Source organism: Acomys minous (genome assembly GCF_964271855.1).
Source record: "Acomys minous genome assembly, chromosome: 14".
In the NCBI taxonomy this organism is placed as follows: Eukaryota; Metazoa; Chordata; class Mammalia; order Rodentia; family Muridae; genus Acomys; species Acomys minous.
In genome coordinates this window covers 10761058-10884861 of record NC_140496.1, presented here as the reverse complement: position 1 = coordinate 10884861, position 123804 = coordinate 10761058, and the positions used below count along the sequence as shown (strand labels likewise).

The window sequence follows — 123804 nt, the reverse complement described above, 5'->3', positions numbered from 1 at the left end:
GAGCTGATGATTGCTGGGGAAGGGGGAGTCCTTTTCTTCACTGATGTGGCCACTGATAAGCTGTTCTTGTTCCAAGAAATAACCCGTCATCCATACTCATGCAAAGCAGCCCTAATGAGACTCAGTTTTCCTCCCTCCCTCTCTCCCATCTCCCCCTCCCTCCCCCTCCCTCCTCCATCCTTCCCTCCCTCCCTCCCTCATATACACACACAACTCAGGAGAGCAGGAGGGTTCTTTTTGTAAAGAACAAGGGTTTCAGCACCACGCAGAAGCTAAGGATGCAGATGAGAGAAGGGACTGTCTGAGCAGTGGATTTTGGGGGATGGGAAGGGCACAGGGGTGGGCGGGTGGTGGTGACGGTGGTACACAGAGGGTGGTTAATGTCTTTGGGAGCACGAATGGGAGGAACGGAATTACTGTTCTCCAGCAGAGCAGGGTAGCCTCGGTCAGTACCATACAACGGCACACTTCCAAACCGCTAACGAAGGATTTTGTTCGCAATACAAAGACATAATCGCTGTGCCAACGGCTGTCATCTGCTCTTTAAACACAGTAAGCGTGTCACAAAATAACACAGCACGCTCCCGAATATAAACATATTTTAAAGAAAAGCATTCTGACACAAGGGCTGGGCCAATGCATCATCTGGGGTTGACTACTGAGCCCCGTGTGGTTGCAAACTGGGGAAGAAACAATAGGCATGTCTCTAGCTTTTCAGAACTCGGAGCAGAAAAATCTCAATTACCCTTTGTTTTCTAACTTGTTCCCTCCAACTTCAAAAAAATGTTCTCACTTTGGGTTTAGAGCTTGAAGCAACCCCGGATGGAGACAGTCAAAGGCAGAACAAATGAACCAGCAACGTGTTACTGCAGAGAGCCGGTGAGATGCTTCCTCATACCTGTGCGCTCACCTCTTCTCATTTGCTCTCCAGCCCAGCATCACTAATTGTGTACCGAGCATCTGTCTTGACTACCTCAGAACCGACTAACATGCCTTGTAGCTTCCCCACATCCCACCAGCTCCCTCATGCAAACCCTCCTACTGCTCTCGGAGGAGCCGTTCTTAATTAAGAGCCCATGTGCAGGGTACAGAAGGCCTGCTTGTTGCTTAATCCAGACAAGTTTCCCTGGGGAGACAGCAGGAATGCATTACCTCCACTTTACAGATGAGGGGCATCATTGGGGGAAAGTCACACTGAAGGTAAGTGGTAGATAGATGCTAGGAATTGCGGAGGTTGCTCAGTCAGTAAAGTGCTCGCTGTGCGAGTATGAGGACATGAGGTTGGTGCTCAGCACCTACACAGACCAAAGCCGGAAGAACAGGAGCAGCAAATGCTTGTAAACCCAGTTCTGGGGAGTTGAAGACAAGAAGATCCCCGGGGCTTGCTGACTGACCAGCCTCGTCTACTGCCCAACTCTTAGGCCAGTGAGCAATCCTATTTGGAAAAACAAGGTGGATGGTGCCCAGGGAACCTTGGGCAAGGCACATGGCCTCCTCAAGCCTGAGTCTCCTCCCATACAAACAGGTCATAATAATGTACCTAGCTCTTATGGTGCTGAGAAAACCCAGTGAGTCCCAAAATACAGACAGCGTCGCACAGTGTGAGCTTCCAACTCAAAGAACCTATAGAAAACAAGGAGCCGAGCACTTTAGTGAACGTGGGTGATGGGTTGATGTCTGTCCTTTTCCTCATGAACAAAATACTCTGTGTATGTGTGTGTGTGTGTGTGTGTGTGTGTGTGTGTGTGTGTGTGTGTAGGTTTTAATTACCTCAGAAACACAGTGAGTAACTCCTTGTAAAAGCTGGTCGTATATCAAAAAGACCCATTTTTCTATCTCAGACGTGAACCTAGGAGCACAAAAGACCCACACTTAGAACTACAACATCAACAGCAGCCACAGACATGTATATATAATAAAAGCTTCTAACTGTGAGGTTCCATTGGGAGACTGGAGAGAAAGGTATTGAGACTATTTGCCAGGATTAAAATTCTACATGTTAGGAATGACTTTTTTAATTACTTGCTTGCTCCAGCCAGCTCTCTGAATAATAAACACTGTAAATTTCCACAGCTAAATCTCTTGTTAGATTGCTTTGCCGTGTGTAATTTTGTAATGAGTCTGGTTTGGCTTCAGTCACAATTAAATGTTATAGTGACAAAGTATATTTCCTGGTATACAGGGTTTCTAAAACACAGAAGGGGACAGTGACAGATCCTCAAAGCTTGGAGATGCCAAGAACTGGCTGAGCCCATTTTTTCAATTTTTAAATTTTCTTCCATTTAAACTTTTTCATAGGATTTTTTAAAATCATATTTTCCCCTCCACAACCTTTCCCTGATCTTCCACATCTGCCTTCCTACCCAACTTCTTGTTCTCTTTCTCTCTCTCAAAAGCAAAAGCAAAAAAACAAAGTCAAGACAAAAAACAAACAAGGTGGGGGGGGGGAGGGGGAAAGCCAAAGTGAAGCAAAAAGCTCAAAAAACAAGCAAGCAAGCAAGCAAGCAGTCAACAAACGTAAGTTTGGTTTGTATTGGCCACTACTCCTGGGCATCAGTTGGCTGTTGCACAGGAAGGTCAGGTAACCAGGCTCAAGCAGATGGGTTTGCAGAAGAACCCTTTTGTCTGAAAGGAGGGCTCTCTAGGATGGCCAGAGAAACAGGCCACTAAATAATCTGGCCCTACAAAAAGGAGGTGGTCGGAGGTCACTAGGACCTTAAATTCTTTAAGAGTCCCTTGTGACCTTTCATATACTCAGCCAAGGGTTACTAAGCACCCGCTAAGTTCCACACAGGACTCCCGAGCACCCCACTTTGCATGCTGCAAAGGAGCCTGCATGTACTGTCTGGAACCATTTGTCTCTCCCTCCTTGGTGGAAGATAAAAAAAAAAAAAAAACACTGGCAAAGGCTGGGGAGACTGCTCAGTTGTAAAGCGTGTCTTGAAAGTGTGAGGCTCCGAGTTTGACTCCTAGACCTTCTGTGTGATGCCAGGCACGGTGGTGAGCACGGCTAAGCTCTCAGGTAGGTAGATACCTGATGGACAGCCAGCCTACTGATGCTCTTTTTTTTTTTTTTAACTTTATTTACTGCCTCCACCTCCCTTCCACCAATCCCTTAACCCTGAGTAAGAGAAAGAATGTTAGTGGGGAGAGAGGGCGCAGCCCCTTCTACTTCTCCTGATTGTTTAGGGTCAGTTGGGTTCTTTGAGGACAATACCAGTCTCTGTCAACAGCCAATGCAGCAAGCAGTCTCCTCCAAGCCACTGAGTTGAACCGTTTCTCTCCAGCCGCCACACCGCGTGGGTCTCTGGTCTCTTGAAACTGCTCCCTACCCTCTGTCTCTGGGCTCCCCTATTTCACTTCCTCAGAGTCCTAGACCACGCCCCTCTTCATGCTGCACGAGGCAGACCATTACCAGCTGGCAAAGACCATCCGCAGGAGGCAATTATCAGCTGTGGACATCCTGAAGCCCAAATAAAATCCCACATGGGATTAAACCAAAAGCATATTTACGTAACATAACTGAGTTTATAAAGAACCCCAAAACTTCCATTACAGTAGCCTGTTAGTGTTCCAGTCAGCGAGACACCTTGTCCCTCAATGTAGATGCAGATGACTCCTGAGGAAGCATGCTCAAAGTTGCCCTCTGTGCTGTGTACACACACACACACACACCCCTGGAGGCGGCTTTCCAACCAACACCAACCATCTGCCTCACAGCTGTAAAATATAAACAAAGCTCTTTCTAACATCACCTTTTCTAGTCATCTGCTTACCCTCATTTTTTGGGTGCTCACCATGAAAGGCTCAGTTCCAGAGCTTGTTCACCTGCCATTTTGTAGACATCCCCAGGCCCTGCATTTCTGACCAGGCCTTCAGTCAAAGGGAATTAGCTGTGACCTCAGAGGAGAGACTAGCTGGCTGTTAACGCATTCTCCCATCCAGTAGCATTTACTGAGCATGTCCCAATCTGTAGGACAGGCCTGGTTCCTGCCCCGATGGGCTTTCTGTGTTATAGGAACAAAGATATTTTGTCCATTTTCTTATAGAATCATAGAGCTAGACTGTTTTTCTTTTAAAGGTTTATTTATTTATTATTTATACAGTATTCTGCCTGCATGTGAGCTAGCAGGCCAGAAGACACCAGATCGCATTATAGATGGTTATGAGCCACCATGTGGTTGCTGGGAATTGAACTCAGGACCTTTGGAAGAACAGCCAGTGCTTTTAACCTCTGAGCCATCTCTCCAGCCCAAGCTAGACTGTCTAATGGGCTAAATCTATGTGATTTGCATAACATAACTCGAACATGATTGTAAACCAGGGGAGGACTAATTCAGGAAGAAAATATCGAGTGTTCAGTCCCAAAGATGTTATCAGAAGAGGCCACCCCTATCAGAAAGAGGAACAGAGAGGCAAACAGGAGTATTGCAGAGCACAGGTGTACTCGCTCACCTGGGCCCAGGTGCTTAGGAACCATGGAGACACTAAAACAGGACCTTTCCCAGTTCTCCCGGGGGAAACCTAACTTTAAGAGCCCCAAGCAGGAACACTGACACTGGTGGCCTAGATGACTGTGGATGGATTTGCTGAAGTCAGGTGGGTCACAGGGCCATAGTGATGTGATCACGGCTCTTCCCCTTCCCCACTTCTCAGCTGTACTTCAAGGAGACCCAGGGTCCCAGGCACCATTGACAGCTCAGGTCTCTTCTGGGACAGAGAACCACGGTAGCACTACACATTTGCCCTTCCAATGCAGCAACCTGGGCAGGGAGGCCTGGGCATCAGGTGCTGGGAGGAAGGTTGAAAGAAGGATGCTGAACGGCTCTTCTTGGCCCAGTGACTACAACCAGGAGGAGGGAAACCTTCTGACGGGTCAGGCCTGCATGTGGTGATCATACCCATGGAAATGGTAGGATGGGGCTGTTGTCATTAAAGTTCTTTTGTTTGTTTATTTGCTTGCTTGTTTGTTTTTTAAAAAAGATTTATTTATTTATTATGTATACAGTGTTCTGTCTGCATGTATACCTGCATGCCAGAAAGGGCATCAGATTACATTGTAGATGGTTGTGAGCCACAATGTGGATGCTGGGAATTGAATTCAGGACCTTTGGAAGAGCAGGCTTAACCACCGAGCCATCTCTCCAGCCCCTTGTTTGTTCTTGAGACAGGGTTTCTCTGTGTAGCCTTGCCTATCCTGGTCTCACTTTGTTGACCAGGATGGCCTTGAACTTGTAGAGATCTGCCTGCCTCTGCTTCCTGAGTGCTGGGATTAAAGGTGTGTGCCACCATGCCTGGCTTGTCATTAAAGTTCTTTTTTTTTAAAAAAGGGTACCAGCCAGTCTAGCCTGCCTGTTAATTCTAGGCATGTAAGAAAGAGACCATGTCTCAAAAATCAAGGTGGAGAGTTTCTGATAAGTGATACAGGAGGTTATCTTCTGACTCCACATGTGTGTACCTGATGAGCATACCCGAACACACACACTCAAAAATATGGTCAGCCCGCAGCCTGTATGTAGGGAGAATGCCCATCACTGTCTACTCTGACCATAACCCTCCCACTCTCCTGAGCATCCCATGGGATCTCCAACCTGCACCATATCCCATGTGGAGTGTCTTCAGTTACCTTCTAGGTCTTTCTAAGTCTTGACTTAGCTGATGCACTCTTGTATCATGATGGGCTATTTACAAAGGCCAGAGACAGTAAATTATGTGTCAGAATGTGTATTTACCCCTGCAAGGAGGGAGAATGCTAAGGTGACAACCCACCAGGTGTGTGGTTGGCTAACCCTGGCTTCCCATAACCTCTGCCACCTGGTGGGCCATGACCTTGTGTGATGGACTCTTCCACTGAAGTTTAGAAACACTCTGTTGTGGAAATGGCAGTGTGTGATTGAGTTTATGGTTGAGAAATCTTTTAAGACCTCAGGCCTCAGGTGTGGGCCTTTCAGGCAACAGGCTCTGCATGGTCCTTCAGTGATCTGGGCAGACACTCCAGAACAGTTTGGACAGTAGTGCGTGCTCTACCTAGAACTTTTGTCTTATAAAGTGAAGGGCATTAAGATGAACGGGAAGCACAGGGTTCAAATAATTACATTTGTAACAGGCACTGTCTTGTCCACCTGAAGGAACCTGGGACATAGGGAGGCATCTGGAGCAGGCAAGAAGCAGGTCACGACCTGGAGTTGCAAACACAGGCTACTGCTCCTGGTACATTAGCGATGTGGTGGGGCCAGAGCCCAGCACTCATGATGGTCCCCGAGACCCCCAGTCAACTCCTCTCCCACGTGGAACAGTGCTGATCTCTGCAACTAGTCCTATGGGTGACAGTATGTGACACTCGAGACCCACCCAACCCTCCTGGATTACCTATTTTTGGGGACACCTGGAGCTACCTCATGACTTTGTCCAGCCATACAGAAATGCCCTGTGATGTGGATGTGAGAGCTCCTGCCATGGCACATGGACATCCTGCGGCACTCCTAGTCTGAAAGCCTAAGATAGCAGAACCGCCTTCCCCCGACACTCCTTCTTTTATGTTCTCAGCCAACACTGTGAGACGGACTACTTCACAAACAGAAACAGTATACTCAGTCCCATTTCCCAGACATAGACAACTGAGCTCTTCAGAGGGTACAGGTGCTTGGGAAGGACTGAAAAAACATTGATGACACGGGTCTTGTGGCATCAGGCACAGGGCATTTTCCAGGCTCCATTTAACAGGGCCCACAGGCAAATGCCCCCAGAATAACACTCTGTACCATGCACTGCAGCATCCCACCATGCACTGCAGCATCCCACCATGCACTGCAGCATCCCACCATGCACTGCAGCATCCCACCATGCACTACAGCATCCCACCACACCTGACTACTGCCTTCCTGCAGATGAAACTTTGGCACAGTAAAGACTTCCTTCTTTGCACTCTGGTTCCTAGGCAACTGTGCAGTATAAACATCTCCCGCGGTGGTTCATGGGGTGGCCAGACAATACTGCCACTGTTCCTCATTGGGAGCTGCTTTTGGAGCCTCCCCTCCCCTCCCCCTACAAGCAGTGCTGCAGTGGAGTTATGGTGTGATGTCAAATTTAAAAGCACAGAATTTTTGAGCACTGCTCCTAATCGTTAGATCTGAGCTTTGCCCTATACTTTGGTCTTTTCGTGCATGCCAGAAAGTTCTAGGTAGAGCACGCACGACTGCAGGTGCCTGGGGGAACACTCACAGACATTAGAAAGTTCAGCAATAATAGGCTCTCTAAAAAGAACACTCCTAGGAAAAGACCCTTCAGAAGGAATGTACTGTGATGAGACTGGTAACAATGGTGACGTGTGTGTGTGTGTGTGTGTGTGTGTGTGTGTGTGTGTGTGTGTGTGTGCACATGTATGCATGCTATAAACCTCATCTAATTTAGAAGGATCCTATGCAGTAGGCTGTCAGTCTCTTTGCTTCAACACTGATATGACCCACGGTCATACAGGTAGATGTCTTGTACCACAAAGGGCAAAGGGTTATAGGATCCTAAAGCCTATGTTATGCACAGGTAGCTCCTCCCTAGAGTGGCCACTGTCGCCTGAGATTGGTATGCTAGGGATAGGACTCAAGCCTCAGTTTGGGCCATCCCATATCAGTCTGAATCCCACTGTTTTATGCACATGCACTGTACAAGGTGAACACAGTTCATCTTCATATTCTGAGATATCCAAGTAGAATTTTTTAGTCCCACAAACAGACTTTCCTGGCTTCAGAATAACTTCCTGTTGTACCCAGCTAGGGCTCAGGGACACAGAAACCAAACTTCAAACGTACCTTTGTGTCTTCTTGTCTCTCAACAGGGTCAGTTGGGACAGAGGAAAGTAGTGAATATTTAATACAAAAACCCATTGTTTTTTCCCTTTTTTATTAGCATGTATTAAAAAATATGAGTTTCATTATGACATTCTCAAACAGGTATATAATGTAGTTTGATCATATTAACCCCATACCCTCTATTGTCCCACTGATCTCTTGCCTCTTCCCAACTGAATTTCTGTCTAAACCGTGTGTGTGTGTGTGTGTGTGTGTGTGTGTGCGCGCGCGCCCAAAGAGTTATTCATTGTTTACAGGAGCATGGGGCAACTTAGCAGTGACTATAGGCTTAGAGAAATGTTGTTCTCTTCCCAGAAACCACCCGTCACCTCCAGCTCCTCGGGGACCAGCGGGTATCAAGCACTCCTCTCCTTCCCGTGGCAGAATGGTGAAAGTAGGTCCCATCATATGCAGTCTAGAACGGGCAGTCACAGCTACCATGAGCTCACGAGAACAGTGGTTACGTCACTCTCAGAAGGTAGACTCCCCAACACTCCCTCCAGCTTTTGCATACTTTCCACCTCTCCCCTTTTGCCTCAAAGTCCCATGAGCCCCAGAAGGGGTGATATAGGTGTCCTGTCTATGGATGAGCATTCAACATTCACTTATTCTCAGCACCGTGACCAGTTATGAATCTCTGAAGTACAACTGCTGCTCACCGCAGAGAGTCGCTTCTCTAACCACAGCCGAGAGGGGCACTAATCTATGGCTATAAACAGGAATATTTAGAAAGCAGTTTTATGGGCACAACTTCTCTATCCAGAAAAACTGCAGTTGTAGGCCACACTTGACCCATGACCTCTCCACCCATGAGCTTCTGGCAAGGTTTATATATAGCATCAGGTGAAAACTCCCTCCTATGGAGCAGGTCTTCAGTCCAATTAGGAAGTGGTTGGTTATTCTTCTAACAGGCATGCTGCTATTGCGTCAGCCTTGCCTGGCATTGGTAGTGCAGTTTGCAGGGTCCGCAGCTGGGTAAGACCATTCTTCTCCAGCAGCCTGCATAGAGCCTTCTGGCACTACGAAATCTAGCAAGCATGGTGGAACTTCCGGTTCAATCCCAGCTTGATTTCTTTTTGTGCTACAGTTAAATTGCATGGGACTTTCTGAGATAGGGTCTTACTGTCTCATTCTGCTGGGCAGCTAAGAGCATTGGCAGTAGCCAATATTGTTTTGGAGGCCTCAGGAGCTCCTTGGCCAACAACTCATAAGGAGGTAGCCCATCCTTGGCCACGGGGTTTAAAGACTCATCGTTAAGTGGTAATTTGAAGACCCAGGAGTGGTACCAGATAACACGACACAGCTTTAAAAAACCCACGTTCTCGAAAACCATGCCAGGTAGCAGGCTCAGCTCCTCTATGTAGCTTTCTCTTCATATGGCCAGAGCTGTGGAAGGAGGGAACCAGGCAAGAAGGGATAGTGCCAAGAGTATGACCAGAATCCCGTCCCACAGAATGAACTCTGAGTCTTGACCTTCAGGCTTCCTGCCATGACCACGGGCCTTAAACCACTCTACCACCTCCTGAAGGTCACATGACTGAGGCTCATAGCCTAGCTCTTTCTTGGCTTTCTCTAAGCTGAAGTAATGTGTGACACCGGTTTTATAAACCTCGGTGCGGGTGAGGAAGGGCTGGAAGTTGTAGAATCTACCCAGAAGGAAGTGGGTCATCTCTACAAGGAAAGCAAAGCAGTAGATGAGGCTGAGAGGCAGGCGGATGGATGGGAACCTGTAGCCTAGGCCCTCAACCAGTGGCCGAAGGAACTCAAAGTTATTCACGGGTCTACCATCTGAAATGAAGTAGGGCTGCCCAGAGGCGACGTGGCCCTTATCAGCTTTCAGAGCCTCGGAGGCCAGAATGTGAGCCTTTGCCAGGTTATCCACGTGGACAAACTCAACTAGGCTCTCGGGATCCCCATACACAAATCTGAACAGGCCCTTCTCAATGTAACTCACGATCCTGGGTAGGTGCCTTTGCTCTCCCGCCCCATAGATGCCCGCGGGCCTTAGTGCGCAGGTTCTGAGGACACCATTGCCTTGAGCGAAGGCCGAGCCATTGGCTTCCAGCACCTTCTTCTCTGCGATGGATTTGGTCCGGGAGTAGTGATCCGGGTGCAGGTGAAGAGGCAGGTAAGGCAGGGACTCATCCCCATTTCTGATGACTTGACCTCCAAAGACGACATTGAATGTGCTCGTGTAAACTAACCTGGGCACTCCTCTAGCCAGGCAGACCTGGAGGATGTTGTCTGTGCCGCCCACATTGACCTCTTCAATCAGGGTTTTGTTTAGTTGCTCCCGCCCAGACATACCATAAGAGGCGATGTGGAACACACATGCAATGTCAGTGCCCTGGAAGGCCGACTCGACGTCAGAGAGGCAGCGGACATCGCCGCGGATGAACGTGACTCCTGCTGGAAGGTTCTGGGAGGGTTGGCTGACGTCAAACAGAATCACGTGCACCCCTTTCTGGCTCAGAGCACAGCCGAGGCTGAGGTAAGAAAGATCAGAGTTAAATCCGGTTACCCCTTCAACTCTGTCTGGGGAAAAGTGTATGAAATAACTTGCCAATAAGGTATGGCTAACCCAAGTCACATTAACTCATCCTGAGTCACTTCCCTCATGTATTCATCGCTACAGGTCTTGTTTAAATTTTGAAAAAACAACGTGAATCAAACACCGTCTCTGTGACAGAATGCCTACTGTGGCTTAAAACTGAACCACCTCCCACGGGCTCAGGTCATTGAGGGCTTGCCTCCCTTCTCTCCCCAACCCCCAGTAGTGCTGGTTTGGAAGTTTATAGAACCTTAACGGCTGGAGCCTTATGGGGGGCCGTGAGCCACCAGAGGTGGGCCCTGAGCTTTAGTAGACAGACCCAGCTTCCTGTTGGTTCTGTACTTTCTGATTTCGGGTGCTGACACTGTGAGCAGCTGTCTCATATTTCTGCTACTATAACTTCTCCTCAAGAGGATCTGTGTCCCTTTAAACCTTGAGTCCTGCTACTTTCCTCCCTTAAATTGCTTCTTGTTTAGGTATCTGGTCACAGCAATGAGCAAAGAGACAAATAAAAAGCTATGTTTTAGAAAATTATCTTGGTGACGTGAATAGTCACCAGACCCCGCTTTATAGTTGTTTTTTGTTTTCATTTTTTTTTCTTGAAGTGGGATAAATCTGTGCTTTTCAATTTTCAAGTCTGAGCAGAGAACAGCGGTGCTCACTTTTGTTTTAGGACTATACAAACATGTAAAAGCTATGAGAATAGAAAACTATCCAGTAGAATAATTCCATGAGGGTATTTTGAAGATGAACTGACCGGAAGCCAAAATATCCGCCTCCTCCTGTAATGAGGACGGTTTCCTCTGGGAACCTCGAGGAGTCCATGTGGGACAGCGAAGGGACAACTGGACCTGCAAGAGGTTGATGGCAACATTATAATGCTGTATAAACATGCTTCGTTTTCATAATGAGCGAAGAAGAAAAAGGTGGTACTGCATGCACCCAATATGTGAATCTCTGGTTACGTGACCAGCACCAAAAAGCCCAGACGTAGACATGGCTGTCTTCTTTGCACCGAAAAACCCAAACCAAACAGCAGCCTAGGTTAGTGCAGGAGACACTCGCAGGTCCAGTCACAGCTCTGCTGCTTTAGCCACACCCCCCAATTGCTTGGTTTCCAATTTCTTCCTAGACATGCCTTCCTTGCCTACCTGACAAAGTTAATATGAAGGTTAAATAAATAACTAAATGAAGAGTGTGAGGTGCTTTCGAAACCATGCAGCACTTTTTGGATATAAGGTATTACTGTTGATTTGGGGGAGCAGATCTGGGCCTTTGGAAAGAATTCCTTTACAACTGGCCCAGGGAAGGGCTTCCTCCTGGATACCAGAAAATGTGCTTTGTTTGAGATTGTTTTATTAACTCCATACTTTAAAACAGAGAGAAAGATTCCTTCCTGTAGCAAACCATGCCCTTCACCCTAGACACCTTTCAAGTGCTTCAAGGGGGAGTGCATTTGGTGGGGGTGTCTTGCCTCTGCCTTCCTCCTCATCTGTCCGCTCTCCTGCAGATTCACCTTAAGGCCCCAGGACTACTTTCTCTCAAGAACATAACAAACAAAAAAACGGGCTAGAGAATTCATTCCACATAGCAGAGAAGTGGGGGCTACCTTTGCTGGTTGACAGCAGGGTATCCATGCTTCCTGATAAACAGGGGGCTTCCGCCAGGGAAGGGAGAGGCTTGGAGTGGAGTCCAGGCCAGAGTTGATGAGGGCCTCCATTGGAGGGTTGTTGGTGAGGGCTAAGGGCCAGCATACTCAGCTGGGCCCAAGGAGAGGGGGTGGAAAGACACTGAGGTAACGCATAGGAGAAGTTGGAGGAAGGTGATGATTTTGCCGGAAGGATGCTGGAAATTATCCACCTTAGACAAAGAGCTGTGACTTTGGGGGCTGGGGAGATACTCAGTTGACAAAGTGCTGGCCTTGCAAGCATAAGGATCTGCGTTTATACCTAGATCTCATGTGAAAGAAAATAGCTGGGCATCATATCATGCATGTACTTGCAATGTCAGGGCCAGGGAGGTGGAGAAAAACAGACCTACAGGGGCTCTCTTGTCAGCCAGCCTAGCCTAACCATGAGCTCCAGATGCTGGTAAGAGAGCCTGCTTTAACAAACAATGTGAATGGTAACGGAAGAATGACACCCAATGACAGGCAGGCAGGCAGATGTGCACGCAACACACACACACACACACACACACACACACATACGCACACACGCATGCACACACACGAACACTGACTGAAAAGATGCCAGATAACAGTTCAAACTATTTTAAATATCCCCAACAGAATACCATGGTAAGGAACCACAAGCATGGGTAACGCCTCTGAGCGCCTAGTAAAAGCGCGTGACGGAACTATCTGGAATTGTTCTTTGTTTTTTTTAAAACCACATGCACATTCCAGTTCAGACAGAAGGCCAGGGGTCAGGAATGTCCTGTCACAAGTGAACTCAGAGACTAGCCAGGCCTATTGAAGTTACCCTTCGTTACCTTGCAGCTAGTTCCAGAGATATGAGGCAAGAACCTGTCCAACTAACCTGTGGGAGGGCCAACAAAGGTTTAAAGAATCCATTATGCTGGGTGGTGGTGGTGCATGCCTTTAATCCCAGCACTCGAGAGGCAGAGGCAGGCGGATCGCTGTGAGTTCGAGGCCAGCCTGGTCTACAAAGCGAGTCCAGGACAGCCAAGTCCACACAGAGAAACCCTGTCTTGAAAAAACAAAACAAAACAACAACAACAACAACAAAAAGAATCCATTATGTAGCAAGACAAACAGCAATGGAAGAAAAGCGTGTTGCCCAGGTCTAGAAAGACTTCTCAGGTCAGGAGCCACAAAGGGGACCCCTAGGGAGCAACAATAAACATATTAAAAAAAAAAAAGAGACTGGGAAGAAGGGATTTCTTATGCAAGATCTGAGTTCTAAATTCAGATCTCCAGCTGCCACATAGAGACCAGGCCAGGCTGAATGTGCCTTTAAGCCCAGTCATGGAAAGCAAGAAACAGGCTGATCCTGGGTGTTCAACGGCCAGCCAGTCTAGCTGAAAAAGGGAACTCCACATTCAGTAAGAGGCTCTGCCTCAAATAAAAGGAGGGAGGAGAGTAGTGTAGACCTCTTCTGGATACACACCCATACCCACAAATGCACATACGTGAAAATCAGGTGTGCATATGCCACACATACACATATACCTCTTTGTTGTTGATCTTTTCTTTGTTTGGTTTTCCAGACAGAATTTCTCTATGTAGCCTTGGTTGTCCCTGACTCCATTTGTTGACCAGGCTGGCCTCGAACTCACAGAGATCAGCCTGCCTCTGTCTCCACCTCCAGTGCTGGGATTAAAGGCATGCATTAACCATGCCTGGTTCATATACACTACACTACACTACACTACACTACACACACATACACACACACCACACACACACACACACACACACACACACACACACACACGGAGAGAGAGAGACAGAGAGAGACACAGAGATAGAGAGAGACAGAGACAGGGACAGAGACAGAAACAAAAGCAGAGAGTGACAGAGAGACAGAGAAGAGTGACAGAGACACAGAGAGATAGGGAGGGTGAGGTAGAGAGAGACAGAAAGAATCTTAGCAGAAACGGTCCACAGAACCCCTAGGAGGGCCTCTTGAGAGATAGCCAGGGGGAGGAAAAGGGTACAGCATCTCTCCATCCGCCCCATTTCCCAGTACTCAGGACTTCTGTTTGGTTACTTAGTGTCCATCTGACTCCTCCTGGGGCACACTGTATAGCTTGGAAGCTCTTCCAAAACGTATCTTTGCTCAGTAATTGCTTTTCTGTTGGGATGGGGGAGGCAGCATCTGACCCGAGCTGTCATTTTTTTCAGAAACAGGTTAAAGTCAAGCACATGATTAAGGAAAAAGGAATCTTAATTACAAAAAAGAAAGAAAGAATGAAGTTTCAAGTCGGCCTGACCTCTTGATAATGCTAAGATAAAATGAGGGCAACAGTTGACTTCTCACAGGGGAGTTCGAGGTGGAAAGTGATGAAAAATGACCAGGAGTGGTCTAGATTTACAAAGAGCTAATTAAATCTAAGGATCAGTAACAAAAACCGTAGATTATGCAAACGGTAGTTCAAAGCCACGATGCCGCTCGCCCTTTGGCATCACAGCTCAGTGAAGGCTCGGAGGCACAATTAGCATTTGGCCATCAGCATCTAAAGCACAAAGAGTTTAAGATACGGCCTTTTGTTTTGTAGTGCTGGGGGCAGGGGGTGGGGTGTGGGGGGGAAGCCAGGGCCTGTATGCTAGGCAGATACTCTACAACTGAGCTAAGGTGCCTTGCATGTGAAACAAAACAATAAAAAAAAAAAACTCACTACAAAAGCAACTGGGCTGGAGAGGCAGCTCAGTGGATAGAGGATTACCTAGTAGGGAGCCCTGGGTTCCCTCTCCTAGCACTGCATAAACTGGGTTTAGCAGAGCAAGCCTGCACTTCCAGCTCTCAGGAGGTAGAGACAGGAGATTCAGCCTAGAGAGTTCAAAACCAGTCTGTTAAAAACAAACAAACAAACAAACAAACAAACAAACAAACAACCTCTCCCCCTTAAAACAAAAACAAACAAACAAAAACCCTGCTTTGGTAGAGATAAAACATCTGCCTGTCATCCCAGCACCCCAGGGAGCCGGAGGCAGGAGGATCATGACCACTTCAAGACCGTCATCACTTTATATAGGCCAGATGTTTTTGCCCGGCCATGCCTTCACACACCACTTGCCTACATATCTCTTTTACAAAAAGCACTTGGAATTCTTTACAGTGCTGACCAAAAAAAGGCATGAAAAGGAATTTTTTCTTCTTGTATTTATGTCAAATGGCACGTGCCCTCTCCGTTACTCTCCTGCCTCCTTCCATCTTGACGTAAGCACACGGGCCACCCCATCCTACCACAGTGGTGTCTCCTGCCCCTTCATAAGCCCTTAACGCGCCAGGCAGCACTGGGCTACAACTTGTTTATAAATTATGTCACTGAGTGCTCATCACTGCCCTAAAGAGACAGTGCTAATTAGTGGGTCCTGTTTTGCGGGTGAATAAGCTGAGCCCCAGAGACAGAATGATTAAGTCCAAGAAGTCCCATACGTTGTGAGAGGATGCAGGGGTTCCATGTATTCCCTGGGGCCAAGGGACACCTAACGTCAATACTCATGTCCCAATCACAGCAGCCCCACAGGGATGGGCTGTCTGTGACCTGAGGCAATAGGTATGGGGGACACGCCGATCTACACTGTGTATGATTTCACAACCAGCGCATTCTGCAATGGCTCAGGAGAGCCAAGGAGGAGCTGCCTCATCTACTCCCATGAGGCAGTGGGGCATGTGACACAGCATTAAAGTTCTTATGCTGGGAATCATGAAACAAGGGTCCTGGACTTAGATCTACCATCGACTACTGTGTGACCCTGAATAAAGTTCCTCCTCCCAAAGTGCCAATCACAGTAACCATGGTTACACTTGTTTATTACTGGCAGTAGGGGGGAGGGGGCCGGTTTTAGATGTATAACCATCAATGCTTAAGCACAATTCTGAGGTAGCAATATAGACTTACCCAGTTCTCAGAGATGAGGAAAACAGACCTGATACCTTGTTCACAGACCATGCAGGCTGAGCTGGGTCAGAGCTTGAATTAGGTCTGAGTGGTGCTTAACCTCAATGTATAGGAACTAACATTGGTGTTGGGACCAGTCCTACTCAGTATATCATCTTAGTGGCTCCTTCTTAGTATGAATAACACACCTGGTCTAACATACAACAAATATGTATAATAATAATAATAATAATAATAATAATAATAATAATAATAATAATAATAATAATAATCTGAATTGGAACCTCAGTTTGCCACTGGACCTAGAAAATCCAAATCATTTGTCATGAAGACAGGGTGTCACGAAGTCTCCCCACCCCAAGGGATGACAAAGAAAGCTTTGAATTGATTCTAGCTAGGTGCCCATGGGAAGCTCTACATGGGGGGGCCTGCTCCCTGTAAACTTAAACTAAAAAGCCAAAGAAAAAGAGGAGAACTTGGTGATATTCTAGGTGGCTCAGCTGAGCTAGCACCTTGGAAACAGAGAGGATGATGCTCCTGACATCCACGTTGGTGCTAGTCACAACCATATCCCAGAGATGTCATTTGTTACTCTCAAGAGCCATGTGTCACCTTCACCAACTATCAGTCACCCTCAGTGCCACTTGTCACCACCAACCATCAGCTCTCATCATCAACCACTATTTGTCTCTCTCTCCTCACTCTCAAATCCCACTTGTCTCCCTCAGCTGTAACCTTCACATTCTTTCACCTTCAGCCGGCTCCTGCCGCCGCAAGCCCTGCCCGAAGCACATTTAGGACCGCCCTGCCATCCCAGAATAGGGTCCCCGTGGATGACGACAGCCCTTGCGACCCCGGTCCACTCACAGAGGCAGACGACAGCGCGGCTTGTAGCTGCAAGACGAGAGAGCCTCTGGTGCTGTACTGCCCCCACGGTTTTGCAAAAGTTGTCAGACTGGCTCCTGAAGCCACTTCCTGGTCTCTCTAGGAAGCCTGGAGGTCCCCGCATCTCTATGACAAGCAAGTGGTTTCTTTCCTTTCCTTTCTTTTCTTTTCTTTCTTTCTTTCTTTCTTTTCTTTTCTTTTTTTTTCAGTTTCCATCTCTGCTATGGGGCTCACTCATTAATCTCTCCCAATTTCCCAAAGAGTGTGTTCCAGAGTCCAGAGAGGGCCATCTCGAAACTTCCAGGCTTCTGCCTCTCTGTGCACCCCTAATGAGTGCAGAACCAGTCGGCTTCCTTGAATGGATGGGTGGGTGGATGAATGGAGAAATGGGAGGGCAGGGGAATAGATAGATGTGTGGGTGGATAGGTGGGTGAAGGGTGGACAGATGGGTGAGTGTGTGGGCAGACAGAAAGGTGGGTATGAAAGATGGATGTGTAGGTAACCAGATGCATGCATGGATGAGGGGATGGGTTGGTGGAGAGGCAGGTGGGCGCAGAGATGGATGAGTAAATGGATGGATGGGTTGTGTGGGTGGATGGATCGATGGATACCTGGGTCTCCAGCCAATGGATGGGTGATGATGAATGTATGTAAGTAACTGAACATTTACTCTCCTGGTATCTTTAGAAACATTTTATTTCATGTATATGAGTGTCTTGCCTGCATGTATGTGGACCACATACATGCTTGGTGTCTGAGGAAGTCAAAAGAGGGTCACAGATCTCCTAGAACTGGAGTTACAGGCAGTTGTAAGCCACTATGTAGGTCCTGGAAACTGAGCCTAGATCCTCCGCAAGAGTAATAGGTGCTAAGCCAGCTCTCCAGCCCCTCCACATGCCCTTTAAAAGACTGCTTTGTCTGAGTGTTGGTGTCGATATGTGCATATGTTTTGCTGTGTCCATGGTTTTATGTTTTTCCAGCCACACGTCCTATGGCCACCGACTCTGTACTGAGTTAGGGCCAACCTTTGTTGAAGGATGTGGAAGCCAGATGGACAGGAAGTTGGCTTTCTCCCTGCTAGGAACACCTTGTGCTCTCTCATTAGGGGTGTGGGCTTATGGCCAGCAGCACAGTCTGTGTGCGTATCCCACAGAGACGCGCACCTTATATGGGACCCTGGACCAGAAGGTTTCATTGTGGTAAGTGCTTCAGAACTTCAAGTGCTTTCCTTATCCATAGACCTGGCCCTGCGTTCAGACTCGGAAGGGGCTCATGCGGATTATGTCATCCACTGCTAGTTTTCCTTAGGAACACACATAAAGACACAGGGGGCAAACCCAAGCTCCAGGAGACAAAAAGGAATGGCGGGCAGATGAAGAAAGCTGAGATGCTGGTGAGACCCTGGCTTTCCTGGCTGACCGCTCTTCAGCTGTGATCTGGCTGAGGAGAGGGAATAGGGTTGTACTCAGCGGTCTTTAGGGATAGCTTTTCTGTGGCTCCTTGGGATATTAAAAAAAAAATCAGAGAAGATGAAGAAGAAGAAGAAGAAGGAGAAGGAGGAGGAGGAGGAGGAGGAGGAGGAGGAGGAGGAGGAGAAGAAGAAGAAGAAGAAGAAGGATGCTCATCTGCTGGGAGCCCAGCTATGCATCCTTGAGACCAGCAGGCATGGAAGAGGCCCCCTCCCCGTCCCCCCCCCCACCTCCTAAGAATGCAATACAGAAGATCGGTTTCCTGTGGGCGATCCCATGATTCTCCAGGGGATGCCCACATTGCTTGTGTGGATAAACACAAGAGTGTTATATTAAATGTTAATATTCTTTCGTCCCTGAGGACTCTTAAAATGTAAATGTTTATATCTGAAAGGAAAATTACGGACTTTATAATTACCCTCCAAGTTCTCACTACTTGTTAGTAGGTTTTCTAAAAGCCTGAACAAAGAAATTTAAGGTGGAAATGACCAGTGAAAGAAAAACGGGCCTTAGCGTGAGCTTTACTTGTCAGTACTTGTTTTGCTTCGTTGTCCCTGTTAATGCATCTAGATCATGAGATCATGGTGCATTTCAGGAAGATCCCATCTCTGGCAGGCTTCCTTGGAGCTTTGCGTCATTTTATATGTTGAGACTCGCATTCACACCTATTAGCTCATCGAATTCTCTCGAGTCCTCACGGCAAAGTTCTAGGGTAATAAGTGGGAGAAGCCGCCCCCAGGAGCATCCTAGGTCTCCAGAGAGAGAAGCTGCCCCTGGGAGCATCCTAGGTCTCCAGAGAGAGAAGCCACCCCCGGGAGCATCCTAGGCCTCCATGGGGAGAAGGCGCCTCCGGGAGCATCTTAGGTCTCAATAAGCCAAAGTTGAGGATTCCAGAAAGGGTTGATCAGCTGTATACGCTTCCAGCAAGTATTGCTAGTTTCTTCAAAATCCTCCAAACCCTAGTGGCTTCATGTAATAAAAGTGTGTGTGTGTGTGTGTGTGTGCGCGCGTGCGTGCGTGTATTTCCTCCTGTCACCATCACATTCAGCCTGCAGGCATGAGAGACTGTTCTGTGTGCCACCTACTTACTCAAGGACCCCGAGCTTTCTTCACCTGCCTCTCTATCCTTTCCAACACATGACCTCCAGGTTCACTGTAGAAAAGCGTGGTTTCCCCACCCCGCCCCCGATAATGCTATTTAAAAAAAAAAAATCTCAAAAGTCTTCTTCAACCTCTACCCTGCTCTCAGCCCAGTTTTAGAATTTGTGTGAAATGAACAGACAAGTGTTATGTTTCTGGTTGTCACGGCTCACATCTCCACGAGGGTCAGATGTTCTTTTGGGGTCAGAAATACCTTCTACTGTGACCTGCTGTAGCATGGTGGTGCTGGGCGAGGGGCCAGGATCAGTTTGTGACCCACCGCTGTCAACTGAAGCAGTTTCCAAAAAAAATCACTGTGAGGACCGGAGAGCTGCGTTGACAGGTAAAAGTAGGTGGTGGGCAGGCCTGAGCACCTGGCTTTGATTCCGGGGAGAGAGAACAGGTTTCTGAAAGTTGTCTCTGAGCGGATATCCACACTTGGCTTCACGATGCACGTGCACCTGTGCCCACATAACAACAACAACAACAACAAATCTTTAAAAATATAAAAGAGATCATTGTAGGCTTGATTGACACCCCAAAATCTCACTTCTCTAAGGTTTGGACTGATATTATCAGCATCCTGTAGAAGCTTGTTAGAAATATTGGGCCTAGGCTGTGACCAACTCTGGACCTATTAGGCAAACATTTCCGCTCTTAGAAAAATTCCCTGGTAATTTCCAGACTCGATTTAAGTTAGAAAGCGCCATCCTGGAGGTGCTGTGACCTAGTGCTACAACCGCTCTTGCAGCTGGTACTGAGGGCTGTATAATAGTCACACACACACACACACACACACACACACACACACACACACACAGGTGGTGCAGATGGCTTAGTGGGTAAGATAGTTTCCTCTGCAAATCTGAGGGTGAACGCTCAGCAGCCATGTAAAAGACATGGTTGTGCGTGTTGTAACCCCAGCCTTGGGGGACAGAGACAGGTGTTCCCAGTCAAGACCCTGTTTCAAGTTAGCAAGTGCAAATGTGCACACATACATGCGCCATCCACATGTGTGCACGAAGTGCACGCGTGCGTGCGCACACACACACACACACACACACACACACACACACACACACACGAGGAAAAAGATAAACCCCTTTAAAAATAGTACTCCTCCCCCACACCCCTTGGAAATCAATCAATTTAAGTGATTTGTTCAGACATGGAAATCATGAGTGACAGGACTGGGACTGAACGTCACAGTCTCAGGCTCTAAGTCCCTGTGCTTGTAGTCCTTTCCTCTCTGCTGCTCTGTCTCTTGGATGAATGTATTCCCACACACCAACAGGGAAAAAAATTAAAACAAATAGACAAAAGTCAAGCAACATTTAAGTGGTGGTTAACGATTTCAAGAATTAATTTGTTTTAGGAAAGGAAATAAGCATTTATTGCTTACAGCACGTTTGATAAAATGATTTCCCCACTACATATTAAAGAACTCTCCAAGTAACTTAATGAATGTTTATATTTCATTTATTCAGCAATTAAGCATCCTCACATTCTTTTATGAGCATTTATAGCACTTATTAAGAATTATCAAGCATCCTATTTGGGTCAATGGTTTTTCTTTTTCCCTTAAAAAAAACTTTGCAATATCTTATTATTAGAACTGTTGCCTTTCTCGGCACAAATTAAGTGATGTGTTTAAATAGTGCTGATTAAAACTTCGTGTTGTAAGATTAGCTTAGCCCTCGGTACCCCACCACGGAAGTCTCTTTTGCAGTAGATGGTGTTTAATACAGTTATTCACAAATAGTCAAAGCACGGAAGAGAATAAGTACCTCTGTGGTGCTTGGCTCTAAACGGGGACATTTCTATCACCCTCACCATGGCTCAGGGAACCTCACTTAAGGGGCGGGGTTAGAGGTCAGGTGCGGGGCGGGGCAGAGTGGGGGGAGGGAAACTGCAGGAATGCAATGTCTTCTGACTGTGTCTCATGAACTCAATGTGGCGTGTTAACTCGCAGAAGTCTCACAAAAAAACAGGGCCATCAGTGTTTCAGCACAGAAAGGGGAGGGGCTCATGAGGACCCACTGGTCCTTGAGGGACTAACTGATAGTTAATGGCACCTGGGGGAAGAGATTGTCACTTTTGTCACTGGTAAATAATCACCATCTCAGGCAAGCTACCCAGTGGCACACACATGCATGCACACATGTATGTACACACACACACACACACACACACATGCACACACACATGAGACTAGAAGGAGGGTGTAGTGAGAAAGCATTCACTGGGACGAGGAGGCAGATAAGAGAGGATAATGGGGTGAGGAGGACTAAAATCCATTATATTCATGTATAAAAATGTAAAAAAAAAAGCAAACTTTATGTTATTCCAAGTTTCTTAGCCAAGAGATGCCTCATACCCTATTTGCAGTGATTGGTTGAAATGGTCACATGACTATCCAATCAGTATCTTCCCCTAGGAAATCAAGGCCACTCCAGCTTTTGGAATTTTCCGAGGACACTGCTCAAGGGCTTGCCTGTTAAGTCACCTCTTTGGTGCACTCAGGAATGAGGAGCAAGCGCAGACACCAGCTATGTGACTTAGCCATTTCTATGTGACAGTCATTACAAGCTCATCTTGTTACTGGCTAATCAAAGGAAGACATCGTAGACTCCTGTAACCTGAAAGTCAGAAGGTGGATTTAGCAGCCACTCAGCCCATCTTGCTAATGTTTGGCTGGCCTCTTTACTGTGGCAAAAAATAAAATAAAATAAAATAAAATTGCTTGGCAGCCAAAAACCAGCAGTTTTCTTATTTCTTAGACTATTTAGAAGGAAAGCTTTCTGTTCTAGTAAAAGTCTAGTTAAAAAAAAAAGGGAAGATTCTGGTTGGATAGCCATGGGTCATGTGACTCATCTCTTAATATAGCTAGAAGATGTCTTCTGATTACTTGGAACTGGATTATTATTACACGTGTCTGATGTTACAAATTAACATAAATGTGGTAGCTTAAAGCCATAACTCTACCCTTTTATAGCTCCAGAGGTATAATTGGAAGTTATTCTTGTCTGATTAAAATCAAGGTGGTGGGGTGGTTATCCATGGAGGAGCTCAGGAGACTTTGCTTTCTTATCCCAGTTTTGAGAGCTGTGTTCTTTAAATTTCAAAAATTGTATTTAGTGAGTGCATGTGAGTATGTGGTGTGTGTGTGTGTGTGTGTGTGTGTGTGTGTGTGTGTGTGTGTGTTTAGATAAGGGGACAACCTACGGGATTTGCTTTCTCTTTCCACCATCATACAGGGCCTGCAGAAATAACTCAGATCGCCAGGTTTAGCAGCAAGCACCTGAGCTGTGTTGTCTTGTCAACCCTAGAGCTTATTCTTTGCATCTCTTAACTCATGCAGCACCAAGGCTCAAATTCTTGTTACCACATGGCATGGCCTTTTCTCCTTTCTGAGTTTAATCTCCTTCATTTGCTCTCACATTAATATTTGTGAGTACATTTAGTGACCATATTGATTAACTGCAGAAGTCACTTGTTCAAAATCTAAAACTTAACCATGTCTTCAAGACCCTCTTTGCCGTGTTAAATTACATTCCTGGGTTCCAGGCACTAGGATATGGATACTTCCGGGGTCATGATTCGGTCTAACACAGACAGAATTTGGCCCCATTCAATGTCAAGACAGAAAATTATTATAGAGCAAGTCAGATATTGTACCCAAAAGAAGGTGTTTTGGGCAGGCATCAAAAACACTGTCTCAACTAAGGTAACCATTTTGTACTTTACAGGATATTGCTGGCTGTTGTTACCCAAAGTAGGTCTTTCCTTTCTCCCATAGTGATAGTGTTTTACTGCCCTACATGGTCATTTATAATAAAAACTATACTTTTCAGTCTTCACTGTAGGTAAGTGTGCCCATGTGGCTAAGTACTTGCCAGTGGAGTATGACTGAAATGACAATGTGTTCCATCACATCAGATGTTAAGAAGAGTTGATTGCCCTCCCCCATCCTCTTTTCCTAGGCATGAGCTGAAATTCAGAGACCACTGTGCTGGTTAAAGTCTCTATTGTCAACTTGGCACAACGTAGAGTCAGTTGGGAAGAGAAACACTTACCTGAGAAACTACCTAGAACACAATAGCCCGTGTCCATGTTTGTGAGCGATGTCCTTAGTAATGACTGATGTGCGAGGGTCTGCCTCACCATGGGTGGTACTCGACCTAGGCAGGTGGGCCTGCCGTGTATAAGAAAGATGGCTGGCCATTGCCCAGTGAGCAAGCTAGTAAGCAGCCTTTGTAAGACCCCCAGCACGGTGGTCTTAACGTGGAGACCCCCACCAAGAACCAGCGAGACCAAGGTTTCGGTTGCAACACGCAAGAGGCTTTATTGCAGGGGGTCGGGTACCCGGGCGTCTTAGTCTCTGGAGAGGCTGGCACGCCGAGCGAGTCTTTCGGGGGCCTTTTATAGGGATTTTAGCGGGAAGCGCGGGTACAGAAGCGAGAAGCATAGTTACAGGGCTCTGATTGGTAAATTTAAATGAGGCGAGGTTATGGCCCGGTCATCAGATGGGCTCTAGGAACAGGGGAGTTTACCCGTTCTCTGGGCCAGGTGGCCGACCATAAATATCTTGTTTGACAAGGACAAACTGTTTCTGTTATCTCAGCATGCTTTTATCTTTCTCTTCTGGGCCCCAGGCCTCATCTTATCCCGGGAACCTATTATTCTAGTCTTGCCTTGCAAGATAGCGTTACTGCTGCTATGCTTGCTATGGCGGGTGCACAGGGGAGGGGGTCTTACAGCCTTCATCGTGGCTCCTGCCTCCAGTTTCTCTGTTTCCTGTCCTGTCTTCCCTCAGTGATGGACTATGACCTGGAATTGTAAAGTGGATTTCTCTTCAAAGTTACTTTGGTTGGTGCTTTATCACAGCAACAGAAAAGAAAACCAGACTCGTTGTCAACTTGGCTTCAACTCTGTGTGTGAAGATACCAGTAAGACAGAAACCTAGACTTCGAATGGCTACGTGGAGGAGCACCTCACGAGCTTTGCCAACCCAGGTAGCCTCTTATACATAAACAAACAAACAAACATACATACATACATATGTATATATGTATGTATGTCTATATAATTTGGATTTATATGTTATTTGAATTTTTATTGAAATAATTATTAAGAAATAATACAAAGAGCTCTTGTATATATTTCACTTAGTTTCCCTCAGCAGCAGCTCCTTATGAAACTATAGAATAGAATTACAACAGAAATACTAACATTAATATAATCTACAGAGGTTAAAAACCATATGCATGTGTGATTGTGTGTGTCCAGAAGAAGAGTGTCAGCGCCCTTGGGGCCGCAGTTACAGGTGCTGTGAGCCTCTTGACATGGTCGCTGGGAGATGAACTTGAGTCCTCTGCGAGTGCAAAAAGCACTCCGGACCATTGTAACATCCCTCCAGCCCCACAAAGCACAACTCTCACCTGGACAATTCTCTCTAACTCATATTCACTTTTCTGTGTGATTCTTCATAACAGTTTTACCACAAGCGTAGGATTATTGAGCCAAGATTCCCTTGTTTTTTTTACCAGAAGTCAGACCGTTGGGCCAAGACAAGATAGTGAAACAGCAGGGTATGCCAAGGGAGAGAGAAGTGTTGGAGGCGGGAAAGTTCCTAAAACGTGTTCTTTTCGTTGTCCTGCAGACTGTCCCTACTAAACAGTAGCCTGTGCTGGGCACCCAGCATCATCATGAGAGCTGGGATGAAGCAGCTAGAAAGAAGACTGTTGGGGGTTGGTTTGGTGCTATGTATTCTAATGCTAATTACTGCCCCTCCCCAAGATCTGGTCCCCACCTGGAGGACATTCTCACATCTACCTGCCTTTGTTGTGTAAGCCTTGCTCTACCTAACTTAAAGTTGATTGGTCAATAACAATGCTGAAGCCTGGGACTTGGGGAAGTGAGGTAGGTGGAGTTTAGGTTCCAGGGCTTGAGGTCAGGCAAGCGAGAGGCAGGGGGAGAATGTACCAGAAGGAACAGAAGATCTAGAAAGAGGACGTGGCCTGATGGAGCAGATGCAGCCCAGAAAGGATGACTTATTGGCAAAGTAACTTGTGTTGTGTAGCTGTGGGACAGCTAAATAGCTGATAGGGTTGAAATCTGCCCAGCCCTAGTGCTGTAAGCTTGGAAAACAAATCATAGTCTCTCTGTGTCAGTTATTTTGGAAGCTAGCGGGGGGGGGGGGGTGTTAAAGAAAACTGCTGCTTTATTAATTAGTATCTTATGGAAGACAGTCCATTCTGAGTGACAGTGGTGGTGGTCTTACAGCACGGGTTCTATTGTCTACTGAAACTGTTGTGTAGCAATTCAATACAAGTGATGCTTCTACCCCAATAAGCATCCTCTGGCTTGTATATGGGTACCTTCGCCCAACACACACACACACACACACACACACACACACACACACACAGAGACACACAGACACACAGACACACAGACACACACACACACACACAGACACACACGCATGCACACATACTCTTGAGAGGGCATGTCTGCAGTGAGTTCTGGTGTGACTGAACCCTGGCCATATCCCTTCCAAGCCCATGACCATGTCTGAGTTTTCATCTTTCCAGAACCAGACCTTGAGGTTAAGAGTTAGCACAAGAGGGCTGTGGTTCGGTTGTGAAATGTGCTCCATGGGCTCGTGAATCTGAAAAGCTGGTCTTAGTTGATGGTGCTGTTTTGCAAGGCTGTGGAACCTCGAGGAGGTGAGGTCTCTGTTCAGCCGTAGGCTACTGGAGTGAGCCTTTGAGGAATAGGTTCCACTTCTGGTTCTGGTTTGGCTTTCTCCCTGCTTTCTGATCACGTTAGGGACTCTCAAATAAACTCTTTTTTTTATTTTTATTTTTATTTTTTTAGATTTATTTATTATGTATACAGTGTTCTGTCTGCATGTGTGCCTGCACGCCAGAAGGGGGCACCAGATCTCATTATAGATGGTTGTGAGCCACCATGTGGTTGCTGGGAATTGAACTCAGGACATTTGGAAGAGCAACCAGTGCTCTTAACCTCTGAGCCATCTCTCCAGCCCTCAAATGAACTCTTCCTTAAGTTGCCCCCTTCAGGTAGTCTGTCGCAGTGACAGAAAAGGCTGGCAAAACCCAAGGGTTTATTTTACAGGTGATTCCAGTGGGAAACAAGACAGATAGTCACCCCTAAGGTTAATGAGCTTAGTCCCTTGGGAGAGCTCTAGAGGCAGTAACCAACACCTTTCTCAGAGATATCCTACCTGACAGATATGACCATTTCCTGAGTGTTCACCAGCACGTTCTGCTTGTTGCTGAGGGTGACCTGAGGCATACTTATCCTGTTACCTCCAGCATCCCATAGAAAACAAAGCACATACACGGAGGTGCCTGACTTTGCATGTTGGGCATGTGTGTAGGTGTGTTGAGTAGAGGCAAGGCAGTGGGACACCTGTGGCCTCTGCTACAAGCAGAAACCCCACAGTTCTGTGCCTTTTGAGGATATGCCTCCAGAATTGTTCTCCAGCGTCTCCCGAGTCTCCTGGTTTCTTTGGGCACAGATCCCCAAACTGTCATGGGGAAAGTGGCAGACGAGGTGAAATCCACTTACAAGAGTTGGACTCTTCCCAAAGAGAAGGGAGATGGAGAAAGCTTGGTGGGAGCAAGGAGACAAAGACATGTGTCAGAGTCTGGTTTGAGGAGGGGGTGAGGTACCATGTCTGTGATGGAAAGAGAGAGGAGGCACACTGTTTGAGGCTGTAAAAGCCATGGTGCATCTGAAGGGGAGGCCTTGGCTGTCCAGGAGGATGGAGGGAGCTGGAATCAGAGGAAGGAGAAACACAGTCCTGATTCCTACGTTCCACCCATTGCTTCCTTCTGCTTTCTTCAGGTGACCGTGCCAATGACTAAAAACTAACAAACACAAACGTAAACAGTAAACGGAGATAGGCCCAGGTCAGAGACCCAGCACAGCTTCCTGGCTTCCAGCCAGCGTCTATGTGCTGGGTTTCACGCTGTGGGAACAATGCTCACAAGCCTCCTAGGCTCTGTGTCACCCAGAGGCCCTGCCTTTAATACCATATTTTGGGTGAGGATTTCGGTGTAGGGGTTGGGAAGGCAGCGTGAGTATTTAGCCCACAGCCTCTTCCTCGGAAGAAAGTATGATCGCTTCAGCACGTTCGTCAGAGCAACACCTGCCAACACTTTGCTGACAGAGTCAGAGAGGTCCCTTCCGCCTTTACAAGGGTTTTCTCCCCTGAGTGGTATGTTGTTTTCAAAAAGACTGGTATGATCAGGCATCACAACCAGTCTGACTTATACAGAGTAGCTCACTTGCAGTAATAGGTGTGTGTGTGTGTGTGTGTGTGTGTGTGTGTGTGTGTGTGTGCGTGCATGTGGTGTTTACAAACACATGTGTATGCAGGTTGTACATACAACCTATGTACACGTACGTGCACAGGGGTCATAGGAGGACATCAAGTGCTCCGCTCTATAATTCCCCACCTTATTCATTTGAGACAGCATCTTACCCTGAGCTGGGAATTATGCTGGCAGCCAGCAATTCTCCTGACTCCTCCTCCTGCCCTGTGTGTGGCCTACCTGATCTTTTTTTTTTTCTTTCTTTCAAGAAAGGATTTTTCTGTGTATCCCTGGCTATCCTGGACTTGCTTTGTAGACTAGGCTGGCCTCGAACCTACAGAGATCCTCCTGCCTCTGCCTCTCCAAGTGCTGGCATTACAGGGGTGCACCATCACGCCCAGCTCCACCTGGTCTTTTTACGTGGATGCTGAGGACCCCAGCTCAGGTCTTCATCCTTGTACATAGCAGGCACTCCTAACCACGGAGACATCTGCTAACCCATGACTTCCTACATTGAACTTCTAAACATAGAAGAAATAAATTAAGATTTAGAAGTATGGAGTTCGTAGTCAGTGCTGAGGAGCCCTGCATCCTGGCTGAAATGAGACAGTGCCTGCCTCCCTACAGACACCCCCATCCATTTAAACTTAGACATGTAGAGCCAGGTACAGTGGCACAGGCCTCATAATCCCAGCACTTGGGAAGCTGAGACAGGAGGATTATTGTCAGTTTGAGTCTAGGTCCTGTCACGGAACAAAACAAAGGGTTATATGTCTAAAACTTCCACAGAAACATGTAGAGCAGCATGAGTCTTTGCAGCTCCAGGGTGTTTAATGACTGACAAATGGATGCATGAGTGTGTTGGGTCCAGTGTATGGGCTACAAAATACATTCCAGCCACAAAAGGTAACGAAATACCAGTACGTGCCACAGCATGGACGGACCGTAAAAACATGACAGCCGAGTCCTCATTAGCCAGCTTAAGAGGCCAGACACAAAAGACTACTGACCGCATGATTTCACCTGTAAATTTGCCAGAATAGACAAATCCACTGAGATTAAAAAGCACACGGGTGCTGTCAAGGAGCTGAGGGGCTGGCGGGGCAGGGTTGAGGAGGGGGCGGAGTGCGAACGGCTGCTGGGGAGCGCAGCATTTCCTTCTGCGGTGATGCAATGTAATTCTGTTACATAACTTTGTGAATGCGACTCATTGAATTGAACCCGCTGGGTGGATGGATTGCACAACATGCGAATTATACATCAATAAAGCTTTCATAAAACTCTTTCACCAGTCTCATTCTCATTTCAAGGGTGATTGAGTGGAAGCAGGCAGGATGGCCTATCACCTTGACACGCCCACGGAAGTATGTCAAGGGTGTCTAAATCAGCCTGGGAAGGAAGGTAGGACTTGTCTTGTTCCACCGTCTTGAGGCCAGACCGCTGCCCCTGAGGCTCTTCCTGTTGCCCTTTCCTTCTCAGGGCAAGGAGAAAAAGCAGAGTAGGAAGCAGAAGCTGGAATGAGCTTTCAATAATAAGCGGCTTCTAACTGGCTGCACCGAAAGCCACAAGTTGGCTTGTTTGCATTTCCACAATCAAAAACGACTTCACTTTCGCCCCTCGGCTGACTGCAGGATCATTTTAGGCCGGGATTACTTTAGTCGTTGTAGTTACACACGCATCAATATGTACCAGGAATTTCCCTGACCCACAGCACAGCGAAAATGCTCTCCTCCCCTGGCATCCGTGGCCACAAAACACCGTGTTAACAGGCGGTGCAGCATCAGCAGGGCAGGCTCCTTTGGTTTCTGCATCCTTGTATGTGAGGAGTGTTTGCTCAGGTGGCGTTTCTTGGGAAACGGCATGGGTGCTACTAGGAGTCATCTGAAGGCGTCTCTGTGCTCATTCCCGGCTCAGGTGCAGCTTGGGCACAGATGTTTCATTAGGAATTCAGCTATGTCGGACACATGGAGACTCCCATGTATTGAGATTTCCATCTTGAGGAGGAAGACTCTTGGCTCAGTCTCTCTTCCCTCTTGAGTTCGGTTTTCTCTAATCCACACTCCTACTCGTTCTCCGTTGTTGTCACCTTCTCGCTGTCTCGTCCTTTGAATTATTGTCTCCCTCCCCCTCCCTTTCTGTGTCCCTTCTTTGCTTCTTTGCCACTTCCTAGTGGGTTAAAACCCAAGACTCAGGCATCAGCCTTCTCCCCCCCCCCCCCCCCCCCCCGTCCTCCTCCTCTTCCTCCCTGTCCTCCTCCTCGCCCTCCTCCTCCTCCAGCTCCCTTATCAGCCTTCTCCTTGAGAACAGGCGCCTCTGATTGTCTTGTTTTCTCTTAACCGTGGCTCTAGGCTGATGGCTCCCAATGAACACGAGCCTAGCGCTGACAAGTGTTTGTGGGGATGGTCCAGGCTATCCCTGTATCCAGAAGAGGATTCCTTACCGCCACCCCCCCCCCCCCCCCGGTGTTGGCCACACATCTCCACAACTTCTTACGCCTTAACTCTCAGATGGTTTAGTCTTGTTTTGTTGTAGTCTCTTGGGCTCTTTTGAAAAAGATTGTACTTTTATTTATTTTTTCATTAATGTGTTGTGAACACAGGTGTGTCTGTGTGAATGTATGCCTTGTGTATACAGGGGCCCCTCAGAGGCCGAAGAGGGAGAGTTAGATTTCCTGGAGATGGAGTTACAGATTGTGGGGAGCTGCCACGTGGGTGTTGGGAGCTGAACTCCTGTCCTCTGGAAGAGTAGCAAGCACTTTTAAGCCCAGAGCCATCCCTCACACTCTCTTTTACTTACTTTTATGTAGCTGTGGGGACATATGCTGTCATCAGAAGATAACTTGTAGCGGTCAGCTCTGTCAGGCTTGGCAGCATGTGTCTTTTCTTACTAAGTCATGCCACAGGCCCTGTGTTCTCTATGACTTTTCTAGTTCCACGATGGCGTCCTAAATAGGGAGACACTTCAGAATCTCAGCAAGTTAGACTTGACAGAACACAGGACTAGAGTTTTTAGACAACCCATCTCTAGGCCAGGCTGGAGAGCTCTGTCTTCTCATTCCTTCCTCTGCTCCCAGGTCCAGGTTACCACCCCTTGCTTTATTCCCCTCAACTATGAAATATGAGTCAGAAAATTGGATAAGAGTAGGCCAAGAAATGGCATGGTTCATGGGTACCAAGGGCAGGACACCATGGCCAACGGATCCTGGGAAATGCTGAAGGAAAAGGAGAAGAAGAGAAAGAATTTCCTGCCTATCAATGAATGGTCCTACGGAGTAGAGGGCTTGGAGGTCAACAGGACCCTACAGCTGATGCTGAGGCAGGGGAGGATGGGCAAAGGAGTCTAGAATCTCTCTTCTGCTGATGCTAAGGCTTTGTATCTAGTGCCAATTCAGATTTGTTTTAAAGTTGTTTCGTGTGTCTTTCTGTGTGTGCATGTGTGTATGTGTGTGTGTGTGTGCATATATGTGTATGCATGTGTACATTTGTATGTGTGGAGGTTAGGTATTGATAGTGGTCGTCTTCTTCGTTCACTGTTTTTATTTTTGAGATGGAGTCTCTCGTTGAACCCGAACTTGCCATTTCAGCCAGGCTGGTTGGCCAACAGCCCTCTGGATCCCTTGTCTCCACCCTGTAAGTGCTGGGGTTCCAGAGCTGACTGCCACGTGTGACTTTTATGTGTGTGCCGAGATCTGAACTTAGGTCTTCATGTTTGCATAGAAAACACTTTATCACCAGGCAGAGATTCTATAAATTGTTCTGGAGTCCATGCAAGCGTCCTACCCATTTACTGTCTCTTTGCTGTGGCGAATTGAAGAAAGTGGTTACTTAAGTTATAACTTAGAATAAACACATAACTAGAGTTTAGAACCACAGCAGGTTATATGGGGCAGGATACAACCTGTAGTTGTATCCCAGGGATTCCAGGTACCGACAGCTTGTGCTAACTAAAAAGGTCTCCTATATAGTTAGAGTGACTTATAACTTACAGCATCAGAGCTTCTTTATTTTATTTTGATTTTTCAAGACAGGGTTCCTCTGTGTAGCCTTGGCTGTCCTGGACTCGCTTTGTAGATAAGGCTGGCCTGGAACTCACAGCAATTCACCTGCTTCTGCCTCCCTGAGTGCTGGGGTTACAGGAGTGCATCACCTTGCCTGGCTTCAATCAGAGGTTCTTTTTTTAAAAAAAATTCTTTATTTTATTTTATGTGCATTGGTATTTTGCCTGCATGTATGTCTGTGTGAGAGTGTTGGATCGTCTGGAACTGGATAGAGTTATAGACAGTTGTGAGCTGCCATGTGGGTGCTGGAAATTGAACCTGGGTCCTCTGGAAGAGCAGACAGAGCTCTTAACCATTGAGCCATCTCTCCAGCCCCAATGAGAGGTTCTTATAGCTTCAAATATATAGGAATAAAACATTATTGCATGGATATAGACCAATTCCAACTGAGGACTGTGATTTGCCCCAATGTAGGAGGTAGTTAAAATGAGAGTATTAAAAAAATAAATAAATAAAATGGGAGTGTTGGCATGCCTCTCTGCCCATGGGTGAGGACAGCACGCAATCCTCACTGGATAAGAATCTTTATGCAGTAGGTGGCAATTAATAGACTCAAAGTCAAGTGCAGAGGGTGAGTGTCTCTGAAATGTTCCCAAAGAATAATACACACACACACACACACACACACACACACACACACACACACACACATATTCAAACTGGAGAGTTCACCTATGAGTTCATACACTCAGCGTGCATTTATTGAGTGCTTACTGTATTCCAGTAAGTGTTCTCACCGCCCATTGCCTCATGTCCTACCTGACCAACATATGTGGTGTCTTCAAGTTCTGGTGGGTAACCAAGAGCAATGGTGATAGTCTGTATTGTTTTTGGAGACCTCCAGGATGCCTCTGATCAATAATGTGAGAGGAGATATCCCACACCCGATACTAGGATTTTTGGTTCCTTTTTTTTATATATATAATTTTATTTTATTTTATTTTATTTTTTCTGAGACAGGGTTTCTCTGTGTAGCCTTGACTGTCCTGGACTCGCTTTGTAGACCAGGCTGGCCTCGAACTCACAGTGATCCACTTGCCTCTGCCTCCCGAGTGCTGGGATTAAAGGCGTGCGCCACCTCGCGGGGCGTGCACTCGGGAGGCAGAGGCAGGTGGATCACTGTGAGTTCGAGGCCAGCCAGCCTGGTCTACAAAGCAAGTCCAGGATAGCCCAGGCTACACAGAGAAATCCTGTCTCAAAAAAAAAAAATACCCTGACCAAACAGCCACTTAGGAGAGAAAGGGTTAAAATTGGCTCACCTTCCATCACAGCAGGGATGTCACAGCCTGCAGGAGCTTGAAGCAGATAGCATATAGCCACAGCCAAGAACAAAGAGAAACACGTACATTTTAGTCTAAACCAAGGGATTGGGGGCGGGTCTTCACATGTCAATTAACATAGTCAAGGCAGTCCCCCAAAGACAAGCTGATCTCAGTGGGTGATCTTCCTGGGTGACTGGGTTGGGTCCAGTTGACAGGTGAAGCTGACCATCAACAGGACTATAAGGAAGTAATGGTAGAGCTGAGGAGTTGTGGAGAGTGGCTGCAATCTAGGTGGGTGGTGGCTTGGGCCAGGGTGGGAGGCAGTGGCTACTAACACTGTTGAAGGACTAGGTGTGCACCGAGTCACAGAGCAGAGTGAGGGGTGTCCAGAGCTGCTAGAAGGAGGCAGCTGCCCTTGCTGATTTGGGGAAGGCTGTGGGTCAAATAAAGGCAGAGGCAGGTAGAGTGAGTTGTGAAACGGTGACTTCAGAATAGAGAGAGAAGGAGCTTACTCTGAGGGAGCCCAGAGATGCTCAGGGATGCACCTGTGTGCTGACTGACACTCCACAGAGATGATGGCAGAGACGGAGGGCTTTGTAGGAAGGTGGAGCTGTCTTTTCTGCTATTAGTGCTAAAGTGATTTTGTGAGTTTCCAGGCATATTGTATTGCCACAAACCAGGTAGCTTGAGCATTCAGAGTGCATCTTCTTAAAGTCTGAAATCAACATGATGGCAGGGTCATGGGCTCTCTGAATGTTCTAGAGGAAGCTGGTGCCCAGCCTTTCCACACTTCTGCTGGCTCCAGAAATGAGACTGTGGTGTTGTATCTAATCTCGGCCTCTGCCTTTGCTCTGTGTCTATTTCTGGCTTCTCTTAAGATGATGATGATGATGATGATGATGATGATGATGATGATGATGATCTATTACTATCATCATATTCATCATCATCATCATTATTATTATTTATGTGCATAAGTGTTTTGCCTACATGTATGTATGTGTGCCGTATGCATGCAGTGCCCACAATAGGTCATTAAAAATTAGAAACCCTGAAACTGGAGCTGGAGATGCTTATGAGCCACCATGCAGGTGTTGGGAACTGAACCCAAGTCCTCTGCAAGAGCAATGGGTGTTCTTAACTGCTAAGCCATCTCTCGTGCTCCTCTTTAGACTCTTATGAAGGAACAACAACTGGCAGAGCTGTAAGAGGGCCCAGGCATCTTGGGACTTGAACCAGAAAAAGTCCTAGGATTGGAAATTTGAGCCAACCTTGAATCCCCAAACAGAGGAGTTTCCCAGCTGGTAATCTGAGTTATAAAGATGTAAAATATGACCACACCGCATATTCTACTTGGTGATATGATTTCCTTGCTTTAAAGGCATTGTAAACATTTTCTCAAGTCATTAAATATTCTTCAGCAATGTGATTTTTAGTGGCCGCATAGCAGCCCATCAGATGAAAGGACTGCTGCTTATATAACAAACTCTTTATGCCAATCCATTGGGGATGCTTCTGCATTATGCACACGACAAATACCACTGAAATGCACAACTTCTGTTATAAATTATCATGCACATCTTTGATTATTTTCAAATGGGCTCATTTTAAATAACCATGAACCATGAATTGCTGTTTTGTGATAGCAATTTCTGCTCCCTGTTTCCTTCATGAACGACAACTTCTCCTTCAGGCAGAAAAAAAAATATGGATGAAAAATTCTGAGAACATCTGGCTTATGGTTTGATACAGTTTTTGGTATTCAGCTGTGCTCCCAAATTTTGAAATGTCTTATCTCTAATCATTGCACACCAGGCTTCAGCTTCCTTCAGGAGACTCAGGCATGAGCCCCTCCTGTGGGCCTGGGGCAACGGCTACCAGAGAAAAGCAGGATTAGAGTTTTGTTTTCTTCATTGCGGTATTATTTCTTCAGTGTTCAAGGTTCAAGAAAGAGGGAGGGAAAGTAGGGAGAAGGACGGATGGTGCAAGAGCTTTTGTTGAGATAGAAAGGCCCCCTCAGACAAAAAGATGCCTTTGAAAACCAAGCATCTTTTTATCTAGACTATCCTTGTGAGCAAGATAAGGCATGTGTGCTTATGTTGGTTGCTTTCTTATCTCTGTGGGGAAAGAAAAACATCTGACAAAAGGGACTGAAGGAAGAAAGGGAGGAAGAAAGGAAGAGACAAGGAAGTGAAGGGAGGGAAGGAGGGAGGGAAGCAGGAAGGGAGGGAGGGAGGAGGGTTTATTCTGCTTCACTGTTTGAGGATAAAGTCTGTCATGGCGGTGAAGCCATGGCTACGATCGCATCACACCCACAGCCAGAAGTGGAGAGGAGGCCAGTGTTGGTGCTCATGTCTCTTTCTCCTGGATAATGTTGCCTACACTCAGGGTGGGTCTTCCATTCTCAGTTCATCCTTTTCGGAAACGCCTTCAGAGATCCACCCAGATGTGTTTCCATGGCGATTAAAAAAAAAAAGTCAAGTTGACAGTGAAGATGAGCCAACCTGATGTTATTGTATGTCTCAATTGTTGTGGAGTAGGCTGGGGCTCATAGCGGGGAGTGAGACCTCATTGCTGAGTAAGTAGCAGACATGAAAGCTTAGCTGACTTGAACCCACCATTGTACGTGCTGTTGAGAGCCCTGCATTTTTGAACAGTGGTAACATTTCAGACCACAGCTGAAGGAATCACGTAAGTATGCCAGCATTCAGTTTCGTCAAGTTAGGTTGTCAAGGCAGCAATGACACTAAATAGTGATCTCCTATTCTTGTAATTCCATACAGTCAAAGGTATCCGGGGGTTGTAGGGATGGTCCAGTGGGTGATTTGTTGCTTTCCAACCATGAGGACCTTAATTCAAGCCCTCAGCTCCCATGTGAAAATACAGATGTGACTACACCTGTACCTGTAACCCCAGCATTGTGGGAGGCAGGGACAAGAGGATCTGTGGGACTTGCTGCCTGCCAGCCTAGCTCCAGGTTCATAGAGAGACCCTGCCTCAAAGGAATAAGGTAGAACAGAACCAGAGACCTAATGTCCTCTCCTGGCTACTGGGTATGTATGCACACATACGTGCAAATGTCACACTCAGTGCACATGTTACACACACACAGAGGGAGAGAGAGAGAGAGAGAGAGAGAGAGAGAGAGAGAGAGAGAGAGAGAGAGAGGGAGAGAGAGAGGGAGAGAGAGAGAGAAGAGAGGAGAGAGAATTTCATTTCATGTTAAAACAAGGAGGAAAGCTATACGCTCAGAAGACATCATTGTAATAAAGTCACTTTGGTCTTATAGAAACCCAGTACGGTGCCCTCACTGATGGCCTTCATCTCCCCAGGGAAAAGTTAAAAGTGAAGTCTGCTTGTGCCCGCTTCTTGGAGACGCCACAGTCTGTTTTCAGTGGCCACAGCCCATTGCCATCCCCACCTGGATAAATGGCTGCTCAGGCATGCATCTAACACAGAAGATGCTGTGAGTCTACTTCCCTGCCCCCATCACCGGAAGGAGCTGGCAAGATGTGCATCCATCTTCCCCTCTGGCCTGGGTAGAAGTCTAACTCTTTTCCCATGCTCTTGGAAGGAGGGACAGTGGATACGAAATCCAAGAAACGTAAGGCGGAGACTCAGAAAAGAGAAACATCTGAACGTGTAGGCAGAACAATTTTTTTAAAAAAATGGATGTTGCTGTCCTCATTTACTTATGAGAAGTAGGCAGATGGGTGGGGGACCTTTGTTAGTCTCCATGTGGCTAAGTCAGAATAAAACTTGAGGTCTTCAAGCTGGCTTTCCACTCACACTCCTGTTCCAGGCTAACATTGGGGTAGCCTGGGTGGCGTACGCCAGTGTGCGTCTTGCTCTCTCACACACTTGAACAGGGAAGGACAGTGATTGCACAAGCTTCAGCCTACCATGGGCCCTCAGTAACTGTGGGTAGGAAAGGTGGTGGATTTAAAGCCGACGATCCGGAGAGCGCATTGCTGCCTAGTGGCAGGGCTTGCTCCATTCCTCACCCATTGTTTTATTTGTGGACTAACAAAGGTATTCAACTCACAGAGGCAAAGTTCACATGTGTGGTTCCCACCGAAAGTGAAGTCAGAGGCCATCACCAAAGCAGAAAAAAATGTAAATCAGGGCCATTTTTGCAGCTGATCTGGCTTTCGAGGTTTCTGAAGTTTGAAGTTACCCACGGGGACCCTGTTCTAGCCTCTGTACTAAGTGTTTGACCAGCAATGAACATAGGTGACCAACAAAGAAGAAATTATTCATATGCTCTCCAGCTAGCAGTCTAAGGACATCCTGAACATCTGGAATGGACAGTACACTAATCGTCCACAGTCCTCTCTGGCCTGTCAGCCATGAGAAGGATTCTTGGAGATGGACCAAGTGGTGACTTACGGTCTCCATGTATGTGCCCATGTACACAAACATATGCATGCATACCAATACAAATAGAACCCCCATTATATGTCACACATTTCTACACCAAAACACACAGATGCCTACATACCTATGCACGTGTGCACATGCACAGATCTATATATCTACACACATATGTGCACACATGCCCACAAAAGGACATGTTTACTATTTGCTGTCTCTTCCTACTCAACACAAATACCTAGAGACTCATATCCATACTTACACGCATACATATATAATATGCTCACATGCCCACCATAAATGTGTGGATATGCATATGTACCTACCATCCTGTTCTGCACATATACATGAAGGCACACAAGCAATACTTTCCCTGCCACACATTCACATATGCTAAAATATGTATTTATTCCTCAAACAGACATGGGCACATACACAACTATATCCCCACAAATTATAAACAGACATGTACACACACACACACACACACACACACACACACACACACACACACACACCCCTCTATGTACCAATACTCATTGTCTCTGAGTGTAGTCATGAATTGCCACTTTTGGGTTCTTTGGTCACCTCACTCCAATGTGAGTTCAGACTCAAGCAGGTGGCATCTGACCCCAAGCAGGTGTGTCCTGCAGTCCTCGGGGGCCGTTGTGGAGACTTGGGACTACCTCAGTAGGGAGGAAGAGCCCAGTATTTTGGTGGCCACACTTTTCACTCCAGCTTCTACCCAGACTCCTAGGCTTGCCTGCCCTCCAACCTATCCCCACTGAGAGAAAGCACCCATGACTTTACAGATCAGGAACAGGCCCCAAGTGATAGGGTGGACGGGAACAGGCAGGCCAAGTGGTGTAATGAACATTGTGGGGTGATTGCTCTCTAGACTTTTCCAGTTCTGATGGTTCCCTCTCACGTCTACTTGCCGTAAGTGCCTGTCCCCACAGCACTTTTATCCCACTGGGGTCACAGGCACTGTGGATCTAAGAAGTTTTACCATTCAGCTGAAGTCCAATGTACTTAGTTAAAGTCCAGGGACATTATCACCTCTGATCAGGGCAAAGTTTTCCAGGCAGAATACATAGAAAGAACAAAACAAAACAAAACAAAACCCAAACCAAGCCAAACCAAAACAAAAAAAGACCCCAAACCTAGACACTGGCAATATAAATTGTCACTGACTTTAAAGAAAACATACATACACACACACACACACACACACACACACACACACTCACACGTGCGCGCGCATGCATGCATGAGCACACATGCACACACACGGAGGGAAAGAGAGGCTCAGAGAAAGAGGGAGGAAGAGTGGGAAGGGAGGGAGGGCAAATGAGGGAGGGCAGGGTAGAGAGAGAGGTGGAGTGGAGGTCACCGGGAATTGACACAATGATCCAATAAGCAGATAAGTCCTTTAGCTGGTTTCTGTGTTCTGACAGACTGACGAAACGACACTGCCAACAGAATGGGGAAACTTAGCGACTGTGCACTCCAGCCAGGGATTTGACAAAATCATCTGGCAAAGTAAAGCCATATTCTACCATCAACACCAGCTTGCAAAAAAAAAAAAAAAAAAAAAAAAAAAAAAAGCCTCCCATGCCAAGGCCGTGCTTGTTTATTAACTGATCAGTTTTCATCCTTTCTCCCTTCCTGCACTGTAAGCTCGTTGAGAGCAAGTATTATATTTCTTTTAATCTCCTTGCATTCTTCATTCAGTACCTGGGGCTGGAGAGATGGCTCGGTGGCAGAGAGCCTAGCTCAAGGCCCGGGTCCTAACTCTTACAATCGAAAGGCACGTCATCAGTGAATATTGGCTTAATGCACGTCCCACTTAAACGCTTAGAGAAGGCTATGAAAGGGGCCGAGGGTGTAGCTTGGTGGTAAAGCAACACACGTCTAGCAAGCTCAGGTCTTCTGGTTCCACCTCAGAGGTCATAAGAAATGGAAACAAACACAGTCGTTGGGCGGTAAGAATCTTTGGGCTCCTCTAAAACATGGTGCTGCAAGGGAGACCCGGGACTAATCTTAGTAACGTACAACTTCAAGGGTTTCATTTTAATACAAGAAAAATACTTTACAAGAACAAGAACTGAATTTTACCACAAGGGGTTTTAGAAAGGCTTAAGAATATTCTTTGTGGAAATGACAGACGAACTCATTAGGATCAAACCTCTTGTAGTTTGTGAAACAAGGCCAGGGAGGTGACTCATCTCCAGCGTGTTGGCATGCATCCTCATTTGCTTTTGGTCACTGTGATAAACATCGGAACCAAAAGCAACTTGAGGAGGAAAGGATTTATGTGGCTTACAGTTTACAGGCCACAGTCTGAGGTAAGCCATGCCAGGAATTCAAGGCAGGAACCTCGAGGCAGGAACCAAAGGAACACCACTTACTGGCCTGCTTCCCCTGGCTTACTCAGCTCAGCCATCTTTCTTATGTAGCCCAGGCTCACCTGCCCAGGGATAGTACTGCCCACAGTGGTCTGTGGAAAATGTCTCCACAGACAAGCCCACAGGGCAACTTGATAGAGGCGATTTCTTATTGAGATAATCTCTTCCCAGGTATTAGCTGGGCTTGTGTCAAGTTGACCAAAAACAAAAACAAAAACAAAAAATATTCATGACATAGTATAAGTCTGAGGACCTGAGTTTGGATTCCTAAGATCCACACAGAGCCCAGATGTGGTGGTGTGCATCTGTAGCACTGGTTCTTCTACTGAGAGACGGCAAGTGGAGAACACGCTAAAGTTCATGGGCCAGCTAGCCTGGAGTATACCTCAGATGGACAACAAATAGACAGTGTCTCAAACAAGGTAGGAGGCAAGAATCAACAGTGGAGGTTGCCCTCTTATTTTTACTTTTAAGCTGTAGCTCACACCCATCTGTACTTATACACATACACACATGCGTGTACATACACATACATGCACAAACACATATATATATACATACACACATGCATACATGCACAAGTACACACCTGTGCACACACATGCATATGCACACACACACACATTTTCAAAAGAGTTTGTGAAACAAAGCAAGTTTAAATACCTTCACATTTTCCTCAAGAGCATCAAAACTCAGAAAAAGGACAGTTGCCAACTGGGAATTCTATACCCAGTGAAAATATCCTTTAAAAGGAGAAGATGAGTTGACATTTTCCACAAGACAGAAACTGAGCAATTTCATCCCAAAGCCCCAACCTTCAGGAAACACGAAGGGAAAGTGATTTTGGCAGTGAGCTTGGAGGCAGGCAAATGAAAAGCAACAAGAGGTAATAAGATGATAGGAAAAATCTAATGATTGTTGACTGTATAAAAAGAAACCCCAAAAAGGCAATCAGATTTGACGTGTCTGGATAATTAGAATTTATGATCAAGTGGCATGTTAGAGTGGCTCAGTGGCAGTGTGCCTGTCTCGAATCCCCTAGTGAGGGTCTAGGGGTGGGGCTCAGTGGAAGCACCAACAAGGCTCTGGACGTCATCCCTAGAACAGAGCAAAAACAAAGAATGAATCTATTTTCTCTGACTGTTGTGTCTTCATCAAATCTTCTTCATCATAGATATTTAAAAAAAAAAAAAAGAAAAGAAAATAATTTTCCCGTGCGGTGCTGGGCGTGTGGACGGGGAGTGCTTGGTGTCTTCCGGGCTATGCTGTGCTGCTGGCCAGTGCCCTCATGGCCTCTGAGTGTTCAAAGGTTCTGGCTTATCTGGAAATAGAACAAGCACACCAGGTTATGATGAACTTTCACAAACTTCTCCACAATCATTAAAAGAAATGCAAATACCTCAGAAATGTCAACATAATTGGAGGAGGGAGTGGAGCATAGAGCAATTAAAACAAAACAAAAAAACAACTCATCCAAGAGACTCATGCAAGAAAGTAGGAAAGTTATAGCAAATGCTCAAACAGTCAGATAATAGATCTGAATGAAAGACACTGATATTTACATTAAGTGTAAATGAATCAAAGGCCATTATTATTTTTAAAAAGATTCATTTTGTTTTCGTGTGTGTGGGTGCCTGCAAAAAAAAAAAAAGTGTTAGAGTCCCAGGATCTGGGGTTATAGGTGGTTGTGAGTGCCTGATGTGGGTATTGGGAATTGAACTTGGATCCTTTATAAGAGCAGCAAGTGCTCTTAACCATTGAGCCATTTATTCAGCCCCTCAAATTGGATTTTACAAAAGTATTCTCTCTGCCTTCCTCTTGGGGAGGGAGGGAGGGAGAGAGCGGAGGGAGGAGGGGGGACGGAGGAGGAAGGGGGGAAAGAGGGAGTCACCATGGATGCGTAATTATTTACCCACTTACATTTTGGATAACTTCATACGTATTATGGTTTAGAACAAAAGGTTAAAAATGATATGAAAATACCTATAACACGTGGAATTTCACTTAGTTTTTCCATGGGTGGTGGTGGGTGTAGTGTATGTGTGTATACATGTTTCTGTGCGCGTGAGTCTGTGTGTGTATGCATGCACATGTACAGGTGCACAAGCATATATGTATACATGGGTCTGGAGGCCAGAGACCTATAGCTGGGTCCTCTGTAATCTCTCTACACTATTTTCTATGGCGGTGTTTCCCACTGAATCTAGAGCACGTTAATGTGGCTGGGCTGACTGACCAGTGAGCTAGAGGAATCCCCCAACTCTGCCTCCCTAGTACTGGAATTACAAGCATAAGCCTTCACGTCCAGGTTCTTACATCCGTTCTGGAGATCTGGCCTCAGGGCCTTAGACTAGTGAGGCATCCACTTTTATTCCTCGCTGTGTGAAATAAAGAATCACATAAAATGTAACATTTGTACAATTACAGTTGAATACATAAAATATGCATTATCCACTGGGTGCTCAAAAAGCCCATGTTCTCAATGATGTTGCCCCCAAGTCTCTGAGATTATGTTATGTCCTGTACCAGCCTGTCCTTACGTTGACCTTTGGGTCAGAGTCACACTGATACACAAGCTGTCTGTGCTCTGTGACCATTAACCACGTACCATTAACTATATCAAAATGGTACCCAGCGGCTGTAATGTCATCCTTTCAGTGGTGTTGGGACTTTGTTCAACACCGGGTCACGCATACTCTACCCATCTAAGGGACATTTGAGAGGACGAAGGGCTATCTGTTGGAACAGCTGCTGGGTTCACACATCTGGAAGACACCTATTTGTGTGGGAGAGGAAAACAAGCGCCCCAGATGTAGTGCGCCAGAGAGACCTCTGTCATGTCCAGAGCTACCCAAACCTGGACAGCGTCTTCAGGAGCCATGAAGTGGCTCAGAGGCGCCCTGGCAGTAATGAAGATGGCCACTTGGTGGGGCTGTTTCAGAGGGAATCCTCACTCTAGAAGGCGAGTCATTTCTACAGACTACACTCTACACTCCAGAGTCATGGATACCAACCAAGATTATTATAGTTGTAGTTTCCACTTGAAGATTCCTTTTTTTAAAAAAATTAATTAATTAATTAATTTATTTATTAATTAATTAATTTATTTTTACACTTGAAGGTTCTTAACACTTCTGTTGTTGCCCAGTTTGGGAAATCCTCTCCTTTGGTAAATGTGATGGTTCGGTTCCAGTGTCTACTCTGACAGCTGTGGAAACCCAGCCTCTGAGTGTGTCAACGAAGGTGTTTCCAGAAAGGTTTAGCTGAGGTGGGAGGGCCCATGGTGGATGTGGGCAGTGTCAGCCCAGGGATGGGGTCCCAGACTGAAGAAAAAGGAGAAACCGAGCTGAGCACCAGCATGCATGTCTCTCTGCTTCCTGACTGTGGATGCTGTGTGACCAGCTGCCTCATGTTCCTGCCACCGGTACCTTCCCCATCATAATGGACCCTCTGTCCCTCACACTCTGTGCCAGTACAGATCATTTGCTCCTTACGTTGCTTCTTGTCAGTTTCTTTTTTCTATTTCTTTTCTTTTCTTTCTTTTCTTTTTGTCCCATGAATGAAAAAAGCAACCAATAGATTAAGTTGCCCTCTTTAGAAAGTATCTTCAAAACGGCTTCTCCAGCCACAGAAGGTCAAAGCACACTGACCCAGGACATCATTAGCAAGAAAGACTTGATCCAACCATCCCTACCCTTCTCCTTGGGAAGCTGAGCAAAAGCTTGCCAGATATAGGACACTAACCATGCAAGGACAGCCTTGAGAGCCCACATGATCAGGGAAATGGCTTCTCTTTATGACTGTGCATTAGCGTCTGGCTGGCATGGTGTAAAAATTAGGTCCTTTACATTTCAAAATGTTTTAACAGAGGAGGACTAGCCCAGCCCCTATTTTATTTTATTTTATTTTATTTTTATTTTTTGGTTTTTCAAGACAGGGTTTCTCTGTGTAGCCTTGACTATCCTAGACTTGCTTTGTAGACCAGGCTAGCCTCGAACTCACATTGATCCACCTGCCTCTGCCTCCCAAGTGCTGGGATTAAAGGTGTGTGCCACCACCACCCGGCCGCAACCCCCATTTTATTAAGTAAGAAACAGGGCCCAGAATGGCAGGCAGGCAGCTTGCCCAAAGCCTTAAATAGTGGGGCCATTGTATAGCACCCCCCCTTTTAATCTTAAGTTGAGAAATACCTACGCTTGAATTTCTGTGTTGCACAGAGGTAGATTCTCCCTCCCCCCAGCAGAAGAAGGATCACCCAGCCTTAGAGGAACATGAGCCTGTAGGGAAAAGCCCACAAACATGTTTGGGCCAGCTCCAGTACAGAAGCCACATGTGCCAAGGTCCCTAGGAAAGAACCAAAGCTAGTCCTGTATGTCCATGTGGAAAACCATTTATCAATGGTGGGAAACCACTGTCATCAAATGTCTGTCTGCATAAGCAGTACCAGCATGGTACGAATGCCATCTGTGGAAGGACAGAAAATGATTGGGGCTAGTCAGGAGTCAGGGAACTCTGCAGCCTCACTGCTCTAAACGTCCTGGTCTAGAGCCAGCGACGGCTCTCCACCTCAGGAGCCCGTGAGGCTGGGAATGGAGGTAACTTGGCACCACCCCACACAGGTCTGTCATATTTGCTCTGTTGACTCTCGTCACGGTCTCACCCCACAGTGTAGCTCACTGGTTCCCCCGCTCCTTAGCCTGTCTCCCTTGGGTCTTGAACTCGCCTGTGTCCAGGAGTGTCCTCTACCTCAGCCTCCTTTTACAGCTGCACTGGCACCAGACAGACTCTCATACCTTCCATCTGAGCAGGAAGCTCATTTCCCTGACTCCGCATCGGAGGCCCCTCGTGTCTTCTTGCAGGCTACACTGATAGGTTCAGTCCTGAGTAAACCCTGTCTCTCTCTACAGCCACAGTGCCAGACTCCTCTCAGCACTCCTGAACCCCCCTCCCCCCCGCCCTGGCCCCCCGGACCTTAGCTCTAGAACCAAGTCTGGGACAAGTCCGTATTCTGTGGGGGCACTGTGTTCTAGCGCACCTTTTTGACTTTTATGCTTTCTATTTGAACATGTGACTCTGCAGCCTTTCCGAGGCCCTGTCTGGGCTTCCAGGTGGAGTACACTGCTATTTGACAGGTGAGGAGAAAAGAGGGGGGGGGAATGGAAGTCTCTCAGGCAAGGTTACCTCCTCCTTATCAACAATGGGCCCTGGAATTGGGATTAAATATGAGCCATGTGACCTCAAAGTAAGTTCACTTCTCTCCAGGTTTCCCAGTGTCTGGCCTTTACCAGAAGTGCAACTGGTGGTCTGCGTGTGTGTGTGTGTGTGTGTGTGTGTGTGTGTGTGTGTGTGTGTGTATGCGCACTCAAGCATGCGTGTGCAGGAGCACACAGTCACGTGTGCACGTGTATGTGCACGTGGTATATGGATACATATGTGTAGGGACTGAGATATCTCCCCAGTCCTTACAGGACGGCTTGGGAGCTGGTGAGTCACAGGTGTGTGTAGTCAGACCCCCACCCCCACCCTACCCCCGGGATAATTGCAGCCTCTCCCAGCCTGAGTTTTCTTGTTTACAAACTGAGTCTAACAGAGGATTGTGTAAGTTGTGAGACAGGCAGGGGGGAGGAACTAGTCCCGGACAGGCTGTTTTTCTGTGTTTTACCTAAAGCAGACAGTGGGTGGGATCAGGGATCAGCTGCTTGACTCCTAAGCTCTCTAGCCTCGGATTTCCTCTCTCGTTATTGCTGCACAAATAGACACTTTGTAGGGGCACCATGTTTTCGGGGACTGAGTCCCCCCACCCAGGACAGAGCCCTCCGAACAGAGTAGGAAGAATCAGGACTGAGCCTAGCCCCAGTCACAAGGAAATCCTGGCAACTGTTCTCAGTTCTATTGTCATTGCTAGGGTCTCTCCCTGGCACAACTGCCCTCTGGCAAGACAGAGGCACCTGCCATCTACCCGCTAAGGAATCTCTCCGTCTTGGTCCGTTGAGACCTTAGCCTGTCTCAGTTGGCAGGATTCCTCCACGGGCCAAATCAGGGATGCGTTCTTTTTAGACTTCACCTTTCAAGCTTCATTGATTACCTGGATAACACAGGGACACACACACACACACACACACACACACACACACACACACACACACACAGGCACAACACAACACGGGGCACATTCCAAAGGAGATCATCTTTTTATAACTCCAATCTGTCAATCATTACCTGTATATTAATCCCTCAGGTGAGAAGATTGTTAAACCTGTGTGTTTACTTATGAGCAAGTTGTGTGTGTGTGTGTGTGTGTGTGTGTGTGTGTGTGTGTGTGTGTGTGTGTGTGTACCGCATTAGGGGAATGAGTAGGTATTTATATCACACTGCACAGTTTAAATTACCTTTTGGGAGCAGTTTCCCTGTATCACCGCCACCTTTAACATGCTTGTTCAAAGGGTGCGGGGGCTGTTGTTTCCCCCCTCCCCTCTCGCCTCTCCCTCCATATAAGCCGGGCTGCCTCCAGCTAGCTTTTGCACACACTCTACTTACTGGCCCAGAGCAAGTAAAGAAGACCAGTGGAGAGATGAGTCCGTTTTGCTCTGAGTCAGCATGGCTCTACTTGGCTGCCACTGCCGCGCTGGGGGGCATGCTTCTCTGGAGATCCCAGAGTCCGGGGCAGTGGAAGAGGCAGGCGGGGTGCCTCGCTGGCCTCTGGGGAGGTGCTTGCCTGCTCGGCCTGTCCCTCCTCTGCAGCCTGCTCCTCTTATCGTTGTGCTGCTTGCTTCTCCTGTATGTGAGTTCATCCGACCAAGAATTGTTACCCGTGGATCAAAAGGCCGTGCTGGTGACAGGTTAGTGGTCAGTGTTGCTGGGGTTGTCATGGGAAGCAGGATTTGAGACTCTGTCTTGGCGGGATGTTGTCAGTTTTGGCTTGAATGTAAAATACTTAGAGTAAATGATAGACAGCACATATGCAAGGCTACATTTTTAAATTAAATTAAATTTTTATTTATTTATTTATTTTTTGGTGTTCTTTTATTTGGAAATGCTTTTGGAAAGAGCTGGTGGGAAAACGCAAAGTGACAATTGGTCAGGAGCACCTGCCTATACAATGAGTTTGTTAATTTCCTAGGAATAAATATTAATAAGTAAAAACGGCATCATGTGCTGTGTGTCACTGTACCAGGAAGCACCCGGCGGGCTTTTTTCAGGCTTAGGTGTTCTGAGATGACTACTGATCTAGGTTCCAGGTCTGGTCACCCCACCCTGTGTATGTAAGGAAGGTGGCCAGGCCAGCTTCGGGGCAATACATATGCCTGGGGACTGCAGTGCACTTGGAGCCTCTGCAGTTGCCTGGCTGCTATCAGGAATCAGGAACCTCCTGTCCTGTTTGAACCTTTTCTCTACATGTCATTACCATCTTAGTGCTTCTTAATTACATAGAGTTGGCAGTCCGTGCCCAAATCTAGTTGCTCATTAGCTGAGCTGCCGGCCTCTCTCTCTCTTCTTTTGTGTGTGTTATCCCACAGTAAGTGTGAAGCCAAATTAGATTCCTCTGAGTTGTAAAACGGGTTTGTTTGGTGAGGCTGGGGCTTGGGATAAAGCTATAATTAGAATTCTCCAAAGTTATCCTAAGCCAGAAAGGCCTGGAAAGAAAAGGAAAGGCCATCAGTACAGTAATCTAGGGAGGAAGTTGTCACCCCTGCATGGAGAAGTCATGACCTCTGGCTGTGGCTTCTAGCTGCAGTGGGGAGCAAAGTCACAGGCTGATGATTCCCTGAGAAACGGACTTTAAAGTTCTTGTCTCTTTTTCTATTTTTTGCCCTTTACCTTGAACCCAGTAACACAATTCTTTCTTGACATGAGCACAGTTTGCTTCTTGCTGGGGTGTGGAAGTATGGGACATGAGCGTCCATGAGTTTAACAGTGAACAGTGGAGTCAGTCAGTGGGGTATTTCCTGTGTGGATGCCTGGGGTCACCCGGAAGCCTGCATCTGGGGACCTCGGGTTCACTTGAATCCTTAGAGGGCCAGTGGCTGGGAAGAAGGCAGTCTCTACCCAAGCAAGCACCCCAGGATTCTGGAATCGTTCCAGCAAGCACCCCAGGATTCTGAAATCGGTCCAGGTCAAATGTAGCCGTTGCATTCCCCAGTTGGACTAAAGAAGACAGAACCGTCAAGTACCCTGGAGATGCGTCCTGCTCTCTGTCTCTCTTTCTGTCTCTGTACCGATCAGAAGTCAGAGGTTGGTCCTGGGTGTCTGTCTGCCTGAGTCACTCTCCATCTTATCCTTCAAGGCAACGTCTCTCACTGACTCCGGAGCTCAGCGACTGGCTAGACTGGCTTGAGAGTCAGCCTAGTGATCCTCTTGGTTTTGGCTCCTCAGCCTTTCCTACTGCCCCTAGTTTTTTGTTTTGTTTTTTTTTAATGTGGGCACTGGGATCCGAACTCAGGCAGACATGCGTAGAAAGTCCTTTACCCCCAGAGCTCTCCCCAGCCTCAGCAATCCTGGAAATACAATAGCTATGGCCTCCTGCCAGTTGTAGAATCTCTGTGAGGGGCAGAGACTCCAGGAGATCATTTTAAGGTGTAACACTTCTCCAGTTGACCTTTGAGAGGGGCCGGTTCCAGCAGATCCCGAGACAGGTGAGAAAACAGGACTTTACTCGTGCTTGTTTGTCTTATCAATATCTAAATCAAGACAACAGCACCAGCCCGGGTGACTAGCCCCTAAGGGAACTTCTTTGGAATGTTAGAGCAGGGCTACAGATATTTGAGAGGCATTAAAATGCCATTTCCTGTCATTTGCACAATGCAAGCACAAGCTTGGCGTTGTCCCTGGGGGGGTTCAAGATCTCTGCTAAATGGAAAAATTTAGGAATTGGGTGGGAGGTCAAGGGTAGAGGAACTTGCCTTGCATGTCTTAAGGCACAGGTTCAATCTCCAGCCCTGCAAACAAACAAACAAACAAACCAAAACAAACAAAGAAACCAAAATAACAGCAGCAACAACAATGAAACAAAAACAAAACAAAACAAAAAAACCCCTAAACCAAAACACCTGCCAACCACACAAACTAACAAAAACCAAACCTCTAAATGAAATGGACAAAGTTACAATAAATTTGTGATACCTGAACTCATTAAAAGGATTTTAAAAAAGGATTTATTGTTATTTTTTATCTATGTATACACGTGGGGGAGGAGTACATGCACTTGAGTGCTGTTGCCCTAAGGTCAGAAGGGGCATCGGAGCTCCTGGATCTGGACTTACAGGTGGTTGTGACTTGATGTTGCCATGGGAACTGAACTCGAGTCCTCTCAAACAGCAGGAAGTACTCTTTTGAGCTGTTCTCTCCTGCCCTAAATTACATGTGTGTGTGCACACTTGTGACCGTGTGTCTGTGTGTGTCTGTGTGTATGTCCATGTTTCCGTGTGTGTATATGTGTGTGTGTGTGTATGTGTGTGTGTGTGTGTGTGTGTGTGTGTGTGTGTGTGTGTGTGTGTACTACAGTGCACATGTTGAGATCAGTGAGCAGCTTTGGGAGTCAGTTCTCTCCTTCCACCATGTACGTCCAGGAGCTTGAACTCAGCTTTTTGGGCTTCTTGGTGAGCACCTTCACTTGCTGAACCATCTTATTGTCCCAGAACAAACTACAAAACACACACACACACACACACACACACACACACACACACACACACACACACCCCAAGTATTTTCCTTGGGTTTAAAACGCACTGTTTCAGGCAGCCTTGACTTTTAGTGGCTATAGACTAGAGGAAGGAAAGTGACAGTGTGGGAAAAGTCACAGGCATTGTTCCTTTACTTGAAAATGCTCTTCAAGCCGGGCGGTGGTGGTGGTGGCGCACACCTTTAATCCCAGCACTTGGGAGGCAGAGGCAGGAGGATCGCTGTGAGGTTAAGGCCAGCCTGGTCTACAAACTGAGTCTAGGACAGTCAAGGCTACACAGAGAAACCCTGTCTCAAAAAACCAAAAAAAAAAAAAAAAGAAAGAAAGAAAGAAAGAAGGAAAGAAAAATGCTCTTCAAGAACTGATTGAAAGAGGTGGTGGCTGCAATGATGGTTCAGTGGTTTACAACAAGAGTTCCTGCAGAGGACCTGGTTCTAATCCCCGCATCCATGTGGGGTGGCTCACGACAGCCTGTAACTTTATCTTCAGGGGATGTGACACCCTCTTCTGGTCTCACATGCGTATGCCAACACACCTAATTAAAAGTAATAGAAAGAAACTTTAGAAAGAAATCACCTGGCAGGCCAGGGGGATGCAGCTCTGAGGCTGCAGTGCTGGCCTAGCACCCAGAGGCCTTAAGCTCAGTCCCCCACAGCGCAAACCAACCAAACTAAGGTGTAGACAGAAATCCAAACAATGTCCGCAGCACAATCTTACTTAAGATAGATACCCCTCCAGAGCAGCCACAATCCATCATACCTCTTTTGAGTGTCGCAATGTGCAGTCGTGAAAGGTGACAGCTCCAAGAGGTGACAGCTGCAGGGGAACACGAAGCAGCATGGCTACAGGAAGCGAAGGCTACAGGAAGACAAGTGAGCTGAGTGTCCAAGCATTCTCCTCCCACTTCAGACCCCCATGGTGGCTGGTGGGAAAACTGGGGAGAATGTATTTTATAAAAGTAAATGAAAGAAGGAGAGAAGCTGTATAGGAGTTTGTAAATGGCTGGGGTATAAAACATAGATTTTTTTTTTTTTGGTGATGCCATGGAATTTTTCATGCCCTAAAAATATTCAAAAGAGAATAACAGAATCAAGACACAGTGGCTGATGCCTGTAATCTCGGTATGGGAGCTCAAGGTCATCCTTGGATACAGAACATATATGAGGTCAGATACAGACTCTTGTCACAAACAAACAAAAATGTAAAAGAAGTTGGGTCTGGTGGTACAGGTTTGTAATTCCAACTATTCTGTCTGTGGAGGCAGGGGATTACAAGCTAGTAAAATTTTATCTCAAACTAAAAAGGAAAAATAAGATCTGGGAGTGCAGCTGAGGCCCTAGCTTCCGTTCCTAGTGCTGAGAAAAGGAAAAGAAAAGATGAACATGGGCTATTTAAAGAGAGATAACATTAAATGGATCTGGTCACTTTGGTTTCTATTTAATTATGGTCCTTAAGTGAAGGACAATTACAAACTCAACTTTGCAACAATATCCTTTTCCTCTTGGAGTCCTTTGTTTCATTTCCTTGTGATATTCAAAGCTACTTTGCCTCTGAAGCAATCTAATTATATTGAACATGCAGAGAATGTTTGAATATGTTTGTCTCCAAGGTATCCTGAAACTATAATGGTCATTTGAGTTTTTAAATGACTGTAAAATTGGTGAAGAGCGGGTCAGTATGATTGAAAGAACAAAACAAAACACTCAAGCACCAAAAGATGGAAAAACATCTGAAGCCAGAAGCTCATGACTTGGGTCCAGTGCCTACCCCACTTGAGGGTGGGATTCTGATTAGAAGGCCCCAAGGCAAGGTTTAGAGAGGTTTTCTTTTTTCTTTCTTTTTTCTTTTATTTATTTTTATTTATTTATTTTATTTATTTTCTTTTTTTCCTTTTTCTTTTTCTTTTCTTTTCTTTCTTTAAAAATGTGTTGTTTTTTTTTCTTCAGGGATTTCCTTTCTTTCTTTCTTTCTTTTTTTTAAGAGAGGTTTCCAAGGAGCAAGGTGGGCAGAGAAAGGGTGAGGCCAAGTGAAGAAGTCCTCTGAGGGTCACTTCAGCTTGGTCACCCTAGACAGATGTGAGTCACCTCTTAGAGCTGTCCAGACTGGATATCAGGAAGCTGTGGTCTTTGTTATCACCACTCCTGTCAAACATTAGAAAAGGGCAGTGCTGTTCTCTGCCACTTAGCTTCGAAGCATTTTGGCCTCCAGTGATCAGTGGTGGTGACTCTAACACCCTGGGGACAGCCCTCAGACTTGGGGTGGTAGCTGCTGGCTGCTGGGAGAAGAAGTGTACCATGAGCCCATGCACACACACGAAAGGGCTCCAGGGACATTTGTCACAAGCATGTTTTGAATCAGGTGTCTTTGGGCCTCTTGTTAGCAGCTTTTCCTCTTCTGCTTTCCCACGGTAGACTGGAAATATTGTGTAGACACGCACAGCATTTTCTCACAGGTAGAGGTATCGGGGTCAGGGAGCATGAGAGAACTGTGTGCTGGGCTGGCGAGAAGCAGGTCTGAGGAGTGGTCAGGAAGAAAAAAAGTAGGAAAAAAACAAAGTAAAGGGGAAAATGACGTGTAACCAGAGAGAAGGATCAGTCTTTCATCTACTCAATATGTACGTGTGTGTGTGTGTGTGTGTGTTCACATGTATACAGGTGCATATGTATGGAGGTCAGAGGTCAGCTTTGGGCATCATTCTTCAGGAGGAGCTATGTTTTAAAAAAGATTTATTTATTTATGTGTGTGTGTGTGTGTGTCTATGTGTGTGTGTATCTGTCTGTCTTTCTGTGTGTGTTCAGGTTTCTGGCAGAGGGCAGAAGGTGTTATCAGAGTCTCTGGAACTGCAGTTATAAATTCTTGTGAGCCTACTGACCTGGGTGCTGAGACTCAAACTGGGGTCCTCTGGAACAGCAGCCAGTGCTCTTAACTTTCGAGCCATTTTCCCAGTCCCTCAATAAATACTTACTGAGAATACAGTGTGGGCCATCATCTATTTTCTAGGAGCAATGGGGCAGAAGATTTAGAAGGGCATGCAATGCAATCAGCTCTCCTCCTAACCCTTGGCCTTAGACCCACTTGGGCTGGGCATCCCCAGCCCCTCTGCTCATGTGAGACTGTGTCTCTTGATCCTCAGATCCTTCTGGGCTTGGTGGCACAAATGCGGGCAACTTTTGATTTCCACCTTCATGCTCTCACCAGTCAGATTTGTCTTTCTCAGGCACCTTGACTGTTCCCTGCTGATTCTGTGAATCTGAGATGCTTTAAAATCCAGTCAACAGACATGGCTACACCTGACTGCAGCTATGAGATGAGCAAGTACCACTAGGGGAGTACCATGGGCAGGTCTTATGTGCATGCACAGGGGTGGGAAGCTGGGGAAGGCTTGACAAAGGCAGAGCATCCTTAAGAATCCAAAGTAGCTTCTAGAGTATTCTAAAGTGCTTAGGTAAGTTGTTGCATGCATTCAGCTGGCTCTCTCCACAAAGTTTGCTTTATTAGATATTTTACAAATTGAAAATTTCAAAACTTGATACAACCTAAGATGCACCCAGGAAGAGAAATAGATTTATTTTAAGCAAAGATCTCTCTCTCTCTCTCTTTTTTTTCTTCTTATTGTTCCAAATGAAGGATCCAAGTTATGGCGACATCTTCTAGGAGTTACAGTGGAGGTTCTGTAAGTTGAATGCTCTTGGTGTCACCTTGGGATGTGGGCTCTTTTGAATTTAAAAATAGATTATTAAAAGGTAAGAAATTGAGTAAATAGAGAATAATGATCTATGATCAGAGCTTTCCAAGTTCTGGTGTGTGTGTGTGTGTGTGTGTGTGTGTGTGTGTGTGTGTGTGTGTGTGTGTGAGCGTGCGTGCATGTGTGTGTGTTGCTGGGAATTGAACCCAGGGCCTCATGCTAGAGAAGAACTCTACCCCTGAGCCACACCCCTAAATCTGAACAATTATTTTCCTAGGCACTATAGCTGAGGTTTTTTTCTTTTTCTTTTTCTCTTTTTTTGTGAGAGCCTTATAGAACAAAATCTGCCAAACAGCATTGTAAGCTGCCTGAAGGCAGGACCCAGGTCTCTTCTATGTTTGTGCCACCTTTCTCAGAGAGGATCACATTAGCCCCAATACAATGACAATGAGTGAATGAAGGAATGGCCCTGCACCAGTGAAACGCCCTCAACCCTTTGTGATAGATAGCATTACCCTGTCTGACCACTTGCTTAGTCTTGAACCACTTGGTTCTCCTTGCTGGGGTCACCTGTACAGAAAGGGCAGTGTGACATGGCCTTACTCTTGGAGGACCCATTGTTCTGTGGTGATTTAATCGTTGGTATGTTCCAGACAAGACTTTATGTGGGCTTGGTTCTAAGCATGCTCTTACTTACTCAGGTTATGACATGAATACAAGCTCCTTTGTCCCCCACGGGGCTCTGAAGATGCTAGGGCTTTTCTAATTATCCGAGTTTGACATCTGCTCCAGCTCTGTCAACCATAGTCTCCTTCTATGCGTGGCTGCCTCTGCCTACCAGGACTCCCTGGATTCTTTGAGGTTCTTTTGGGTCCCTCTGAAATAACCTCTGTGGCTTTGTCCTTTGTTCTCTGATTTTCCTGGATCCTCTACCACATGGCAAAGCCTCACCAGGCTGTGTCCTCGGTGTGTGGTCTGGTCAAGCTGCAGCTCTGTGCACTTGATGCTGTGTCTTTGGAAGTCACATGACCTAATTACACTCGTGGGATCACTTTCTAAACAGCTATGAACTTTCTAAGCAGCTATGAATGTATTTTAGCACCTAGTACAGATCAGACAATTCCTAAAACAATATCATGCCCTACCCTTTTCCTAAGCTTCTGCCGTCCAGTCGAGCCTTCGGTGAAGGAAGAGCTTGGCTGCACCACTCATTGATGCTGCTTCCATATTGGCTTTTTCATTATTGCTCTGATCATTTATTCGCTTGCATTCTGGCCATTTCCTTGGCTGGGCAAGCTCCCTTTCTGTCGCTAACTTGTTTTTTTCAGGTCTTGGCCCAATCTGGGCTTTTGCTTACAGATGCTTTTCTTATACATCCGGGGTTTAGATCCTTGCCTGTGTACCTCGACAGCTTTTGGCTGTTTTCTTTTAAGCCCTGTTTCGTCTGAGAGCTCCTGAGTGACCAGGGCTATCGTCAACCTCTGACATGGAAGAGAGAAGGAACGGGCTGAGCACGGGCCTCTGGCTGCCAGGCACCAAGAGTACTCACTCACCAGAGAGACTTGCTTCAGTCAAGGACAGAAGAAGAAGCCTCAGGGTAAAAACCAATGCTTCCAGTTGGTCCCGGACAACACTGGTGATGAGCTATTTGGAGAGTGAAGTGGAATGTTCCAGATGTTTGGCACAGTCTATGGCCATACAACACCTGCTGAGAGAATATCACCATAGGACGTCAGCTAAGACAAAGGATGGCGAGGTAGAGAGAGACAGAGAGACAAACAGAGATCCAGAGAGGCAGGGACAGGGAGAACAAAGCTACCAGCTATTTTCTGGGCTGAGAAAGGTGTCCTCTTGCTCTGAACCATGCTTTTCCTGCCAACGCCCTGGTTTGCTCACTCACCACCTGTACCAACATTCTCAGAGTATTGGCTTTTCTTTCTCCTTCCCTTTGAACACCTTGTTGTGGACTCAGGGGAAGTTTGGCTCCCAAGGGAATATTTGGTAACCTGCGGTTAGAACTGAGAAGTGTGGGGACATGCCAGATCTAGTGGCAAGACTGGACCACTGCCAGAACCTCCTACAGTGGCACAGAGTGGTCCCGGCACAAAGCACAGTGTGACCTCAGCTTTGAAGTGCTTTGACCTACAATAAGAGCCCTATAGACCAGGGGCCACGGTATGCACATGGATCGATGGGTCCCCAGGAGCCCCAGGGAGAAAGCACTCCCATGATGGGCACCCAAACATAATAAAGAAAGTTGAAACCAGTTGACCTCAAAGAATAGGACAGACTCTGGGACAGCTGAGTACTCTTTGCCCAGGGCACTGGGGGGAATTTGGAAAGAAAGTTCACACGTTGGGTGTGGTGGTTCATGCCCACAATCCCATTACACGGCAGGATGAAGCCGTGAGGCCTCACTAGAGATTGGCATTGCTACAAATACCAAAGTCTGAGAATGCAAGGAAGGACTGAGCTGCAGAACACATAAGACTCTGAGCGGCTCATTGTTCTGACAGAATCCAGCCAAGAGCTGAAGCAAGAGACAGAACTTTAAGCAGTCACAAAACAGGCATGGCTCCTCTGTAATCTCTTAAGGATGGGCCTCTCAGCCCACCGTGGGCCACTGAGCATACTGTGATCACCTCGAGACAGCTGGAAGCTGCTGTCCATCAACCTCCACCATGTGTCAGGCCAGTGGTTCCCAACCTGTGGGTCATGACCCCTTTGGGGGTTTCATATCAGATGTCCTGCGTATCACATATTTACATTATGATTTACAACAGTAGGAAAATGACAGTTAGGAAGTAGCAACGAAATGGTTTTATGGTTGGGGGGGGGGGTGTCACCACAACATGAGGAACTGTCTTAAAGGGTCACAGCATTAGGAAAGTTGAGAACCACTGTGTTAGACTCACTGTGTGGGGAGTGGTGTTTGAGTTCATTTGTGCTTGGGTACCCATTCCTAGAACTCCAGATTTCCTGATCTCAGGCGTGGACCTGGACAGCATTGTTAAATCCCTGGTAGGAATTAAAGACAACATTAGGCCTGCACGGAGAATGCAGCAGTGCTCAAAGTTTTATAGAAGCCATTTCTCTCCCTAATCCCATACATACCCAATTTCACTGGGTAGGTCCCGCTAGTCACAACTGAGGCTGAGATCCTGATGTGACAGGGCCTCCCTGTGATGGCTAATGGTGTTAACTGTCAACTCGAACCATCTAGAATTACCTGTGAGATGGGCTTCTGGGGATCACCTTGGGCTGTACAAAAAATAGAACCCAGGCTCAGCACTATGGCACATTCATTTCTTCCTGTCTCTTGCCTGGATGGCATGTGGCCAGTGGCTTCAGGCTCCTGCTGCCTTGACATCATCATGCTGGACTGTGCCCTGGAACTCTGAGGCACAAACAATCCTTCCTCCTCCAGCTTGTTTTTACTGAGGTGTTTTGCCACAGTGCCATTTGTTGCTGTTGCTACGATAAAACACCATGACCCAAAGCAGGTTCTAGAAGGAAGAGTTTATCTGGCCTTACAGTTCCACATGGTTAGAGTCCATCCTGGTGGGGAGGCATGGCAGCAAGTGGCAGACATGGTGGCTGGAGCAAGGAGCTGAGAGCTCACACCTCATCTGTGAGCATGAAGCCAGGTGCTGACTAGGAGTAGAGTGAGGCTTTAAAAGCTCTCAGAGCCTGCTGATAGTGACACCCTTCCTCTGGCGAGGCTGTACCTCCTAAACCTCTCCAAATAGCACCACCAAACAGGAACCAAATATCCAAATACCTGAGCCAATGGGGGACATTGGAATTTAAAATGGCTATACCCAGCAACAGGGAAGAAGCTAAGACACTTGCCCCCATGAAGCTTATGATTAGGGTTCCTAAGTGGGTCTTGCCACCCAGTTACCTTTGGTGCCTGTTGGTTTACTCCTCTGTTGTACCCATTGTCCCAGAATGCATCTGGGATCGCCTTCTGCTTCCTACCTTCATTGCTTTTGGTTTAGTCAAACCTTCCCCAAGCTCCTCCTTGGTTGTTGGAATTCCATAGTTGTCTCTTTAATACAGTCTATGCAGAATACCTACAGTGTCCACTGTCATAAAGTGTCTAAGATCAGAAGGCTTTCTTATCTAGCATTTCCTCCTCATGCCTTTCATTTGGGTTTGCCGTTGCCCAGGGCAACCTCGTTGGCTGTAGGCCCTGGCTCTAAAGCCAGTGTGTGCTGCTCCTTTCCTCATGCGAGGAACCCAGAATGTGACTTCCCTGCCTTCTTATCTTCTTCAAAATCAGGATTTCTCAACCTTGGCACGATGACTATTCTGAGCTGGAAAATGCTTCACATTTGCGTCTGCTCACGGCATCTATTGCTTGGACTCAATGGAGACCAATAGCACCCTACTTCCCCACTGGAGATGGTCAAAAAGTCTTCAGACAGTGGACAATGTCTCCAAATCATTGCTATTGGGGCCATAATGGCTTAAGTGTCTGCCTCTTGAGCAAGCACCTTTTGATCGCTAGGTGTCAAGCCTTTTCACTTTCCATACCTGTACTGTTTGTTATGGTTGCTGGACTTCCCTCACATTGAAATATTATAACAGACAACTAGGAAGTGTCAATGCGCCATTCCATGTGACTACCTCAAATACTTCATTCTGCTCCGTAAGGAAACCATTGAACACACGTCCTGTTCTAGTTTCATTTCTGTTGCTATGGTAAAATCTGGCCAAAAGCAACTCAGGTGAGGAAAGGGTTTATTTGGCTTAAACTTCCAGGTCACACTCAGTCCATCACTGAGGAAAGTCAGGGTAGGAATTTAAGACAGAAACTCAAAGCGGAAGCCATGGAAGAATACTGCTTGTTGGCTTGCTCTCTGGCTTACTAAGGCTTGTGCTCAGCTAGCTTCTCTACAGAGCCCAGGACCACCTGCTTAGGGAATGCTGCTGCTGCTTCTCGCAGTGGGCTGGGCACTGGCACATCCATTAACAGTTAAGGCAATCCCCGACAGACAGGATCACAGAGCCACCTGCTAAGGACACTTACTCAACAGGGATTTTGTAGGGGAAATGATTCTAGACTGTGACAAGTTGGGAGCTAATGCTAGTGGTGACACTTCCTGACACACACAGTAAGCACTCAGAACTGGGCACTGAATTAACACAGGCGTGCAGAAATGAACGCCCTGGCATACAGGAGCTATCTGAGTGGTCAGGTACATTTATCAGGTGATAATGATGATCTATTACAGCACCAAGGGCATGTACTTTGGAGTCAAGGAGTTCTAGTTTAACAGCTCTGCCACCTACACCAGGGGCGTGGCCTGGCACAACGTAAATAACTATCTGGAGCCTCCATTTATCTGCTACTTGGAGATGGTGCCTTGGAGAGTGCACCTAGCTAGTTAGTCTTCCTTGCTGGCTCCCAGACCCCAGGTGGTTTGGCTGGGCTTCCTTCTGCTCCTCATCAAGCCTTGCCAATGCCAGGGGCAGGCTCACAGTGTACCCTCAGCGCCTTGGACACACAGTGCCAACTATAAAACCAACACTTAGGAAATGCCCTTGGACCAGCATAATTAGGGCATTAAATTGTATTTGTGATTTAATGGCATCATCTCGGGCAGTTGTCTGTTGAGGCAGTTCCCATGGGGCAGGTCCTGGGAGACTTATTGTCCCCCTGTGACGAGAATGGGTCTGGAGAGAACGTGTTACATTTCAGATTCTTGCCGAACCCTGGGAAGCCAGGGCGGGATCTTTTTGGCTCTCTGTTTTCTTCTTCTGCATCAGCTTTTGCAAACGGTGGGTTTAGTGAAGATGCTGCCTGTTCACCTCTTAGATGCAGGAAGTTACATAGGAAGAACAACCTCCCACCCCGGGACAGTATGAGGGGAACTTCAAAAATCCAAAATTCTGATGAGAGATTATAGTAAGAAGAGCTGCCAGTGGGTTTCAGCTCACTCACGGCGTAATCCCCTTGGGAGAGCTCATCACCCCTTTGAGTTCTTCTACCTGCTCAGAAACCCAGCTAAGGAACACAGTGCCTCAGAGTATACCTTTCTGTTAGGTTGGCTCATACAACTCCCATTGGGCCAGTAAGTGGCAAAGCTGGGGTCTGAACTGAGGTCGTAGTCACCTCTCTAATTCTTTTTTCTTTTTCTCCACCTCTCTAATTCTTATGCTCAAAGTTCGTAACCAATAGAAACTCACTCCCTTCTCTTAGCTTGCATGGGGTTTGTAGTCCACCCAGATCCCATGCAGTAGGGAAAAGTGAGGTCTGAATTCATTCCTGACAGTTGCTTCTGTAAGAAATTGCACACTGGGTGCACACTGGGTGTCCCTTATAAAAAAACGATTTCAGGATATTTGTATATATACAATGAGATATCTTTCAGGTGGGACCTAAATTCAAATAAGAAATTCATTCATTTTTTTCATATCTGTTAGACACACAGCCTGAAGGCAGTTTTTATACAATGATGCACTGTGTGCCTGTCTGTGTCCAGTCTGCCATCTGTCACATAAAGCCATGAGTGACATTTTCCACTCGTGGCTTTATGTTGATATTTGGGAAGTTTTGGATTTTGGAGTAACTTGGATCTCTGCCTTTGAGGCTGGAACTGCCTCACTTATACCCCAGATAGCTGGCTTAACATTACAGGTATTCTCCTCAGAATCCCAGAGGCAGAAAACATGAAATTAAGTTTATTGGCAGGACCACATGCCCTCTGAAAGCTGCAGACAGAAGACCTTCCTTGCCTGCGCCAGTTTCTGCTAGTTCTCGTGACCTCTCACTTAACAACTGCAGCTGTTCAGTCTCTACCTCCACTTCCCCCTTAGCCATCTTCCCCACAGGTCTGGGCACAACGTTCCATTCTCTCTCTCTCTCCCTCTCTCTCTTCTTTTGTGGAGACAACATCTCATGTAGACCAAGCTGGCCTTGACTTTGCTCTGTAGCCAAGAATGACCTTGGATTTTTGGTCCTCCTGTTTCTACCCCTCTAAGTGCTATGATTGCAGGAGTGTGCTACCACACCATGTATTTGGCATTCCAGGTGGAAACCAGGGTTTTGTACATGATAGACAAATGGCCTACCAACTGATACACATCCTTAGACCCAATTCTTTTTTTTTTTCTTATACAGAGATACTAGACATATTAGCATAAGGACCCACTCAATTGCAGTAAGACTTTCCTCAGTGATAAACTGTGATCTAGGAGTGTAAGCCAAATAAACCCTTCCCTTCCTCAATTATGACAGCAACTACCCTGCTCCCTCATAGGGTCACATTCTGAAGCGTTGCAAGATGTAGTTAAACTTACAACACCTCCTCCCAGGCCGTAGCAGGGTTCTGTAACCAGAAGGAGGTTGTGTTTGTGGGTTGAGGGCTAGATTCTGGGCAGACGTGTTGTTGGCTACGGGCACATCCATGCTGCATCCATATATCTCTGCCGTCATCTTCACCCTCCTCTCTATGTTTGAAGTTGGCCTCTGCCAACGGGAAATATGGGGGAACACTTGACTCTAGACTGCAAACAGGGAAGACCTCCCTCTCCTCCATTACCCTGTAGCAGTGGGTCTCAACCTGCCCAGTTACGACCCCCAAAACACCGCGGGAAAATACCGAGATTTACATGATGATTTACAATAGTAGCAAAATTATGGTTATGAAGTAGTGACGAAAATGCTTTTATGGTTGTATGTGTGTGGGGGGGGAGGGCACCACAACATGAGGAGCTATATTAAAGGGTCACGGCGTTAGGAAGACCGAGAACCGCCATTATACAGTTTCTTCCCTGGAGGTAATATTGTAGTTTCTTTGGGCTCCTCTTGTTGCCTCTGCAGGATTTTGGCAAAGAGAACCTGACTGCACGTACTCCCCCAAAGTTTCAGCTGTCCTTTGACCTCTCCTGCCTTTGTTGTTGCTGTTGAGACAGTGTCTCCTGTCGCCAGGAACAGGCCTCAGATTTGTTGTGGTCAAGGGCAATTGAATTTCCAATTTGGCTCTGTAGCTGTGTACCAACACACCTGGTTACACGCTGCTGGGGCTCAAACCCAGGGCTTTTGTTTTGTTTTGTTTTGTTTTCCCCACGGAAAGCTTGTGCTACGTCCCCAACTCTTCCTGCATCTCGATGCCCCCTCCTTCTCCTCCTCCTCCTCCTCCTCCTCCTCTTCTTCCTCCTCCTTCCCTTCTCTTCTACCCTCCCCTCCCCCTCCTCCCCATCCTTCTCCGTTCTTCTGTCTCCTCTTCTTCCTCCTCCTCCTCCTCCTGCTCCTCCTGCATTCATTGAACTTCCCGCAACTCATCCAATCTGACCTTATTTACAACAGAGTCTCTGGCCAGCCCAGCAGCCCGTACAAGCATCAAGCATTGTCCTCTCTTGCAAGGAAGGTTGACTGCTGGTATTCCTTGGCTGCCTACGTGTCTTGTTAATGCCAGGGCAGTGGACCGTGGCCCTGACTTCTGGTTCTCACTGTTCCAGCAGTGCTGAACCAGGCTCCATTCATGAATCTAACCTGCTTTCTAAGAAATTCCTCTCTTAGGAGCACAGGCCCTTGGCTCTGTGGAAGGTACTGAGCTACTACGGACACAAGGAGGCCAAGATAAGAGGGACCTGCACTTCATGGGAAGGAGCCAGAACCTCAAATAATCCAGTCAGGAACGAGCTGGAGGAAGCTGGCTTCCCAACAGGTTATGGCTGACCTGCCTCTTGTGTTACATACAGAAGAGAGTACTGACTTATCACCACTTTGCGTCATCCTGAGCAAGAGATAACAGAGATCAACAATGAAGACAAAGTGTATCACAGGAATGGAGAAGGCCCACAGCCGGAGCTAGAGCCGGCAGGTCACACTGCACCCTGAATCACATCAAGGAAGGCAGGAAGTGGAGCCAGACTATAAAAATCTCAGAGCCCATCCCTAGGGAGCCATTTTCCTCCATCAAGACTCTTCATCCTAAAACAGTGCCACCATATGGGAAGCAAGTGCCCCAAGGCATAAGGAAAGGGGAGACATCTCATGCTCAAACCACAACCCCAGGAGGGGTGGAGCACCCTTACGACCCCAGAACTAGGGAACTCCCTGTGGTAGCCTGAGACCCAGTTGTGTGACCCAGGAAGACAGAGCTCTGGGAGGGAGTTAACTTTAGACAAGATAATGGTGGGGCCCTATGACAGTTTTAGTGCCCTTTTAAGGAAGACAAACACCACCAAGTGCTTGCTTTTTCTCTATCTCCTTCTTCCACTTGAGGAGGTTGTCATCTCCTAGGTAAGAAGAAGATCTCGCGCATGCCAAAACTTAGCCATACTCCACCCCCAACTCAGACTTCCGTTCTCCGGAACCGTGCAGGAGTGGATTTCTATCATTCAATCCCCGTGATGGTATTATTCTTTTATTGCAGGTGGAGCCAATGAACGCATGTAGAGGCCACAAGTTCACTCCCTGTATCTAACATGGTATCTGGCATACAGAGCTCAACAGAGACGGGTGAACACATAACTCTAAGGAGAGGCCAAGAGATGCTAGGGTGTAGCAGTGGCTACGCAGACACTGCCTCGTGCTTGGTCCTTCTCCATTGAGAGCTTCCTGGGGAGTGAACCACGGAGCGCGGGGTTGCTCCTCCCTGAGGTTTAGAAGTAAGGCTGAGTTCTTGAAGTCTGAAGTAGGGATTGGCTCTGGGATAATCAAACAACAGAGTACATCAGTAGCACTCAACCTCTGGCTCATGATCCATTTGGGGGTTGAAGGACCCTTTCACAGGGGTCACCTGAGACCACGGGAAAATGCAGATATTCACATTACAGTTCATAACAGCGGCAAAATTATAGTTATGAACTAGCAATGAAAATAACTTTTGGTTGGGGGGGGGTCACTGCAACATGAGGAACTGTATTAAAGGGTCTCAGCATCAGGACAGGACGGGTGAGGACCACTGGGATACAAGGGTCCTGGTGGACATTAGGCAGGATCCCCTGAAGGCTGGATTCTACAGCAAGCTCCTTACTCTCCTTGGGCTTGTATCAGGGGTTATGCAAAGATGCATAGGGTAACTTGAGTCACAATGGCAGGCAGTGGCAGGTGTAGTGACAAAACAGCTTCAAAACATCTTTTCCTTCTATGTCTATATCCTGGCCTCGTAGAACTGGTTCATCTAAGGGCTGTTGCATTCCTTTGATAATCCCATTATCCAGAAACATCCAGTATTGTGATGAGAACTACTCACAAAACTGCTAAGAGAACACAGGTGGGGCTGGGGAAAGCTCAAAGCAAGCTTCTAATGAGTAACACATCTGAGGGTTTGGTATTCTTTTGTGGGACCCCTGGCATCCTCATACCCTCTTCTAGCTCACTTTGGGGGTCGCTGTGGAGAAGGTATGTGAGACTATATGGCTTGTGAGAGTGAGAGGTCAGGAGAGAACACATATTAGACTTTTAACAGGTCCTGAGCTCAAGCTTTGTACCTGTCTAGGACCTTTGTCCCCATGGAGGTCCCTTTCTCAACTGTACAGTGGAGCCCTGACACGTACTGCTTCATTCAAGTGATCAAGATCAAATCAACCAAGCTTGAATTGAAGGGGCTGGGAAGACAGCTCAGTGGGTGATGTGCTTGCTGCATGACTATGAAGGCCAGAGTTTAGATCTCCAGCACACGCTTGGGCACAGTGCTAGTAGTCCAGAGTTTGGAGTTGGGGCAGACACACGTGGATCCTGGGAGATCACTAGCCAGCCAGTTTAACCAAAATAGCAAGACCTGTCTCAGAAACAGGGTGGAGAATGACAAAGACACCCAACATCTACTACCTCTGCCTCTCAGACATGCACACACAGGCAAACTCACATGTATACATATGTGCTCGTACATGAATACACTACACACATAAAAAAGATTAAGTCAGAAGTCACAAGCATGCTAATGCTATGATTTGTGGGTTCAGGTGTACATGTGTGTGGATGCACATACATATGCATACATGTGGACACCAGAAGACCTTTGGTGTTGTTCCTCGGGCACAATTCACCTTGACTTTGAGAGAGGGCCTCTCAACAGCCTCTTGAGATTGCCTTTAGGGGATGCAGGCTGGCAGGGAGCCCCAGGGATTAGCCAGCCCTGCCCCCACATTGGGATTACAAATGTGTATTACCATGCACAACTTTTTGATGTTAGCATTTTGCCTATGGGTTATCTTCCCTGCTGTCTTATAATACAATCTGATGAAAAGAATATCTTACTATTGTCAGTTTTTTTCCCCTTAAATCCCAAACCCAGAACTCCACAAGGAAAAAAAAAATCAAATGGTTCTGATAAAAAGAACATTCCTCCGAAGACCAGGATAGCTGTCCTTCAGAGCATCAAGAACATAAAAGCCAAAGAAAAATCTGAGAAGTAGTCACAGCCAAGAAGCACCTAAGGGGTCACTATGACTCAGCGTAACATGCCCTGGAACAGAGGAAGGGTGCTAGGTAAAAAGTAAGGAACCCTGAAACTGGAGAGACAGTGTAGTTCATAAAGTGCTTGTTGTGTGTGTGTGTGTGTGTGTGAGGGTCCACGTTTGGATGCCCAGAACATTCGAGAAAAAGCCACATGCTGTGGTGCATACCTATAGTCCCTGTGCTGGGGAGGCAGAGGCAAGAGAGCCCAAGGGGTTTGTTGGCCAGTAGGCTAGCCAAATCAGTTAGCTCCAGGTTCAGAGAGAAACCCTGTCTTAGAAATCAAGGTGCGGAGTGACTGAGGAAGACACCTGACGTTGACCTCTGGTCTCCATGTTCACATCCTCTTCCACCCCCATGTTCACACACAGGAACACAGAGAGAGAAGAAAGAGAGGAGAGATAGCTAGGTAGAGAGAGAGATAGAGAGAGAAAGACACACGGAGAGACAGAGACAGAGACACACAGAGAGACAGAAGACACAGATATACAAACAGACACAGAGATAGACACAGAGAGACAGAGACAGATACAGAGAGGAAAGAGAGAGTGGGGAGAGAGATGGAGGAGAGAAAGAGAGACAGAGAGAGACAGAGAGAGAGAGAGAGAGACAGAGAGAGAGAGAGGGAGGGAGGGAGACAGAGAGACAGAGAGAGAGAGAGAGAAAGAGAGAGAGAGAGAGAGAGAGAGAGAGAGAGAGAGAGAGAGAGAGAGAGAGAGAAAGAGAGAGAACTTTGAGTGAGCTGAAGAATTTAACTACAACACTTTCCTCTTACTTGCCTCTTATTTCTTTTATGGCAAGAAAAATTTCCCTAGCAGTGCCCAGAGGTGTCCAGGGACAGACTGGCCACCGGTCTGCATCTGTGTTGTACATGGGAAGATCCCCTTTAAGCAGGAGGCTCGAGGATGCCATTCTCTAAGATACACCCCAGACACCTGGCCGAAGCTAACAGCCTGTTTTTCTTTTCTCATGGGGTGGCCTGAATCCCACAATCCCTGCTGACTCCCTTCCCCGCAACCCCTTTCCTTTCCAATACAATCTATTCCCTGGGCATTCATGCATAGTTTTGCTTTTAAAATGTCCATCATGACTGTGATTGATTGTTTTGTGGTAGGTTTCAGTAAAACATTAGTGATAGGAGATTGTACGTGACATAGAAAGTTCCTCTTTATAGCCTTCTTAATCCTTCAATAAACCTGAAATTGTTCTAAGTAGTGAAATCTATTTTAAAAGTCTTAAATTGTTTATAATTTATAATATAATATAAATGTATAATATAATGTGTGTGTGGTGTGTGTGTGTGTGTGTGTGTGTGTGTGTGTGTGTGTGTGTGTGTGTTATAGTGCACATGCCTGCCATTCCTTCTACCACATGGGTCTCAGGGACAGAATTCAGGTCAAGTCATCAGGTCATTACTTGTTGAGTCATCTTGCCTGTCCTAAAATCTATGTTTTGAAACTAAGACCTGCCTCACCCTGACAGCTCAGGCATGAAACAGCTCATATGACATTTTGGATGTGGTTGACTGAGTGGCCTCTGTTCCCCCACGACTCACCATTCCCACATATCTGTGTTGCTTCACAGATAACGCCCTAGGGACACTGCAAAGTTTCACCGTGACCAGGTATTGAGATAACTCTGTATGGCTGTTTACCTATATCATGGACTGACTTCAGACAGAAAATACTGGAAAGAGACTGGCTGTGGTTCACTTAGACTTTTTCTCTTGCGATTCTTTAGATGAAACATCGCATTGATAATTTACAAGGCACTTACATTTCTTGAATGTTATAGAGAGATGAGTTAAAATACACAAGAGTGTGTGCCTGGGATGTATGTAAGTGTATAACATTTTCTATGACAGACTTGGGCAATCTGGGGACTTTTAGGTCCGTAAAAGACCAGGAGCCCCTTCCCTGTGAACAGCTAGTGTGAGGAGTGTTGATCCTTACTCTGCAATAAGTGTTCTGGATATCCACAGTACTGAAATAAAATCAGTTTATTTTACAGCCTTGCAAAGTCAGAACTCAGCTCAGAGAAAACTCAAAAATGGCCAGAGCATCAATTTGGCATGAGGCAGTGCTTTTTATGTTGCAGTCCTATTTCCCTTCCCTTGACGTCCTCATTGGCTGAGTTATTCAGAAAGGTGCCATCTTTGCAGCCTGTCTAGCACACACCCCAATTTCTTCATCCTCCTGGGGTTTAGGGTCTCCCTCTCTTTCCAGTCTATGACTTGTCAACCCTAAAATAAACCATAGAGTCTCACTACCATCTAACGCCCAGGGAAGACAGGGGCTCTGTGCCCCCTGCAGTTTGAGCTTCATTGATGAGCTCTACAGACTCCTCACCCTGAAAATAGGCCCTGGTGATTTGCTCCGTACACTCAAACAGCTCTAATCCAAGATTCCCTTGTGAATAGAAACTTGAGAAATAGCTGGCAGGAACATGTGAAAAAGTAAAGATGGCTATTAAAAAATAAATCTGTAAAGCCATCTGTAAAGATGGCTTATGGTAGGACGTTTGTCTAGTAAGCATCGGACCTGCCCTGCATGGTGGTACAAGATTGTAATACCAGTATTAAGAAGGTAGAGACAGCCAGATTCTTGGGGCTCAAAGGCCATGTAACCTACCCTGCCTTGTCAGCTCTAGGCCAGAAAGAGAGCCTATCTCATGGCGATGGTCTGTCTCCAATGGCATCTTGTCAGCATTTAGAATCACCATGGAGACACATCTCTGAAAGTGTCTGTGAGGGGTTGTCCAGAATAGGCTAATTGAGGTGGAAGCACCCACCCCAGTCTATGGTCTGGAACAAGCTAAGCAGAAACATCCACCACCCTCTGCTTCCTGACTGTGGATGAGGAGGCAGCTGTGAGCCGTTGGCCACATCTGGATGTGGGATGTGGAACTGATGCCCAATTTATGCCCAGGGTGATTGCAGAGGGCAGTGGCGTTTTATATGCTTAGATTGGCTTAAGAGACATAAAGGGCAAGAGCCACATATCTACCAACAAGCAACATACACTTCCTGGATTATTCTGATGACACCCCAGAGGGTGCCATTTCCAGAGGGAAAATGGCTGGAAGTCCTGACTGGCTTCCACCTGCTGGCAATAGGGAGTTCTATAGGATCCCCTATCCCCAACTTTATCTTTCTCTAAAGACCTCTCATTTTGGCTGGCCATGTCTGGAATTGTGCATGTCATAGCTGGTCACACGAAGTGCCCCCACCTTCGTCAGTCTGGGGGACATCAGTAACAGGAGCCCACATATAGTATTGCTTAGCTGATGTGATGTGGCACTCTGTATACTTGTTCTGTGTGGAGCGCGGAAATATGGCCTTGTGATGCCATTTGCTGCTGCATATGAGGATGTGCATCACTGGCGAGTGGAGGTCTGGAGGCTGGTGGAATGGAGCTCAGCTGGCCTGCCCCACCCTCTAGGAATATGGAGACAAACACGAAAATCTCTGGATTGGAATGTGGGAGGTACTGAATGGCTGTGGGGACTTAGAGAAGATTCTGGGTGACCCATGGGTGTGCGACATTGCACAAGGAAAACAAGGAATTCCAGAGGGTGAAGCAACTGGGGAGGTAACCAGCCATTCATTGGTTGTAAGTGGGGAAGGGCAGGAAGATTTTACATTTCATGAGAGCTGCCAGGACAGGACTGGACTCTGTCCATCTATTTGTCTTCACCAACTTTCAATTACTATGGTGAAACACTGAAGACAGTCAGCTAGAGAGAGGACACAGCTCACAGCGCTGTAGGTTTTCAATCAGCAGACTGGCCCCACCACTTTGGGGGTGTGGTGTCACACTGAGAAGGAAGCACATGGTAGGAGCAAACCTTTAGTCCCACAGTAGGAGTAAAGAAGGGGGCGGTATCTTACACATCCCTTCTAGGGCATGGCTCCCATGACTGAAGACCTGCCTCTAGGTTCAACCCACCTCTGGACGGTGGATATCTAGCACTGCATGACCTACACAACGGGGAATATGCAGTGTCCACACAAGGGTGGCAATCACACTGATTGCCTAAGTCTGAAACTACAGGGAGGGGAAAGTTCTTTCTCCATCCATTTCCCACAGACTGCCAACCATATAAACAACTCCCAGTAGACAACCTTAGCAAAGGGGACAATGCATTTCAGGGGCTTTGATTCCAAAGTGCCTCGTGCACAGGGCAGGCCACGCAACCACAGAGATGTGCTGGTGCTCACTGCTGAGTCATGAGCTTTGTTCCCAGTGGAGGGGATGGAGAGCCACGGGGATTTTTCAGGCCAGCTAAGTGATGAACTGGGGCACATCTTTGATATGCAGCGCTCTCTCTCTCTCTCTCTCTCTCTCTCTCTCTCTCTCTCTCTCTCTCTCTCTCTCTCTCTCTCTCTCTCTCCCTGTGTGTATGTATGTGAAATCTTCTGTTCCAGAGTTTTTGAAACTTTTATAAAGTAGACTATGAATCAAATGAACTGTACACGAGCACAGCCTCCTGCCGACACACAGTGGTCTTTAGTTTCTGTGTTTCCGTGCCTTCACTAGATACAGAATTTCCTAGCATTAAGTGCCCTGGTGTCCCTGAAGCTGCTGCCTGTAGTCTGTGCTGGTTAAAAATGACATTGGTAACAAATGGGCTCATCGGAGGGACTTTAGGGACAGAGCCAGCCCCTGGATGTTTCATCACTGTGGTTAGAATTTCTGTGACAATCTTGTACATGTGTGTGCGCATGTGCGTGTGTGCATGTAGAGGCCAGAGGAGCCATCTATCTGCTTGGCTTTTGTTTTGTTTTTGTTATTGTAAGGGTTTCTCACCGGCTGGAACTAGGCTAGGCCAACTTGCCAGCAAGCCTCAGGGATCTGTCTATTTCCTCCCTGCTAGTGCTAAGGTTGTAAGTGTGCACCACACACCTGTTCGTTTGTTGAGATAGAATCTTACTCTGAAGTGCAAGCCGGCCTGGAACTCACTGTTTAACCCACACTAGCTGCAAACCTCCCATGTACTGAGATTAGAGGTGTGAGTGGCCATGCTTGGCTGTAGCTTCCAGATCCTTCTATGTGGGTGCGCAGGGCATTGAACTCAGTTCCTCATACTTGCACAGCAACCATTTACCAACCATATTCCAGCTCACTGTGACAACCTGACAATCAAAATAGAAACCACTGTTGTTCCAGAATCTAGAAATAGCCAATGAAAGCTGACACTAGGACATTATATATTACATATATTATATATATGTTAGAAAGTTAATGTTATACTATATATTGTAGAATAACATATATATATATACATATATATATATATATATATATATATATATATATATATTACATATATACGTTAGAATGGGGCCCAACACATAACAATTGCTGACTATATTATGTGAATTTTTATGTATATACATATGTATAATATATTATATATTAGACTTAAATTACTTACATACTATATTATATTAGCTACTATTATATAATATAGGTATTATATAAGATATTGTATCATAACAATGTATTATATTTTATAATTATTTATACTTAATGTGTGTATGTATATATATATTCCACAAAATATAGTCAGCAATTGTTATGTGTTGGGCCCATTCTAACAGCTTTAATGTATCAACCATTTAATTCCCTTTATGGCTCTCTGATCAGGCCCCAGTATTGGTCCATCTTATAGATGGACAAGCTAGGACAGAGAGGTTAGGTGACTTGTATAGGTAGCACAGCAGGTGCTTGGCATAGGAGGGATTCAAACCCAAGCATCCTGGCTCCAGACACCAGGCTCTCGCCATTTTTCTTAGTTTCTAGAACCCTAGGACTGGAGATGGAACCCAGGACTTCATAGATGCAGGGAAAGTGCTCTGCTACCGACCTCCAGGCCACATGCTAATTGTGAGAACTTTCTCAGCAATTATGGTTCTGAGGATGACGTCAGACTAGGTAGAACTGTTTGGTACAACGGTAATATAGAAAGTAGTTCCTAGCTCACGCTGTTCTACAGGGACGCACAGTCAGGTGAACAAGGAGAGGACAGAATTACACTGGAAAAGTCATGACACACCTGTCACTGTGCTCACCGTCACTCAGGAGGTCTTTTTAGTGCTTTCATGATATGGGGCCATTCACAGGCTTTCAAATTCTTCCCGTTTGGAAGCAGTTCCCAAGGGGCCCTAAAAGCACACGTTTCACCCCACAGCTCCATAACCATAAGGGGTGTGCTTTCCACTCAAACAACTTGGCCCCAAGAACTCCCAAACCAATGCCACGTACCCTTTGGCTGAAGCAAACACTCCGGCTGGGGTATGCATCTACTTACTGGCCCATACGGACATGGCAGTAACATAAGCACACTTTGAATTAGATAAATTCTTTTGCCTGTCTTAAAAAAAAAACAACACTACTTGAGAATTTCTTTGGTTCCTACTATATTTATATAATCTCTATCCCGCCCAACTCCTCTGTGTGCCCCGCCACCACTTCCCTCAAATTTATGACTAGGCAATGCTATTCTTCTTTAATTATTATTGTTACATGCATATACGTAGTCAGTTCTCAAAAATTAAATTAAAAAAAAAAAAGGCACAGATAAGACTCAAGGGACACAATCAGGGAGGAATGTAATGTGTCAGACACTGAAAGAAAAGTTAGACAAAAAAGGCATGAGGGTAGAGTAAGGTGTGGCCTGCCACAGAACAGAGTTCACACCCCATCTACTATTATATAAGGCTTTACTAACTTTTTTTTTTTTTTTTAACAATGTGACCTTGGGTACACAGTAGGATTGAAACTGTTCTGTTCTGCCGTTTTATCACTTAAGTTACAGTTTAATCCGTGAGATAACTAGAAAGGTCAAAATCCTAGCGTGGGGAGGGCAAGTGGGGACAAAGCCCCACACTTAAATGAGAGGTTATTGGCAATGCTAAAAGAGGGTGAATCCGTTTTCTTTAAGGGTGTGGCTCAAGGTAGGTCAGCCACGCTGCACTGGGTAGCCCCATGCCCAGCAGTGCATGGACAGCACAAATTGCACTTGTTGGGTTTTTAAAAAAGAGGACAGGAAGTGGGGTGAGCAGGGAAGGGAAGAGTGTGTCTGGAAGGAATGGGGGGGGGGGGGCTGGAGAGATGGCTCAGCAGTTAAGAGGACTGGCTGTTCTTCCAGAGGACCTGGGTTCAATTCCCAGCACCTACATGGCAGCTCACAACCATCTGTCACTCTTGTTCCAGGGGATCTGACACCCTCACACACGCAGGCAAAACACCAATGTACATAAAATTTAACAATTAAATGTATCTTATAGAAAAAAAAAAGAAACAGGGAAGGACTGAACAAGTTCAAAATCATATAAAATTCTCAAAGACCTAATAAAAATCATACTTGGTCATTTTGTATCAGATAGATAATTAGGAGCTTATCCCTGGGGGGGGGGGCGGCTTGGAAGGAGTTGGAGGGGACTTAAGAGGAGCTGGAGGGAGGAAGTGGCGTAATTGTATTTTAATTAAAATCTTTTCCAAAAGTTATTTTAAAAGGTAAGTCAGAGCTGGAAAATATGTTACTTGGCAACATTCTTTAATTAGCAAATGATTTATAGAAAACCTTGGCTGGTGTGAGAGAGCTAAGTACATGTGCTACAGACAAAGATAGGGCTAAAACACTTCACCATTTTGACTACAAATGACACCACGTCAAAGTGAGCTGACAGAATGTAAGACAAATAAGAAACACATGACAGTTATTTCGAACGCAAAGATAGAGGTTACACATCCGTGTGTTTGTATGTGCGGATGGGGGTATGTATGTGTGGTGTGTGTATGCGTGTGTTTGAGCGTGTGTGAGCTCGTGTGTGAGCATGTGTCTATCTATGTGAGTGTGTCTGTGTGTCTGTGTGGTGTGTGTATCTGCATGTGTGAGTGTGTGTGGTGTTTGTGTGGTGTGGTGTGGTGTGGTGTGTGTGTGTGTGTGTGTGTGTGTGTGTGTGTTGCCAGTTCTGACTCTTACAAGCTTTTTGAAGAACAATGAGATGATTAGGAAACGGCATAGTGTCTCTCTGAGGTAGTTATTTTATGCCCACTATAACTTATGTTTATAATTAACACATTGTTTCAGGAGATCATCTGTCGTCATAAACGAGAAACACATACGATTTTATTTCAGTTGCACCAATGAAGCTAGAGTATGGGATATTTTCATTACTACAATATTTTCATGAATTCATTGAGGATTTCATGCATGCACACACAGTATTTTGATCACGCAGGAAATTTAAGTGAAACAGTTATGGTAAAAAACAGCAGAGAACTTAAAAGCCTAAGAAGGAAAATACCCAAAGATTGAACAGGGCACATTTGGGACCCGTCCATCTTAGGTTTTGATTGACACTTTTATGCTTGTAAAGATTTACACAAATGTTTTTCTTTTTTCTCTCTCTCTCTCCCTCCCTCCCTTCCTTCCCTCCTTCCTTCCTTCCTTCCTTCCTCCCTTCCTTTTTCTCTTTCTTCTTTCCTTTTTTCCTCTTCCTTTCTTCTTTTCCCTGTCCTGGGCATTGAATCTATGGCCTTGGTTATGCTAGGCCAGTGATCTACCATTGGATACTATCCTCAGCTTCCTCCTCTTCTCCTTTCCTCTTTCTTTATCTTCCCTCGCTCCCTCCCTCCCTCTCTTTCCCACCCTCCCTCTTTCCTTCCTTCCATTGTTAGTCAGACTGGCATTGAGCTGGTTCTGCACCCCTGTAGGTCTTGCATTTTCAGTGTTCCTGCCCCAGTCTCCATAGCAGCTGGCTGGCATACCAGGTCCGTGTTACCAGACAGTTCTGCGACACCATACAACTCTTAACTCTTAAAGACTCCTGATAATTTATGTTTACATCTGGCACACCAATTATTTCTTTCCTTTCCTTTCTTTCCTTTCCTTTCCTTTCCTTTCCTTTCCTTTCCCTTTCCCCCTGCCTCTCTCCCTCCTCTTCTTTCTTCCTCTCTCTTCTCCCTCTTTCTTTTCTTTTTTCTTTTCTTCCTTTAAGATGAGGTCCTCTTAACTCATACTGGCTGGCCTGGAACTTGCTGAGATCCTCTGGTTTCTGCGTCCTGAGTGCTAGGACTATAGCTGTGCCCCACCACACCTAGCTTTACAGCAATGGTTTTTCATGATGATCTTTACATTTAAGGGGTATATTGAATTTACTCGGCTCTTGCCCAAACAGGACTCCAGCACTCAGTGTTTGCTCTGAGGTGATGGATGTCTAAGTCACTTGCAACAGAAGTCTTGCAAAGGACATCACCGAGACCTCAGCATTTCCTGGGCCTGTACTGAGGTGGCCACCTGATTCCACATGGTCTGTTGAGCTGCTGCTCTCTCATTATGAGTCAGGCATGGCCAGCAACAATGATAATGACTCCACTCTTCACAGTAGCTAAGTTACAGGAACAATCTGGGAGGCCAAAGAGAGGAGTGGACAAAACAAAGGGGGCTTTTCAGCCATAAAGAATGACATTGTTTCATTAGCAGGAAAACGGCTATGGCTGAAGATGCTCACACTGAGCAAACAAAGTCAGATTCAGGAAGACTAATATTGGGGATGTGGTGATGGCACAGTCGCACAAGCATGAGGACCTGAGTTGGATCCCCAGCACGCATGTACAAAAGCTGGGTGCAGCAGTCAGCACTGGGGAGACAAAGACAGGAGGACTCTTGGGGCTTGCTGGTCAGCGAGAGTGTCAAGCTTGGTGAACTCCAGGTTTAGAGAGAGAGTCTGTCTCTGAAAACAAGGACGGGAGTGATTGAAAAAGACACCGGTCATTGACCTCTGGCCTTTATGTACACACACACACACACACACACACACACACACACACACACACACACACACACAGTGATAGGGAGGGAGAGAGAGAGAGAGAAAGAGAAAGACCACATGCTTTCTCTCATTTGTTTGTTTGGTTTTTAGAGACAGGGTTTCTCTGTATAACAGCCCTGGCTGTCGTAGACTCACTTTGTAGGCCAGGCTGGCCTTGAACTCACAGAGATCCATCTGCCTCTGCCTCCCAAGTGTTGGGATTAAAGGCGTGCACCACCACAAGATCATTTATCTATGGGCGACACGAAAGTAGATGAGGAATTACCTTGGGGACCAAGGGGGCTACTGAGACTCTAGAAGGGCAAGAAGAAGAGGGAGGGTAAGAGGGAATGAGAGGGTTATAGTCAAAGTCCATCACATTATTACACGAAAATGGCTTTATGTAATCCAGATTAATAAATTTAAAAATAAATTTTAAAAGGCCCCCCTCCTTGCTATTCAGGCAACCCAATATTCTAAAGCTTCCCAAATGCCCTTTCGTTCCACACAGTCTGTACTCAGACCTCTGCTGGGAACAATAGGAGAATTTCATCCTCCAGGTTTTATATCCAAAGCCCTGTCTGCATCTAGACCTACCTCTGCCATTCCTAGCTTAGAGAGCGAGGCTTCCTTGCCTCAGTTTCCCTCTATGTAACCTGGTGATAATAAGATTACCCGACCACCCGCCGCCACCCCCTCCCCCCCATCTAGGGTGACTGTCATGGGGGCAATCATGGTGTAATCGAGCTTAGAGTGTTGTGAGCAGCTGGTCTATTATGCACAGCTCTGGGGAAAGCTTTGCCTTCCTGGCCTGGCTTGGTTCTGGGGCTCCAGGCCTCAGGTGCACATACAGAGGTTTTCCTTATCTCGACTCCCCAGCCTTCTGTCCTCCTAAGGTTGGTTGACCCCTGCATGGCCGCTCGGCCATCACACATGTGAGAAGTAGCACTCCTGCATCACTGAGAGAGCTGGAGCCTGTCAGCCTCTGCCAGTCATGGCATGCTAGGATGTCTCAGTGGCACTTGGCTCTCCCGACTGCTCAGGTGTCAGCCTAGGAGATGGGGCTGACTTTCCCCACGAGGAAGCAGAAGCTCCAAATGACTTGGCATGATTTCCATGAGGCTCATTTGTAGACAAAAGAGGCAAGCAAGGATCCTCACCCATGATGCTCAGTGGCCTGGGATTAGAGTGAAGTCTCCATTGACAAACACTGCACATAAAGACTTGAAGACCCAAATGAGGACATGCTGTCGTTTTTATTTTATTTATGGATCAAAACACTTCTGTATATTGATTTATTCTTCAGATGGTTCCTATTATTTGTGTTTTTAAACCCTTTCCTGACTCTCTGAGATTGTAATATGTCTTTAGGGTTTCTGTTGCTGCAATGAAATAGCATGACCAAAAGGCAAGTTGGGGAGGAAAAGGTTTGTTCAGCCTACATTTCCACATTGCTGTCCATCACTGAAGAAGTCAAGATAGGAACTCAAACAGGGCAGGAACCTAGAGATAGGAGCTGATGCAGTGGTCATTGAGGGGGCTTATTAGCTTGCTCCCCATGTCTTGCTCAGTCTGCTTTCTCATAAAACCCAGGTCCACCAGCCCAGGGATGGCCCCACCCACCATGAGCTAGGCCCTCCCCCAATGATCACTAACAGATAAGACATGTTAACTGCTAGCCATTTCCCTTGACATGGGCCAGAGGCTGATTTTATAATCACAACGTCTTCAACTTTAAAGTTCCAGATATTTACGTCTCACACTGGTGGGTACAAGGCCACATCTTTTAAAGAGCCCATAAATATTTTTTCTAACTAAGTTGTATAAACTCCCGCGTGAAATTCTGAGGGAAGTAACATTTTGCACATTGATATGAGAACGAGAGAGAAATGCGTTCATGGGTTCCTGCGGGGTTTTGTCTGTTGTTTCCCAAGCAGTGTCTGCAGACACCAGGCATGCTGCCTTCTCCCTTCTGCACCCTCTCCCATACATGTGGAGCCAGTGGACCTCCATTCCAAGCAGCAAATCCTTTAGACAAAGAAACCCCACAAGCAAAGCAAGTAATTCCTTGTAGCAAAGATGGAAAACAGTACAAGACTGACTTGGTGATGCGTCTCCATAATCTCAGCATCTGGGAGGCTGAGGCAGGTGGATTGCCATGAGCTCAAGGCCAACCTGAGCTACAGAGGGAGTTCAAGGCCAACTTGGGCTACAGTTCAAGACCCTGTATCATTCATACACACACACACACACACACACACACACACACACACACACCACACACACACACACACACCTATTTCCTAACAGGCAACAAAGAAACTTCGCAGGCTCCCTCTCTTCAGGGAGCAGAGAGCATCACAAACAAACATCCCGTGATGTTGTCCTCACGAAGCATCAGTTTGAGCTCACCTTGTGCTGTCTTGACTCTTGCAGGCGCTGATTCCGGTTTCGGTCATGCTTTGGTCAAGCAACTGGACAAGCTGGGCTTCACAGTGTTCGCTGGAGTGCTGGATGGAGAGGGCCCAGGGGCAGAGGAGCTGAGGAAAACCTGCTCCGAGCGCCTCTCGGTGCTCCAAATGGATATCACCAAAGCAGAGCAGATAAGAGATGCTCACACCAAAGTCACAGAGAAGACAAAAGACAAAGGTACTAACTTCCTCGATTTCTCCAATGCCAGCTCTTGTCACAGCCTCCAATGAGCATGGCTGCTGACCACAGCAGAGGACACTTGTACTGAGCCCCTGCCATGTGCCAGAGCCTGAAAGACATAAAGATGATGGGAATGACTCAGATATAGGTCCCCTCTTCACAGAATTCATGTGTGTGAGCATGTGTGTGTGTGTGTGTGTGTGTGTGTGTGTGTATGTGTGTGTGCACGCGTGCACACAAGCCAGAATACAACCTTGTACCACCCATCTTATCTTTTGAGACAGGGTCTCTCATTAGCCTGGAACTCACCAGTTAGGCAAAGTTGGCTGGCTAGCAGCCCCTGGGATCCACTGTCTCTGCCTACCCAGGGCTGGCTGGGGTCACAAGTGTGTGCCACCATGACAGGCTTTTAAAGACGTGGATTTCTGGTGGGTTGAACTCAGGTCCTCAGGCTCGCTAGGCAAGCACTGAGCCATCACCCGCCTCTCCTCTTGCAGTGCACTCTGTCACCTCCCATTTCCTCTTGGTCCCTCTCTAATCGCTCTCCTAGCCCCTCCTCGTCGCCTTCTTCAGGTGATAGCAGCATGCCTTGGTCTTTCCCAGCTTAACACCCAGCCACAGGACAGCGTGGCTCCTTAAGGCTCTACCCGTCTCTCCTCCACCTGTGGCCAATTCTCCTCGATCAAGTCCCCATCTGTTTGCATGAACGTTGGTTCCCACCTTACCTGCTCTGGTCAAAGCTACCATTATTATCTCGAAGAGCAAGACCTCTTCTCGTTACTGTTCCCAGAGGACACGTCGCTGCTTAGATTTTTGGGTTCCCCGCCTCCCCTTTGCTCCCCAGCCCTCTGGTTGTTACCTCTGCCTCCTGGATGGGTCTCTTTCTCCCTCTCTCCTTCAAATCTGAATCTTCAATTGGCTCCATCTGGAGCGTTCCACTTCCACCTGCTGCGCCAGAGCGCTCTATGCTTAGGCCGAGGGCTCTCTCTGTGCCCTGCCCTGCCCATTGGATGGGGGGGGACATCCTTGAAAAGACTCATCCTTGAATCCAGAGTGGAGTGTGTACCCTGTGGAACCCAATGTGAGATGAAAGTGAGAACCCCCTCATTGAAGAACCGATTCAGACATTTAAGATGGTGACATCAGGGCCTTTGACACATCTGAGTCCCTTCTGAACTCCAAGGCCCGTGGCCAGGGGTGGGAGTGGTCGCCACGTCTGGATGACTCCAGCTAAAGTTCAATTATTGCAGCTTACTTAAGGAGGGTCTCTGAGGCAGCAGCAGAGTGTGTGTGTGTGTGTGTGCGTGTGCATGTGTGTGTGTGTGTGTGTGTGTGAGTGTGCGAGCATGTACAGGTCAGAAGTCAAGGCCAGGTGTCTTCGATCACTCTTTGTCTTGTGTTTTTGACATGGAGCTATGGAGCTTGTTGTTTCGGCCAGTCGGGTTGACCAGCAAGCCCCCCTGGGAGCCCTCTATCTTCCCTTCCCACACCCTTAGCGCTGGCCTTACAGCACAGTGCTGTGGGGTTGCAGATCTAAATGCAGGTTCTAATGTTTATCCACTAAGCAGCTTACTTAACATGCTATCTCCCTGCCCCATCAGCAGTTTTTTTTTAAAGCCCCCTAGGTGATGCTAATATTTGGTTGGGGTTGAAAAACTAATTTACGCTAATACCTTCCAAAGCTATGCAGCCCACCTGCCTTTTTTTCCCTTATATCAGGACCTAAACATACAAAATTGCCTTCCAAACATTTCCTCTCATATCCCAGAGGCTCCATTCAACCTCACTGTGTACAGAGCTGACCTTGTTATCTTCCCCCGAGTGCCAGCCTGAAAATCGACGTGCTTGCCTGCATTTCGAATCATTTGAGCCAATCGCCTGGGGGGGGGGGGGGGCTCTGAGGAGGCAGAGTGTAAGAACCAGAGAGGACGGAGGACACCAAGGAAACAAGGCCCTTTAAATCAACATGACCGAAGCACATATGAACTCACAAAGACTGATTCAGCCAGTGCAGGGCCTGCACGAGCCTGCACCTGGTCCTTTCTGTATACACTATGGCTTCCGGTTTAGCATTTTATGGGATTCCTGAGTGTCCATTTTTGTTTGTTTGTTTTTGTTTTTTGTTTTTTTACCTTCTCTTGGACTCTTTTCCTTCTGTTTGCTTGCCTTGTCTAATTCCAATGTGCTAGTTTTTGTTTTATCTTATTATTTTATTATATTTTATTATTACCCCTTAGAAGTCTGTTTTCTAATGAGAGACAGAAAAGGAGTGGGCTTGGATGGGAGGAGACATGTGGAGGAGCTGGGGATGGAGAGGGAGAGGAAGCTGTAATCAGAATACATTATATGGGGGAAAAATCTATTTCCAATAAAGGGGAGGGGGGATTAGGGAAAACAAAACAAAGACGACCATGACAATGAATGGCTACAGGCCGTAACAAGGGAGTATGCATCTGATTTTTTGTAAAAGCCAAATTATTTGGGGAGACAGGATCTTGCTATGCACCCTAGGTTGGCCTCAAATTCACAATCCTCCTGCCTCCAGAGTGCTGGGATCACAGGCATGAGGCACCAAAACCAGCATCCTTTACAGATGTTCAAGTGTGAAAACTGACCTTTTCAGCCCAGCACCAAGATGTTTACTATTGAAACTGCAAGCCTCATTAAAAATTAAAGCCTGGGTCTGGAGAGACGGCTCTGTGCTTGAGAGCACTTGCTGCTCTTCCAGAGGACCTGGAAATGGTTTCCAGCACCACGCAGAGGCTCAAAGCCAGCTGTAATTCCAGTTTCAGAGAGTCTGACATCCCACCACTGGCCTCTGTATCATGCACAGGGCGCACAAAAACTCCCTCCCTCCTCTCCCTCTCCCCCTCCCTTTCCTGTTCCCCCTCCCTCCCTCCCTCTCTCCCTTCTTCTCTCTCTCCCTCCCTCTCTCTCTCTCTCTCTCTCCCTCCCTCCCTCCCTCTCTCTCTTTCCTCTATTATTTCTCTTTGTGTTGGGGTCTTAGGTATCACAGGCTAGCCTCAGACGCTCTGTATAGACACAGATGGGACTGAATCCCCGATCGTCCACCTTCCGGGTTTTGGGATTGTAACTGTGCACCTCCGTGTCTGGTTTATGCTGTGCTGAGGGCTGAGCTGACCGGCTTGTGCATGCTAAGTGAGCAGTCTACATGTCGAGCCACATCTCTCGCCTCGAAATGCACATTTCTATCAAGTTCTCAGGTGCTGCTGCTGCTGGGGGTGGGGGGTGAACCCCGCTTTGAGAACTACTGCCTGCACCATGCTGGAGTCCAGGAACCTAGAGGGTCTGCTCAAATCTGTCTAGCTCAATACCTACCCCCGCACCACCCCCCCACCCCCTCCATCTTGTCACCCCTGCTCCCCTCAGGGTTCCTACTTGTACTGCAGAACCTCACTCTTTAAGACCGAAAGAAATCCCTCTGGGATTGTTACTGGGACTCTTGGCCCGTCGTCCAAAGAACTGAAAATAAAAGATCAAATGGATTTTCAGAGTCAAAGTAACTTTATGGGAGCAAAATAACTCAGGTTATCTACTGCGAGACATACTGTCAAGACTGACAGAGGGCCACGTAAGTGACAGGAGTCCCAGGGTACAGCCTGGCATCTTTTTTTAAGAGGCCTAAGGGGAAGAAAGGGCTGGTTACTAAACTGCGAGGTTTGGGCCCTTCTCTATTCTGATTGGTTGGTTAGGTTATGTAACCACTTCAGTACTGCGCATGCGTGCCTCTTCCCACAATGCATTTGACTTTACTCATTAAACACACCCAATTGTGCTTAGGTGGAAGGTGGTAAATAGGGGCTTCTCCCTCGAATGTTCTTAGAGGATCCAGTTTTGCCTTCCTGCGCGTGCGCACGCACGCGCACGCACACACACACGCGCACACACACACACACACACACACACACTACTAGTTTGGGCTGGATCGGCCCTTCTAGTCTTCAAACCTGGATATGTTGGGAATGTGCTTGAATAGAAACTAAGTATGCTTGTTAGCGGGGCGGGGCAACTTACACTGCTGTTGGGACATGGGAGCGAGTGTGGCAGGGTTTCTGAAGTTGCTAGGTGCCCTGTTTGGATGATGAGTGTGAGTGTATAATATGTGCAGCTGAAGAAACTAGGCTGCCAAGAGCACTGTGACAAGAGGGGCGTGTGTGTGTGAATAACCCGAGATTAATGGGAGGTTCCAGTGGAAATTATCTCCTGCCTTGCCTGCCTCAGAATTATTGTACACTCATCCTTTCCCACCCTTTCTTTAGGGAGCAGTTCTCTACCGTACTCTCGGCAGGGTGTAGACACTACTCCTGTTTGGGTCTCCTCTCTTTCCCACCCCATAGGATGATCTAATAGGCTGGGAGGTAGTTTGAGCCTGAAGAAACAGTATCCTAATGCACCAGGAGGGCTAACAGTGGCTCTCCAAGGATGGTCCAGGTCCCCAGCATCAGCATCCGTCGGGACTTAGCAGAAAGGCAGATGCTCAGGTCTCACCTAAGGACCACTGGGGAATTTCTGGTGGTGGAGCCAGGACTATGTGTGAACCACCTGTGCTGGGATTCTGACGTTCATCGAGGGGACACGCTGTCTGAGGCAGGAAGTGGAGCTCATGGTGTTAGGGACATCACAGTCACCTTGCTCTTGGTACCTTCCTTCTTGTTGCCAGGCTTTTTGTTTAGAGATGAGGGAAGACTGTAGGCATCTCGTTCTGCAGTGTGGCAATGGCATCTTTACATACTCCTTTGCGGAGGAAACAGACTTTGAAACTTTAAGGCTGTGGCTCGCAACTTTCGTAGTGCTATGACCCTTTACCACAGTCCCCCATGTTGTGGTGACCCACGACCATAAAATTATTTTGTTGCTACTTTGTAACCCTAATTTTGCTACGGTTGTGACTCATAATGTAAATATTTGATATGCAGGATATCTGATCATGCAACCCCTGTGGGGCTCGAGACCCACAGGTTGAGAAATACTGCTTTAAGACCAGGCATGCTATGACACCGATTCCCTTCCTGCTACCCCAGCCTTGCCATAAATGGTGAATACCCAGCATCTTGGCTATAAGGAAAGGGCTGCCAGGCAAAAGAAGCCCTAGGCTGGCAGGACACCTCAGGGAGTAAAGGTGCCTGCAGCCAAGCCTGACAATCCAAGGTCAGCCAATACCATCCACAGTGTGGAAGGAGAGAACCAAGTCTTACAAGTTGTCCTCTGACTGCACATGCACACAACAGCATGCATGCACCGCCCCCAGTAAATAAAGTTTAAAAGGATCTCCAAAACCGTTGTTTACTATTACACACATTTGTTATCCTCACAGTGCCCCGTCAAACATATCCAGGTTTGAAGACTAGAAGTGCCCCGTCAAGGAGCACCAAGGTTAGGGAGTTTGTGATCTGCCTGAAAGCAATCACAGAGGAGTTTGGTGTGGTCCGAGAACTTGATGTGTGAACCCCCCCTCCCCCCGCCCCCTGACGTGCTTCAGCCCCTCCCATCCTCACAGCTGTTTCTTTTTGTCCCCAGGACTGTGGGCCGTGGTTAACAATGCAGGAGTCTTCCACTTTCCAATAGACGGGGAACTCATTCCCATGACCAGCTACAGAAAATGCATGGCCGTGAACTTCTTCGGAGTCGTAGAGGTCACCAAGGTGTTCCTGCCTCTCCTCAGAAAATCCAAGGGGAGGCTGGTGAATGTCAGCAGCATGGGGGGTGAGTCAGCCTGGTGGCATGTGGTCATGGGGTGCCTGTCACAAGACGTGCATTCTCTGTGGGCTACACAAGAGAGCAGGGCGCGCAAAAGCAGGGCTGGGTCACCATGAGTCAGCATGTGCATTCACGGCTGACCTTTCTCTCCTTTCAAATTCTCTCATGCGAAAGCACTCTTCTGTTCTCTGTTAATTACCGCGTTCATCACTGGGGAGTTGACTGTCGACACGTAAACTTTGTAGGATGACATGTGACTCTGGTGCTGCGGGAAGCCTGCCTTCAGCCTTCCCTGAACACAGGACACTGCTATTTCCTGTGAGCAGAAAACGTGAAGAACTTGCCTCTGTGTGCACGGTGGGCACCCTGAGTCCATCCACTATAGTTGACCGTGATGTTATCCTCACCTTCATTGGGTAGGTCCAGGATGTGCCAACAACCTGACCGTTGGCTACAGCTTCTGCAGGAGCCATCACACCTTGCCCTCTGCCATAGACACCGTCACACAGGCATTCCCCAGGCCTTGTTCAGCTTTGACAGACCTTCCAGAGTTATTTCTCAGGTTTCTGCATGGATAAGAAGGAAATCAAAGGGCTCTGGCCTCTGGAACTCCCGGCTCCTTCCTTCTGAGGCAAACACCAGTCTCCCTGCTTGGAAAGTTTGTAAAAATATAAGGTCCAACTAGGTTTTTGGTATTGGTATGTGTGTGTGTGTGTGTGTGTGTGTGTGTGTGTGTGTGTGTGTGTGTGTGTACTCATGCCTATGTGTGTATACTTGCATACATGTGTGTTCACATGTATATGGAGGCTGGAGATATTTTCTACCCTACTTTTTTTTTTTTTTGACAGGCTCTGTCACTGAACCTAGAGCTCGCTGATTTAGCTAGACTGCCAGGCTAGCAAACTCTAAGTATCTTTTTGTCTCTATCTTCCTAGCACTGAGGGATGTGCTATCATCTCCCCTCTTTCTCTTTTTTAATTGTGGGGACTGGATTTGAACTCAGGTCCTCATGCTTTGCACAGTAAGCCATTTTCCCAGTGCCCAGCCACCATGCAATACTTTACTTTTGTCTTTGTTCTGAACTTGGCCTTTATGCTTTCACACACTTTGGAAACTTACCTCTCCCACTTCCGTGGTACCCTTTTGTGCTTCCGGCAGAGCTGCACACACTCCTCACCTCCTTCATTCAGCAAATTTTTACTGAAGTGACTGATCGTTGCCTTTTCCTTGGCACATTGCCGAGGCTGTTTTTCTCTCTCCTGTCTTCGTTCTTACTTCAGGTAGTCCGTTCATTCATGAGTTTTAGTGGCCTCTAACACAGAGCATGTGCCTAGAAAGAAGTAGAATCAGTAAATAAGTGAACAAATGAAGTTGGGGTTTGTAGTGCCGCCTTCATAAGCCTAGCACTAGGGAGGCTGAGGGTGGAGAATAATGAGTTCACGTTGAACTTAATCACCTCTGTAATTGGCTTGGGTACCATAATAGGTCAAAGCTTAGTCAGTAAGATGCTTGTCTTACAGTCATGAAGACCTGAGTTCAGTCCTCAGAACCCACATAAGAAACCCAGGTGTGGTGGCATTGCCCTTATGACCCCAGCACCAGGGAAATGGGGCAGGTGGTTCCCCGGGGATTGCTGGCCAGCTAACATACTCTACTTGATAAGTTTCAGGCCAGTGAGAAATCTTGTCTCTCTTTCACACATACAGACAAAAATTATTCACTTGTGTCCTCTGGCCTCCATACACTCAAGTGCTCACATGTAATGTTATGCCCAGATTGAGAGACACCCTAACCCCTACCCCCCAACCCCAACCCCCCATCCCCCAACTCCCCACTTCCCCCCACCCTGTCCGCCAAAGACTTTGCATAAGTCTAAAGTCTTATGCAAAAGCAAAGAGCCTTTATTCCAGCATGCTGGGGTTGACCGCTCAAACAAAATGGCCATGACCCAGCAGGGAGCATGCAGGCCTTTTTTAAAGGCCTGAAAGGGGGAGTTTCTACTGTGGCTACATGACCTCAATTGAGTTTGGCCAGTGCCCAAGGGGCCATGTGATTCTAGTCAGAGTTCTCAAGGAGGCTTTGTGACTCTGGTCAGGAGTTAGGGGCTTTTTCAAACTGGTAACTAAGCAACCTTATCTTCCTCAGGCTAGGTGTCCTGTCTATCCCTGATTGACTGCCCCCCCCCCATTTTTCTTAAAAATTTTTGTGGTATTTCCAGTAACCACTGAGCTCATTTTCTGAGGAATGGAGGCTCCAGCCTGTGTCAAGCTACTGAAGAAACTGAAGCATGCTATGGAGTCAGCTAGACTTATTTAACCAGGCCTCCTCAGCACCTGCTGACACAAGAAAATGCACACATATACACATGCACACATATACACATGCACACATATACACATGCACACATATACACATGCACACATACACACATGCACACATATACACATGCACACATACACACATGCACACATATACACATGCACACATACACACAAAGCAGAAAGAAAAAGCAATGCAAACTTGTGAATGAGTGAGATGAAGAATAGATGGAGCAACTTAGAGACTTATAATGAGGGCTGAAGAGATGGCTCAGTGCTTAAGAGCTTTTGCTGCTCTTGTAGAGGACGAGAGCCCAGTTCTCGGCACCCACAGAAGGCAGCTCCCAATGAGCTGTAACTCTAGCTCCAGGGTATCTTACACTCCTTTCTGGCCTCCACAGGTACCGTACTCAGGCCCACAGACCCATACATACGTCCATGATTGAAAATCTTTCAAAAGAAAGAACTTACAGCCCATAGGCTGCTCTCCTGTATGCCTTCTGCTTGGCCTGTGATGCCCTGAGGGCCAGGAGTTTTTTTTTTTTTGTTTTTTTGTTTTTTTTTTTACAGTTTTCATAGCTTCCCAGAGTCTTAAAATGAACCACGTTGTCTTGCTCCTATTCTCAGCCTCCAGTTGTGTGGATTTGCACCTGGCATTACCATTACAGAAGGATGGCTGAAGACAGGGTGGCTTAGGCAGCAAGCATTTCTTTTCTGGCAACTGGAAGTCCAAGACCAAGGGGTTAGTGGTGCTGGTTTCTCCTGAGGGCTCTCTTGTTGGTTTTTAAGGCCCCTTTGTGATGTACCATTTTGCATTTGTCCCCATCTGAGTGGTTACATTTCCAGGGTCTCTTCTTGTGAGGATGCCAGCGCACCAAGTTAGGGACCTATTTGATCCTAATGGTCTCTGTAAATGCTCATACACTGAGAGTGAGGGGTTCGTTCAACTCAAAAGGTTCCCAGAAAATGGGCATAAAAATCCATCCATAATGTGTTGATGGGGGACAAGAGAATTCAGCAGAAGCCACAAAGAGGGATAACTTGGACTATCGTGGAGAATTTCATGATATAATAAAAAATATTATTTAGGGGGAAAAAAAAGAGCTGGCTTAGGGCAAGGAAATAGCCTGGTCTGTAAAGTCTGTGTTTGGATCCTTAGACCCCACGTGAGAAGCCATATGTGGCAGTATGTACCCATAATCCTAGCACTGGGAGGGATGGAGACCAGTGGCCCCTGAAGCTCCTTTGCTAGCCAGGCTGGATGAATGGGTGAGCTTCAGATTCAAGGAGACCTTGTTTAAAACAGTAAGGTGGAGAGAAAGTGAGGAAGACACTTAGTGTGAGCCTCTGGCCTCCACGTGCACACGCACTTTTGTGTGTACATATCTCTACTCACATGTACAATTACCCAACTAACACATACATACAGAGTGTGCATGCAGATACACACACACACACACACACACACACACACACACACACACAGACAGAGACAGAGGGGGGGAGGGAGGGAGGGGGAGGGGGGGAGAGAGAGAGAGAGAGAGAGAGAGAGAGAGAGAGAGAGAGAGAGAGAGAGAGAGAGAACCAACAAAGCTAAAAAACCCATAAAAGGGCAATCTGTGGGTGGACTGGGGGAGATGTCTCAGTAGTTACGGGATTTACTGCTCTTGTACAAGAGCTGAGTTCGTGTCCCAGGATTCACATGGTGTGTCACAACTCCCTGTAACTCCAGCTCCAGGGGATCCGACACCCTCTTCTTACCTTCGCAGGCTTCTGCATATTCCGGGTGCACAGAAATTCACACAGGCACACACATATATACATAAATAAAAGCTATGTATTTCTTAAAAGGTGAGCCACAATCTACACAACGGCAGGAACCACCCTTCGGTGTGCCGTCAACTTGACGCAGCTCTTGGTGAAACTGATACAAAAGCATCACTGGCTACTGGTTTCCTGTTCTGAAGTAGGGATCATGAAGGGGGAAGCAGGGAGCTAGTCACTAGCGTGTGCTCTCCAAAATGGATCCTGTCTATCTGGACCTATCAGGCTGTCTGGAGTTTAGAAGCTCTGCTACCTCTGTAGAACTCTCTGTAGGTTGTGGCTGCAGGGCTGATAGCACCAAGGACACCAGTGCTGCTATGAGGAGCCAGCTGGTCTGCTGGACAGAGTGAGAATTCACCCAGGGACACTGTCTGAGTTGGTGATGGTTTTTCATAGCAGCAACAGGAAGCTAATACACCTGCTTTGACCTGGATAGCAGATAACATGCCTCTAGACCTGTCACATTTCTTGACAAGAAAGATATGTCTACACTTCCTACTAAAATACTGGGCTGACTTCCCTTTCCAATACCCAACACCAGTTGTTAGTCATGGCTCACTGTGCATCAAGCTGTCCGAACAGATGTCTTGATTGATATCTTCTGTTAGCTCTATCTCTCAGCTTGATAGATAACAGTCTTTTTGCAGTAACAAACATGTCTTACGGTCTTGGCTTAGCTTTCTCTGTGGGAAAACCTTTATTACCTGTGCCTTATGTTACATTCCATGCCAATCCTAAACTTTTTTCTTTTCTCCAAATCCGAAAGCCTGATCCTTCCACTTTTATACATGAAAAAATATTTTTATTCTTTAAGCCTATTGAATCTCCTCATGCTTGTTTTAAATTGTGTGTGTGTGTGTGTGTGTGTGTGTGTGTGTGTGTGTGTGTGTGACGATGAACTTATGGTAAGACAACTTTGGGGAGTCAGTTCTCTCAATCTACCCTGTGGGGACTGGCGAATGAACTCAGGTCCTCGAGCTTGGAGGAAGTGCCTTTACCTGCTGCTGAGCAATCTCACCAGCCCTCGACTCAGTCGGTACACACTTCTGAATTAATTATTAGTTCTTTAATCATCCCACAAAGTCGAAACCCAGCTGCAGAAACCATGTTTTCCCAAACACTTAGTGGAAAGCCGGAGGAGAGGATGAATCTCATAGACAAGCCTTCTTTAATGCAAATCCCCTTCAGGCACTTCTCCACTTTTCCAAGCATTTTCCTGTGGCTGCCACCTCGCCTCTGCTCAGCTTCCTTCTGTCTTCTCTGGCTTCCAGATCTTAACTCTTCCCTCCTCTGCTTCCCATGTTCCCTTTGTCAGACTCGCCCAGCATGTTCCTTTCACTGACTCTTGGCTGTTCAACCACCTGAGACCCTCAGTAGGTTCTGCCTTTCTTAGGGTGCAAGAATGATCTGGGGAGGACGAGGAGTGGTACGCACTGTCGGCCATATTGATTTCCTGCCTGGAGCTCTTACAAACAGACTGAAGAGGCAGTCAGCTTCCCTAGCTGCCTCCTTTCCCTTTCTTCACTCACTCTCCTCCTCACCATGTCCTTCCCTAACTCCTTCCCCTCTCCTTGGGCGTCCCCTTCTGCCCTAGGACCTTGACCCGCGAATGGCTCTCTAGCAAGGTATCACACATGTCAAAAGCTGGAAGTTAGAAAATTGGGGGCCTACTCCACTTCTTAGTTGGGTGATGCTCCTAGAATCCCCAAATCCAGGTCTACTCTTCTCCCGATAGCATAAAGGGAATGGAAGGACTTAGCACATACCCACCCGGGGGCACTCCCCTGCAGCAGCGTATTTATCACCTCTCCCACACAAGTTTAGCTCCCCAACTCTAATCCCAGCAAGGCCGTTGGGTAAATATTTAACCAAGTATTTAAAGAATTGGGAGATGTCCGTAATCATCAAAGAGTTATCTAAAAGCTTTTCATGGACAGTTTTCTTCTTAGGAAATCAAAGTAAATATTTGTACACAGCTACACAGTGTCCCTGAATGATGACAGTTGGAAACAACCCCTTCCAGGATAATTCGGACTTCAGGGGTTTCCAGTCAGGCAGGAGCCGAGTTTTGCTCCTTTGGTATCAGCTGGTGACAAGGGGCAGGCTGCTCACTTAGCTCTTTTTTTTTTTTTAAGTATGAGCCGTCATGTGGAGCAGATAAAGAACCTGCACCATCTCAAAGACACTAGGATGTGTAAGGAAGCGATGCATCTCTGACCTCCTGACATTTGGGGCAGGAGGCTAGCCTATACACTGTGAGAAGTTTGGAAACACCCATGCCCTTGATCCACTAAAAGCTAGTGGTACCCACCTCCCCTTGGTGGCAAATGCTTGTGCTCTGCCACTTGTTCATATTGGTGGCCTCTTTGTTCAGGGGGAAATTGTCTTTTGTTTTGTTTTGTTTTCTCTCTGTAGAATAGGGGAGATTTGCAAACACCCAGGCCTCTGAGTCTTGCATTCCTCCTGAGACAGGAACTGGGACGACATCCTGGTCGACACATCACCTAAAGCAAGCAACGCAGTAGCAGTGTAGGCATGCGGATCCCTTCCCACAGAACAAAGGACAGATGTGCTCACTGAGTATAGAATACACAGTGCCTCATCACTGTGCTCAAAACAAAAGAGAAGAACATATGTTGGTGAGGATGTGGAGGATCTGGGATCCTCATCCCCTCCTGGTGGAAACTGAACCTGGGGGCAGCTGCTGTGGGAACCATTAGGCAGGAAGTTAAACACAGACCAACAGGAGGCCCAGCCATTCCATTCCTGGGCATATAATGAGAAGACCAGAAAACAAGGGCTCAAACAGTAACTGGTACATCGCTGTAAACGCAGCATTACTCACAAAAGCAAAAGGTGGAAACAGCCCAAATATCCACGAGTGGGTCACTCAACAAATGCGGCACGGGAGAGGCACAGGGTATCACCAAGGCATGGAGAGGTAGTGGAATATCGATCCATGCCACAGTATGGATGAGCCTTGAATATATTGCACACTGTAGGTAGACCTTGAAATCACCAGCAGCTTGATTTCTAGACAGACGCCAGACACGGAAGGTCAAGCAGCATAGGATTCTGTTTCTGTGAACTGTCTGCAATGGGGGATCCATAGAGATGGAAAGCTGAACAGGTGGTTGGCAGCGGAATGGTGGCTCAGTGGGTGCAAACTCTCCTGTTGGGGCGAGGAGAATGTTCTGATGGACAGAAGTGATGGATGGAGGTGTTGACTGGGCTACACCTCCAACGATGGAGACCCAGAGCTGAATGGAGGAAATGCTGCAGAGTCACATACCTTGAAATATTCATCCCAGTCAACTTTGTGTTATGTAATGTTATGTGCTTTTATCACAGTAACAGGTTTTCTGGCTCCCAACCCCGTATTTCTGACTTGATGGGTCTAGAGTGTGGCCTGAGAATTTACAGCTCTACTTCTGACTTTGGCTCATTCTTGTTGGAATAAGATTTTGGGCCTTGATTTTGTTGTGGCACCAAGCTGCCCGTCATAGTTTCAGAGATTTTCAGATAACAAGGAGACCATTGGATACTGTTTGCAGTTTCTGCTGAGTTCCTCGGGGGTCTCAGCAAGCCCGACTCTCCCGAGCTCAGGCAAAGGGTTTGGAGTTCAGCTTAGGAGTGTGGGTCAGAGGTGTGGCCTCTGTTCTCAGAGTCAACTTCAGTCTATCTTGGAAGAATAAGAAGACGCTGGCTGAAAGACCTCGTGGTGCTCTCCTGAGGTTAGGCCTGAGTAGCCCTGGCTAGGAGAGAAACCGGAGAGTAAGTGAGACATCATGGCCTTTCTCATGTAGCCTCTGGAAAAGGCTGCTGTGTTCTGCCCCCTGCTGTGCTGCCTGGAAATTTATTTGAAAAACTCTTATCTCTCCCTCAATTCTCCCTTAATTTCCATGTAATCACACTTTAGCTTCAAGCTTAAAAAAAAAAAAAAGCTGGGGCTTCAGAGAAGGTTCAGTAGTGAAAAACCCCTCTTTCTCTTGCGGAGGACCATACTGGGCAGCTCACGCTCACAACTGCCTGTAACCCCAGCTTCCGTGTGATCATGTACTCACACTCACATGCCTGCTCATGGACACACAAGCATAATTAAAACTGGTAAAAAAAAAAAACCAAATCTTTAAAAAAAACCAAGGCTCTTTATGTGGGGTTGATCATTGTGACTGTGCCATGTCTGAGCCTTTATATATTGTCGGCAGACATCTGGCAAGTAGGACCTTAGGACACACTCCTAACTTACCAAGGGCACCAGGCAAGAGCAGTTTCCAGCCCGTTCTTAGGGCGGACAAGTTCACTCTCTTAGTTTCCTCATTCACCAGGCAGGGGCCACAGGACAGGAGACAAGGTCACTGAGTAGGTAGGCCACAGAGGCAGGAGAGGTGGAGCTGAGGAACTGGCTTAGCTGTAAGCATGGCTTCCTGAGTATGGAGCCCTGACACCCACATAAAAGCCAAGTTGGTGGTGCGCAGTGACCCCAGTGCTGGGGTATTATTGGAACATGTGGGCCGGCCAGTTGGGCCAATCAGTGAGCTCTGGATTTAGGGAGAGACCCTGTCTCAAAAAACAATGTGAAAGGTAATAGAGGGAGCCTCCAGACACTCATGCAAGTATGTGCAAATGTACCTTCATGCACATGTGCACAAACACATACACAGATGGGGGGTTGGGGGGGGGAGCAGTGGTTGGGAAAGTATGCTAATAGTGTGTGTATAAATAAGTTGACTATCATGGCCTAGGAGAGGTAGGAAGAGTATGTGGTTGGTTAAAATAGATCATTTCTATTGGCAGAATGTGTTAGTTAACCTAATCTGTGGTCAAGTGGTCAAGCTTAAATAACAGAACTGTAGTCGTGGCTCTGGAGGCTGGAAGTCCCCCATCAACATATCAGAGTGGCTGGTGAGCGTTCTCTTCCCAGTGTGAAGATGGTTATTCTCCCCATATGTCACCATATTGGGGGGCAGAGAATATCTGGTATTAGGAGGTTATGTTCCTCTCCTCGTGATCTCATCTAACCTGAATTATTTCCTTAGAGGCCCCATTTCGAAATGCAGCTACCCTGGGGTTTATTGCCTCAATGCAAATGTGGGAAAATACATTCAGCTCATCATAAAGGGTGTTTCATTTAGCCAACCTTTTTTTTTTAATTTTTTTTAAACTGTCCCAGTAATGTATGCTGGGCAAGTTCTATAAATCTGGTATCCAGCATAAATAATATTACTAATGCTCTACATTTTAAAAGTGACTAAGAAAGTGTTTAGCATTTGCCTGTCAACTTGACACAGCCCAGAGTTATCTGAGAGAGTCATTGCCTAGATCAGCTTGGCCTATGAGCATGTCTATGGGAGGGGGGTGGGTTCTCTTGATTGTTAATTGATGTGGGAGGGTCTAGTCCACTCTGGGCAGCACCAATCCCTAAGCAGATGATCCTGGGTTGTGTAAGAAGACTAGCAAAGAATGAGCCAGCAAGCAGAGTTTCTCTTTTCTGTTTCAAGTTCCTGTTTGAAAGTTTTCCCTGGCTTCAATCAATGATAGACCGTCACCTGGAAGCATAAACCAAATGATCTATTTCATCCCCTAGGTTGTTTTTGGTCAGAGTGTATTATTATATCAACAGAAACAAACCAAAACTAGAACAGTGTTTTTACCATAATGAAATTAAAATTTACAAGTCAAAGATATAATAGGCCAGATGAGAAAGGGGCATGTGAGTTCAGACAGGAAAAAAGCTCTGAGACCCCGTGACTCTTGGCCTGTCAACCCCAGATGAGTTAATATGTTTTCTGTCACCAAGAAAAAATAGTTGACAATTTATCAGGAAGAAAGGTTTATCTGGGCTCATGGCTTCAGAGAACCAGTTCACAGTCCCCGACTCTGTTGTTTCCAGGCCAATGCACATCCTGGCAGAAGAAGCCTGCGGAGGAAGGGCCTGTTCATTTCATAGTGGCCAGGAAGAAGACAGAAAGAGCCCAAGACAAGATACAGCCCTAAAGCTATACTCCCAGGGACCCACTTCCTCCAATCAATCCCCATGTCCCACAGCTCCATGTCTTCCAATAGGCACTCAAGCTTTGAATCCAATAGATGAAATTATTCATTAGGTCAGAATCGTCGTGAGCAAATCGTCTCTGAAAAAGTGTTCACGTATGTGTACGTTCATACATATGAGCTTTACGAATTCTTCTACTCACTCGTCGATACAATCATGGTTAACTATCTTAGATGGCAATATTTATTTCATCATAGAGCTTACTTACTAACATGGACTATCCATGCAAGGTTGGATCTATGATGCTGTCCACAAAACATCGCCACTTGTGTGGCCTACCAACAGTTTTGCAGAGCTCGGCATGATATAACGGATACAAGTGGCTAGCTTTTGTTATTGTTGGATTGTAGAGATGAGAAATTGAACGTACAGCTTTGCACATGCCAGGCTGCTGAGAGCCATATCCCCAGCTCTTAAAAAAAAAAAAAGTTTTTGGAAATGGAATCTCATCAAGTTGCTTAGGCTGGCCTTAAACTCCCTCTGTAGGATAGGCAGGTTTCAAACTTTTGATCCCCCTGCTTCAGCGTCTCAAGAAGCTGGGATGACAGCTGGGGTGACAAACATACCTACGTGTTTGGTCCAGGGCATGTTTTCGCTTTAGGTTGATAATGTGAGGTGCAGTTTCTCATTCATCCACATACTTCCTGTGTCATTTCAGTCTGTGCTGATAGGGTAACAGAATGTCCGAGACTTGGTAATTTAAAATCAATTGGACTTTATTGGCTTCAGTGGTTGAGAAGTCCAAGGTTAAAGGGCTGGCCTTTGGCAGCAGTCTTCTTGCTGTGTCATGTCCTGGGGGAAGGATGGGAGAGGAACACATATGAGAGCAAACGAAAGAGAGGGATTTGCTGGATACCTTCTTTAGCAACGAACTCATTCCCGAGACAATGACATTGGCCTCATGTTCTTTACAGAAACTCCTCATGGTCCACCATGATACTTGTTGCCCCTCATTGCAACTTGTCTTGAGCCTAATTTGTTGGACATTGCCATGATGGGCTGAAGTGTGGGTCCCACCCAAGCCTCCAAAAATGACACATTAAGGGAGGAACCTTCAGAAGGAAGGGTGCGTTGCCTGACCTGGTGACTGTTGACAGCAATTCCTGGTATACAGTTAAGTATTTTAAATATTTCTTGGCCGAATGAATGAAAATACCCTTTTCCTTTTCCATTGTTCCCACAGCCAAGGTTCCAATGGAAATGATAGCAGCTTACTGCTCAACAAAGGCAGCCGTGACCATGTTTTCATCAATACTCAGACTAGAGCTTTCCAAGTGGGGAGTCAAAGTTGCTACAGTCCAACCCGGAGGTTTCCAAACAAGTAGGTATCCGAGACCAAGAACTCAGTAATGTTCACCTTCAGAGGGACCCTGGCATTCTTCTTGGTTGATTAAGACATGCATTGAACCTTCTAGGGTTGTCAGAGGGGAACACAACCAGGCAGTGGTTGTGACGACTCATTTTATTCAGTAGGAGCTAAGTTCTAAGCTTACTGTATAGACATGATTTGGGAGGCTGAACTATTTTATTTTGAATTTATTTTTATTTAGGTGTGTGAATGTGTGTCTGTTTGTGTGTGCACGTACATGTGTGCGGGTGTCTGGGGGAGACCAGAAGAGGATGGTGGATTCCCAGGAGCCTTGGAGGTTGTTCTTAAATGAACTGAGCAGATGTACTGGTGACATTAGCAACCCATTTCATCCCTACATAGTGGCTTTCTTCCCCCACTTCTCTGTGTTTTAGAATCAGCAATTTCTATCCTCTCCTTTGGAGAACAGGACCACCCCCTTCCTTCATGGGAGATGCTGTCCTGTCCCAGCCCCTCCTTGAATTTCTGAATTCTGGCCAGAGACAGAAGGCTCGTCCTTATTTTCTTTTTTCCGGACCATAAAACATCTAATTGGTCATATTAGTGAGGGTGTGAGAAGGAAGCCTAATAAAGGCTCAAACCAGAAGCTATTGCTAGCCAAACGCACAAGGTAAAATGTATAAAGAAAAACTGAAGCTCTGTCTGAAAGCACTTGGCAGGCGGGAACCTCAGCAGGCTGTGGAGGAGGCTCAGAAGCCATTGGGAACATCAAGAGGAACGTTAGCCACATAAACTGAGAAAGGTAACTGAAACTGAAGAGAAGATGGCATCTTTGGCGGGGAAGGGCCATCCTCGCCCAAACTCCCCAGCAAGGAGGAGACTGGAGGAATGCTGATAGAGAAGAAGAGCGTGTGTGCATGGTGTGTGTGTGTGTGTGTGTGTGTGTGTGTGTGTGTGTGTGTGTACTGTACAGTGTGACCCAATTGATTAACTCAACATCGGTGAACTCAACATCTCCATCTTCTTAAAATGTACTTGTTCTCTTGGGAGCCTCTTCTAAGTTCTTTGTTAAATATATCCAGGGTGGGCTTAGTTGACGTTCCCTATGTGAGGGCGCCTAGGCAAGGTGGCTAATACATCCTGGTGCAGGCCCCTGGCACAACGCAATGAGGAATGTGAGGACAGACCTCTAGTGCCCTGCCCCCCCCCCCCCCCGCCCTGTGCTCTGTCTTTCATACTAGGCTATCTTTTTTGCAGTTGATACTTGATGAGCTCCTCAAAGGCAGGGGGGGGGCAGAGAACAGGGAGTGGGATGGAGAACGATGCTTACAAAGAACTTACAAAGCAATAGGGCACAGAGCTTCTGAAAATAGTCAAGGACACTGATCAGATTTCTGGGTTTTTGTTTTTTTTCTAGTGTCCTACAATAAACATAGCTAAGGTGCTGCATGCCTAGCACATAGTAAACATGGCAGTTTCACTCCGTTCTCATCTATGAAGGAGGCAACCGAGTATTTTCATATTTTTCTTGTAGTGAGAAGAATCAATGTTCAAGTTAAGGACCTTCTCAGCCACAGAGCTGCTGCAAAGCAAAAATGGGCTTTTGATTCGGGTTAGATTGACAGGGCGGTTGCTCCAAAGTGCCAGGGGATGGGTGGGCTATGTGTGCCCAAAGTAATAGGTGATGGTTGACAAAAGGCTGGTGGCTTTATCACTCCCAAGGGAAGCTTGGGCCCTCTAGACAGTGTATTCTCAAATGTGGCTAGTCCAGGAGTTGGTGGGAGAGATGAATTTATGAGTAAAGTCACATGATGCTAAACCCGATGACCTAAGTTCAAACCCCAGGACACATATGGTGAGAGAGAGAGAGAGAGAGAGAGAGAGAGAGAGAGAGAGAGAGAGAGAGAGAGAGAGAGAGAGAGAACTGATTCTGCAAGTTGTCCTCTGACTGCCACAAAAGCATCTTGTCATATGGGCCATCCCTATTCCCTGTACAACGTTTAGTAGAGTGGGAGAGAGAGAGAGAGAGAGAGAGAGAGAGAGAGAGAGAGAGAGAGAGAGAGAGAGAGAGAGAGACAGAGACAGAGACAGAGACAGAGACAGAGACAGAGACAGACAGACAGACAGACAGACAGATAGACAGACAGACAGAGACAGAGAGAGAGAAAGGACTTCTCTAGCCTTTGAGATCAGGGGTTAAAGAGAGGTGGCAGAAGGGACCTGACAGATAAGCAAGCGTGTTTCACAAGGTTTAACCTCCAGTTCAACTGTTGGGTAATGATTTTTCTACCTGTAATGCTGTGCCTTCATAAAGAGAAACAGGTCGCTGGGTGCTTCCTCACATTGTACCAACATCACCGGACTTTCAGGGGTTGAGCCTTTCGGATGGGTTCTTCACACAGCAGCAAACGAAGGTGCATCCTACAGCCCGCCAACCAGCAGGACAGGGTGTCAGGGGCCGAGGTGTTCTTAAGGGAGAATCTGATAGTTGCTATTAAAATTTTTAAATGGTCATGCTTTTTAATCAGCACTTTGGGGACCCTAGCCTGCGAAAATAAAGTCTATGTATAGTAGTGTACGTGTTGTGAGTCTGTGGACTTGAATGTTGAGGCGGCAATACTGAGCAAGGGGTGACAGCAGCGGGAAAGTGCCTCGCTGAAAGCTGTTCAACGGGCAGCCCGTTCCTGTGCTTCAAATCACAGCTCAGATCTGTGGCCGTTGGCCAGGAAAACGCAGAATACAACCTTTTCTGTTCCTTCTTCATAAAAGAAAATGCAGGCTTCTGTATGCATAAGTATACGAACAAGGAGTAATTGTGTAGGGGCACACAAAACTGTTAGTTAAATCAAAGAAGACTGATTCTTAAAGACACATCTCCTTGTTACTAATAAAATAAGCAGGCATTGCTGCTATGTTTTAAAGTGATTTATTTTTTTTCATTTCATATAATAAGCAGGCATTGTATGTGTTAAAACATATTTCTACTTAATCATATCATTTACATAATAAAATTTAAACATGCATTAAAATTATATTAAGATATATTTAATGTTTAAAATTACATGAGAATTTATTTTAAGCTGGACAGAAAATTTTCAGTATGGGAGTAGGTACTCTTTGTGTATTTAATAAGTTACATGTGTATGCTGTGTGTAGGATGTATCTACATGTTTATGCACATGGAATAGATCATATAGTAGATGCTACATTGTAGATGTTATGGCTTGCACATATAATTACCATGGAAAGACTATGCTAGAATGCTTTGAGACAGCCATATCTGTAAGAGCTGCAAACAGAAAAACAACACAAAAGTTCCATTGCAACATATTGGATCCATAAGTGTTGGCAATATTTATGCAATGTAAAGCTATGAAGTAAAGAGAACGGGCATATCACATGTGGATGCAAAACACACATACACACACACACACAGTGAGCAAAAAAAGCTGGCACCAAAGAGCAAGTATTCAAAACAGGCAGAATGAGCCTGCCATGTTATCGAGGACAACAGGCGCTTTAGAAGGCACTAAGAGGGGACCTCGAGGTGTGAGCACTGTTCAGTTTTTGGATTTGTTGCTCACTAGCTGGGCTATTCAGATTGTGAAACAACCACTCATCTTTATCAATATTTAGGTTTAAAATATTTACTTTATTTTATGTGTGTGTGTGTGTGTGTGTGTGTGTGTGTGTGCCTGTGTGTTTGCATGCACAGCCATGTAAGCAGGTGCCTGTAGAGGTCAGAAGAGGGTGTTGGATGCCCTGAAGATGGAGTTACAGATGGAGTCATCTGTGTGGATGCTGGGGACCAAACTAAGGTCATTAGCAAATGCAGCAAGTGCTCTTAACCATTGGCTTGTCTCTCCAGCCCCATGTGTAGGCTTGTAATTCGTGATGTTATGAAGCACACACCAGAAAAGGAATGTATAGAGCTTACTACTTGGCCTTAGCTCATTGGTGTGTGCTTCCTGGAGAACACTCTTTCTCTCACTCTCAGCATTCCTTTGTCGGCTGTAGTTCTGTGTGTGGGGCTGGGGCCTTATGGGCTTTCCCCATCTACTCTGGCACGTCTAAATGGTCATCCCTGAAAAAATACATATGAGTAGCATTAAACAGACTCTGTAAAAAGAGGCTATAAAATCGAAATTCTTCAAGAAGAGGTATATGGGAGGATTTAGAGGGAGGGAAGAAAAGAGGGAAATGATGCAATTATAGTGTAATCTCACAAACTTGGCTTTTAAAAAAGGGATTCTTGGGCTGGAGAGATGGTCCAGTTGTTAAGAGCACTGACTGCTCTTCCAGAGGACACGGGTTCAATTCTCAGCACCCATATGGCAGCTCGCAATTGTCTGTAACTCCAGTTCCGTGGAACCTGACACCCTCACACAGACACCAATGCACATAAGAAATAAAAAAATAAAGAGAAGTAAGTAAAACAATAAAAAAGGGGCTGGGTGGTGGTGGCACATGCCTTTAATCCCAGCACTCGGGAGGCAGAGGCAGGTGGTTTGCTGTGAGTTCAAGGCCAGCCTGGTTTACAAAGCAAGTCCAGGAAAGCCAAGAAATCCTGTCTTAACAAACAAACAAACAAACAAGGGATTCACAAATACCCATCTTTCCCAGCAGAGGCTGGCTCATGATTGCCTGCCCCCCCCCTCCCAGTTCTGCCTGGCCTCTCCTCATCTGAGTCTTCCTTTCTCTCTGTGTTCCAGACATCATAGGCTCGCGTGATATTTGGGATAAGATGGAGACAGAAATCCTGGACCACTTTTCCAAAGAGCTGCAGGAGGCCTACGGCCAAGACTATGTCCACAAACAGAAGAGCTTAATCCATATGATGAGAGACAATTCCTGCCCGGACATCACCCCTGTGCTGCGGGATATCCAACATGCCATTTCTGCCAGGAACCCCTCTTCCTTTTACGCCCCAGGGCGAATGACTAGTCTATGGATCTACTTTGAAGCCTATTCCCCGACCAGGGTATTGGACTATGTTTTGAAAAAATGTTTTGGTCCAAAACACATGCCGAGAGCTCTAAGGACAGCGAGTTAGAAGAATGGGGCCCCGCTCGGGTAGGAAATGTCACAGTCTTAGGATGAAAGGGAAACCTCTTATTAAACCCATTTTCTACCTCAGATTCTTACTTTGAGATGTGTTGGTTCCCCGTGACTTAGTGGCAAGAGGACTGGAGTATGACAAGAGAGTGGTACTGAGACTTGGTGCCACCAGACACCTATCAGAGGCAGGCTTGCTCCCAGATGCTGCCCTGATCAGTTCTAGACCACTGCAGGACAGGGACGACAATGACAAACCCAGTCCCAGGAAGTTTCCCCTTTCTCAGCACGTATAAGTGTATTTAGACCATATTGAACTATATTAAGTGTACAGCAACAAATCAATGCTCTCTACCCAAGTAGATCATTCCTTCTTGCTCAAAGATGCTAACAGCTACCCCAGTCATTAGCACATATAATCTTTCTGGTACTGGCTAGTCTTGCCATATGTCAATGACTACTGGCCAGGGTGGTGGCTACTTAAGGTTGGGGTTGCTATGGCAGTTTATTTGTATTTATTTTGACTTTGAGATGGGTCTCATGTAGCCCATGCTGGCCTCAAAAAAAAAAAATTGCTATGTAGCCAAGAAGCCATAGATGGCCTCCAATTCCTCATCTTTCTGCTTGTACCTTCTGCATGCAGCCACCAGGCTCAGGTGATCCTCTTGCCTCAGAGTCCTGAATAGTTGGGAAGTTGGGACTATGGGAAGCAACCATTGTGTCTTCTTCTACAATGTTATTTATTTAATGACAACTCCCATATAAAAATTACACCTTAATCCAGGGACTACAGGATGAATGGCATATTGGCATCAAAACAACTCAATCTCTGCATAGATGTACAGGCCTCAAAGGTGACCAGGCACAAGCCAATGAACAGTGATATCTTGAAAAAAAATATTTTATTTGCCCTGAAACAAAAAGACAAAAAAAAAATGCTGATTCCCACAGTAGACCCCCAAATTTTAGCCAGTCACTCAAGGTCTGGGCTTTGAGATCAGAGCTGACTAGGACAACAGTAGAAACTGCAGTGTGTATAATGTGGTTAGCTTTTCTTTCCTGGATCATAGGACAATTTTTTAAAAAAAAAACTATGTTGTAAAGAGTAGAGACGACAGAAGGGAGAATTTGAGCTACCATCTTGGGAAGACCGTTAAGCAGCTTCTGGGTTTTGTGCGAAGTGACTTTTCTCTCTCCATCTGCGGGGGGTGCTCCTGTGGGGGTGCTCCAGCTGTAGAGAATTTCCCTGGGAGATTTACAGAGAGATGTTTCTTTAACTACAGTCTTTGTTCTTTCTCTTTGTTCAGTAACAGGCTGTGTCAGTGCTGGGTGTCACTAACACTCTCTTTGGCACTGCCCTGTGTTCTTTTCCCTGGTGGCCTGAGGCGAATGACTTCCATACAGAGAAGATTCTAAGTTGAAACATGCCTTTTTGGCCTGGATATGGTTTTTTTTTTTTTTTTTTGCTAATATTTAAATTCTTGGCCAAAAAAATTCATGGATTAACTTATGTTGCATACTTTGAATCTCGAATACCTGTACTGAAAAGAAAAATGGGCCTGACAAGAAAAAAAAAAAAAAAGGCTTGGTGTAAAAGTAACTTTTATTCTCTTGGCTCAGCAGTTGTCTGGGAGGCTTACTACCTCTGTCTGCTAACCTACGCCTGGTCCTGGAAGCTTCTAGCCCTCTACAATCTAATCTAGGCCTAGAATGGTTTTCAGCCTCTGAGACTTACTGCTTAACAAGCTCACCCTTATTTGCTTACTTGTTCTTTCTGAGCTCTGGGGTGGCTGGTTCAACTCAGCTGTTCTGGCTCAAACTCTTCTCCCAGCTGATTTGTTCAATCTGGCTTCTCTCTCAGCTCAGAATTGCACTGCTTGGCCTCAAACTAACTCAGTCATCTGCGCTAATCTTCTGGCTTATTCTCATTGCATCTTCATCAGAGTTTTCTCTTTGCAACCCATTTCTCCATTACTGTCCTGGTAAAATTGCCTCCTCTCTCTGAAAACTGCCTCTTGAGTAGCTTCCCTTTCCTCTCTCTTCTTGTGAGAGTTGGGCATATCCTATTCTGTCAAATCTTCTCTGATTTATCACCTTTTCTGCCACTCAATTAGACATCATTTTCAAACATGGGTGCTTCCTTCTACAAACTAACTTTACCTTTGTTTGGGATTAAAGGCATGGATCACCACGCCTGGACTTAAGCTTACTCTATACCAGGCTGGCCTTGAACTCAGATCTGTTTGCCTCTGTCTCCTGGATTGAAGGCGTGTTTGTACTCCAGCCGGATCACACAGACCTAGGAGATCTCTGGATGTGATCTCTTGCCACTTGGACCATATAGATATAAAAGTTCTTTGGATGAAATCTCTTGTCAGAACAGCCATGTTCTGAATTAACATTCCTCTACAGCTGCATGAACACACACACACACACACACACACACACACACACACACACAAGTAGAGGTAGAATATGGATACCTAGAATCAGCTTAACCTCCCTGTTTGTAGGACATGGCCTAGGTGTGAGATCTTGGCGGAAAACTGCCAGTTTCACCAACTATAAAAACTAGAAGGTCCTAATTCTGCCTGTTTCAGCTCACTAGCCTCTATGACTCAAGCATAGAAACAAACATACATTCTTCCAGAGCTAGGAATGTTGACTGAGTGATAGGAGGAGTGAGGGTAATTTCCCTCAGGTTATGCTTCCTGTTTGGACCTTGTGGAGACATGTGGCCCTGACGATTCAATTTTTCAAGTTGGTCTTCCAGGCTTGCCTTGAGGATAGACATAAAATAGACTTCCAAAGAAAAGATGAAGGGAAACCAAAACTAGGTTTTAGCCATTTGCAAGAATGGCAATAGTCAGTGATTCACTGCACAGAGAGCACAGCACTTCAATTGGTATCACCACGGCCATCACTGCCACCATCATCTTTATTACTGCCACCAAATGCTACCACCACCATTACCATTACCTCCACCATCCTCTTTCCTGATGCCCTCACCAACCACACCATCATCACCATCACCACAACCACAATATCGTTACCACCACCAGCAATATCATCACCACCATCATCATCACCATCATCATTATTATTATCTATATTACCATTGTTGTCTCCACCACCATCCTCATCCCTGTTACCATCATTACCACCACCACCACCATCATCATCATCACCACACAGCATTTTGTGTGTGTGTGTGTGTGTGTGTGTATATATATATATATATATATATATATATATATATATATATATATATATATATATACATACTAGATTCTTCTCTTATACACTACATGCCAACCATGGTTTCCCTCCCCCCATTCCTCCCAGCCCCCCTCACCAGATCTGCTCCCCCCCCCCCCCCCCCCCGTTACCTATCAGAAAAGAGCAGGCCTCAATACAACAAAACCAATATCAATAAGGCAAGGCAAGAACCCTCACACTGAAGCTGGACAGGGCAATCTAACAAGAGGAAAGGAGTTTCAAGAGCAGGAAAAATAGTCAGAGACACATTTGCTCCCACATTTAGGAGTCCCACAAAACCACCATGCTAACAGCCACAACATATAAGAGGGGACCTGGTGCAGACCCAGGCAGACTCCATGCTTGTTCCTTCCATCTCTGTGACACTATATGCACCCTGATTCAGTGGGCTGGGTTTTCCTGGTGTCCTCTACCCCCCTCTTCCACAGGGTTCACTGAATTCTGAGGGAGGGACCCGATGGAGACCTCTGATTTAGACTCTTCACTGAGGGCAGAGTACTGCTTTCCACTACTCTGATGCTCACTGAGTTTTGATGCTGTTAAGTGTTTTGGAGCCTGGTTGGCGCTGCTCCAAACAGGTCACATTGGTGACAAATAGAGCAGCACGGTGTGGCCAAGCTCTTCTGTTGCTGCTGATTGGCCATGATTGGCTAATATTCCTTGGCTGCTGCTCATTGGGTAATAGGTCTCCTCCCACAGTGCACTGGAACATGTCATGAATACGCCATAAAGCTCACCTCTGACCCCTGACAAGAGTCACTATTGCCTCATTGTTTTTCTTTGTGGACAAACTAGGAAGTTGACACCTGTCCTCCTGATGAAATCTCTTCAGTCTTTTGTCTGTTTTGTTTTAAAGGCAACAATTACTTTGGACTTCTTATGTACTAGAATCTCTCTCCTCCTCCTTCCCTATCTATCTATCTATCTATCTATCTATCTATCTATCTATCTATCTATCTATCTACAGTTGCTTATTTTGAAGTCTAAGGATTAAGCTTGGGGCTTGCATGTCCTAGATTAGCATCCTACCCCAGAGCAGCATCCTCATCCCAGTGCTAGGAATTCTGCCAAGCAACTCAATTCATTTAGCAGTTCTAGCCCTACAGCAGCCACTGAAGTAGTTGTCACTATCAGCTCCACCTTTAGATAAGACGTAGGGTGTGGAAAGCTAATTTACCCAAAGCCAAATCTGCCCTGTGTAGGAGAGCTGGGTGTCTGTACTGTTTAGTCAGTGTGAGATTGTAAAGGGAATTACAGCGTGCTGCTCAATTTCTCTGCGGAGCCAGCCTCCTGGGGCTGTCACAGTTCTGATGTGAATGACTTATGAGATCCAGAGGATGTTAGCTGGTTTTTGTAGTGCTCAGCACTTATCTGTGAAGTGTGTGCACACACACGCACACCACTCGAGATCATTAATAATGCTTTTCTCGTGGCCCAGCCATACTGTTAAATGACTTAAAGCTATTTAATTACTTAGAACTTACCTGATATAGTAGAATATGTCATCAAGTAGTAGTTAGTATATATCAAGCCCCTGACATAGTAGACTCATAATAACCGCTGGTTATTATCAGTCCATACAGATAATTATGGGAGGGATGTAAAAAGTTGCTGAGCCATAGAGAAGAGTCTGGACGTCTTTGGGCTGTGCTTGGGGTTGTGTGCAGGCTCCTTGTGAGATGTTGGTGGGGTCGCACATGGCTGCTAAGCTTTCTCTGACTTTGAAAGACAACGTGATCACTCTTTCTCACTGCGGGACAGCCTTGTACAGACACACAGCATGCACATATGGATGTGCTGTTGGACTCGCAGATCTAAGAGCCAGGGGGATGGTATAATGGGCTCAGAGAGGACTGGAGCAATTGACATGCAAAATAGGATGCTCTCCAGTGAAAAGAATGCTAGCACTGGCCTGCTAAGGTACACACAAAGCTACAAAATTAGTCATGGGCCAGGAGAGCATCACCTATGATCTCTGGGGCTGTATTCTTTGTTTCTATTAGAAATCCCTTGCACCCACTGGGCAGAAAAACCAACTGTGCTCTCTCTGGTTTTTCCAAAGTAATGTCTCCCTTGATGGAGCTGAGCTGCTTGTAGGTTGTAAAGGGAGTGAAGCCATGGTGCTTTTGTGGGTTTTAGACATTGTCAATGCAAGCTAAAATACCACAAATACTTTCTTTCTCTCTTTCTTTCTCTCTCTCTCTCTCTTTCTTTCTTTTTATAGACAGGGCTTCTCTGTGTTAGTCTTGACTATCTGGGACTTGCTTTGTAGTCCAGGCTGGACTCTGCCTCCCGAGTGCTGGGATTAAAGGCACGCGTCACCACAAATTCATTCATTCATTCTTTCTTTCTTTTCTTTTCTTTCTTTCTTTCTTTCTTTTTTTTCCTTGGTATTTGTCCCATATTCTGGATACTTGCTTTTGTAATGACCATCAAAGTTGGGGCTACTAAGCAACTGGGAAACTCTTCCACCAAGCCAGGATAGGATCCGAACTCTTCCTCATTATCCAGCTCCACACAGCTTCCTCTGCCTGGTGAGAACCTGTGCAGGAGTCATACCTAATCTGCCATCTAGCCCTTGGCAACGGCAGTGCGCTAGTTAGGAGCTCCAGGCCACTTGTCCCATGACTGGCTCATGACACAGTTCCGGTGATTCATTCAACGCTCCCTCCAGCTGAGCCCTGAGGGAACGCTGAGGAATCATGACCTCTCCATGAAGAAAGTGAGAGGTCCAAGGAAGTGGCCACATCCTTCCATCATGGATAGCTGCCCCCTTGCTCTCCCAAGTCTGGATTTCAGACGGCAAGCTACTTAGGCCCAGAGTTCTTTACCTCACCGTGATGGGTTTTACACAAAGCATCTATAGACAGCTTCATGTTAAGTGGCTAAGGAGCTGAGAAACGGGATGGCGATGCCTTCTTAGCCACCTGCCTGTGACCTATGGAGACTGCAGTCTGTCACACAGTCAGTAGATAAGTTATAACCCAGAGAAATGGGAAAAAAGTCAAAGTCAGGAGGAAAAGAATCCATCTTCCTTCGTCCCAAGCCAAGTGCTGACACACACCGCGTACCGGGTTCTGTTACAGCGTGTGGGCAGATGTCAGGACGTCTCTTTCCCAGAAGGCTTCCAGACACTGCACAGAACATGTTTCTCAAGGCTGCCCCTTCCCATATAAGCAAGGCCATGTGCAGGAAGGGAGGGAGGAGCTGCAGCGGTGTGCCAACGCCCTCTGTTGAAACGTTCTTTCTCATAGTTATGCAGCGTGCAAGTTGTCAAAATTTCTCATTTGGAAATTATACTCGACACTTATAGTTCCTTGGAAGATTGGGGGAAAGATTGGGGCTCATTCATGTTTCAAATAATCAAAACGAACAGTAATTCTGTGCCATCGCGGGCCTTTCATTCTTGTCCTCGGTGAAATGATGAAAAGGGACATAACATTCCCCTTCATGGGACAGCTGTGAATAGAGAGTTGAAGAAAACTGGGAGGAGACGGAGGCTACAAGTGGGGGCAGCACTGATGCACAGCATTGTGATGGAGTGTGTGCAGGGAGTCTAGTGGGAGCGTCTTGACCCATCTCTTCCTGGGCAGTGTTTCCTTTCCATAATTGAGGATCTAACATCCAAGATGAGACTCCCTCACTTAATCAGCTCATGAAGTGACAGCATGGAGTGAGCAGCTGTGGGAGGGGGCAGGGGGAGGGGGAAGGGAAGGGGGAAGGGGGAGAGGGGGAGGGGGCGGGGAGGGGGAGGGGGACCAAAACAAAACACACAGGTTGACGCCCTCAGAACTAAGTCCACAGGACACAGAAAGACACAGTCGGCCCTCTTTTTCTGTGGGATCAGTCATCTGTGAGAGAAAAATATCTAGAAAAAAAAAATGGCTTCTGTATTGAACATGTAGACTTTTTCCTTGCCACTATTGCCTAGTGGCACAGCATAACCTCTGTTCATAGCAGTAAGTATTCTACCTCAACCAGACGCGATGGGAAGTGGTCGGAGAATGTGCACAGGTAGCATAGGAAAAAAAAAGAATAAGGCACTTGAGAGTTGCTATTAGCTATGGGAGATTAGGACCAACACTCCACAGGTGAAAGGGGGTGGTGAACAGCTGTGGGCACTTAAGAATTAATAGCCACAGCTGGGTGGTGGTGGTGGCGGCGGCGGCAGTGGCGGCGCACGCCTTTAATCCCAGCACTCGGGAGGCAGAGGCAGGTGGATCCCTGTGAGTTCGAGGGCAGCCTGGTCTACAAAGGACAGCCAAGGCTATACAGAGAAATCTTGTCTCAAAAAAACAACAAAACAAAACAAAATAAAACAAAACAAAAACAAAGAATTAATAGCCACAAGACAGTGAAAATTGGAGACTACCCATAGGTGAAATAGCTGAAGGTTGATAGTAAAGAGAGTTTTAAAAAAAGATACATTGTATAAATACCAATTAAAAGAAAGCTGGAGCGATGGTTGGGGGTCTTGCTCTCCTCCACAGGCTCATGTGTTAAAGGCTTGCTAGCTTGGGCCTATTGAAGGGACAGGCTATGGACTGCGCTCGAGTAAATGGAACACACATATCACACCGCCAAAGCTCAGGAAACGTCATGGAAGACGGGGTGGAAAGAGTGTAAGGTCCAGAGGTCTCCTGGGTGTGGCAGGACCGCTACATTTGTGGACTCACAGTAGCTGTGGTTGGCTGCACAAGACCTGCACAAGATCAAGCCTGTCAGCATCCCAACGCAGGAGGGGGAGGGGCTTGTGAGCTCTCACCCCGAGCTGAAGCATTCTGACAGTTCCTGGCTACAGAGAGGGAGAACCTGTTTTCTTTGCCATGCTGCAGGGGGTGGCCTCATATATGGGCAGGACAAATTGGTCTCGGTGGGTTATAAGAATAAAAAGACACATGAAGCCTGAGCTGCCCATCAGCTACGTCCTTGTACAGGCCTAGGTCCAGTCCATGCCTGGTCCTTGGTTGGTGCTTCAGTCTCAGCAAGCCCCTCTGGGCCATCGTTAGTTGGCTCTGTTGATCCTCATGGGGAGCTCCTGTCTCCTCCAGATCTCTTTTCCTCCCCACTCCTAACCCCTGCTTTTTCACAAGACTCCCTACACTTCACTCAATGTTTGGCTGTGACTCTCAGCCTCTGTTTTGAGGCGCTGCTGGGTGGAGCCTCTCAGAGGACAACTCTGCTAGGCTCCTGTCTGCAAGCATGGCAGAGTATTGTTAATAGTGTCAGGGGTTGCCTCTCTCCCATGGGTGGGCCAGGCATTGGTTGGGCATTCCCTCAATCTCTGCTCTATCTTTATCACTGCACATCTTGTAGGCAGGGTAAATTTTTGGGCCAAAGTTTTTTGGTGTGCCGTTCCCTCTACTAGGAGACTTGTCTAGTTAGAGGGCGTCCTCTTCAGTCTCTATGATCCGTACTACTAGATTCCCCCTCATATCCTCCCAGAAGCCTACCCTGACTTAGGTTTCCAGTTTGTCACAGAGATGCCCCCACCCACAATTTCTCTTTTGTCTGTAGGCCTTCTGTCGTCCTGGCCCTGCTCTCTCCAGGTCTGATCTCCACCCTCATATCTCTCTGTGCTCCCTTTGGGTCCTCCAGAAAGGGGAGTGGGCTGTCTCTGACGTAGACTCTGTTGCCAACTTTTTGATCACTTTCCCCTGTTGAGAACTGCCTTGTCTATGTACAGAGGAAAATGATACGTTTAATTCTGATGCGACTTGATGAGTTGGGGTGGATGGGAAGGGGGCGCCCCTTTTCTGAGGGATAGGGGAGGGGGTTGGGGGAGAGGGAGTGTGGGACCGGGAGGTGAGGCAGGATGGGGGCTATGACCAGGATATAAAGTGAATAAATAAATAAAATTGAATAAATAAATAAATAAGTAGAGTATGAGTCTGGGAAAAAATAATAAAAGAACATAAAGTTGGGAGAGAGAGAAAGAGAGAGAGAGAGTTCTGGAAGGAGTTAGTGGGAGGTGTGGTGGGTGAATATGACCAAAATGCATTGCGTGTATGTATAACCTTCTCAGAAAGCTAAAAAAAATATTATATATATATTTGCTCTAGTGGTAAGTCCCTGGCTAACAAGATCAGGCCCTTAAGGAAGGGGTGTGTGTGTGTGTGTGTGTGTGTGTGTGTGTGTGTGTACTGTAGGAGGCACAATCCCACACTCTTTCTTACTTCTCAGTCTAAGGCTAGTGGTTTTGTCCTGACAGGCACCCCCAGCATGTTTAGCACAGGCCCAAAGCAATAAGGAAAACTGATTATTGACCAGAGGTCCACGAACCCAAGCAAAACTTTCCTTTTGATAAGTTGATTGTCTCAGGTGTCATAGTCCTGCAAAAGATGACTAATATGGTATAGGTATCGCTGGCATCAGGCAGAGTCAGCTCTAAGACTGGAGACGTTCCATGATTTCTTTATCCAGCTTATATATTTTATATCCCACATAACCTGATCACAACATAAATGCTCTTACATTTCAGTCTGACCAAGGCACACATGCCAAACCAGGACTTGGCTGTCTTGTTGCCCATTTGGCCTTGAAACAGAAAAGAACCACGTTTTAATCCCCTGAAGCTTTAAAAAAAACTTCCTTTTATATCTCACTCCCTTGTATTGCCAGGTCCTTCTGCCACACAAGTGTTTAAGTCTAAGTCTTCCTATGTAACCCAGGCTGGCCTTGAACTTACTATTTCCTGCCTCAGCTTCCTGAGTGCTGGAATTCCAGTGTGAGCCCCACTCAGATCAACAAGTTTCTGTCTGTCTCTTTTGTTCCGCCTAAGTTATTTTATTTTAATTTGTGCAAGTATGCATAGGTATGTGAGTGCAGATACCCACAGTGGCCAGAAGAGGGCACCAGATTCCCTTGGAGCTTGAGTTGCAAGCTGTGGTGAGCAGCCAGGCACCAAAAGGTGCAAGAGCAGTCCCTGCTCTTAATTGCCGAGGTATTGATTTGTTTCCCAACAAGTTTTCCTTGAACTTTTACCTTGTGTGGACTGAGGACAGGAACTCTATGAGCCCAGGAACTAGGTGTTCCTTATTTTAGCTGTTTCAACCAGCAAGAGTGGGGGAGGACCCACCAACCAGGCCATCCCTGGTGCTTCTGATATGTACAGGAAACCCTTTGCACCTGGATGTGTAAGAGAGCTAGCAGGTCTTCCCAAATAACTGTGGCCTTTCAGGCTGCCTGGGAGGCTCTGACTCAGACATCCTCTGTGTCTAGTCATTCCAGAAGCACCTACAGCCTGAATCCGAGGGAGCAAGGCTCCATTCAGCCCCTGTAAGGTCAGCCCTAGGCTAGGATTTCAAGCACCAGGTCTGAAGGCTCTAGACCACAAGGAGGAGTCAGTGCTCTTGGCTGAGGCAGCAAGCAGCAGGATCAAGTCCACAGGGCAATTGGTTTTGAAATACAGCTCCAAGGATGCCTGGCTTGGTAAGGAGTTTGGATTACAGGCTCTTTTTTTAACCTTAGCAAAGAAAGATTGTGTGTGTGAGTGTGTGTGTGTGGTGGTGTGGGGGAGCTGGGTTATAGAGTAAGGGAAACGAGGGGACCTGGCGCTCTCTCTCTCTCTCTCTCTCTCTCTCTCTCTCTCTCTCTCTCTCTCTCTCTCTCACACACACACACACACACACACACACACACACACACACACACACGAGCACAGGAGCCACTTGAGTGCACCAGCAAAGGTTGTTGGATTTCCCGGAACTGGAGTTACAGGCTCCAGGATGAGTCACCCGCTGAGAATTCTGGGAACTGAACTCTGGTCTTCAGCGGTGGCATTGGCGGCTGCGGCTGCGGCTGCGGCGGCGGCGGCGGCGGCAACAGCAGCAGCAGCAGCAGCAGCAGCAGCAGCAGCAGCAGCAGCAAGCACTCAAGCAACTGCTAAGCCCTCTCTCTGGCCATTAGCCTTTAAAGGGGGAAGGCTGGATGGCACAGAACACTAAAGAGCTGGAATGAGTTGGCTGTAGAATGTTGGTCACAAGAGTCAGCGCATGAAGACCAGTTCTAGCCCATTAGCTGTCAGGGCAGTGAGCACGCACATCTCCAGACATTATCGTTTCCCGCAACAAGTACGGCTTAAATAAATGAGGCAGACCATCCAAGTGTTATTGAGGGTACAGGGCAAGCTGGCTGGCCTGACCTTGATGACGGCTCGCTAGGATCTCCACGTGTCTACAGAGCACCACAGGCTGAGGAGATAATAAAAGAGGAGAAATATATTTGCTTGGGTTTGGAGGGTGGAAGACCAAGGTGAAGGAGTCGGCAGGGTTGTTTTCTTCTAGGACCTTTCTAGATCACTTAAAAATAGCAACCACATGGTGGTTCACAACCATCTAGAATGAGATTTGGTGCCCTCTTCTGGCCAGCAAGTGTACATTGTATACATGATAAATAAATAAAATTTTAAAAAAATATTATTACATGTAGTGTGTGTGTGTGTGCTCGTGCGTGTGCGTGTGTGTGTGTGTGTGTGTGTGTGTGTGTGTGCCATAGGATGTGTATAGCAGCCAGAGGATAGCTTTCAGGTGTCTGTTCCCTTTCTATCATGCAGGTCCCAGGGATCAAATGCAGGGGGTCAGGTTTGGCAGCAAGCCCCTTTACCCACCAAGCCATCCTGCTGCCCCTCCTGTTTGTGTTTCCCTTCCTGGCGACTGACTCCAAGGCCTTGCCCAGCTAGGCGAGTGCTCTATCACTTACGCACTTCCCCAGCACATCTCCCTGGTAGAGAGAGTAGATGCTTTTAGGTGGCTGTTTTCTACCCGTCCTCATATGACCTTTCCTCTGTGATCACGTGTCCTCTCTTAAAGAAAAACTATTCATGTTGGACTGGTGCCCACCCTATTAGCCTTAATGACCTCTCCAAAGGCATTGCCATAAAAAGCAGTCACATTCAAGGAGTTGCTGGCTGGGCTTCCCCATATGGGGCACAAATGATCTCAGAGCCACCACCTTGAGAAACGATCAGAAGTGTCTACTAAATCCAACAAGGATCATGTTTTAAACGGTAGTTCTACTTTTAATCACACCTGTGGAAGCCTAGGATATCCTGTGATGGTCACAGTGACACGGGCATGGCTCCGCTCTGACAACTCAAATGCCCGACAAGAAAGTGAGTAGAGAGACGCCTACAGGCAGCGGGGAAAACTACAAGAAGACAAAGGAGTCTCGGGCAGCACTGCAATGCAGAAAGGACAAGAACTTCACAAGGCAGCTCTGAATGTAAGGACCCAGATCCCAAAAGGGGAAGCCATAAGAGAGATGGGGTGCAGGTGAGGGTAACCGCAGCTATATGAAGACCAACCAAGGGCGAAAAGCGAAAGAAGACGGGGGTGGGGGGTGGGGGGGGTGGGGGGTGGGGGGGGTGGGGGGGAGGAGCCATGTATGCAAAGCCTCAGACTACTTAGCAGCTCAGGGGGCTGCAACTGTAGAGTGGAATGTGGAATGTGAGGAGATAGATTGTAGCGGCTTGCGTGACATAGGCAAGGGTCGGAGGGTTAAAGGCTTGAGTCATTTCAGGGAGTAAGACGACACAAGTGCTGTTTTCCTTGAGGTTTGAACCCTGGACCTTGCATATGACATGAACGTGCTCTCTACCGAGCTGTGTCCTTGGCCCATCCAGGAAGAGGACAAATTCAAGAGACCCCAGAAAAAAAAAAAAAAGAGTATTCAGCATCAACTGTTGATAAAGAATCACTGCTCACTAACCATGAGGGATCTATCTGTCCCAGGACCTCTGTGGATAACAGACTCTGTCAGCTACCGCCTGCAAATGCCATGTAACAAAACATCCCAGAGTGTAGCAGCTTACATTGTGAGAATTTTTTTTTCCCCTGCCTTTGGAAACTGAGTCACCAAGACATTTCAGATGGGGAAAAATTTGTTATGTGAGCTGGGCACACTTGTGACCACTCCCTAATGGCATCGGCCTGGACCTCAGGCTCAGTAGGTGGGAGAGCGGAAGCAAGCAGGAATAACAAGTACAGAGGGGTGTGTGCGGCCGTAGGTGGCTGGTCAGGGTTGAAATTCAGTTATCCACCTCCCCAGGGCCTCCTGTAAATGGGACAAAGTCATTTCGACGGAACTGTCTGAGGACTGGAGAATTTCCATTTTTAACACGCGTCAGCTTGAAGGATTTCCACCACCTTCTCTCCTCTTCTTTGTAATGATCCCTTATGACCCCCTTAAAGGAATCCTCTGATACCAGTGGAGGACCTGGAGCCGAACTGCTCCAATCCTGTTTTTGTGATGCCTAAAGTGAAGCTTAAATTGCTGTGCTTAAGAAATCTATAAAACAGAAATGCCTCCAACCTATGAGCCCCACTCGCCCAAGGACAAATAACTTCTGCTGGGGCTGTTGTTCCTGTAAGAGAATATGCCATATGTTTTCGTTTCTGTAAATGAGCTTGGTTGCCCCAATAACACAGGGTGTGCTTGATCGCACGTAGGCAGATGTCTGCCTGCCCCTGATTGAACAAAGGCTGGAAGCGTGCAGCCTTGTGGGGTTTGCCTTTAAAAGCCCCTGACTCATGCAATTTGTGCCATACTCTGAGAATCCCAAGTATGGACCCAACCAGTGCCCATCTTCCTGGGCAGTATTTAATAAAGCTTGCTTCAAACTTGGCTCAAAAGCTGTGGCGGTGGTGGTCTTATTCTCACCCAGTGGCATTAACAGTTTCTGATTAAGGGAGCTGACCGATGGAAAAATCAGGCTACAGAGTCCATGTCAGAGATAGTCCCTGCTCTCCTTACTAGGGACTCACATGAAGACTGAGCTGTCCATTGGCTACATCTGTGTAGGGCCTAGGTCTAGTCCATGCATGGTCTTTGGTTGCTACTCCAGTCTCAAGCCTGTTGCTGTTTCCGTGGAGCTCCTGTCCCCTCAGGGTCTCTCTATCTTTGCCCCGACTCTTCCACAAGACTCCTTGCACTCCATCCAATGTTTAGCTGTGGAGTCTCAGCATTTGTTGTTCTGATCTGCTGCTCGGCAGAGCCTCTCGGAAGAGCTATGCTGGGCTCTTGACAACAAGCATAGCAGATTATTGTTAATAGCGGCAGGGGTCAGCCCTCTCCGGGCTGGGCTGCCTTGCCAGGCCAGGGGAAGAGGATACATTCATTCAGTCCTGAACAAAACTTGATGTGCTGGGGTGTGTTGGGGGGGGGGGGAGGATGTTCCCCTTTTCTGAGGAGTAAGGGAGGGGAGAAGGGGGAAGAGGGAGGGAGGATGGGACTGGGAGGAGATGAAGGAGGGGGCTTCTTTCAGGATGTAAAGTGAATAAATAGGCCAGGTGAGGTAGGAGCCAGAGGCAACAGGATCTCTGTGACTTTGAGGCCAGCCAGGGAAACCCTGTCTTGAAAAAGAAAACAAAACAAAAAAGGTGAATAGATAGATAGATAGACAGACAGATAGATAGATAAAAGAGAGTTAGAAGATTTACACAGCAAACAGCAGAGTGAGGAGAATCATACTCAAATGTCCTTCTCGGGAGCCCATCCAGGGACTCCATGAGGTTCAGGTATCACCCCAGTAAGATCTTTTCGTCTTGTCTCTGGCCTTGACTCACTCTAACAATGGCCTAGCATTTTGTCTACTATCTCTGCTTGACTTACATAGACACAACATTCTTCGCCTAGGAGGACATACATGCTTCCCTGGGTCCAGCCCCCTGTGGTTTTGCCAGACCATGGCTGCCAGGGATTCTGGTTCTGTGAGGTGACTGCGCTCTGCTGGGCCAGGCTGTTTCCCTTATGACAGTGGGAGATTGGTTGCTAGGAGCAGGTCCAGCTTAGCATCTCTGCTTCAAACTATAGAACAGGCCAGTCCTGGCTTATTTTGGGGGGGATGAGGGGGGAGGCAGGCTGAAGGAACAGTGGCCACTTAGAGGATGCCTTGCTTATAGAAAGACAAAACAAAAACAAAAATAAAAACAAACAAACAAAAAAAGAAAAAAGAAAGAAAGAAAAGAAAAGAAAACAATGCCTGTTAAAGACTTGAGAGCGGAAAGAACCAGCATGTTATATGACTGTAGGTTTGCATTGTCTGCCACAAGGCCCAGCCCAAAGCTAGAGGTGAGAGAGAACACTCCTCTCAGGACAAGGGTGTGGATGCAGGGAGGCTAAAGAACAGGATGGTGGAGAGTGTCATCTACCACGAGTGGTTCCAGAGGCCTGTGAAGAAAGAGCATTTGTGCTGACAGACTTGTGTTGAGAAGGAATCAAATGTAACCATTTCTCTTAGAGACTTAAAAATGGAATAATATTTTATACATGTTAGATATATACATCTTAAGCATATATCTCAAACTTTTTTTTTTGGGCAGTGTCTCACGTACCCTGGGCTAGCCTCAAACTCACTGTAAAGTTAAAAATAGCCTTGAATTTCTCACCCTCTTGTCCCCACCTCCCGAATGCTGGGATTATAGGAATATATTACCACACCCAGCTGCTATTTTTTTTTTAATATAACCTTAAGTGTTCACATTCAGTTTTCAACATGAACACTTGGAAACTGAAGGAAGATCAGTGGCTCTAGATCATTCTGAGATACATAGTGAGTTTGAGGCTAGCCTTGGCTACATGAGACCATGTCTCAAATGATAACAACAACAAAAACAAACCAAAACAGCAAAATAAGAAAACTAATAATTTTGAGTGTAGATTTCTTTTGTTGTTGTTTTTAAATAAATTATTTTTATTTTATGTGCATTGGTGTTTTGCTTGCCTGTATGCCTGTGTGAGGGTGTCAGATCTTGGAGTTATAGACAGTTGTGAGGTGCCATGTGGTTGCTGGGAATTGAACCTGGGTCCTCTGGAAGAGCAGTCAGTGTTCTTAACCACTGAGGCATCTCTCCAGCCCATGAGTGTAGATTTCTCTGTAGCCAGGAACGGTGGTACACATGTCTAATTCTCTGTCTATGAAGGCAGAGGCATGAGAAATACAAGTTCAAGACCAGCCTGGCCCACAGAAAGAGACCACGTCTCAAAACAATAGTAACTATAATAAAAACAAGTCTTGAAATAAGACAGAGATTTCAGAACACGTCACCCTTTTCCACAACACTCCCTTCAGGTGACCTTTTTCCCACTCAAATTATAAGATCATTACACTATTTATAATTAATGCATATTTAGACTTTTCCAGTTTCTAATCAATGTGTATTTAGCTTTTCCAACTAACAGTGGGTAATTTCTGTGCCCACTGGTGTTTCCTGGGTGACACAGCTCTGTCCTGATTCTTCTGCACTCACTTTTCAGGATTTCTCATAGGCAGGGCATGCATTCACAGGTCTTGGGTTTTGTGATTGGGAAAACACATTTTACCCTAGGGTTCTACATGTGAGGGACGTCATCACAAGTGACTCGGCTTTTAAGCTGGGTGTGTTGGCAAGTGCTTGTAGTCGTAGGGTGCTGAGGCAGGGGGATCATGAGCTAAGGACAACTTGGTCTACATAGTGAGAATCTGTCAAAACACTTCCCCCACCACCTCCCTGGACCAAACACAACAGCAACCAACCGACCAATCAACAGGGCAAACAGTCAACAGAAACACCAATTTCATTTCTAAATTCAACTTCAAGTTCAGTTGCTAAGGAACCTATCTTTTCTAGGCTCCATCAGAAGCACTTGATTTTTACTTTCCACTGTAGCCAAGTCTTCCTGCTGGCCATAGGAACATTTTGTCTGCTGCTGTCAAATTTGCCCACATTTAGCCTCGGAGATAATGATGATGATATGATCAGTTCTCCACAGTGAGCAGACAAGGTCAGGGCGAGGCTCAGCCCCACTCAGGGAGAACATTCAGCAAGCACGAGGCCCTAACACAGGAGAGCTTTGGAGAGAAGCTCACAGGACCACAGTGTGTGGAGGGAGCGAGCTCATGGGTGTGAATGCAAGGGCAGAGCCAGGCCATCTAGAGTTCACTGTCAATGCCACGGAAATCCATGGAAGCATCTTCAGCAAAGAAAAGGCACAGCGGATTCCCAGATTCATAAAGTGACTTGGCGGCTGCTGCTGGCTTCCTTATTCTCTTCGCCTCTCAGGCGTCTTAGAGTCTTTACCTTGCTTTCATATACATAGGCCCATTTCTGCAGCCTCTGGGCATTTGCATTTTGAAAATGATTTCCACAGTACAAATAAAAGCTTCCACCATTAGCCTGCAGACAACAAGAAAGCACGCCAGAGCACCGGCTTTAACCCTGACTTATAAATCACATGACTCACCGCAAGCAAAAACAGAATTCGCATTAGGTTTGGCCCACGTCTGTTCAATTAGAACACACCAACTAATTATTCAAGGAACACATTTGCAAGCAAAAGAGACAAGAGTAGAGACCTATAGATGAACTGCGTCTTAAGAGAAACATTTGCAGGCACACGGAAGAGCCCTGACCTTAAGCTCTTAAGTGCCCTTAAGCTGTGAAATGACGGCATTTAAGAGATAATCCAGCACTGATTGGATATTGTGTGATATGAAGAAATTAGTAGTTACGTTAGGTGCGATCATTGTAAATACTGTTTTAAGAGCTCTCATCTTTTAGACATCGACACTAAAATACATGCATGACATGTGTGGTTTGATTACAAATGATGCAAGTGGGAAAAGGGAGTGGGTAACTGAGGTAATGAGACGGCTGTGAGTGGATGATTTTTTGAACTAGAAATTGGGTATGTGGAAATTTATATTAGGACATCTGTTCTTGACAGAGTTGAGCTGAACCACCATAAAAGTCTTTGCAAGAAATATAAAGCACTTTTAAAGGAGATACGAATTTAATCGATACGAATGCTCAGATGAAATACAAAGGATGCTGCTTCTTTCCGATGACTCTTTATTTTGCTTTTTAAATTAATTTTTAACGTTAGCATGCAAAGCAATGAGTTTCAATTTAATGTTTTCTTTTTCTTGATTTCATTATTCACTATCTACTGATTCACCCGTCGTTCACCCAACCATTCATCCAGCTGACCACAATCCATCATTTGTCTACTCATCCAACATCTATCCACTTACCCATCTGTTCACTCATCTATTTGATCTCATCCATCCATCCATCATCCATCCATCCATCCATCCATCTATCTGTCTGTCCATCTGTTCATTCATCTATCCAGCCAGCTAGCCACTCTTCATCCATCTGCTCAGCATATACTACCTGTCCACCCCTATCTCTACCACTATCCACCCATCTGTTCTCCATCCACCTATCACCCATCTATCAGTTCCACCATCCATTATCCATCCAATAATCCATCTATCTGATCATCTGTCCACCCACCTCTCATCCATCCAGTCACCAACCCATTTGATTATTCATTTTCCAGTCAACCTACCCATCCGTGCGGCTTTTATCTAATTAGTCATTGATACTGCCCTATCTCTCCACAAATTAATAATGAAAATCATTAGAACATTGGGCCCAGATTTGCTATGCTAATTTGCATTACTCCTAAAGAAGGTACGGAGATGAGGATTCAAATCCTGGCCGCTTATTTTGAGGTTGATGGAAAGTGATGGAGGGGAGCAAGAAGAAAAACAGTGAAGGACACTGGGGAGCAGGGCAGAGCCAACTGCAGCAGCAGTTTAATAAAAGAAAACATGTTAAACATACACACCTCAGAACCGTCCCAACCTGGTGGTCATGGCTGTTTTGGTGCTGTTCTGAGAAGCTGTTTCTGGTACTTCCAGGATGCTGTGTCTAGGCCAAATGTTCCCCCACAACTCCGGGAAAAGCTATTTCTTGTAAAACAGTTGATCAGATATTTAAATAAGGAACAGCAGTCTTTGAAAGGGTATATCTACATTGCATGCAAATTACATCCCACTGCTGACTACTAAATAGAGCAATAATTCTCTTGGTTGGCTGACAGAGCTGCAAGCTAATAGAAACCCTGTGTGGTGAAGATTTGGCCCTGGCATTTTCAAGGATCCAGACAATGTTAAAACCTTCACCTTGAAGCCAGTCTCTTCCTGGGCCTGTCTACTCAGAGGAGTTCTCTTCCTCCTCCTCTTCCTCCTCCTCCTCTTCTCCCATTCTTCTTCCTCTTTTTATTATTTTTGCGGCACAGTATTTCTCTATAGCCCAGGATGGCCCAGGGCTATCTCTTTTCTTTCAAAGAATGAAAAGTCCTGCCCATAATTCCAGAACTTGAAAGAGAGAGACAGAAGTCAAGGAGTTCAATGCCATCTTGGCTATACAGTGAGTACAAGGCTAGTAATGGGCAACAAAAAACAAAACAAAACAAAACAACCAAACTATTTACTCTCCATCAAAGAAATGAAGAGTGAACTAGCTTACATTCCATTTTTTATAGTGAAAGTTGGCTTAGTGTAAATTAGAATTCTTGGAATAAGCTAGGACTAACACTTTAAGTATTAAAACCAATAATCTTCCAACATGCATAATTCATACTAAAGAGTGTTTCCTAGTTTTGTAATTACTACTCCCAATCACTTGAATCTATTTAGTCCCTTTCTGAGTTTGTGCACTATCTTTATTGAGGACGGGGGTCAGCTCATAGACCAGGCACTTCTCGGTTTTCCTCTAATTCTTTTAGGCACAAATGTGGAAATTATCAGTTCCTGGTTTCAAAATAATCTGCAGGTGCTGTGGGGGTGTTTCCAAGTCCCATTCTCTCAGCCTTAGCTCTGCGGTGTCTTTGGCTCAGAATGAACGAGAAGGTCTCTTTTCTATTGTTTGTTGTTTGAGACAGGGTCTCTGATGTTTGAGATAGGGTCTCTCTCTGTCTCTGTCTCTCTCACACTCGTAGAGACAGACAGACAGACAGATAGACAGACAGACAGACTGACTGAATCAGACAGAGAGAGACAGAGAGAGAGATACAGAGAGACAGAGAGACACAGAGAGAGAGAGAGACAGAGATAGAGACAGAAAGACAGAGAGAGAGAGAGAGAGAGAGAGAGAGAGAGAGAGAGAGAGAGAGAGAGAGAGATATGAGGTCGGTGGTATCCTTAATTGCTTCTCTTCCTTATTTCTTGAGAGTCTCCAAGTGAGCCTGGAGCTCCATGACCTGGGCAGCCTGACTGCCATGGAGTCTCAGGAATCCTCCTGTTTCTGCCTCCCCATGGCTGGGATTACACCTGATTTATTTCCATTAACACTTTTTCCTTCCCTTGCCCCCAGCCCCGAGACAGGGTTTCTCTGTGTAGCCTTGGCTGTCCTGGACTCACTTCGTAGACCAGGCTGGCCTCGAACTCACAGAGATCTGCCTGCTTCTGCCTCCCCGAGTGCTGGATTATAGGAGTGCCCCATTACCACCAGGATACTGTCGATTCTATAGGCAGCTGCTGCACCACCACTGTTCTGCATACGGGTGAGCTGGCCTGGGGCTAATTTAGCAGTGGGATTTTCTCAATGGTTACATCTACATAGCTTATCCCATCCTGACCTAGGAATCTTTTCTTTCTTCCAACTCAGAAGGGGTGGGGGTGGGGGGATGCTGAGTGCCATTCAGAGCGATGACGAAGGAGCCCCAGGACCCAGAAAATGAAAGTGAGAGCAGCAAGTATCAGATGGTGAGAAGTCTGTTCTGAGAGGCTCTCACTCTATTGTGTGTAGCCCAGGCTGGCCTCGAACTCATGCTCCCCATGCCCCATCCTCTTACGTACTGGGTTACACGCATGCACTCCTACACCTTGCTGTGTACACACATGCTGTACTACGCCTTGCTGTAAACCTCTCAGCATTTCTCGCTGTTTGAATTCTTCCCCAACACTTACTAACAATGCCTTAAAGATGCTTGGAATCTGTCTTGTATAGCACAGTGGGTCTTGGGGCATGCTCTTCCATTTCTCTGACAGCTTAAGGGGTGGTCTTCCCGGTGCATGCTGGGCCTTGGGGACGTATGTCACCATTTATCCCAAGAGCCAGCATCATTGATGATGCTGCTCCAACTCTACATTTTCTACACTTGAGGGCCTTACCTTTTATTTAAATTCTTCTTTAAAAAAAAATAAAACAAGCTGGGCTGTGGTGGCGCATGCCTTTAATCCCAGCACTTGGGAGGCAGAGGCAGGTGGATAGCTGTGAGTTCGAGGCCAGCCTGGTCTACAAAGTTAGTCCAGGACAACCAAGGTTACACAGAGAAACCCTGTCTCAAAAAAAAAAAAAAAAACCAAATAAATAAATAAAAATAAAATAACATAATATAATAAATAAATAATAAAAAATAAAAATTGAAACAGCCCCTTCTGAAGTTAGATACGCTACTCAGAAGCAACTGAAATTGTGGCTTGTTTGTAATTTCTAATCTTTTGTCTTGAAATTCCTCTGGCCCAGTCACACCAGACAGGCAGAGCTGTAGGTTCATTTTTTGAGAACCAGGTTTGGCTGCCTTGTGTGTAGCCCTACTTTGCCTAAGAGTTGGAAGCGGGGCTGAGTGGACACTCAACCAGACAGGAACAGTAAGGCTGCACAAAAATGGCTCAGACACTAAAGAGGTCGACTCACAAGATCGAGGACGCGAGCTTGGTCCCAGAGCTCTCGTAGTAAAGAGGTAGGTTTGATGGGGGGTTACACCTGTACTTACCTCCGTGCTGAGACGGGAGGCAGACACAGGCAGCTCCCTGGAAGTTTCACGGCCAGCTAGACCAGCCTACTTAGTGAAGTTCTGGGCTAGAAACAAAAGATGGAAACTACGTGAGGAGTGCGGCCTATAATCCCCATGCGCATGTTCGGTGTCCCGCATTCCCTCTCTTTTTCTCCCCCTCTCCCTCTTCCCCTTCCTTCTCCCCTCCCCCCCCCTCTCACACACACACACAAATAAATAAATAAAAATTTTAAAGGAAATGAATGGCATGTTCCAGAATAATGACGTCCGGATTTCCAGGGGGAGATGCTGATAATTATGCATCGTTCTTGGACCTTGAATGAGTGAAGATTTTGAGTTTGTGAATAGACGCCATCAGCCACAGAGAGAATTGCCATAGAAACAGTGAAGGATGCAGAGGCTTTGTGGAGCCCAGCACTTGCCAAATGAGTTCATATAAGAGAGTCAGGAAAACCACGTATAATAGGTTGAGTAATGGAAGGCATTTCTCATTCCGTTCACTATTATCAGTTAAATACCCACTTTTTTTTTTCCCTTTTTGCAAAGGGCTGCTTGGAGAACTCAGGACTGGAGTTGCATAAGGCGTGAGGCAGAGCTCCTGCTTTCAAACAAGGTCATATTTCACACGAGATGGCCCTGGAGAACTCGAGATGACAAATGGTTATATGCCAAGTGAGCGCTCATTAAATAATTGCTTTTCCCAACTCTTTTTTGGTTGCTATAGAAGCACGTGCGGTTTTTTAAATACAGAATCACTGGCATTGAGAACTTTATATTTGTCAAAATAATCACTTGTGTCTAACACTGCTTGTTCATGTGAGTGGAGCCTGCATCATGTGTAGGAAGTCAGATAATAAAAAGGAAGTGTGGAGGCTGGGGAGATAGCTCAGTAGTAAGAGCACTTGCAGAGTGCTTCTGGGGGACTTCCTGGTTCCCAGCGTCCACATGGTGGCTCAATAGAGCCTGTAACCCCAGTTCCAGGGCATCGAGTACCCTCTTTTGGCCTTTGTGGGCATGTGCATGCATGTGCTGCACAGACATACACTCAGGCACACACGCATACATATAAAAACACATTGTTAAGGGCTAGCCTCTGAGATGGCTCAGAGGTCAAGAGCACTGCCTGTTCTTCCAAAAGTCCTGAGTTCAATTTCCAGCAACCACATGGTTGCTCACAACCATTTATAATGAGATCTGGTGCCCTCTTCTGCCATGCAGACAGAATACTCTATAAATAAAAATAAATAAATCTTTAAAGAAAAAATATATCTTTAATATATATTAAAATATATTAATATACATATATAAATTATCAGCTAGAGAAATACATTATATTTATAAACAGCCTAGGCTATTTTCCACCCATTTCCTAAGAATTTTCTTTTTCTTTTCCCTCTGGCATGAGAGGCGCGTGGACTTTCTTGTGAGCTAGTGCCAATACTCTGCCTCAAGAGTTGTGTGAGAGCAGCTGAACCCAATGTCCCTGAGCCTCTGTTTCTTCCTGGACCAGAGGGAGATACTATTTTGTTCCCTCATCTCACACTCCAGTCAGCACTGGGCTCGGCTTTACACTTGCGGATTGTTAAACAAACGATTAAATCTTAAAATGCCCCTGGCACTTCCTACCCCATTCCTTTCCCTTAGTTGTCACAGTGGTCTGTTCTCCATCTTGGGCCACGTTCCTGACAGCAACTGCTCTCCTCCAGGTGGCATCTCGGCTCCAGTATCATCTGCTCTCCTGGGGTTACACGTGAGGGCGCTTGGGTAGCCAAGCGTGGCTTTGCATACCATCCCTTCATGAAGCGTAGGGACTCCGCTTCTGTGGATTCAGAATCTGGTCCGTGGTTGGAACAAATCTTCTGTGTTAGTCAGGATTTAAAGGGTCAGAACCAAAGGGTGGATACACATTAAACGAGGGTTTATTCGATTGGTTCACATGACTTGGGGGGCTGGGTAGTTCAGTGGTGATGGTCTGCATACTGGAGAGGCTGATAACCTTCTCTGGTTAGTCAATAAGGTGGGGTGTGATTGAGGAAGACATTGACATATGCTGCGCCCCCCTTCACCCCCGCCCCATCTTCCCCATTCCCCAAATACTCCACTTTGATGGAGTTCTTCACCCACCCAGTGCCAAGTCAGTGATGAGAAGGCTGTAGGAATGTCACGAGTTACCTGACAAACTATACTTGACATCCTCAGCCAATACCATCCAGTGTTCTTCCCCAAGACCTGCATAGCCAAACCTTACGTTATCTGTGATCTTTCTCAAGTTAGCTGTGCCTGTCCACAGAGGCGTTGGCAAATGGCTGTATTTTAGTTAGAAATAAGCCTGAGCATTAGAAGGATGGAGGAATCTGCAAGACCTGATAGTATGTAAAGCTGGGTGTGGACACACACACACACACACACACACACACACACACACACACACACACACACACACACCTGAAATCCCAGCACTTAGGAGACTGAGCGAGAATGAAGAGTTCAAGGCCAC

The 123804-nt window shown here is 46.5% G+C and overlaps 2 protein-coding genes across 5 annotated transcripts; one reads left to right on the top strand and one right to left on the bottom strand.

The window, feature by feature from the left end:
* Positions 1-7879: 7879 nt before the first annotated feature.
* On the bottom strand, positions 7880-16998 carry SDR42E1 (short chain dehydrogenase/reductase family 42E, member 1). Of its 3 annotated transcripts, none has more exons than XM_084755249.1 (3): positions 16852-16998; positions 11153-11246; positions 7880-10330 (listed from the first exon to the last, which is right to left on the bottom strand). In XM_084755249.1, the coding sequence occupies exons 1-3, from the start codon at positions 16991-16993 to the stop codon at positions 9217-9219; spliced, it is 1350 nt and encodes a 449-aa protein (XP_084611375.1). In that variant the 5' UTR covers positions 16994-16998; the 3' UTR covers positions 7880-9216. The 3 variants fall into 3 exon arrangements, with proteins under 3 accessions (XP_084611375.1, XP_084611376.1, XP_084611377.1); XM_084755250.1 differs by having other exon boundaries at positions 16736-16852; XM_084755251.1 differs by lacking the exon at positions 16852-16998 and adding an exon at positions 15985-16003.
* On the top strand, positions 10198-99550 carry HSD17B2 (hydroxysteroid 17-beta dehydrogenase 2). Of its 2 annotated transcripts, none has more exons than XM_084755248.1 (5): positions 10198-10335; positions 76967-77179; positions 82721-82906; positions 94281-94418; positions 99119-99550. In XM_084755248.1, exons 2-5 carry the CDS (start codon positions 77110-77112, stop codon positions 99457-99459), a joined length of 735 nt encoding a protein of 244 aa, XP_084611374.1. In that variant the 5' UTR covers positions 10198-10335; positions 76967-77109; the 3' UTR covers positions 99460-99550. The 2 variants fall into 2 exon arrangements, with proteins under 2 accessions (XP_084611374.1, XP_084611373.1); XM_084755247.1 differs by lacking the exon at positions 10198-10335 and adding an exon at positions 46313-46766.
* The last annotated feature ends 24254 nt before the right edge of the window (positions 99551-123804 follow it).

Bases quoted from the DNA above. Each gene is read 5' to 3' on its own strand.
- SDR42E1 (XM_084755249.1), bottom strand. From the start codon at position 16,993: ATGCGGGGACCTCCAGGCTTCCTAGAGAGACCAGGAAGTGGCTTCAGG. The intron at 11,247-16,851 runs GTGAGTGGACCG...AACCTCTTGCAG, and splicing joins CCGCGCTGTCGTCTGCCTCT to GTCCAGTTGTCCCTTCGCTG. The intron at 10,331-11,152 runs GTCAGTTCATCT...TTCTTACCTCAG, and splicing joins GGCGGATATTTTGGCTTCCG to CCTCGGCTGTGCTCTGAGCC.
- HSD17B2 (XM_084755247.1), top strand. From the start codon at position 46,499: ATGAGTCCGTTTTGCTCTGAGTCAGCATGGCTCTACTTGGCTGCCACT. The intron at 77,180-82,720 runs GTACTAACTTCC...TTTTGTCCCCAG, and splicing joins AGAGAAGACAAAAGACAAAG to GACTGTGGGCCGTGGTTAAC. The intron at 82,907-94,280 runs GTGAGTCAGCCT...TTGTTCCCACAG, and splicing joins GAATGTCAGCAGCATGGGGG to CCAAGGTTCCAATGGAAATG.